Here is a 144,179-nt window from a genome sequence, read left to right on the forward strand (position 1 = left end):
CAACTTCTTAGTGGTTGTGGGTCATGCTTACGCAAATGCTTCGCCTTTTCTTCACCCTCCCCTCACTCATGTCGCTCAACGAGCACACCCTGCTTTAGAGAACACCCGTGTCACGTTAAAAAGAACGAGCATTAAACCACTCATGACAAGGTTCACGAAGAGGTGCATACGGACGTCTGTTTACGGGACATTTCTTTATTCGTTTATTGGGCGCAATTCGCTCTTCAAGTATGCCCGCATTTGTGCACTTTGAGTGTATGAATTCGGGCTCACACACCTTTGTAATAGTGGTTCATGCGAGCAATAAAGATTGCGAGGCCAAATGGGGAGCACTGGTGAAGCACAAGGGAACACGAACTAATGCTGTGTCTCAAGCGACCTTTGCCCCAAAGCCAGCCTGAGGCCGTTAAGCATACAATTTTATGTATACGCCCGCGGCCGCCATACCATGATGTAAACACCGGTATCTTTGAATAATGGTTTTAGAACTCAAGTAATAACAGTGTGTCCGCTAACGTCTTGTCCAGTCACACTGCAATGTATTATTACGATTGTGATCAACTAAGCCTAGACGTGTTTTAGTTGAAACACATATCTGCGTTCATTCTTACAGAAGCTTAAAAGAACGACGTTTGTTTCCACATCTTTCAACTTCGTTGGCGTCGCAGTAGCACGGTGTGATCAGAAATCTTTTATTTTGCACAGTTTCCCGTGGGCCAGTTTCTAATAAAATAACTATGGCGATTGCAGGAAAATATACAGAGATTCAGAGAGAGAAGCATACAAAGTGAGGAAACACGGGGATACCGGCCTCTGGTAATGCTCATCTCGTTCGCCGCTCTGAAAATAGAGGGGCAACTAAGAGTGAGGTGTTTCAGGACTGATGATGACAATATATAACAGATTGATGCAGTAGGATGATATAGGCATTGCGTCGCAAATTCTTTTATTCTGGGCAAAAGATTAGTTCGGTTAACTGAGGAATGATCTGAGCGAGACATAAAATAAAATGTTTGCTGCCCGGGCACAATAAGGCGAATATCACCGCGTAAAATAAGGTGTTAGGCGAACGACATGCACAATCTCTGTTCGTGGTGAGTGGCGCTGGGTCGTTGCGAGCGAGGTGTCGCAATTTTTTTTTTGTAATTTCTCTCTCTCTCTTAGCAACATTTCTTTTTACCATCTTTCATTCCCCTCCACCCTTTCCCCAGCACAGGGTAGCCAGCCGGTCTAAGAACTGGCTAACCTCCCTGTCTTTTCGCTTAAACTTTCTACCTCCTCGTTTATTCTGGGCCTTGAACCCGGACCTGCGTTAAAAAGGTTACACGAGGTGTTCAAGCATTCCTAATATACGTTCGTACATGCCTTTGTACTCATGCGTGTATGCATACACATTCCCAAATCGAGAGATTTCGGGCGGGTTTGAACGTTTCTTCACTGAACATTTTTCTACGTAAATGGTGCGAAAAGAGGCAGAACGACACACCACCAGACAGAGCCACGTCTGGTGTAGGAGTTTGACCGGACACATTGCCTTTATCACCAACGCACATGCGGGCCTAATATTTTAACGAGGAGACGTCGAAGAGGCTATAGTCGGCAGCGATAAGTACGTGTGGGGAGGGTCGCGCCCGCTCAGCTCTACTGCAGGCCTCCCGAAATTTCGGTAATAACACGACATCCGGAACGAGTGAGCGTGTCTGTGGTGCGCCGTGACGGACTCGCGGGCCCCAGGCTGCCACCTCTCTTTGACACGGCTGGACAAATCTGTTGACACATATGGTTTGGACAATCGGCCCGTGCCTTCCCAACCACTCTTCTTTGCCTCGGTCGAAACGCTTGGTCAGTCGGTCGGCGCCCGTTCCAGGCCAATCGCCTCCAGCCACACACACAACAGTGAGTACAAGGAATGTAAACAGTGCAGTCGCGCAGCGTGTCATTATGCCAATCACGTGGTCAAGGCACATTTGTCGCTTACACGATTCCTACTATAGATCTTCCTGCTTCGACTAAGATAGCCAGTGCAAAGTAGGCGTTGCAACCATCCCCGTCGTCACGATACCGCACTGTGTTCCGGTCTCGTGAATTCGATCAGAGCACCCGGTAGATAGAATTGGGCGCTTTTTGAGGTCTGTGTGGTTTGTGGAGAGCGAAAGGGACAGTTATGGCGGTTAGGGTGCGCTTGCTTCGATCGCCATATGCATAAAACAATAAAGAATGTTTGTTGCGAGTGAGCGCTGTGTTTTCGTGCTCCTTCTTTTCTCTGGCTGCCTGTGGTCGTGCTGCCAGTTCAACATTAAATACAAGCAATAAACTGGCAGGTATAGTTGGCGCTCGATGTCTTTTTTTCTGCATTTTTTTTTTGTTCTGCTCCGGATCTGTGTTTACTTGGCGCACTTATTTTAAGATGAGAGTATAAAAATTTAGGGTGACCAATGAGGTTGTTTCATGAAGTTACTCTGTACATGTATGCATATGTCATTGTTCACCTTCTGCTGTGAGTCTACACGCTTCCTGTCTTCCTCCCTCTTTATTGTACGCGTTTTGTAGGTGAATATATTCACATTTACAATGAAATTCAACCAATCAACTTGACTTGGCGCTTTACCTCTGATACTAAGAAGTTAAATATCGATGTCATTCTATTCCTTGGTAAAATTTTGTTGTTCTCAAGGGTAAAATGTTGATGTTTTCAACGGTAAAATTACTCTTCATTCCTTCTTCGATGACTGATCAAAATAGCGCGAATGCTTGCTGACCTAAGTTCGCGCAGATGTAACTATGTTTCCAACCAAGTGACGCTGGTGTTTACTCTGCCTTTCAACGGAGCACCAAATAGCGAGAAAGGAACGCAGTGCCATTGTAAATAAACGTGTGTAAGCGCTCGAAAAATGAAACGTACTGCTCACAGACCCGCAGCAGTAATTGGCCAACGCGGTTGCAAATAATCTCAAAAATTTCAACCACATATTTTCACGACTCCTTGTATCAAGCATTGCTAGGGGTTGTCGAAAATTATTAACTCAATACTTTCTAAACGCAGCATAAGACTGTGGGGCTCAGCAGCTGTGCAAGTTGAAAAAAATTACGCCATCTCCCGCTAAAGGGAACCATGTGCAGATGCGAAGCCGCGGGCGCTAACGCTTACACTGGCGGCGACGTTGACGCTGGCGCTCATCGCGGCGTTGCGCAAGAGACAAACCTGGGGAGGCGCAAAGCACGCATTGATGGGCCTGTGTTTCCTACTGGAATATGCCAATCGCTGTTGACGGGCAATGAGAGACAGAAGACTCTGATTGGCCACAGGGACACGCAGTCCACTTTTAGTTCACACGCACGCTGCAGATTTCTATTGTTCACCAACCCACAGGAGAAATCCACGGCACTACCTTGGAGGTCAAGATCTAGTGCCTATATATACGGGATGACCAGTGAACGGTTGTGCAGAGAGCAGTCGGTTTTTTTTTTCTTTTTCAATCAGAAAACTCGTTAACAGACGCGGCCTGCATCGGCGTAGCGAGGCGACAGACGCAGAGCGTACGAGAGGAGAGAGGGGGGAGAAGACGCGCATGCGCAGTACGTGGTGGTATAAACGCTGCGGGGAGGAACGCCTAGAGAAGAAAAAAGGAGGAGCTATAGCGTAGGTTAGCAGGTACTCCCTGCATCGGTGTTTCAAGGCGAGAGAGGGGGAGGGGACGCACATGCGCAGTAGGAACGGTCACGCCGCACACCAGATTGAGCTCGACCCTAAGCTGCTTCACATCTAAAAAGGAGTTGAGGTTTTGCGAGAAGAGGGATACTCCACTCTTTAGCCATGGTAACGTGATGGTGAGTGTTTAAAGAGTGCGCCCCGCCATAACTCTGGTCTCAGCGTCTTTGGTTTTCAGTGAACAATCGAGAATGATGCAAATCATTGTTGTTGTTGCATGATGCAAATAACTGTTCAAGTAGGAATGTAATACACGCCTTGTGCATGGCAAGCAGGTGTACCATAAAACTACGTCATTGCTTCACGCTACCCCGGATAAGAATACTACGTTAATGTCATCAGTGCAAGCAATCTCCTTAACGCATGTAGTAATATTGCATGTCAGAAGTGTAGAACGACGCCAGGCGTCCAAAAATGGGAACTTCGCGACGAGTGACTCTTTTCAATGCCTATTTATTTATTTATTTATTTATTTATTTATTTATTTATTTATTTGTTTGAATATTTTCCATGCCCGAAAGCTTTACAGAAAGGAGTGGGGGCTATACAACAGAAAGTAAGCGAAATGTTACAATTGCTGCAAAATGGAGAGTTTGAAGTTTGCCTCTCTTGTCGCAAAGTGCTCAGACATATTTAATCGTCATGATCGCCAAAAGCATCAGCAAAGTGAGCTCCATAGGTTGGCGTGTTGCTTTACGGACACATACTGTGCACTTTGCTGATTCGCAAAAGGAAGAGCTGTGGTGTATTGGGCACTTCGCAAGGGCATTCTAAAATAGCTCGAAAGGGCCAAAGTTAAGCGGACGGATGGCCTTTTTTTTTGCGGCATGGTCTATTTACCAATAACCGAAGGCAGGCTTGCAATTGGGTTAGCGATGCGCACCGTGACTGGTTACTTTATGGGGTTCTAGCTTTGAACGTAAGCACAAGGCTGGATTTTGGGATGTTATGCATGTTCCCAGTTTTTGGTGGAGTGCTCAGGTGAAGCAATCATCGGCCAATTAGGCCGGGCTAACCACGCCTATCGCAACACCACAACCACCATCACCATGCATCCAGTTTTTGGTTCTCTAAAAAGTGTCCTATCATATATGTGACGTCATACGGAGGACGAGGAGCATATATGCGTGCCACGAGGTAGCACCGGGGGGAGGGGTAACGTCTGCCCCCTCTCCTATCCTCAAAAGGGGGGGGGCGTCAATTTGCCCCATAGACCTTTTACGCATTTTTTTCTTGCGCTTGGTTATGGCTGCGCATGCTTCTCGACAATAATGAAAACCGAGAACCGTCGATGGGGAATTGAAAGAACGATCTACTTCCTCTCTCTCTCTCTCTCTATTGGCGTCTCTTTCTGTCTTCAATGAAAGGGTCAATGAAATTGCATGGTAAGAGAAAAATTATTCACGCCGAGGTCAGCATCATGCTCTTTTTCATTAAATATGTGATTACTGAAAGTGGTTCGGATCACTTAAAAAAACTGTATATGGTCCCTATAGGGACCATATACAGTTACTCAAGTATTACCGGACTAAGAGTGCCATCTTTAGCAGCTTAGGGAAAACAGAACCTCGAGAAGTGCGGAATGTGAAATTGAAGCTAGAACACGCGTTTTCTAGTTTGCACACGCTGCAGCTAAAGCCAAGCTAATGAGTGGGCCCGGGAACAAAGGGTGTTAAGGACACCTTATTGAAATCAAAAAGAAGAAATGAGCGTGAGCAGGACATGTGTGTGGACAACGTAACCGCTGGTCATGAAGAGTAACAGACTGAGTGCCGAGAGACCGAAACCGCGTGAGGGGGTGACTGAAAGTTAGGCGGGCAGATGAGATTAAGAAAGTTGGCGGGTATGACGTGGTCACAGCAAACACAGGACCAGGTTTATTGATTTACGGAACGTGGGGGAGAGGCATTTTTCTCTGCAGTGAGCGTAGTTGGAATGGTGATGAAGATGCTGAAATTCCAGAAGACTCTTGTGCAATCATAAGTAGGTGCACGTTAAAGAACCTCAAGTGGTCAAAATTTTCGAAGCCCCCCGCTATATGGTGTGCTATATGACATCGTTGTCTTGGAATGTGGACTGCCCCATTATTATTATTATTATTATTATTATTATTATTATTATTATTATTATTATTATTATTATTATTGCAAACACTAAACAAGAGAAGAGTGTTATAGAGAGAGAGAGTGAGTGAGAAAGGAAAGGCCGGGAGGTTAACCAGATATTGGCATCTGGTTTGCTACCGAGCGCTGGAGGTGGGGAAGTAGGGGCAAGAAAGAGGGGTTAGAGAGAGGGAAAAAAAACGCACGCGCACTCCTAAAAAAAAAACGAAAACACACACTGGAAGGGCATCCCAGCTACAACCGTTCAACAAGGCCGGTCAATCGCAAAAAGTGCAGCAGCGCTTTCAGGGCCCTCTTCTGTGAAGTCGCATCCTGACGATACTGCAGAATTTCCTGCTCCGACAGAGGCTGATCATCTAATTTGGTGAGTTCCTTGCGAAGGCATAGTCGCCACCTACTATACGCTAGGCACTCACAAAGAACATGTTGAATGGTTTCCTCCTTGCCACAGTGGCCACAGGCTGTGGTGTCGGCCATCCCAATGCGGAAAGCGTAGGCGTTGGTAAATGCAACGCCCAACCACAGCCTACATAACAGGGTCTGGTCTGCTCGGCGAAGCCTCGACGGGACTTGAAGACTTAGCGTAGGGTCAAGCGAGTACTGTCGGGCATGCTTGAAGTGCGGCTGATTCCATTGCGATGTGGTTTGCCGGCGAGCAAGTCTGCGGAGCTCTCGTGCAGCATCCGCCCTAGAAAGTGGTAGTCGCAGTTTATGATTTTTTGTGTGGGCTGAGCGGGCAGCTTGATCGGCCCGTTCATTGCCGATGATTCCGCAGTGACTGGGCAACCACTGAAATGTAATTTGGTGCCCTTTCTCAGTCAGGTAGTGTATAACCTCTGCTATCTCTAGTACGAGCTGCTCGTGTGGTCCACGGCGTAAGGCTGATAGTAGAGACTGCAGTGCCGCCTTCGAGTCGCAGAAAATAGTCCACTTGCGCGTAGGCTGATCAACTACAAATTGCAACGCGGCACGAAGGGCTGCCAATTCTGCTGCCGTTGATGTTGTTGCGTGAGATGTCTTGAATTTAATTGTCGTGGCCAACCTTGGTATCACTACTGCTCCTGTAGAGCTGTCCGGCTGAACCGATCCGTCAGTGTAGATATGTGTGGAGTCTTGATATTTCTCATACAAGAGAAGTAGTGTGAGCTGTTCAAGAACCGGTGACGACAAATTGGCCTTTTTCTCGACGCCAGGTATGTTAATATTAATTATTGGTTGAGCGAGGCACCATGGCGGAGTCACAGGTCTAGCGGCAAGAGAGAACGAAGTTGGGATCGACTCACCATGTGCGGTCACTGTTTTGCAGTAAGATGTGCATGGTCGGACCACTGGTAGAGAGGCTAGGTGATGTCGAGGGGTTCGAGCAAGGTGTCGTGTATTTGTCCTCAGCACTTCCACATTAATGTGGGTCTTGATGAGGTTGTCCCTTGTGATGGCAATATTCGCCGCTGTTGATGCACTTTGGGGCAAGCCTAAACATATCCGGAGTGCTTGAGCCTGGACACTTTGAAGCATTCGTATGCTTGTTTTACTATAGCGCACTGCTGAGCTTCTACACTTTCCTTCTTTCTTTGGCAAAATATATTCAAATAAATCTTTTTTTAGCTACATAAAATTTTTAATGAATTTCCTTGAACATTACGCACGTTCTTTTTGTCTGAAAAATTAACAGGAGGCTTTTCTTAGACTTGAAAAAACGTGAAAATGGCCTTTCAGTTTCGACGTAAGGAGCTGGTTAATGAGGTGACCGGAAGTTTTTCGGGGCACAACGCCTGCAATCTTGAAACCGTCTGTTCTACCTACGGGGTAGGGCCATGGAGGATTAAGAAAGATTTTAATCCTCCTTTTTTTAAATTTTTTTAAATCCTCCTTTGTTACGGCACGTACGTGGTACGAGACCCACGAGGAAGCACTTATATATACCATTCGAATTCAATTCGAAATTATTCGAGCAAATCGCTATTCACTTCGAATTCACTTTTAACTGAAATTTACTTTTAGCGCAAGCCCACGAAACCAATGTCTGTTCCTTGAAATGGCGTCCAGTCGGGGTTTCGGAAAATGGTAAGGCGGGCCCATCTTTTTTCTCACATGGCTGCACGTGGCATCTGGGACCACTTATGTTGTGAATAATTGTAAAGCGGTGCGTAATTAGGCTATTGCAGCACAGGCAGACACCCGTAAAACGAGTGGAATCGCTTGTGCCAAGTCATTGTGTGATTGCGCAAATATTCCGGCTACCTCATTAAAATTAGGCCAGCGCTTTGTATTCCAGAATCCATTTGCTTTGTAAGCGCCGACTCGAGATCGTGGTTCGATGGGTACTTTAATAAAGCGTACAAGCCCGTTGGAGAGTTTGGGCCACCATTAGCTCAGATCTAGCGCAGTCATTAATCGAAAATTCCGTGCGTATAAAAGGGACTCGCATTCAAAAAGGGCTTTCCGGTATTGCAGAGCGGTCGGTGCGCATGGCGATGTACTACCTTTGATAGTATCTTGGCGTACTACTGCTGATGATAGAATCTTGCCATGTCGCGCGTGTCAGAGTTAGCGTGGCGAGACGGATTTTACAATGCTGCCACTGGCACATCTTAAATTACCTTGGCGCACTGAAAACCGCGGTACTTTGGCAGTGATTACAATCGTAAGTATGGAAGCACACATTTTCTTTTTTTATTAGGGAAAGATAATTGCTCCGGCACCTGGTATCAGACAGTTTTTCGCGTGGTGGTGTTTTAATAACACAAAGGTGGCTTCCGGTCCTTAATTTCCAGCGTACTTGGCAGAAACTGTTACTGATGTCACTATACTGCAGTGTAGCTTCTGGTCACGTACTTTGCAGCCGAACTCCTCCTTCGATTAAGTACATTTCGGCTGCGTCTCGGCAAACCCAAAGCTACAGAGGACATTTCATTAACGCGAAGCTGTACACTGCTATGTTTTGGCCTGCAAACCACGCGTGAGACGCTATAAAATCTTGAAAGTGCAAACAAGAGAGACACACTGCAGACTTGTTATCGCTGTGTCTTGTTTATTTGTGATTCGAAGTTTTTTTAATGAAATTGCTCTAACTGGCGTGCCTATCTACACCATTACATTACCTCATGGACGCGTTGAAGGGCAACATCTGGCACCATCGATAATTTTCGGTTGTATGCCATTGATTACGGGTGTGGTCTTTCATTGTTTCACGCTGTTCGGGATAAAAAGGGTAGTTTGTGGGAACGTGTATGCATGTTATGCGTATATAAGAGTGTTCTTTGCGAAATGAAAATTTTCAGTTTCAGCAAATTAGATAATCAACCTCTGTCGGAGCAAGGAATTCTACGATATCGACAAGATGCAACTTCGCAGAAGAAGGCCCTGAAAGCGCTACTACACTTTTTGCGATCGATCAGCCTTTCTGAACGGCTGTAGCCCGAACACCCTTCCTGTGTGTGTTTTCGTTCTCTCATGAGGGCATGTGCGTTGTTCTTTTTTTTCCTCTATCTACCCTCTCTTTCTTGCCCCTATTTCCCCACCCCCAATGCTGGGTAGCAAACTGGATGCCAATATATGGTTGACCTCCCAGCCTTCCTTTCTCTCCCCCTCTGTCTCTTCCTCTCTTAAGTTGCTATGTAAGCGCTCCCTCAAGTGTCCTAGCTTTCTAAGTCTTCGTATATTGGCGCATGTTTCATAATGAAAATTTTCATTTGGCGCCAAGCCTACTAACAGGGCTACCTTTAAATTCTGTTATGCGCATTTAAAATGGCTTTCTCGCGTTCTGAAGGACCTAATAAAGTTCATCCATACATCTATCTATGAAAAATACCACTCCTGTTCTATTTGGCCACTGATTTGGTTATAATGGCATGACTACTTTCACTAAGTTTGGCTAAAGTTCTGGCGCCATTTCAGTTACACCCAACAATTGGCTGCTCCCGTTATCGGAGGTTCTTGTGAAGCGGCCGATATCTTCTCCGAACTTTCGCAAAGAGAACAAAGAGACCCCTTAGAGGTCATTCTCAGCGATATTTCTAATAAAACCACGTAATAAAGTTTTTAAGCATATTTTAATAATCTAGCGTGAAGAAAAAAATCACTGCATCCACGGAGTGAATGATGATGAGTGGGGCGAAGCGTCCGTCCATTCGTTTTTTCTTCCGTCCCTCCGCGCGGCCATCTGTGCATCCATCCATTCGTCCGTCCATCTGTCCATGCATCCGTCCGTGAGTCCGTCCAACCGTCTGTCCGTCCATTCATGCGTCCATCCGTCCATATGTCCACGCGTCTATCCATCTGTTTAGCCGTCTGCTAGTCTGTCTGTTCGTCCATCCGTGCGTCCATCTAGTGAACACTCCAAGTACCGCCATCTACCATCTCACATCCCCTGTGGCACCCGATTTAGAGCGGGTATGTGCCACTGGTGGCTACGTACGACAACAGAGCAAGAACAGACCCACATCCTAAGGAGCTTCGCTCTGAAAACGGCTGTGCTCGAAAGACGAGACCATCCACCTACAACCGACTACGGAAGTAAAGACCTCTTTTCTCAGTACTTTCCGGGTCGTTCCTGAAAACAAATTTGTACGTGCATTTAGGCCGCTGTAAACGTATAGCACCCACCATCATTGTGGCTGATCTTACCATGGCCGCAGTGATGGTAGAGAGTGAGTTCCATCTTAATATCTCCCTTTCGGTGGATATTGTGACCCCAGTGGGCTGCATTAGCTCATCTGGGGACACGCGCTTCGATTTCATTTAAGGTAGGGGGCCTAACAATCTTGATACCGGTGGCTGGCGCCAAATCCCGAACCAGGACCTGCACTCCGAATCTGCATCTTGTGTGCAATAGTATAACCCGGGGCTGTAGTGTTACTCTCGAAGGCATTTAGGGTGTTGATGAAGACGCTATCACGGCATTCGAGCGATCTACGCCTTGTTGAACAGGTTGTAGTGGGGTGGTTACTCTCGAAGGCCTGTACGTGTTGGTGAAGACATTGTACCGGTATTAGAGAGATCTAACGTCTTGGCTACAATGGTAGAGTAGAATGTAGTGAATATCTTCTAAAGCTTGTAGGTATATCTTCTAAAGCTTGAATATCTTCTAAAGCTTGTAGATGCCGTGCCACCGTACGGGAATTCTTTCCGGAGCCATCGCTTTCTGCGTGTTCCACCTAGCACTTGTGGCGCCCTTTTCTGGCAAGAGAGAGAGACAGAGATAAAGATGCAAGGAAAAGCAGGGAGGTTAACCAGACGCACATCCGGTTTGCTACCCTGCTTTTCTGACAAATCGCTGCATAATACTTTGGAAAGCTATGCAGTTTAGTTTAATAAGAAATGCAGTCACTGCGAGACAGTTATAATCATATGCGAGGAGTCATTTCTTCATTCAAGCGGCATGCACCTCCAGATACCTGCTTGTTTTGCTTGCGGAGGGTGTTATACGCATCTTTTGTTAGATGCAATAAGTTTCTGGACATCATAGCATCATGGAATATTTGTCGATTTCTTTTTATGTTGCTTACCAATAGAATTATTTATTTGCTTTTGTGCTACAAAGACACCATCCCGGGTTGGATATAGCTAACTTTCTTACACCAAAAATCCAATGCGCTTGTAGTTTTCTGGCTTTTTATACGCCTTTTCATCTTTCTATACGTTAGATCTCGTTCTATCACGCACTCGGACGTTGGGTTTCAATATATGCAAAATGCTCTGCACACAACACAAGACACAGCCTATCGGCAGTTTACGCTCGCAATAAAGGCACCATACCATGCTACTCGTCGCTTCAAAAGCTACTTCGATCGTTTTACGTCCTACGATACTATTAACAGAGTGGCCGTTTTGTCCCGTGGGACCCTAACACGCTCAGCGGTTTCTCGAAATCTGAAAGAGTGCGCGTACTTCTGTTGTAGTCGAACGTATGTTGACATTCGGCTGCATGTGCCCATAAATACGTGTGAGTGATTTAGAAGTGGTCACCGTTTGTGCTCGAAAATATTGAATCGAGGTGGTTCTGGAAAAGACTACTGCATAAATCAAAGCATATTCGCACGCTGCCTTTGGAGCCCACCTCTCATCGTTCTTTGCATTTGCCCATTTCCGCTTCTCGCTTCGTTCTCTGAAATGCGCAAATAATCGTCTATCTATGTGCAAACAAAAAAAGCAGGACATATTTACTGAAAAAGCGGCTACAAAAGCGTCGCAGAATTTCACATGTCTCCTCCTCTGGTATACACTACGCAGCAGGCACCTTGAAGAGGCGAAGGGATATGCCTCGAACCGGAAGTACTGTAGCAGACGACGCACCATTTTGCTATCCCCCTATTGAACTTTTGAACCACTCCCGCCATTCCCCATAGTAACGTCCGGCGGTTCTTTTTTTTTTCATGAATCAATCAGGAACGCACAAAAAGCCTTTTATTACGCCTCTTGATGCACGGAAGATTTTTTGGTGCAGCTAGTTTGATTACTAGTGAATAATTTTACGCGGTACCACTGACGTAATCGGGACCATTTTGCGAATGTCCTATCATAGCGCATGTGTTCTCGTTCATTTACCTCAATTTCTCGGCAAGTAGGGCCCTGCTGTCGATAGATATTATTATCGTTTTATACATTGTGATGATGATTTGTGGGGTTTAACGTCCCAAAACCACGATATGATTATGAGAGACGCCGTAGTGGAGGGCTCCGGAAATTTTGACCACCTGGGGTTCTTTAACGTGCACCCAAATCTGAGCACACGGGCCTAAAACATTTCCGCCTCCATCGGAAATGCAGCCGCCGCAGCCGGGATTCGAACCCGCGCCCTGTGGGCACATTGTCATACATTGAGCTTTCACTCTGGCATGAAGTGTTATTTGACTTTAGTGTTCCTTTAAATCCTAATAGCGCACATGACAATGCAGACACGCTAGAAAAAAACAGGCCGCAATACTGGGTGCAAGAGCGGACACGTGACACTAATTGAAGTGGAACCTAGTCACGTGATCTGAAAAGAAAATCAATTGGCTGTCGCTACCGTCGGGGAGCCGCAATTAGCTGGACGTAATTAAGATTGTGTCTCTAACGAGCACGCCAGGGGAGAGGTTGCGGAGTCTAACTATATAGTAGCGGTGATAAGGGGAATAGATGGGGAAGTGCAGTGGAACATGAGCTCCAGTCATGAGTGGAGAGCTGAGTCTTTTTGGTATCATTTATCTCGCATTTATGTGTCTTTCCTTGCCCAACAATTGCTTCTTTGGAACTAGATAGTTTTCCTTTAGTGAATTTCCAGACGAAAGACAAATGACGTCTGCTATTCTCGTATTGCTTGTTTGTTAACTGTCCTGCATTTCTAGCCTTCAGCAGCACCCGCAATCTGGCCATGCACTACTTATAGGTCTTCGTTCGATTGTTACCCGGTCATGTCAATCGGCCATGCCAGCTAAGTTCTGCTTCCACTTATTTGTTTTTCCTTTTTTTTTCTCTCGTACTATTAGTTGGGCAACAAATAAATTATGTTGGAATGGCTGGCTATGACGTAGGCTACCTTTCTATATTCCTAAAATGTAATTTTTTAACGTTACAAACTTCGATATTTAGTACTGAAGACCGCAGCTCTTATTCGTTTTTCTTTGTTTAATTATTTATTTATTTATCTATTTATTTATCCTCATCATGTCAATTCATGAGATCGTAATAGCATTAGTGCAGCATAATAAGGAACGGGAATTGTTAACGGCTTCCCTATAAACTTTCATTTTCGCATTAATCACTTGAAAGCCTTGAATACCTCATCAAACACGAAAATTGACCGACGGCGCTGGTGGTGTCAACACGAGTGACGCGAAAAATCCTCACGCGATGACGTCAAAAAATGACGCGACCGTGATGTGATGTGATGTCCGCCATACTCCGATGTCAATGATGTAATATAGGGCATTGCAAAATCATGACGTCCTCAGATAGATTTGTTGCTTGGTCAAATATCGGGCCATCCCACCCACGCCCCTTTTATTTATCGACGGTGGAATCAAGCCACACTCATACCCTCACTCAGGCTTACCTGTATCTTCATTGCTTAGCGTACAGGGCTTTGTGGCATAATATGCTATTGAATATAATGGCTGCCGAGAAGGCACGTAGCCATAATCTTTTTTTTTGAGGGGAAGGAGGTTCAACCGTATTTAATGCACGTTCGGGTGTTTGTATGAGTGCGTGTATATATACGCAAGCAAAAGTGCAAACTTTTGGGGTTAACCGGGAGGCGCAGCCAGGGAGGGGGGTATTTAAAGTATAACCCCCCCCCCCTCGCGCCTTCGCTACACCCCTGCTGGCGAGGACCCCTGCATATTGCAATGCAAAAGCTGTTTACTTCCTACATTCGCTCTGGAAAAGCTGGATACTAAAGGCAGGCTGCCCTGAGTAGCACGTCGCGGTTTCCTTTTCATTTCTTCCTAGAATGCGAAGCCTCTTTTTCATTCGGCTTATTGCAGCAACAGGCTTCAACGCGGACTATTACCTCCCCACGTCCCAGACACACAAGAGACGAGACGAAGGCCCTGAATATAAAGGCGCCTGCAACGCAATGCGTTCACTCACGGCATCATATCGGACGTTGAGACACCAATGTTAAACGGCTGCTTATGACCACTCTGCGATGTGGCAGACACTGTGGCACGCCTTCTACAGTCATATGCGAAGCACTTAAGCATCCCAGCGCTACGGTCAGCAGCAACAAATTCGAAAACGCCCCTCGGTGAAGCGTGGAAGACTGCGATCTCCAAGACCAGCGTCAACGCGTCGCTTGAGCACGGAGGGTGGTCCAGGCCATAGTGTTCTTGGAATAAGAGACAACCCCTCTTTCACTCACAAGCCTTTCTGCATTGAACTTCTTTTTTCACCTCATCTTTCTTCGTGGTCGCGCACGCTTTCTTTCGTTTTCGAAGATAAACTGCCAGATAGCGCTCGTGTCTAACGTGCCTCGATGCGCTCGTTCGCCTTCGCTGCACGGATCGAGACTCTCTTACGCAGCGCTTCCAGAATACAATTCGCCGATTTCCTCGCGCAGAACATGAAGTAAACGTTTTGTTCACTCTCTCCATACGCAATACTATCGTCTTTCGATGACATTTGCCGTGAAACATGCACATACGTGGCTAAATTTGTCTTTCTCTCTCTCCCTGAAATCGCACATCTCCCCTTTTAATAGAGAATCATGCCCACCTACACGTGCGTCAGCATGGCGCATGCGCTGCAGTACGCCGCGTGTACGTGCCCATATGATGCATAAAATGAGTATGACCCTGGGAAGCAACAATGTAGGAAATATATCTCGCAACCTCCCAAATGGGAAAAACATTGTCAAGGCCCACTGAACACGCTCGCCTTCCGCGGGAGAGCGCATTCGTTATCGTGATCATTGTTCGATGAAGCGGAGCGGCTTCACGGCCATTGCTAGCACCATCGACGCACTGCTGCATGTTCACCCTGTATGTGTGCGCATTACGAGCAGGTGGTGCGGCTCAATTGATCGGATCTGAAATGGAGGCATCATAGTCGCTCTGTCGTGAGCGTGAAGCACCGGCCCGAATGTTGTCTCTGTGTGTGTGAGGGGGGGGGGGGGGGCGGGGTTCACTGTGATACGCGTAGACACGCGTGATACGTGCAACCGCTCAGACAGTCGACAATATGAACGGAATGTGTCGAATGCTGGCGGCGTGGTTTCAATGAGCTGATTGGCCGAAAAGGAGGGTTGCATTTCTTATAGCTTGTAATGTAAGTACTTGCGCTGTACTTTTCTTTTAGTTTAGATGCAACGGGTGAAATTGAAAAAAAAAAAACATGCATATTCTTCGTACCGTGAAGGCCAATTCGTCGCACGATTTTTCCACAAAATGTCGTGTAAAGACGTCAGGTTGTTGACTGTCGGTATAGCGGGTATGACAATTTGAATTTCGCGCAGCATCTGTACAAGCCTCAAAGTTTAATTGGAATGCCAAGCCATATCAAAATAAAGCTGCCATATAAACCGCTCTATCATTGGCTCAAACATTTTTAGGGGCGAAGCTCCTTAGGGCGTGGGCTGTGCGTCCCCTGTAGCCTGTATGTAGCCACCTCTAGTTTAGTTCTTGCAGTGTTCACTAGATGGTGGTACCGTCCCCTGTATGTAGCCACCTCTAGTTTAGTTCTTGCAGTGTTCACTAGATGGCGGTACCGTCTCCTGTATGTAGCCACCTTTCGTTTAGTTCTTGTAGTGTTTACTAGATGGTGGTACTTGTAGCTGATAATGAAAAGATGCAAGATGTTATAAACTAGAAAGCGGTACTTGTAGTTGATGAAAGACGCGAGATCTTATAAAATAGGAATGATGTCACATATGGCGCGTGTCATTGGTTGAAGGCAATCGTTCGATTTAGTGCGGCGACGTACGCTAGGGGGAGCGATGTAATAAAATCGAGGGGGCAATATGTACAGAGGATTCATGGTTTACCAGGTTTACCTCCGGAGCTTCGCCCACTCATCATCATTCACTTCGTGGATATGGCGGAATTTTTTTTTCTTTCGTTTAACATACATTTTGCAGCCTCGGATCTTTGTTAAGGCTTCCGGAACAACATGGTTAAGCATATGCTTACATGTGTGATGTCTTTCTTGTGCCGCATGAAGGACGACCTCAACTAAACCTGGTAGCATGATTCTACACGTGGACGCCGTTTGTTTCTTTTCTTTTATCTGCAATTACAGCAAAAACGCTTTTTCAGCGTTGTTTCGTGTGTGCCGCGACCAGCTGGTGTATTTTGCTTTCATGCTAACGGCTTGTGCTATATTACGCACTATTAAACGCTATACAGGTTGTCGAGGTAGACGCACGCAACCATCCACAGAAGCAGTGTCTTGTCAACACCTTGACCTCGAAACTGCTCGTCCTAAGCATAAGCGTGTACAGGGTTTCTCTTCAGGCAGAGGGAAGGGGGGCAAAGGTTCTTCGCTGATTGATTCGATTTAATAGCTATGTGGAGTTTAACGTCCCAAAGCCACCATATGATTATGAGAGACGCCGTAGTGGAGGTCTCCGGAAATTTCGACCACCTGGAGACAAAGGTTCTTCGCAGCACCCCCCTTTATGTCATGCCAATCTATGAGCTGACTCTGCGTCCTCCTATCCCCTCACACCTCCTTCTCTTTATAATGTCAATGTATGAGGCTGGCTTTGCGCCCCCTCTTCCCTTCTCTTGCCCCCCCCCAACCCCCGCGCTTACGCGTATGGTCGTAAGCGCACTAAAACGTTTCTATTCCATTCAACAGGTGATACGACATGATGGGTAGGTGGTCGCCGCTTTTTTTCGTCACGCTGATAACGGTGGAGTGGTGTCGCTCCGTGCGCTACTACTACAAATCCACCCAAAAGGAGGACTTCCTCATCGGAGCCCTGTTCCCGATTCACCGTCCTCCCTACACGAACGACAATGCATCCAGCAGCTGCGGTGGAGTTTGGGAACTACCGGGCATCCAGCGATTCGAGGCCGCACTACAGGTGCTTATATCCTTCGCAATCAGCATGCAAACACACCGAAATTATCAGAGATAGCAAACGAGAGGGCAATAAATATGTGAACACGCCAAAATTTGCAATTGGGTGAGACAGATGTGAGTGTTATATTCAGAAAAAAGGGAATACATGGAAAGGCAAAGCGTAACAGGTTGCGTTCCTCTGCACTGAGGAACATGAAGGGGGCAATTAAAATGACATGGAGAGATATTCGTGCATGTGAACGTTTCGTTTCAGAGCGAACGCCTTCAAACAAATTGCGTAATGCAATGTTGTTTCCTTTACTGGTTTCGGTTTGCTTTATGCTATTTCTTTATGCTATTTTGTTCCTTGGTAGTTTTCTTTTTTGCACTGCAGGACTTATAAAAAAGGAGTTGCCGAGGTTGTATAAACATCAAACTTTCGTCAGCGAGCCTGTTCGAATAGAACAAAACAGGCGTCATGGTGATTATATGATGATGGTGGTGGTAGTAGTAGTGGTGGCGGTGGTAGTGAGTGTGGAAAGGAACCTGCTGGGACGTTAAAATAGTTTCACACCTATAGGCGAAACATCCTCTAAAAAGTTTTCCCCTAAGGGGAAAAAGCTTTCCTTCAAGTATGAAACACTCTGCACATTGAAGAACACGCGTATCAAAGCACACTACATTGCATGTGAAGTCTGCAAACTTCCTGCATGAGAGCCTACGGGCATCACAATGTCACCCTGCGACGTCTGTTCCTTTAATGACATATAAACATGACAAAGATATCAGCTATACATAGACCGGTAGCCAGGGGTGCCCACGCCTTCCTCCCCCTCCCCGAAAAATATTCCCTACTACGGGCCTGGTTGCACAATAGAACACTTTGTAGAACTTTAGTGACCACCACTGCAGTTACAGAAGCGGAGGGGGAAGCGCCAACGATACAAAAACAACTGACGCGGACAAGCGCTGACTGGTGACCCATTGTTCATTTACACGAACACGCAAACATATACCCTCAAATTCGGCTCTGATACTCACTTCTCTAAATTCACGTAACACGAATAGGAATGATGTCGGTGTGATCGGTGTGTAAGGCCTTAGTAACATGAAGATCATAGCATTTTATAGATTACAACAACAAAACCGATAAACAGCTATAACTGTGCACTCTATTAACTATGGAAAAAATGTGTTACATCCGTGGCATTCCTTACCCACGTATCACAGGCGAGGAATCGGCGTCGAATACCAGCACCCACACCAACTTATATAGACTTCAGACGATATTGCCCGAAAAACACAGCGACTAACGTCTGTTGTGCGACTCCACTCAGACACTCGAACTCATAACGTGCATTGTGCACACAGCGTCTAGCAGACGTTGTCTCTCCTTTAATTAAGACCTGACTCGTAAATTGGTTGACGGAGGTGCGAATCTCCAAACTGGACTCAGGAAACAAATTGGCGGCTTTTGATTAGGTTCGGCAAGTCGCAATAGCCCGTGGTGCCTTAGGTTATAAGGGCTTTACCTGGAGTAACTGTGGCTGTGAGGAAACCATCGCACACGTGCCTTGGGATTGTCTTCAGCTCCCAAAGACAACTGCTCTTTACAAAATTAGCCCGCCTCGATGGTCAACCGTTTTCCGTGCAGTTAATTTTGTAGCGCTGCAACGTTCGAGCTTCAAAAAAAAAGGGGGGGGGGCGACGAAGGCGCTGCTGAACTTCCTGCGGTCAATCGGCCTCGCTGAATGGCTATGACACTACCATGTTTGAGTGCATGGTGCATGTCCAGTTTTTTTGTGTGTGTGTTCGCTTTTACTCCATCCCCTGTGCAGGGTAGCAAACGAGCTAATTTTCTACTGGTCAACCTGCCTGCCTTTTACTCAACTTTCCTCCTCTTTCTCTCTCTTGAAGTTATGCTCCTCCATCTCGCTTTATTACTCGGTTTTCCTCTTTGCTTTCTCTGTTATGCATCGAAAGATTAGACAAGTGGTCGTGCTTTTTGTGTCGACCAGACCGTGGACGACATCAACTCGCGCCCTGACCTGCTGCCCAACTCGACGCTGGGAATCCAGATACGCGACAGCTGCCAGTACGCGGCCATCGCGCTCGAACAAGTGTCGCAGATGATCAAACGATCAGCGTGGTCCACGGTCGAATACCGCGAGGAGCCGCACCCGTACCACCGGCCACCACCCGACGTGGACAGCATACGCGCCGCCCGGTGCGAGGACACCGCTCCAGAGAAAAACCTGGTCGCTGTCGTGGGTCCGTTACTCGAGGGTGGAGCGCACGACGTGCACAGCTTGATGAGCCTCTTCAAGATTCCCGTGATCGCCTACTCGTTCGACGGCCAACAGCCCGACTCCAGCTCACTGATGGGATATTACGTCAGCGTGGCGTCCTCGAATGAGTCAACGCAGGCCCGAGCCACGGCCGACCTGGTGGCCTACTTCAACTGGACCTACGTCTCCACAGTCTTCACTAACGGTGGGCATGCCCGCGTGGCTGGTGCTGGGTGTCCAGGTTCACTCACATTGCGACTAGCATTGGTCGCACGGTCATTTTCGAGTGTCAACCACAAGTGGCTGAGAGTGACTGATTTTCACACCTTAGTTGCGACCTGTACCTGTCATGATTGCCGTTTGTTCGCATTGCCACTGCTTCGTAAAATACGCTGACGTTCTGTGGCTACGTATCTTAAATAGTTCAGAGGTCTGCGACTGCAGTTGCGCGACTAAAACATCGAGCAGCGAGCGATTGAATCAAAGTAGTCACCTTGAGACCAAAGTGTTGATTGTCAACCAGTCGCTTTAAAGCTATCCTGGGGGTGAGACAGGTTCCCACCGCAGGCGTGAACGAGCCTTTCGGTGGGTTCATAAAAAACGCACAGGAAGGTGTACCGTGTGTAAGCATTAGGTTTTCGAGGAAAGAAGTGGTAATTTTAAAGGTGTTTCAATTAAGGCTAGTTGGTATGACGTACTTTAGGGCAAGGATGCACTGTAAGGAAGCTCACAGACGAATTACCACAAGGACAAGAAAGCGCAAGCTGTCGCCAGGAATTTCAATGCATTGTAGCTTAAACCTCACCAGAAATGTGTAACAAAAGGACTGCTATACTTCGTATCCGCACGGTGTTAGCGCATACAGCACTATGTCTCTACAAGATCAAACATACTACGACATCATTGTGTCCTACTTGCAAGACCTAAGGTGTCATTGAACATTGTGTGCTTAAGTTTGAGGAACTTGAGAAATATGAAGAACGTTTTTTATTGGAGCATTCCAACGTTTAGGCTGGCCTCACAACATAGTGATTAATGTGGTAATTCCGTGTGCACGCTGGACATTCATGAAGGAGATATCGCGACTACTCTATAAGTAAGCGTTACAGACCACGCATGTGACTGGTGCTTAACTACCTCTGGAGTTTTTAAGCGCTAACCATAAGCCGGTAAACCTCGTATGTGACTGCTGACGTGTTACATACTCGGGTTTAGTGTGGTGGTGTAGGGGGCCTGTCGCAGCGCAAGAACGCCATGACTATGTCAGCCCATTCGTGTCGATTTCGAGTGACTATCATACAACATAAGTAACTGCTCAGATTCTGCTGAGGACCAAACCAGCACGTGCCATTCTTAATTATCGTTTTATGTTATCTTGTAGAGCTACATTTAGATTCCTACTCGAGTAATACAAAAATTGGGGCAAGGTTCTTTAACTCACACACATTTGACCTACGTACGTAGACGCCGCAAACGAAGCCACCTTGGCAGAGTTCATGACGGTGTCTAAGGACAGGGGCGTATGCATCGCCCGATTCTTGGCGCTGAGCCCTCAGGCGACCAAGGCAGAGTACTACGAGGCGATTGCCAACCTGCAGAGTGACGAGAACAGCCGGGTGATCGTGTGTTTCTGCGCCTCCGTCACCATCGTCCGGCTGCTCAGCGCCATTCGCAACACGAACATCACAGGACGTTTCACTCTCATCGTGAGGTGAGTGTGGTGCGCGTTCTCTGTGTTTAGTTTTTATTATTATTATTATTATTATTAATATTATTATTATTATTATTATTATTATTCGCTCTCTCAAAGTGCCCTACTTTGAGTAGCACCTAAGTGGGTGCATATTCAGAATTTACGAAGATCGGTTAACGTGAGAAGGAATAAACGCGCGTGAGCAATCGTTCAATGTGTGCAAAAACATTTGAACGAAGAGAAGGAATAGCATACACATGGTTAGTCGGGTATCACTCGCACAAAATTACATAACTGAGTTATGTTGCACAGCATACCCATGGTGGAATAAAAGAATATTGCAGAACACTTAGCTCGGTCAAGGTGAAAAATGGCGCATTGTTATAACGAGCCACGACAAAGCTAACTTGCAGTTAACGCTATGGGTTCATTGGTAGCGGAAATAATAAATCACAGCATTTTGAATGTTCGTGCGCAAGAACGATCTATTCGGGTCGTCTATTTTAGTGTACTATAATTAAAGGTTAAAAAGTTGTTAAGGGGATTAGTAGTATACTGTAAGCACGCAGAACGCTCAATGAATTGAATTGAAAAAGTGACGAGAAGTGGCAACCGCTGGCAGGAGCTTGTTTGGTTGAGTGTGCGCGTGTTGCCTCGACACTCAGCTTCGACTTGAGAAACTGAATGTTGAGCACCTAATTCCTACAAAAGTCCATCTCCTTTAATGACGTTGTCTAGCTGTGCCAAGTCGAGACGAATTTGTTCTTCGATAAAACGGATGCTGCTTTGGTGCAGCATGCAGAGAACGTGGTTTGGTTTCATGTTCATTTGTGACTACAGTTTTTAATTCGTCTTATAATTGTTGTGTTACAGTACAAATGGCAATAAATCTAAACAAGTATGGCTCGAGAATTGATATATCATTTTCACTTGTGCGACAATATATTGGTGCGCAGTCACTTTCACACTGACTAGTAGCCTCAAATAGTGAAGCAGCAACATTTGAGTTTTCTTGGCGCTGAGCCACGCATTTCATGTGGCGTTGGCAAAATGCTTCTGCGGTCAGGCTGTAGTATTCGATTATACATGCTTTGTACAAACGAATAAATGCAGAACTACCACTCCACATACAGAATATGCCAATAGCGTCATCCGATGATGATGATATGTGGGGTTTAACGTCCCAAAACCACTATATACGATTATGAAAGACGCCGTAGTGGAGGGATCCGGAAATTTCGACCACCTGAGGTTCTTTAACGTGCCCCCACATCTGAGTACACGGGCCTACAACATTTCCGCCTCCGTCGGAAATGCAGCCGCCACAGCCGGAATTCGATCCTGCGACCTGTGGGTCAGCAGCCGAGTATTTTAGCCACTAGACCACCGTGGCGGGGCATTGAACTCGATTGGCTGTTTCCAGTGGTTGAAAAGATAATTTTCTAAACTTCTGTGATTACTGCCGTAATTAATGTTTTTACACGTCTGAAGATGCCTTTTGGCAAAGTAAAGAGAACACCGCAGGTATAATGCACAGAAGCCTCCTTTTTCAGCATAATGATATAGCAAGTATGTGGGGAAGGTCACCAGTTCTGTTGTTTCCTCAGTCTTCGCACCACTAGCGCGTAGCTACCTCTGATTATTTTCCTTTTTCTAACGGTACGACGTGGTTAACTTTATCAAGGCTGATGACGGCGATTACGATATCGAGACTGTGGGGACCTGGTCCAACGATCAACTCGAGATGTTCAAGACACCCCAATGGAGCTCGCAGGGCAACACCGAGGTGCCCACATCCGAATGCGGAAAGCCGTGCCCCCTTGGACACGTCAAGGTATATGAATTCTCAGTACCGCACGCAATCACGTGCACATTCTCATCCGAGGGTAGCCAGCCGAACTGATATCCGGCTAACCACCCCATTCTCTCTATTCCTTTCTTCCTCCCTTCTTTCCTTCCTGGCGGTTGACCGAATAATTTTCGTGTTTTGATTCCTCTGTCGCGTTTAATGATTCAGCACAGAGGCAGTATAAGCGTTGGTCGTTACTGGTAACTGATTGGACTCCAGGAACAAAAGAATGCGAGAGAGGGAGACAGCAAATTAGTAATTTCTGGGTGGGCAGATGTGATTAAGAACTTCGTGGGTATTTAACGTGGCAGCAAAAGCACAGGACTAGGTTGATTGGCGGAACATGGGAGAGGCCTTTGGCCTGCGGTGGGCGTATTCAGCTTGTTATGGATGATGTTGATTATGACAATGATGATGATGATTAATGCTTTTATCTTAACCAACTTCAACTATATGCCCGATTTCACGTCATCTGAATGGATCAATCCTGTACGCATATGGTTGCAGGCGAGGATTGCCGGTACTGCTTTGTAGAAGCTATCCGATACAATGTTAAATCGACGCAACATATCGCAATGTAGCTGGTACTCTAGAACCGTATATTGTATAGTTGAATGCAGGGAATTTCGACTAGAAACAAGTACGAGCTTCAATGCAATGCTTGCTTCTCCGTTACAGTCACTATGCCTTGTCTTGAGGTACACAACGATATTACGTAGAATAAATTTGTCGTTATAAATGTCACGCAAGAACAAATGCATAGAGGACTTCTGTTAACTTATTCCACACTAGCTAAATAACCGTTTCTCTATATGTATTTTTATGTTGTTGGTGGGAGTGGTGTAGGCCTGGCTCGCAATCACTTTCGGTTCCTCAATCGTGTTCGACAAAAGTGCAAAGGCATACAAAACATGAACAGCACATCCTTGTGCGCTACGCGCATGTCCTTCAACGCACTCGTAGAAAACCTTCTTTTCGTCATGCTTCAGAATCGTGTGACTTTCTGGACATTCGTTGTTGCTGGAGCAGATGAAGTACACTACACTGTCTATCTCAGAGAGGGACAGAGAAAGAAAGAAAAGAGGGGAAAGGCAGGGAGGTTGATCAAGCTTGGCTCGGTTGGCTACCCTACAGTAGGAGTGGGGCAAAGGGGGAATAACAGAAGAAAAAGAGATAGAAAATAACAGGAGTAAGAGAGAGATAAATGAATAGTCAGCTCGATACTACACAGCACGGTCTCACATTGTTCTTTCTCAAGGGCTCGTGAAGTCTGCTGGTCCTTAAAAAGTACAAGAGGGCTTTCGTGGCTTTGCGGGCATGGGAAGCCGTCGGCCAAGGTCCCAGGATCTTCTTTTCTATCTCAGAGCATCCAGTGCACGATGTGGACCCAGCAGCACCGGCTGATTCTGCTCTTTGATTTCCAAACGCCAGGGGTCCTCTGCGCTAAATTCATCTCTAAGCCCTCTGTTATATTGAGCCGATGCCTCTCACATCGACTGGAAATTGATCACGAATACGAAAGAGTGTATAACGCGGCACAATCTAACATGCTGGTAATGCCTTTTGCACAGGTACACCAGTCGATCACAAAGCCGTGTTGCTGGAAGTGTGTCCAGTGTGCCGACAACCAGTACGTGCAAGGCGATTACCTTTGTTCTCAATGCAAGCAAGGAACGTGGCCGAATGAGAACATGGACGGTGAGTTGAACCTTAATCACGCATACAGTGTTACATACATGCAGCCATTTAGTCCTTATATGAAGATACTATAATTAACACATCCTCAAAGATGAAACTGTCATGCCAACTTGGAAGGCCTTTCTTAACCACTGAAGCTCGTCGAAAAAGCAGCGTCCCCTGTAACCTGGTGTGCATGTAAATTTCATATGGCAGCTAACAAAATTTGAGCCGCATTCCCCAAAGGGAGACTGTCCTAGTGTGTGTGAAACACTGCATCTTGGTGCTGGCCCCCTGTCTTGGTGACTGCTATGCAATCAGTGTATATGCACTCGCATATAGTCACGCCTTGCTCATGTCATTTTACATAACAACTTTGTGGCTATAATAGTTCGTACGTAATATGTTTATTCTATAGGAACTATTTTCCCAACTTCGACTCAAGAAATGGTTCTGTTAGATGAGCCTAAAACATGTTTCTGAAGCCGCAATTTTAATTCCGTAGAATGCATCACATAAACGGGCTACGGACAGGCATTTCTTGAGTGAATTGGACACATGATTGAGCAACGTAACGCTCAGTTACATGAGCTTGTGGGAAGTTCCCGAAGATTGGCTTTGCCTCTTCAATTATGAGGTTCATTGCAACGTGAGATAGCTTCACAAAACCGCATTTGATACTTTCTTTTTTTCATTTTTTAAACAACCTCCGTCAATACGCATGAGCTATACTCATACTGCCCTATGAGCAACGTTTTTAGATACTCAAAAAACGTTGCCTCTAAGTGAATGTTAAACGTAGCACGATTCCACAAAAATTTCATAAATGGAATCTGTAGGAGAAAATTTATAAATGGCATCTAATTTTTACGGCTATTGTTAAATTCAAGCGTTATATCTCCGTATTTTAAGCAATTTCTCTCCGAAACGTGGTGTTCTTGAATCGCCTGGCGCCATACTTAGTGGCATTTAGGCGTCACACTTGACGTCGCCCTTTGACTACGTATGACGTCACACAGCCTGCAAAAGCCTTCCGAAGAACATCGCGCGGACCCCGTAGAGTTGCACGCCGAAAGGTTCGTGTTTCGTATTGCACTGTCTTCGCAGGTTGTGAGCGGATTCCCCAGAAGTACGCGCAGTGGACCGAAGCCGGTTCCATATTGACCATCGTCATCTCCTCCCTGTCCATCACGAACACCATCTGCACGACGGCCGTCTTCATCTGCTACGCCCGGTCACCCATCGTCAAAATGACGTCCCGAGAGCTGTCGTTCGTCTTGCTGGCGGGTGTCCTGCTCAGCGAGGCTGGTACCTTCGCCATCGTCTCCAAGCCTTCGGTGGCGTCCTGCCTGCTCGAGCGGCTCTGTCCCGTGCTGGGAGTGGCCACGGTGTACGCCGCCATCTTCGCCAAGGAGTACTTGCTGTGCCGCGTCCTGTCGGCGACCGAGAGCCCAGGCTTCCCTGCCGTCGTAAATGCAGCGCGGGTCGGGAGCACTCGGTCGCTGTTGCTGATCGCCGGAGGCCTGGTCGCCGTGCAGTTCTCTATAACGGCCGCTATGCTCGTATTTGATAAACCGGGAACCGTGCAGGTAAGGGTGTAATAATGCGCATTAGCGTGTTTCTGACCTGGACAGTCATACATATTTAAAATGAGCAGCTTACGTATTCAGGACCTCAATCAAGCTCATTTTAATGCATGATCCGGAAAATAACAATTATGGTTAATCATGCATGCCATAATTCGACGTCATATAACTGCGATTTCTCTCATCAACTAGAAAAAAGGTTCAAGGCTAACCACCTTGAATACTTTCGAAGTGTTCTCCTTAGATGTAGCTAACTGTGCGCAGGTTATGCCTGCGGTGGCATTTACGTTTAAAAGTGCTTCCTAATGCAAATAAAAAAGCGCTTCCCTGAGGAAGCTATGAAAGAAACGTGACAAAGACCTGTGTGCAATGGTGCATCACCATTGTTCATTTATTCGTGCACATAATTACAAAAATTATCTATTCAAAGCAAAAAAGTCCATTTCACCGCAAAGTAGATGCAATGAATGTGATAGCATTAACTTAGAATGTTATGCTAAGGCTAAAACCTCACTCCTCTAAGAATAGGAGCCGATGAAGCGAACGAAGTGACGTTCGTGTTGCCTATGGCTTCAATGCAAACTTTGCGATGAGAGCATGACACATACAAAGCTGTGATCCGTCTGCTGAATTCTTCAAATATATACGGGTGCGACTGAGATGGGCACGCCCGGGTCAAGCTGAGTACGTATATACAGCCCCTTATCTTACTCGTGAACCCATGTGCATTTAGTGTGACAGAAGATGGACGGTGCATGTCGTCTCTGCTTGAGCAGCGATTGTCGGCAGCACTCTCTTGCACAAAAAAAGAAACATACGAGCTTTTTTACAGAATGTCACGCCGACGCCGACAGCAAACATGCACCTGACGGGTTCGTATTGCTAAAAATAAATAAGTGTGTCATGGGCGAGCGAGAGACGGAAGGAGGAGGAGAAGAATGTTAGGATTTGGAGCCAGCACTTATGAAGTAAAGACTTGTTGCAGAGCTGCGGCCATAGGTCCTCGTTCTTAACATTTGGTGCCGAAACCCGGGAGTGGTTGTTCCGGGACTACCATGTCGTCAGCCAAGCTTCTCCGGCTGGTGCGTGGGACTGTCAGGTCCAGCGCCTACGAAATATTACTTTCCTGACAGTACTACTGCAGCACTCCGACACCGAGGCGCGCGAGGTCAACAGGCAATTTGTTGTTTTGATGACTAGAAAAGCTGAGCTCCGCCACTTGGGCAAGCAGATCCCCGGTATAACTGAAGAAGAAGCGGTTGACCAGGAACTCAAAGGCGCTCCACACTACCATGAGAAAATCGTGTATTCAATCGCTAAGGGGCAGTATTTCCTGTCAGAACGCAAGCAGTCTGCTTATATATGCGACACGAGCTATTTTCCGTTTTCTTACGCCAGAAAGAACCGTAAAAAATACACCCGAGCTGGTTTGTACAAAATAGTCAACGACTGTTGATTCAGTGATATGTAAGTTTTAACGTCCCAAAACCAATATATGATTATGAGAGACGCCTTAGTGGAGGGCTCCGGAAATTTCGACCATCTGAGGTTCTTTAACGTGCACCAACATCTGAGCACACGGGCCTATAGCATTCTCGCCTCCATCGAAAATGCAGCCGCCGCAGCCGGGATTTGATCCCGTGACCTGTGGGTGAGCAGTCGAGTACCTTAACCACTAGACCATTACGGCGGGTAGTCAACGACTGTGACAGCATATCTGAAAGCATGGAAAGGGATATCACAAGTTGCGAAGACTCATTAATCAAGCCAGAAAGCGGATTGCCTGCGAGTCCAGAAAAAGATGGAAACATTTCGATAGAATTAAAAAGCAATAACACAAAATCGGTCGCGATGGTGAAACTACCAAAGCAGGATCCAGTGAGCGAGGTCTCTTTAGGTAGTTGCCAAGAGACAATGACATGCTCAAAAAATTCTCCAGAGCAACGATGTTACGCTGTTAATTCTACCGGAGATGAAGAACTATGTGAGTATTGTGAAGTATTCTGAAGTAGATTGAAGATTCCAGGGAAGAAGATCAAGAGATTGCCAATCTTGAAAGGGCAGCAGTAAGTCGAAGAAATTGTACAAGCTGTGGCATGTACGATAAGGTTGTAGAGGATGAACCCATTGGCCAACTGATGAGTGCCGAAGAACCTGCCGACAGCTTACAAATCATCAACTATCACCAGTCCAATCCGGTAGTTGGTGGAACGTTCAGTCCTACCATGTTTTCTGTCGTGTCCTTGTCGTTGGATACACAGGCTGGACGTCAATACTTTGTCTCAGCTTCGAAAAACTGAACGGTGGCGTGACAAAGCAAGTGGATGGGCACCTGGAAAAGCAGGTGAGAGCGCTCTTTTCGCCTCCGGAAGTGAAGTGCGGCACCCTGTGGACTCTGCCGAAGTAAATGCGTCACTTCGCGAAACAACTGTGCAAGCACGTCAACAAGCATATTCTCAGAAAACACAGTAAGAGCCAGACCCAGGGACTCGCTTCTGATGTGATCAACCGATCGAACAAATCGTCCAAAGCGGCACTTGTCCCCAATTTCGGAGAGTCAAACAGCTCATGCCACATGAACAAAAGTCACTGCAGATCCCAAGGCACTCCGTGCAGAACACAACACCAGTACGCTGTGGCAGAGTCTACGGGTGAACCTGAATGCGGGGCACACCAGCAGTTTCGTGCTGGCATAAAAACGTTGGAGATGGCGATGCGTTCACCATTTCTCTGCCAGATTGGCACGCTAATAATAATAATTGTTGAGACTTAACGTCCCGAAACCACTATGTGATTATTAAAGACGTCGTAGTGGAGGGCTCCGGAAATTTCGACCACCTAACGTTATTTAACGTGCACCTGAATCTAAGCACGCGGGCCTCAAGCATTTTCGCCTCCATCGAACGTGCGGTTGCCGGCCGGGATTTGATCCCGCGACCTGCGGGTCAGCAGCCAAGGGCCTTAGCCACGCGTAGATCACCACGCTGCTTCCCGGGCCAGGCTACAATGGAGATTCATGTCGGAGTCACTAAAATGGTGCCAGTAAACACTCTGCGAGTAAAATCACTACATTCTGGACGAACTGCAATACACATACCTTGTTTCGTGCGTATTCAACCTGACGCAGTTCTGAAGCCTTTTACATGGGTTGTGCATGTTAGAAGAAACGAAGTGCCTTGTGTCGCATTCACGCTGATCCCTCGGAGGATGTCGAAAATAAACAAGTGAGGCATGGGCTTGGAGGCAGGAGTGAGGGGCGAAAAAAGGAGAACGAGGTGAAGGTTCAGAGCCAGCTATAATGAAGTAAGGATATATGACAGGGCTACGGCCACGGGTCCTCGTTTTAACAGATAAATACTATCGGAATGAACAGAACAAGAAAAATAACTAAAGGTGCACTCCAGTGCACTACTTAAAATTGTTAACAAAGCTTTAAGTAATCCCACAGTGTGGTAATCACATTTATATGCTCATGGGCACTTATTTAATTATTTATTTATTTATTCATTTATTTATCTACTTATCTTGATTATTGATTGATCTTCCTATCATTGGATCAAGCGAACAACCAATATTCATGAACAGTGGTGAACATGCTATGGACGTATGTATCAATTGTTCGATTATTGGGTACAGCTACTAATCCCGTTTCCTGATCTCTTCAGATTTACATAGTAATTTAACGACACAAAAGTTCTATCTTTTAAAAGTGAGCCGTTTTAACGTCGCTACATCCCAACTTGTGAATTTAAGAGTGCTTTTTCGCGCATTATTACATTGCGGTCATTGCACTTGTCGCCCACGCTTCAACGCCGCAGGTCTACCCGGCACCTAATCACTCCTTCCTGATATGCAACGTGAGTGACCTCGCAAGTCATCTGCCGTGGGTGTACAACTACCTACTCATTGTCCTGTGCATGGCGTTTGCCTTCAGGGCCAAGAAGCTTCAAACCACCTTCAACGAGGCCAAGATGATCGGGTTCGTGATGTACGCTACCGTTGTGATTTGGATTGCTTACGTGGCCGTTTACGTCGGGAGCGAGAACAACCGAAAGCTGTCCCTCTGTCTCGCCATAAGCGCATCTTCTCAAGTGCTGCTGGGGCTTCTCTTCCTCACCAAGATATATGTCATGCTTTCCGAGCCCGTGAAACACGCCTGCTGCTTCGTGTTTGGCACTCGACCAGCTCTTATTAGCCAGGTCTCTGTAGTCGAGGATCTCGGACACGAGGGACCCCAGAGCTCCAGCGGTTCGCTCGAAAGCTTGGCTCAAAATAAAACAAAGAGACCCCTGTTTTTGTCTTACGTCAGTGCAATACATGTAAATAATGTTCTTTCGGTGAGTGAGCGAGGGAGTGAGTGTCCCTATAAAAGTTATGAGCAAAAAAATGCGTGGTTGATTTAATTAAAGCTAACGTTATTCCTGGTGTAATTGAGTGCCACTTTGAGCGAGTGCACTTGTGCCCCGGTAACGAAACTTCGGCTACACGCTCCTACTCGAGAAAGTAAAGTGTACTTTGAAAATTATACTGATGACAATGGGTAATTAGGCAACGCAACTGATATTTGTTTTATCGGGAAATGTTTTGAAAGTAATGTGTTGCAGCTAAAAGTAGCCCTTGAAATAGAATTTAGGTATAAATGCGCCAGATGCAGCCATTGCATGGCGAGTACTGGGCATGTCCTTTGTGGTCGTCACTGTAAACTGCCTCAAACAAGAATAGCCAAGTTTTTGCGTGTCTGGTAAAATATTGTTACGTAAAAATGACACGACGCGTGTCTATTTAAAATCTATATTCAAACTGATGCGTATGGCGTCGACTAAGATGGAAGACAGCACGCACAACAGACAGACCCCTTCCTCGTTGTCGTCTTCTGACCACTGATATGTCAGCTACGTAGCATTACCCCCCCCCCCCCGGCGGTAAAAGCACCGTCTCGGTGCACATTAACTACGGTCTTCAGTAGGCAGATGGTAAGGTTTTAGCGTGCTGACGTGCACAACATCACTGGGTGTGGTTGCAGGCAGGCTTGTGGTCTCAGATGCAGGAATGATCTCATAGGTGACGTCGGTTACCTGGCGGATGATACGGCAAGGACCCATGTAGTGAGACAACAACTTCTCTGATAAGCCAACTCGACGAACTGGGCACCACAGGAGAACAAGAGAACCGGGTGAGAAGTGAACGTCAGCATACCGGCTGTCGTAGATGGCTTTCTGAGTGGCTTGCGAAGCCAAAAGTCCAGAGCTGGCGATCTGACGTGCGTGCAATAGCGTCGCGTGCATATTCGGTTGACGGCGTTGTAGTGGTTGGAAGTAGGGTGTCGAGAGGTAAGTTCGGATCACGGCCACAAAGCAAATAAAAGGGTGAATAACCAGTCGTGACGTGAAGAATTGTACGCGAAGGTCACGTGAGGTAGCGCCAGGTCCCAATCATGGTGGTCGAAGGACACATACATCGCGAGCATGTCCGTTAGGGTCCGATTTAGCCGTTCGGTAAGGCCATTTGTTTGGGGATGGTGGGAAGTGGTCAGCTTGTGGTGCGTCAAGGAAGAGCGCAGAAGATCGTCGATCACACGGGAGAAAAATGCGCAGCCACGATCTGTGAGTAATTGGCGAGGAGCGCCATTCTGTAGGATGACGTCGTGGAGCAAAAAGTCCGCAACGTCAGTAGCAGTGCTGGTGGGGAGTGCTCGAGTGATGGCATACCTTAATGGCATGATTTGGCCGCAAAAGAGACACACACAAGAAAAGGAACACTCAAACGACAAGCACAGGCGGCACTTCCAACTAAAGCAGACTAGGTGCAGACCCAGACTTAAGTACGAAAAATATAGACATGCGCAGTCTTCATACAGCCTTACGCTATCCAACAATCAAACAATCTTGTCTCCGAAGCATACAACGTCACCGACGGTTCGCTGATACACCTTTCACCTTTCTTTTTAATGTAATAGGCTTCCATCAGCTCACGCGCAGTTTTGTACCTGCTTCTACCCAGAATCTTAAACTCATTAAAACGTGGTACACACCCACAGGCTTTACAGTGCATAGGCAAATGCGCCAAGCCATCGTTCATTAAATTTAATTCGTGCTCCCTAACTCGTTCATTGATGCAGCGCCCGGTAATCCCGATGTACGAGTTGCCACACGAAAAGGGAATCTCATAAACAACGCCTTTTGCACATCTCCCGTACATCGTGGCGTGTTTTTTGCCGCACCCTTGACGGCTCGCCTCCACCTCCCGAGCAGTTCTCGGGCACAGCTGAGCCAGCTTTATGGGCGCAGAGAAGGCGACAGGTACCCCATACCGGCCTGCTACCTTTTTCAGGTTGTGGGAGACCTTATGAACATAAGGAATCACTGCAGGTCTTACGGTTTCGGTTCTTTGTTCCCCCGTGGCAGCTCTAGTAACATCACCCTTAGCTTTCCGCAAAAGCGCTTCGGAGACAGCTGTCAATAGCGAGTCAGGGAAATTCGCAGCTAAAAGACGCTGGATCTGGTTTCCGAATGATGCCTGCGTCATGTGCGTGCACGATTTCTCGAGAGTAGATCCCAGGCAGAGCGTAGCTATACCACGCTTAACTATTTTCGATTGGCAAGAGTCATACGGCATTACACCTTTCTTGGCGCGAGGAAAATATTGCCAACACGTTTGCCCGTCATGGAAAGTTAAGCGGAGATCTAAAAATTGCAGGGTGTTACTTTGCGGCAGTTCTTGTGTAAAAACGAGTCCTTTTCCGTGAAGCCTAAAAATATTTAAAATGTCATCGCAGCGCGTCAAGGAGCCTTGTCTGTTAAAAAGAATTAAAAAGTCATCCATATACCTAAAAACTTTGGCAACGTTCAAGGCGCTATGCAGATTAAAAGCTTCATCGAGCGACCGGTCAATACTAGATAAAAATATGTTGCACAGCAACGGAGCAATACAGGATCCAATGCAAATGCCGCGTTTCTGCAGAAAAAGCTGCTTGTCGAAAGATATAAAGGTGCTACGTAGGTAGGCTTCTAACAGAGTTAAAAAGTCGTCTATTGTTACACCAGCCGCATTTTGAAAGGGTATGGCGCCACTTTCTTCTATGCAGGCTCTCACCGCAAAGAAGAGTTCATCATGTGGAATTGAATAAAAAAGATCTTCCACATCTACTGAGAAGCCATTGTTGAGCGAGTGCTCATTATCTCTCAAGAACTGCACTATGTCTTTTGAACTGCTAGTGAAGAAGGGGTCCTTAATCTTAACGCACTTCAGCACCTTCTGTAAGTGCTTACTAAGTAAAAGCTGCCATGTGTCCCGTTCACTCACTATACTTCTAAAGGGTACTTCAACTTTGTGTGTTTTTGCGCTGAAGAATACGTTTAATGCCGTAGCTTTCATTTTTCTAATATCTGTTGCTAACTTTTGCAACTTGAGGTCTTTACATAGCTTGGAAACCTTACTCTTAACCTTTGATTCAGACTTCTTAATCTGAACAAAATTCTTTCTTATAGCCTCTGCTGCCTTCAAATTAAACATTTCTCGTGGAAGCACTACAAAACACCCTTCTTTGTCAGCTTCCAATATGACAATATTCTTTTCCCTACACAACGCTACTGTCTTTCGCATAACCTCAGTTTTATGACTCTGCCTGGTACCAGAAACACATTTTTTCAGGCTATCTACACCATCTAACAGACACCTTTCCTTATCCTCTGCTGAGGCTTTACTAGCCACATATCTGTTAAGTGCCGCTAGTTCATGCACAGGAACACTGGCATCGATGCAATACTTGGGTCCCTTGGAAAGAAGCGTTGCCGAGTCCTCCGGTAGGCTCACGTTTCCTAACATTACCACATTTGATGACTTCGTCGTTGATTTACTGTCCTTGTTAATTTTACAACATTGTCCAATGATTTGTTTCCACCAGTATTCCGTCATATGATGGATGATGCGTCTGGAGGTTCTTAACTTCTCTTCCGCTACCCATGAAACATCATTCTTCAGGTGCACAATGCGTAGCCAGTCGTGAAGTAAGCGTACTTGTCTCCACAATTCTGAACGCAGAATTTTGCACAGCCGGGCATTATGGCCCTTAGAAGAAGCAACATGGCCAAAGAGGGAACTTACTTCAGGTGGCGTAAGTCCTTTGCGTATGCAGAAACCGATGTATCTTGCACGGCAGGTAGTTGCAACAATGGAACTGACAATGATGTCGACGCTTGATAGGAAGTCCGGAGAAGACACACACGAAGAGAGGCCAGTTGCACTAGAAATATATTGTAATAATACTGATTGTTGGCCTAGTTGGTATTTACTTAATGGCATGATTTGGCCGCAAAAGAGACACACACAAGAAAAGGAACACTCAAACGACAAGCACAGGCGGCACTTCCAACTAAAGCAGACTAGGTGCAGACCCAGACTTAAGTACGAAAAATATAGACATGCGCAGTCTTCATACAGCCTTACGCTATCCAACAATCAAACAATCTTGTCTCCGAAGCATACAACGTCACCGACGGTTCGCTGATACACCTTTCACCTTTCTTTTTAATGTAATAGGCTTCCATCAGCTCACGCGCAGTTTTGTACCTGCTTCTACCCAGAATCTTAAACTCATTAAAACGTGGTACACACCCACAGGCTTTACAGTGCATAGGCAAATGCGCCAAGCCATCGTTCATTAAATTTAATTCGTGCTCCCTAACTCGTTCATTGATGCAGCGCCCGGTAATCCCGATGTACGAGTTGCCACACGATTGATTCCTTATGTTCATAAGGTCTCCCACAACCTGAAAAAGGTAGCAGGCCGGTATGGGGTACCTGTCGCCTTCTCTGCGCCCATAAAGCTGGCTCAGCTGTGCCCGAGAACTGCTCGGGAGGTGGAGGCGAGCCGTCAAGGGTGCGGCAAAAAACACGCCACGATGTACGGGAGATGTGCAAAAGGCGTTGTTTATGAGATTCCCTTTTCGTGTGGCAACTCGTACATCGGGATTACCGGGCGCTGCATCAATGAACGAGTTAGGGAGCACGAATTAAATTTAATGAACGATGGCTTGGCGCATTTGCCTATGCACTGTAAAGCCTGTGGGTGTGTACCACGTTTTAATGAGTTTAAGATTCTGGGTAGAAGCAGGTACAAAACTGCGCGTGAGCTGATGGAAGCCTATTACATTAAAAAGAAAGGTGAAAGGTGTATCAGCGAACCGTCGGTGACGTTGTATGCTTCGGAGACAAGATTGTTTGATTGTTGGATAGCGTAAGGCTGTATGAAGACTGCGCATGTCTATATTTTTCGTACTTAAGTCTGGGTCTGCACCTAGTCTGCTTTAGTTGGAAGTGCCGCCTGTGCTTGTCGTTTGAGTGTTCCTTTTCTTGTGTGTGTCTCTTTTGCGGCCAAATCATGCCATTAAGTAAATACCAACTAGGCCAACAATCAGTATTATTACAATATATTTCTAGTGCAACTGGCCTCTCTTCGTGTGTGTCTTCTCCGGACTTCCTATCAAGCGTCGACATCATTGTCAGTTCCATTGTTGCAACTACCTGCCGTGCAAGATACATCGGTTTCTGCATACGCAAAGGACTTACGCCACCTGAAGTAAGTTCCCTCTTTGGCCATGTTGCTTCTTCTAAGGGCCATAATGCCCGGCTGTGCAAAATTCTGCGTTCAGAATTGTGGAGACAAGTACGCTTACTTCACGACTGGCTACGCATTGTGCACCTGAAGAATGATGTTTCATGGGTAGCGGAAGAGAAGTTAAGAACCTCCAGACGCATCATCCATCATATGACGGAATACTGGTGGAAACAAATCATTGGACAATGTTGTAAAATTAACAAGGACAGTAAATCAACGACGAAGTCATCAAATGTGGTAATGTTAGGAAACGTGAGCCTACCGGAGGACTCGGCAACGCTTCTTTCCAAGGGACCCAAGTATTGCATCGATGCCAGTGTTCCTGTGCATGAACTAGCGGCACTTAACAGATATGTGGCTAGTAAAGCCTCAGCAGAGGATAAGGAAAGGTGTCTGTTAGATGGTGTAGATAGCCTGAAAAAATGTGTTTCTGGTACCAGGCAGAGTCATAAAACTGAGGTTATGCGAAAGACAGTAGCGTTGTGTAGGGAAAAGAATATTGTCATATTGGAAGCTGACAAAGAAGGGTGTTTTGTAGTGCTTCCACGAGAAATGTTTAATTTGAAGGCAGCAGAGGCTATAAGAAAGAATTTTGTTCAGATTAAGAAGTCTGAATCAAAGGTTAAGAGTAAGGTTTCCAAGCTATGTAAAGACCTCAAGTTGCAAAAGTTAGCAACAGATATTAGAAAAATGAAAGCTACGGCATTAAACGTATTCTTCAGCGCAAAAACACACAAAGTTGAAGTACCCTTTAGAAGTATAGTGAGTGAACGGGACACATGGCAGCTTTTACTTAGTAAGCACTTACAGAAGGTGCTGAAGTGCGTTAAGATTAAGGACCCCTTCTTCACTAGCAGTTCAAAAGACATAGTGCAGTTCTTGAGAGATAATGAGCACTCGCTCAACAATGGCTTCTCAGTAGATGTGGAAGATCTTTTTTATTCAATTCCACATGATGAACTCTTCTTTGCGGTGAGAGCCTGCATAGAAGAAAGTGGCGCCATACCCTTTCAAAATGCGGCTGGTGTAACGATAGACGACTTTTTAACTCTGTTAGAAGCCTACCTACGTAGCACCTTTATATCTTTCGACAAGCAGCTTTTTCTGCAGAAACGCGGCATTTGCATTGGATCCTGTATTGCTCCGTTGCTGTGCAACATATTTTTATCTAGTATTGACCGGTCGCTCGATGAAGCTTTTAATCTGCATAGCGCCTTGAACGTTGCCAAAGTTTTTAGGTATATGGATGACTTTTTAATTCTTTTTAACAGACAAGGCTCCTTGACGCGCTGCGATGACATTTTAAATATTTTTAGGCTTCACGGAAAAGGACTCGTTTTTACACAAGAACTGCCGCAAAGTAACACCCTGCAATTTTTAGATCTCCGCTTAACTTTCCATGACGGGCAAACGTGTTGGCAATATTTTCCTCGCGCCAAGAAAGGTGTAATGCCGTATGACTCTTGCCAATCGAAAATAGTTAAGCGTGGTATAGCTACGCTCTGCCTGGGATCTACTCTCGAGAAATCGTGCACGCACATGACGCAGGCATCATTCGGAAACCAGATCCAGCGTCTTTTAGCTGCGAATTTCCCTGACTCGCTATTGACAGCTGTCTCCGAAGCGCTTTTGCGGAAAGCTAAGGGTGATGTTACTAGAGCTGCCACGGGGGAACAAAGAACCGAAACCGTAAGACCTGCAGTGATTCCTTATGTTCATAAGGTCTCCCACAACCTGAAAAAGGTAGCAGGCCGGTATGGGGTACCTGTCGCCTTCTCTGCGCCCATAAAGCTGGCTCAGCTGTGCCCGAGAACTGCTCGGGAGGTGGAGGCGAGCCGTCAAGGGTGCGGCAAAAAACACGCCACGATGTACGGGAGATGTGCAAAAGGCGTTGTTTATGAGATTCCCTTTTCGTGTGGCAACTCGTACATCGGGATTACCGGGCGCTGCATCAATGAACGAGTTAGGGAGCACGAATTAAATTTAATGAACGATGGCTTGGCGCATTTGCCTATGCACTGTAAAGCCTGTGGGTGTGTACCACGTTTTAATGAGTTTAAGATTCTGGGTAGAAGCAGGTACAAAACTGCGCGTGAGCTGATGGAAGCCTATTACATTAAAAAGAAAGGTGAAAGGTGTATCAGCGAACCGTCGGTGACGTTGTATGCTTCGGAGACAAGATTGTTTGATTGTTGGATAGCGTAAGGCTGTATGAAGACTGCGCATGTCTATATTTTTCGTACTTAAGTCTGGGTCTGCACCTAGTCTGCTTTAGTTGGAAGTGCCGCCTGTGCTTGTCGTTTGAGTGTTCCTTTTCTTGTGTGTGTCTCTTTTGCGGCCAAATCATGCCATTAAGTAAATACCAACTAGGCCAACAATCAGTATTATTACAATGGCATACCTAGTCGCGTAGTCTATAGCAACGGCGACCCACTTGTAGCCCGATTTCGACTCGGGAAAAGGACCGAGAAGATCTATACCAACACGGAAGAAAGGTTCGGTTGGGATGGAGATCGGTTGAAGAAGTCTAGCCGGGGGCGCAGTAGGTCGCTTCCTACGTTGACATTTATCGCCGGAGGACACGTAACGGCAAACGGACCGGGCGAGACCGCGCCAAAAGAAGCGGCGACGCACGCGGTCGTACGTCCGAGATGCACCCAGATGACCAACAGTTGGTTCATCGTGAAGCTCGTGCAGCACGGTTGAACGCAAATTTTTCGGCACGACAACAAGAAACTCAGGACCATCTGGCTGGAGGCTACGACGGTACAGCGTGCCATTCAGGAGGACGTACATGCGAAGTGACGTGTCGTTCGGAGCAGATTCGAGATGGTCAATAAGTTGTCGCAGAGAAGCATCACGACGTTGTTCATCACCAATCTGAAGAAACTGGGACATTGACATGACTCTGAGGCTAGGCTCGATGTCTGGTTCGTCGGGCTGATCAACAGGGTAGCGGGATAAGCAATCGGCGTCCAGATGGAGACGTCCAGACTTATAAGCAACCGAGTAGGAGTACTCCTGTTGGCGTAATGCCCAACGACCAAGTCGTCCAGTGGGGTCCTTCAGAGAAGAAAGCCAACACAGCACGTGATGATCTGTGATGACACGGAAAGGGCGGCCATACAAGTAAGGAAGGAATTTCGAAACCGCCCAAACAAGAGCGAGACATTCCCGTTCTGTTATAGAATAATTGCGTTCAGACTTAGAAAGCAGACGGCTCGCGTACGCGATTACACGGTCATTGCCTCGCTGAGTTTGCGCCAAAACTGCACCAATTCCGTGACCACTCGCGTCTGTTCACACTTCTGTGGGAGCATCGGGGTCGAAATGTGCAAGAATAGGAGGTGTCGTTAGAGCGGTGATTAGCTGAGAGAAGGCGTCAGCTTGAGGAGGGCCCCAAGAAAATGGGACGTCTTGTTTGTGAAGGTCGGTGAGTGGCCGTGCGAGTGCCGCAAAGTTTTTCACGAACCGGCGGAAGTAGGAGCAGAGGCCCACAAAACTGCGAACATCATGGACAGAGCGTGGGACTGGGAAGTTTGTTACTGCGCGTACTTTCGTCGGGTCTAGCCGTACTCCGGCAGCGTCAACAAGGTGACCCATTACGGTAATCTGACGAAGACCAAAGTGGCACTTGGAGGAATTGAGCTGCAGGCCGGCCCGTCGAAATATGGATAGAATGGTCGAAAGGCGTTCAAGGTGGGTTGCAAAGGTAGGTGAGAAAATGATCACGTCGTCCAGGTAACACAAACATGTCGACCATTTAAACCCTTGTAGGAGCGTGTCCATCATTCTCTCGAATGTCGCTGGAGCGTTGCAGAGCCCGAATGGCATGACCTTGAATTGGTAAAGGCCGTCAGGGGTAAGGAAGGCGGTCTTTTCTCGGTCCATGTCATCTACAGCAATTTGCCAGTAGCCAGATCGGAGGTCGAGAGATGAAAAGAAGGTGGCGCCAAGGAGGCAATCAAGGGCATCGTCAATGCGTGGTAGAGGGTACACGTCTTTTTTGGTAATTTTCTTGAGGTGGCGATAATCAACGCAGAAACACCATGAGCCGTCTTTCTTTTTTACTAATACCACGGGAGATGCCTAAAGGCTCGATGATGGTTCGATAACGTTTTTCGTAAGCATTTTGGCCACTTCTTTCTGAATCACTTCTCGCTCAGATGCTGACACGCCCTACGGCCGACGGTGAATGGGTGCAGAGTCACAAGTGTTGATTCGGTGAGTGACAATTTTAGTCTGGCCCAAGGGACGATCGTCGGTGTCGAAAATGTCACTGTATGAGGCCAAAACTTGGCAGAGAGCGTCGGCCTGGTGAGGCGACAGCTCCGATCCAATCATGTTTCGAAACATACCATCGTCTGAGCTGGGTGTCCGTGAGACTGCGCTTCGATCAAGAGCAGATACAGCGACAACACTGACATCGTCCTCTGTTATGGCAGTTAGCTGGGCGAGAGACATCTGGCAGGGCAACACTTGAGGGGTGAAACCAAAGTTAAGGAGCGGAAGTAACACACAGTTATCCGCTATGGTCGTGATGGTATAGGGCACAGTAACACTGCGCGTCAGCCGAACGTCAGTAATTGGCGTAACGATATAATCACCGTCAGGAACGGGAGGGGTCGATGACAAAGACACGTACGTGACGGCTCGAGGTGGCAGGCGAGCGAAAGTGGTTGGGCTCAAGCGGCTGGTCGGCTTTGCAGAGTAGTCGGCAAAGATTGGTAGATCAAGGCTGAGGGTACCAGATGAACAATCAATTAAGGCCGAGTGTGCCGAAAGGAAATCAAGGCCAAGTATGAGGTCATGAGGGCAGCAGGCTAGCACGGCAAAAAGGACCACGGCGTGCCGACGGGCAATGCTGACACGAGCAGTGCACATTCCGATTACTGGTACAGTACCGCCATCGGCAACACGTATTGCCTGCGTCGTAGATGGCGTCGTAATCTTTTGTAAGCGGCAGCGTAAAGAAGCGCTCATAATAGACAAGTGCGCACCTGTGTCAATGAGGGCGGTCACAGGAACATGGTCGACTTGTACTTCAAGCAGGCTATGGTGCGTGGGAAGCGTCAGTAGAGGATTTTCGGCCGTCATTGGTATTGCAGCTTCACCTCTATAAGCTGCAATATCTAGTTTTCCTGCTGTGGTCGTCCAGAGAAGCTCGGCGAGGAAAAGCGCCGAGGTGGCGGAGAGCGGGATTGGCGACGTAGCGGCGACGGGGAGCGAGATCTGCGGCGACCGGATGAAGGGTAGCGGCGACCGGGCAAAGGGGCGTCAGTGGAAGGCTCGTAAGATGACGACGAATAGAAATTGAAGGGTGTGGCGTCTGAACGTCGAGGGGTCGTCGGATGCATGAGCGCCGAGGTAGAGAAAGTTTGACGTGGTTGGTTTGAACAACGGCGGCGGCAATAGCGAGAAACTTGCCCATGCTGGTGGCAGGAAAAACAAATAGGCCGGTCTTCGGGTGTTCGCCATTCCGAAGAGTTACGGAAGGGCATTGCTGGAGGTGAACGGCGAGCGTGTCCTCGGGAGTAGGACGGAACTTCAGGGCGAGTCAGGGGACATGCTGATGGAAGTCCGAGGTTCGCAAACTCCTGCCTCACCACAGCTTGTATTAACGCCACTGACGGCTGTTGTTGGTCAGAGGCAAGCGTTGCCAAAACAGGTGGCTGAAGAGGAGCCGGACAGGCGACTTCAATTTCTCGACGAACAATACGTGTGACGTTGTCATACGTGGGGGACTGGCGGGCGGCTTCACACGATGAGGTCGCGGCCGTGTTGGGCAGCCGGGTGAATCGCTGAGTAATACGGCGGCTCTTGGCTTCTTCGTACCGCCGGCACTCTTTAATGATGGCGTCGACGGTGGCAACGTTGTTGTAAACTAGTAGAATAAATGCGTCGTCTGCTATGCCTTTCAGCACATGGGTCACTTTCTCCGACTCACTCATGTGCTCGTCAATCTGGCGGCATAGGGCGATGACGTCGTGAATGTACGCGACGTACGACTCCGTCGACGTCTGTGCACGGGCCACCAGTTGATTCCACGCTGCGACCTGCCGCCCAATGGTGTCGCCAAAAAGGTCGCGGATCTTTTCTTTAAAGGAGTTCCAGCTCGTAATCTCCGCTTCGTGCGTCTCGAACCACACTCGCGGTGAGCCATCGAGGTAAAAAAGCACATTGGCAAGCATAAGGGTTGGGTCCCACCTATAGCTTGCGCTGACCCGTTCATACCGGTTGATCCATTTGTCGACGTCAACGCCATCCTGACCTGAAAATACACCGGAATCACGAGCAGGAGGTAGAACGACGTATGTAGAAGTCACGGTGTGGCGAAGACGATGGTTGTTCAACCTGTGACATGGTTGGACCTATGATGATGCGGCCGTTGCGGAGCTTCGTGATGAAGACGGGGAAGTACCCCGCACCGCCACCACAAAGATGTTACGTAAAAAATGACACGAGGTGTGTCTATTTAAAATCTATATTCAAAATGATGCGTATGGCGTCGACTAAGATGGAAGCAGTACGCACAACCGACAGACCACTTCCTCGTTGTCGTCTTTTCACCGCTGATACGTCAGCAACGTAGCAATATATAGTTATATATATATATATATATATATATATATATATATATATATATATATATATATATATATCCTACACCAAGAGACGGTCAAGCGCGGTTGATGTGAAAAATCTATAAGCTTACGTACCTCCTTACCTTGCTGGGATGTTACATGATATACGTGTGCTATACGCTTTCGTTATGCATGAGCTATATCGTAAAGGGTGCACCTTCTAAGTACCTGGTTGCAGGTTTGGTTCCCAGTTGAGCAATTCAAGAGCTCGGGCATAATATGTATGTAGTAATGCTAAGCGTTATCATACTACGCTAAGCCTTATTCCTCAAAGTTCAAATATAAGGGCGACAAAGTTATGTTTTTTATTTTCTTGAGCGGGTTCTGAGTTGCGAATACTTGAACAGACCGGTGAGTAAATATTACTGCTGTGGTAAGCAATATTTTACTACGATTGCACCTGAAGGAATATCAGCGAACATGTTCCTATATATCTATATATATATATGTATATAAATAAATAAATAAATATATATATATATATATATATATATATATATATATATATATATATATGAGTGGCTGTGAATCCTCTGCAGATCAGATTTCTTCCAGTGTGTTAATGTAGGGTTCTTCGATGCCCTGATTCCTTAGTGCCTTCATTACTGCTGATGTCTCGACTGAATCAAACGCCTTCTCGCAGTCTATGAAGGCTATGTATAGGGGATGATTGCATTCAGCGCATTTCTCTATTACCTGATTGATTGTATGAATATGGTCTACTGTGGAGTGTATACTGACTTCCAGACACTGGCAGTGTGCCATCTTGCTGCGTCCACGTTAAGCGCAAGACATATCGTGACCGCATTTCTTTCCAGCTATAAAGAACACAGGCACAAGCTCCCTGCTATAGTGAACTAGAATATCACTATACTCCCAGTAAACCAATGATACCACCGGGAACCAGCTGAGCAAGTTATGGCACAGACGTTAAGGATGCAGTGTCTCTCCTACCGAAATAAGAGGTAAACATTTGCGAAGCAACTATGGGTAGCGGGGGCCAAAAGAACGCGGGACCAAAGGTGGCATTTATATTTGGACTCACGAGAGGCCGCCTGATTTCTATATCGTAGAGGAATGACAAGAACAAAGAAAAAAGAACAACTTACACAGAGAGAACAACGCTTAACGAAGTCATGATGAATCCCTCAAAATAAAGGAAGTTGGGAGAATTGATTAGGTGTGCGAGGTCTACGCAAGGGCTAAAGTTTCTGGGATAAGAATAATACAGGAAAGAAAAAAAAATGGTGGGTGGGGGGTGGTTGCGGCCGCCCATTTTATGGCAATAAAAGAGCGTGTAATAAGGAGGACGCTGGCAGTGAAAAACACTTAGCTCGAACAAATCACTTTAGAAGAAATAACGCCCGCCCTCCCGGTCGCTCTTGTGTCCTTGTTGGTGTGGGTTCATTTTCACCTCAGCGATTGCTCTGAGCTCTGTGTGATGTCTGTTGTAGCTGTGGTTGAGCGAAATTCAATAGACCCACATGAACCAGTGAATGTGCGGCTGTTTATTTAAGAGTGGAGATGAAAGTATAGTGCCTAGAATATACTTAATCAAAGACACGGACGTCAAAGACGCTAATGATACTGATAGCGGCGGCGCTTGATAGTGACGCCGGAACGAGCAACATAAAGGGAATGAATGTTTGACGATGGAAACAATGTGCCAGCTGAGTGAGGTATGCAGCAATGTAGGGATTAAGGGAGGGCAGTGCAGCAGTAATGTGTGGTAGGATATGGGCGAGATTATAGGACGTATGGGTGGGCATCGGCATGGGCGAAATGAACTGTTTGAGTGAGTGAGTGAGTGAGTGAGTGAGTGTGTGAGTGTCAGACGAAATATTGTAGCCGTTTAGTGCAGTTTAATGATTATGTTAGTACGTCCTCTGCATTGAGGTTGGTCCGAAAGCGTACAAGGCCGTCTGAGATTAAAGCGAGGATAGCGTGATTTACTTTAATCATTAGTTACTCGGCTAATAAGTGAGTTACGCGGTCAGTGAGTGAGACACTGCGCTAGTGAGTAAAAGATAGCGATTGAGAGAATCCCATATAGAAGACGGGGCAGCCTGCGCTAGAGATTGTATTGAACGTGATAGCTTTCTTATTACTCCTTAAAAAAAAGACTACTTGTGCGGAAAAATATGTAGTCACGTTAATGGGAGGTAAAATTCTATTTTAGTTGTAGAAACCCTATTGTTCTTTAGTCTAAATAAACTCCAGGTATTCAATCATGCTATGATTTCATTTTTCGAATAGACAGGAATTTCCAAGAGTAAACATGAAATAAAATGATCGAAAAACCATTGACATTTAGAAACTGAGACTACCAAACGTAGTTTTAAACAACAACAACAACAACAACAACAACAACAAAACGAAACTTCAGCTGTACCGATACACTCGTTCGCCGCCTAAGTAACGCTCTGCAGATTGGAGGAAAGCCGTGTAAATAATCCGTATGCAGCTCCATAGTGCGAAGTCTGAGCAAGCTGCAACGTAAAGAATGCGTAGAAGCTTAAACGCTGATTGTCTATGAAAAGGAGTCTTGTTGACAACGCACGTTCCGTTTGGTAGCAAAAAAAAAAAGGTCGCATAAGTGGATTCACAGCATAAACGTTGTTATTAGCCTTCACGTGGAAGAGACATGCGGCGTAAAGCAGAGCTTTAGGTATGCCAATATGCAGGAACCTGCGACGGTGACGAGGAAGCGAAAGCTGGCACCCAGATTGATATGATAAGGAGATGGAAGAGCATCAGTGCTGCTCGAAGACGAGACCTATACTTGAGGCAAGACAAGGCAACACAAACGAAAATTATGCTGTGGCGCATTGTTACAAGCTGCCACTCTAGCGTCGCCAGCGCGAAGTCGGCGACGGGAATGACAGCAGGTCGGTTCGTTCCGTACGCAAGCAGAGACAGTGAAGAGATCAGAGACGTGAGAAAACAAAACAACTTTACTCTAGTGATATTGCAGCACTCGGGATCTAATACAACACTTCAATACAACTAACAAAATACATCGACACTTGATACAACTAAAGAAATATATAACAGAAACAATAAATCAGCTTACGAGAGAGAACTATTACAAACTACACAAACTAACAAGATTAGAACGACGGAGGAGAAAGTTCGAAGATATAAACAGGTGAAGGCATACGTGTGATGACCGGCTGCGTTGTGTCCCCGACGATCGGATGCGAGAAGTCGAAGAGAGTTCTGGCACGACTGCGATGTCGGCGGTGTTGCAACGCTGGTGGCTCCGCGAGGCTAGTGTTTGCAGGTGACCTCGAGCAGGTTGAGCTAACTCGAGGCGAAGTCCCGATGTCTACGTTGCAGACGTTAATATCGCGTCACAACTAGACGAACGGCTAAGTTTAGGTGGCCAGCCGATACAGAGCCACACTAAAAACTTCTAAAAGAGATGCTTGTTGATCTGTTTCTGCACCATCTTGGTCAGCGACTAGTCTGCCTAGCAGGGCAAATACCTGCGCTTAAATCCCCCTCGTGTATCCTCGCTCTCTTCCTTGGGGACAAGAGACCTCTACATGGGTCCAATCATGCGCGTTTAATTGATGGAAACTCCGCCCCAAAAATATTTTGACCCCACCCCTTTTTAATTGGGAGAGGGCCCTCAACTATCGAGAGTGACAACCTGTCGGGTTGTTGTCATACGGCTTGGCCACCAGAGCGTTTCCCACGCTTTTCCCCGTGGGAACAGTCAAACCGTTTGGCTCTCAGCCGGTGCGTCTCGTAGTCTAATCCTTGTTCGGGGTATACCGTGGCCTTCTACGACCTTGCAGACGCCAGTTTTGTTACAAAAGGATCAACCCCGTCGGCGGCGACGTTCTAAGAAGAGCACCCCATTCTGCACTTCTCGGCTCTCTTTCATGCACCCGCCGCTCTCACGGTCAGTGGGGGAGTACGTCGCCCGTTAATTGCCGTGACGCGGTGTTGCCGAAAATGGCCGTCCGTGACACGCATCACTTTTTGCGTATATGTGATATTCAGGTAAAATAATTGTTTTTAGTCAACTCCTACTTTTGCGGGTTTTCGTCCCATTGCCTACCGTATCTCCATCTCTTTTTTAACTGTGTAGTCTACCTGTTATGCAGGGTTTAGGGTGGAGGTAGTTTTAATTGAAGAGCAAATCCCGCCGAAAGACGATAGTCTTGCGTGTGGAGAGAGTGAACAAAACACTTATTTGATGTTCGGCGCGAGAAACCAGGTGAATGGTATTCTAGGGGTGCTGCGTCATAGTGCCTCGAGCGTGCAGCAGAGGCGAACGAACACATGAAGTCACGTGTCACACGTGAGAAATGAGCGCCATCTGGCAGTTTTCTTGGAAAACGGAGCGCGCGGCCTGAGACGGGTGGGCGCGCCCATCTCAAAGGTGATAAGGTGTAGAACGCAAGGCGACGGGTAGGTGCCACCACAGTGTCGTCTTAGCAAAGCGTTGGAAACACTCGCCTTTTCGTGCAAGCGTTGCATGATCAGCGAAGCGTGATAAACGCTATGGCCTTTAGAATTGCTTATTTATGCTTTTCTAGTAAATGACGCACACAGAGAATATATACGTGCTGTTATCGTGCCTCAGATATGCGCAATAATTACTTTTTAAATGACAATCGCACAAGTATGACTGCTGAATCTTGGGCAACATTGGTGGGCGCTGCGCATGGGGTTGGTTGGTCGTTTGGGGTATCGGCTGGTGCCATTCAGAGTACCCGGTATAGGTAAGTTTTGACAAACCAACAAATGTGCAGACAGAGAGACCCAAAGTTTTGCGTCGAAGGTCCCCCAAAAAAGACAATCGTCTTTAAAAACTATCTCCGAAAATACCTGAATACGAGTACCCTAACAGATGTGTACCGTTATACATTTATACAGCTTTTGTCGTGGTGGTTGCGCCATTGTTGCGTTATGCTTAAAGACGGCGTACACTATACTTACATGCGTTGTCTTACTTTTATTACTTATGAACAGCAATCGCCTTCTTTTTCATTCTTCAGTGATCCTGGTGCTGCGCAGTGCCTTACATTACAAACGCGTCTTTTTCCTTTCTGTAGAACAGACCATGGCCACCGCAGCTGCATTGCGATGGGCACGTAGTTCAAGAACCAAGTTAAGCTGGGCATAGGTACTGGTGTGGGAACACTGAGTGGTAAAAATAAATCTGGAACCCTAAACTATGGCATGCCCTAAATCGTATTTTCGTTACCTCAGAAAATATTATTACTGTATAATAGAAATCAGACTTTCAAGTCAACGAGGGCAAGCAAGAACATGCCTGTAATCAACGCAATGACGATGCTTGCTGCTGCGAACGACGAAAGAAGAAAAGGAAACACAGCAGCGGAGAAAAAAGAGAAAACAAAAACCGATTTCTTGCAATCGCTATCTACTGGCTCCCTCGTTGGGGCAGCAGGCTTGGCTTGTATACGCAAGTGCGGTCATGTAATAGCAGTTATGGCCGGGCGGACCCCGGGTCCACCTCCTTTTCGCTCGCACAGATTGCACGTCGGCCTGCTGTGGGCGTCCCGTGCCAATACGGGTGCTCCGCGGAGGCGAGGCTGTTGGGCCCATCTTCGTCAATGTTTCTGACTGCAGGGCCGTCGGTCCAGATTAGTTGTCCGTTATGGAGCCTGCTCTTCTTTTCCTGCCCTTCCTATTACTCTTAGCTGCGGCCCCCGACTACTGCGCCTGCACGCTAAGAATGAAGTTTTTATCGCTTGATTCTTTTTCTGGGCCCGCTGCGCGTGGCAAGCGCCGATGCTGGTCCAACCAGCGTCGGTTCGTTGCGGTCTGCAACAGCGTGCGACCGACGTTGCCGGCCAGATACGTACGGAACGGACAGCACTGTAGGAGGAGGGCTAGGAAAGGGGAACGGTGCACCCCGACAGCTCTGCCGTCTGCTCCTCCGACCCCTCTTTATCACTAAAAGGTTGTTGGAAACGGTAGGAAGACCACCCCTGATCTCGTGATCGAGTATGGCCAATCGCAAACGATGCCCCGTTTGCCGTTATAATGTAATCGTCTAATACAGTGGTCGTCTCATCTTTCTCGTGTTTGTTCCTCGGGCTCGATACGATATTTGCGATCCGAGACCACGTCGTTGATGACTTCTGTCTTTCTCCTTCATACGTTTACGGAAGGACAGCTCCTTTCTTTATGGTGCTGGTGCGGTTCCGCCTTTTTTTTCATCTGTTTTACCCTTGCTTTCGCATGCCGTGCTTGACGACTCATGCGGACCCATTAACGAGTACGTACTATTCAGCAATTGCCGCAGAAACAGATTACGGGGCCTTGGCGTTTGGAATTAGAATACGTGGCTTCAAGGATATATATTAGTACGAACACGTGGACAATTAATGTTTTGTCAGGCCGGCTTGGACATCACTGCTATTATGTAAGTACATAAAGAAAGAGCGGTGAGACATACTGTTGGCAAACACTGGGATGTATACACTGCGGTGGCACAAAGGCACGTAAGAAGGGATTGCGGGAGACATAAAATGTACATGATCAGAGACGGTACTGATTTTTGCAATCCGTCATGTTACAGCATCACTCACAGAGCAACGGAAAGTCAATCAAGACTGCAACTGTTCTGGTCTGTTCTGTTCTTCAACAGCCGTACTCATACTCTTGTGGTCCAGTGGCATGTGGTATAGCTTATGAGGCCAAACCTGGAGACTTGTTTGCAATGACTATGAGGCATAACCAAAATGCTGAGTATGTCATGATATATAACGTGTGGTGATATTGACATGTCATCTATGATGAAATCGCAAAGTACTTCACGCCTTCATCATAAGGAAAATAGGCGAGATTAGGACTGACACTCTCATGGGCCGGAGAACGTTAAAGCAATTGACTTTCAATGCTTCAGATGTCTCTGATAATCGAATATTATATTCCTCTGCCATTCAATCACGTGAACTAATTGCATCGAATAAATAAAAATGATAGCCAGAAGATAGCGCCGTCATTCTTCATTGTTCGTCGCTGATTGCATTGTGGGTGGCACCGGCTTAAGGTAAGTCTTCCAGAGAGCTTAATGGCGCATAATGAAAGGAACAATTTCACTTCTTTGAAATAGGTAGACGGAGGCGCTCGTGTTTGACTGGTTGACTCGACCAAGCTTTAATAAACGAAGCTGATAAGTGCCGGATTACATGGTGACCCCAATAGCTATACGAATTTCCGGTAGTTATGATATGTTTCGGCAAGGGAGGGGGCACAAAGGCAAATGAACTAGTTTGGCATAACCGTTATGCTGTGCTGCACCTGGGGAAAGATGAGGAAAATTTAAAAAAAACATGGAAAAAGAATAAGATAGAGGGAACACACACACACACGCACACGCACACGCACACGCACGCACACACACACACACACACACACACACACAATACGTCAAAAATCAGTGACAGACTTGTGTAGTATACGTCAACATTATTAGTCTAGTCCCCTCTTCCAAGTGTGTTACCCTTAGAAATTTTAACAAGGCTTGGATTACTTGACTTTTTGACGACTTCTAATAATGACATTCGAGGGAATCCATTAGCGACATCTGTCTCCTGAGAAGTCGAACGAGAACCATTGCGCATGATTGTCTCTGCACACCGTAGCGAGGACAGTTGCAGAGATGGACTGCGGAGTCTCCTTGGTACCGGAGACATCGCAGACAGCGTTGTCGGCCATCTCTGTACGAAAAGAAAATGACTGTGAAAGCCCCTTTTAGCCATAAATGACCTAACAAAGCGAAGAACTTGGCGTAATGGCGTCTGATCTTGCCTGTGGACTAGTCCATGTTAGCCAGCGCATGTGCGTGTCTTTGTGGGTATGCCTGCAAATACGTACAGTCAGCGTTAGAGTTTTCAGAGACTGCGAGACGCAAGAAAACGCTTTATATATCCCTGTTGATTCGGTAGGATGCTTTCATTTGAGATTTTCCACATGTTCTAAAGCGCGTTAACAACACGCGCTGTGCAATTTGACTGTATGTATGTTCGTGCGTCATGTCTTGCGAGGGTGATGGGCCATTACATGATGGGGGGGGGGGGGGGGGGGGATTCATGAAGACGTTCCGCGAATGGCGTGGGGTTAGAGAGCGGAACTCTTACGACCAAAGCAATGACCATTGCGTTCCTGCTCCATATTTCAAGAGAGAAAGAGAGAGAGAGGGAGAGAGAGAAAGAAAGAAAGAAAGAAAGAAAGAAAGAAAGAACGCTATGTCGTTGGAGAAGGGAAAGCCTGATTGTAGGCTCTGCTATACATACACACTGCTTGGCGTGTTTTTGGCCGATTCTGCTCGGCGCCGGCGTCTCTTGGCGGATGCATCAATCTGAGTGGCCGCCACCGCCAACCCCATTGCTGCTGTCCGTACGACGTCTCTAGTTTCCCCGGGGGAAAAGGGTTGGTCTCGCTTTGCCGTTAAAATATGCGTGATGAATTTATTTCCCGGGTAAACGTGGCCATTCCCAGTACGACTGGCGTCTTCCTTCCCGACTCAAATCGCTCTTTTTGCACTGGCCGTGTCCCCTTTATGTGGTTTGCATTATGCATCACGGTGACTTGTCATTCTACCGTCCCCACGGTACTTGTAACATGAAAGGATTACGGGCAGCGCTAGAACCCACTGCTGAAATATTCGTGAGTGAACAAGGCAAACCTTGGTGTGGGCAAAATTTGAGAAACTGCGGCATTCAGGAAAGCGTATACCACTTGGGTCGCAGCTACACGTGAAATCCAAGATAACTACATCCGGGATGTCTTTGCTTTGTTTAACATGAAAGTGTTTTATGCCGGAGTCCACCACGTGTTTCGGTCATGGATATGACGTTATATATACAACAGATTGCAAAGAGACAAAATGACCCCGTATCTGTATGTTTCACAGCAAAGGTCGTCGAAAGACGATGGTCTTTCGTCTGGAGAAAGTGATTAAAATGTTAGTGTCATGTTCTGGGCGAGAAAATAGGTGAATGGGATTGTGAAGGCGCTGCGTGAGACATTAGCGCCGTCTTGCAGTAATCTTGGAAAACTAAAGGATTTCCTACAATATAGCGAGCGCGCGGCGTGCACGCGCAATCTTGGAGGCCGTAATTTGTAGAATGCAAAGCCATGGTTAGGTGGCAGCAACGTATCATCTAAGCAAAGCGTAGAAATCGCCCGCCTTTTCGTGCATAGCGTCGCATTGTCAACGCAGTGAAATAAACGCTGTGATCCGTATAATATTACTCATGTATGCCTTTCTATAGTATAAACACACCAAATAATATTGAAGTGTTGATATTTCAACTCAGATAAGCACAATGTTTACTTTTTAATCGGCAATGCACACAGCTATGAACGCAGAACCCAGATCAAGATTGGCGGACGTTGAGGAAGTGGTTGAAATATAGCTGTTTCGCTTGACAAACAGACATGTAGACAAATAGACAGGCAGATCAAAATTCTTGCATTGAAGTATCCCAAAAAAGAATATCGTATTTAAAAAAAACGAGCAGAAAAGGTTCTGTCGCGAGGGTCGATCCAGTGACCTCTTGCTGTGTAACGTGGCGCTATAGCTACTTGGCCATGGAGCATACGTTGTCACGACTGCTAATGGCAAGCTATTTATAGGCACCATACGCTGTTTGGCAGTCCTCAGAGCTATGCAACTTGAGCGTGTTTTAGTCATCAGCAGCGAGTTGGCGTGAAAGGCTCGCGTTGGGAAGCGTTGGGCGCGCTCTAAAGGTCATCGCTTCTCGCGTCTCGATGAGCGTGGGCCTCCAAGGAGCGTGGTCTCTCCTGCGCATGCTCGAAGCTCACTTTACTCGCTGCTGCGGCCGCGTTTACTAAAGCCTGACGCTGCTGGAGAACACGAAGAACTGAGGATTGTCACAAACTGTTCACGCTTTCACTGTGTACGTTTGTGAGTGCATTTCATGCATTTTTTGTTGAAGAGATGCTGTAGCCTCATGTGCTCAGATTTGGGTGCACGTTAAAGAACCCCAGGTGGTCGAAATTTCTGGAGCCCTCCACTACGATGTCTCTCATAATCGTAGGGTGGTTTGGAGCGTTAAACCCCACATATCAATCAATCATTTGTTTGAAGAGGTGCACGCTGAAGGTTTCCAGTTGCTTCTCATTCTTCGCGTGACTTGAAACTCGTTGCTGTAACATTCTTTACGCTCTTGTGGCAAAATAAAGCACAACGAACGCTCAACTGCCTGTGTGAAGACTCGTTTCACTTTCGTGTTATACCTATTTCTAGAAAGAGGGGTCAGCCACGTTTTTTTAAAAGCTATGGTGAGCGCATCTTCGTAAGTCCCCCCCTCCCCCCCCCCAATAAACGAAGCTCTGCAGTTTGTTTGTAATGGGGACACACGAGCAAGCTTTAGTGGCTCTAGTTTCGAAAACAAAATCATTTTAATTGTTTGTGTACGTTTTGTAGTAACAAAGTTATGTATGGGAGATGAAAGCTTATGACGCTAACTATGACAGCATTGCTGAAAGTTTTGCAAGTGGCGCAAAGATATTGACACGAAAAAGAGCGGACGAAAGAGATAACGCCCGTTACAAAATGTTCAGCAAGCAATGTCACCAACTCACCGAAGAACAAGTTATTTTAGAATACGCCACATATTCGCTCTCTTCAAGTCTTGTCAATGTAAATTTATGTAAATGGCGTGAAGACTGCCAAGAAATGATGCTGCCTTTGTATTGCTGTTAATAGGAAACACTAATGAAACGTTATCGAGGCTGCTGAACGCTGGCCTCTATGAACCTTCCTTTCTGCCTGTTTTCGCAAACATGTGGCACTTCTTGCACACCGGCATTTTGTTCTAATCATTATTGTTTTTTTTTAGAAAAACAGTTATGGAAGGAACAACAAGAAACACAGAAATAAGGGCCAGTCATTGTCTGCCTGGGAGGAGGGGATATCGCAAGCCTTCGGTTATAAAATAAAGAAAGATGCAGAGGAAAATCACTGTGGATAGCTAGATAAAAGAAAAAAGAACCTCCGGTTTCGTATTCTGCATGAGTGAGATATTTGAAGAGATAGGTAGAATGAACGTTGAATATTGCGTTCTGAATAAATGGTGAACGCTTTAGCCCAGTGCTCACAGAACCAGCTCATGTTCTCATGTTGCAGCGTTCAGTTAGACAAGATTTCAGCCAATACGAGTCATGAAAGGCCAGTGTTTCTGCCAGGGGTGCCACAGCCACCTTTTCAGGTTAGTTCTGGCGCTGCAGTTGAGACATTATTGCAAGGTGTAGAAGAGGTTATGGTTCGAATCTACTAGGTCTAGGCCATCGGAAGACCTAGCATCAGCTCAGAGGGCCATGCTAAACCCCTAAGGTCAAACAGCTTCGCTTTGTTTTAAGCTTTACAGGATTAGTTTAGAGTTCGCCTTTTTTTCATTCCTCGTTTTCAAATGCTTTACAAGAGAGAGAAACAGGAAGAATATAGGAACGCTAGCGAGGTTAGCTAGATTACTCCCAATAAGCTACCCTATACATGGAGAGGGAAATGAATCAGTAAAAGAGAGAGCGGCACACACATTTCGTAAGTCAGGCAGGTTCGAGTCGTACCTCAAGTATACCTCGTTGTAACGGCAACAGTTATATCGGCTGTGGATTGGCGTTGATTTTTCGCGTAGAGATGAACTCTTCTCGATGTACCGGAGAGGAACTGACTCATACAGCTGGCGTTCAACAATGCAGAAACGCGGAACGTCAACCATGAGCTGCCGGCAGACAACATGCAAAAAACAAACAAACAAACGAAGTACTGCTTTACAGACGAAGAAAAAACGAATTCTTGCGCTTTTTCGCGCATGACCGCTCGCGAGGTCGCGAGCTGACACGCGAGGGCGCTCGCAACAGCAAAACTCGCCCGCGGAAAGCCAAAAGAAACAGCTTACTGTTCTTTGTTCGTCACCGTCAATCAATAATTAACGCAAACGCACGCAAAAGTAGCACAACTTCTCTTTAGGTCCGAATAGCGCTTGAAGCGTAATTCATTTATTTTATTTATTTAACAACACTACCGATAGCACAAGGAGATCATTGCAGGGAGGGCATACATATGATACAGAAAAGAAACACGAAGCGAGCATGCAAAACATTAAGCAATCGATACATGAGAAGCAGTAGTAGCAATGAGCAAGGTGAGGGTACAAATCGCTGCAAAACTATACGAATTACAACAACTATAAAGACAAAATGTACAATGATGCAATCACGTTATCAATATACGGAGCCTGCCTACGAATTACACGAGGACAAAAGAAAAGAAAAAGAACAACAATTTTCAGAAAAACTCCTCAGCGCGCGTACCTTTGCTTCTACCATATCTAAGAACACATTCAAAGATAAAGTGTTCGTAACAGAAGGGCTAAGTTGGTTCCAATTTCTTATGGTTAGCGGGAAAAATGAATATTCAAAGCAGTTTGAATGAAAAGTGTATTCATTAGGTGCTTGAGAGTGCCGGTAATTGGCGCCGCTTATAGTTGAAGCCCACTTCGCGCAAATTATATCGGATGCAGCATAGGGCACACGGACTTCTGAAATTCTCGCTGTTAACGACCAGAACTTTCACTAGTCGATATTGAATGACTTGGACAAATACCTGACATCACTTCCAAAGAACTTAACGATTTTTACCACAACGGCTGCACTGCAGCCTAAAGTATTCGCTGAAGTAAGGTGTGGGATCGGGCTAGTTCGTAATCTAAGTATTCGCCTTCGTTTTTAATGGGTGCAGGTATGACGTGGTCATCCCGAGTGCTTTTAGAGCAACGTTGCATAGGTACAACGCGAGACACAATGGGCTTGCGAGGAAATGGGCACTCGCTGAAAGAGACAAAAGATGGTGATCTTATCTATAAAGTGATAATGGTTGGTTTGAAATGCTTATTAAGAAACTGTATACACTGAAGTTTAAAACTGACAAGAGTACAAGAAAGAAGAGGCAGTACAAAATAACTAACAAGTCTGCCACATAGGCAAATGCAAAAAATTAAAATAAAATATCAGTGTTAGCGTAACATTATCAATCGTACATTTTATATAGCGAGTTCGTCCAATGCGCTAATCTCCTTCACCTGCATACGCAATCGTACATTTTATGTTGGGAGTTAATCCAATCAGCTAATATTTCCCACGTGAGTACGGCAGCACACCAGCAGTGGCTATGTCATGCTGAAGCTCACATTGATGTCGCGGGTTCGTTTTCGGGTCGAGGAGATCACATCGCGTTGCGTCCTTACCTACGTCGTCTCGCGCAGTGTCAGAGTTTCTAGCTTTTGAATAAATAAATAAATAAATAAATAAATAAATAAATAAATAAATAAATTGATCAATCAATGAATTCACTTGGCGATGCCTTGTAAGAAGTAGGAGGAGATCACCGTCCACAAACACCGACCGGCTGAGAAAACACCGCAGTGATTAAGCTGATCCCATACTGACGAAAACGTTTTGCGCTAAAGATTTCCGTAAGACTATATTTCAGCCATTCATGACACGGGCATATCATCAGCAAAGCTGGCTGACCAATGGTACAACACACTTACAAAAGAGAATCTTTGCTCATTCGGCTCCATCTAAAATCTCTGCTTTGGTTGTGTTTCGGTACATATGAGCGAAATTAAATTTCTGGGTTAATATTTTACCATCGAAGTTAATTAACGTCCACGTGAATATAAGTAAAGTAGCGCCATTTGATTATGCTCCCATTGAAGAGCAATATTGGTAACAGGGTGTGTATAGGCAGCGGAACTTCTTTAGAAGCGTTGAGTGGCCCCGTCTATATGAGCTGTATGAGCTGATTAAAGCATTGACACGGGTTAACACGGCGCCTTAGAAACCAGAATCCCGACTATGCTTGTCTCTGTTTGCACAAGCATCCCATTAAGAGTGCGTTATCCTGTGGCCCGTTTCAATAAAGCTGGAAGTAAACAACGTAGCTGCTGGCTCCTCATTTTTATGCGAACGGGCGATGCTTTTCATGATTCGGCTAGATGGAAAGCTTGAGAAACAGGCTTCTTGTTGTAACAGCCGAAAAACTTGGAGTGCACGCATTAAGTCAGCCGCTGAAGGCTTCAGCGCCGCAGTGTTTTCTTAGTGTTGGTATGCACGGAACTTCGTGGGCGCGGCCGGCGGCATTCAAAGCAAGTGTCAAGTTCGTTTTAACGCCTTAAAGTAAATTTCCTCTCTTCCCTTATGCGCTCTAATTGACGCTGATGAGTTCTTAGAGATCGTTCGTCGTGGACAGGGGCGTAGCCCCTCTTTCCCCCGATGGTATTTTTCGCCTTAGAAGAGAGAGCGAAAAATGACCATTTAAAGGGGCTGCCCCTCCTTAAATCAAGGAGGGGCTCTACCTCCCCCCCCCTCCCTCCATAAATTCATTGCTATACGCATCTGGTCGTGGGAGTTCAAAAAGGCGTGTTCACCATCCACAATGTCGTTCTCAGCGCCCAAGGCTTTGGTGAATTTTGTGAAAAAAAATGGAGATGAAGCTGGTCATAGTGGCCTGCCTTTGGTCCGTGGCCTTCTGGAGGTAAAGGTAGAAAGTGTAGTCGTGCGCGCGTTTCCCCTTAAGGGGGGGGGGCGAAGGTTCATCGCAGTGCCACCCTGCCCCCTATTATGGCAAGGTGTGGTATAACTGTCAGTTCAAGCACACAAGCAAGATATGAAGCTGACTTTTAGGGGCGAAGCTCCTTATAGCGGCACCCGTTTGTCCCGCGTCCCGTCGTAGTATGTAACCAGTCTTACGCTTTGACCTGCAAACATTTTGACCTCCAAGGCGGTGCCGGTGAGAGATTCCTCTGTGCATCGAACAAGAAAAAATAATGCTCAATGTACATGCCAATAGCTGATAATAGGGTATGAGAGACAGGAGCATTTGGCTTTTAGTTAACATGCACGCTGCGATCCCCATTAGCAGCCATTGCATGTACATCGAGCGCTACCTGAAGGGAAAAGGTTGCGACGTTATACCCGCTGGGTGTAACCACCTTAGTTTTAGAAAGGTTTAGCGAGCGTTGAGCCGCAGTGCCATGAATACAATGAACTAGTATATACCATGAATGAACTCGAGGTAGTTAAAGGTGGGAAGTAGGTACGAAGTGCAAGCCGTAAGAAAGTAAAAGCCGAATTCTCCTGTCTCTCATTTTCCATGCAGCTAGTGGCATGTACATTGAGCTCTATTTGCCAGGAAAAGGTTACTACGTCACACTCGCTGGGCGTAACCTCCTTGGTTTTAGAAAGGTTTAGCGAGTGTTGCGCCGCAGTGCCATGAATACAGTGAACTAGTATATACCATGAACTCGAGGTGGTTAAAGGTGGGAAGTAGACCCGAAGCGCAAGCCGTAAGAAAGTGTGCGTGTGCCACTTCTCATTTAGTCCTTGGAATGTCCGCTGGATGGCGGTGCTTCTCTATGGGGATTGTATGATGAAAAGATGCGAGATAATGGTACTTTGAGTGTTGAATAGATGGACGACCGGACACACAAACAGATGCATGAATGGACGCATGAACGAACGCAGGGGCGGATGCATGGACGAACGCAGGAACGGACGCACGCACGGACGGGCGGATGGACGCATGGACGGTCGCACAGACGGAAGGAAGCAAGAACGAATGGACGCACGAATGCTTCGCTCCACTCTCCATCATTCACTCCGTGGATATGCTGCCAATTTTTTTTGCGCCCCCCCCCCCCCCCCGTTGTCTTAGGTGACCAGTGGGGTGACCTCCCCCTCCCCTCCCCCACGTGTGCACGCCTATAGTGAGAAGTGAACAGTTCTTTCATTACGATGTATGCGAGAGTAATCACTGGCCACCTTTATAGTAAAAAACACGTGTGCTCGTGACCATTCACATTAAATAACAACAGGACAGATTCGACTGTAAAGGTGTCGGGCAGAGTGGGCATCTACGCCCCCCCCCCCCGCTTTTTTTTTTTAGTTCTGGTGAGCACGCCTACGAGTTCCGCAATGGAGTAGGTTACTATCAGCGCGCAAGTACTAACACACAAAAAATCATTATATGGTACGATACTTCTCTCTAGTCAGTACTGATTACGAAACTTTTCTGGGTGTTCAACGGTGCAGATCTCTTTACTCGGCTGCTCCGAGTTCGTCACGAATAATTTAATCCGGCCAAAAGACTCATTAAGGAAGTTGATGACGACGCTGGACTGCAACTTCGGTGCCGTATACCGGTGCCTGTAGCGTGGGGACAGCGTGGATGACGGTGCCTTATTTTCATCCCTTTTCAATTATCATTATAGTTGAGTGTAACGAACCGTTTCGTAAGTGTAGATTTCAAATTCTTACGCGTTTGGTAAGTTACAGAGATACCGAAAACTCGGCCCATACTCAGCGTATACGGCAGCGATCGATTCCTTCAGCGCTAAGCTATTTTCGGGTCTTGTTCGCTTTCTCACGTCGTGATTGGAGATGGAGCTTCGCGATTTGTGGGAACTCTAACGTTTCAAGGTAAAGGAAGGCGCGACGGGAAGCTCTCGTGATTCAAATCGATAAATGCAGCGAGATGTGATGCAGCCGTTAAGAAATCTGCCGGACTTTCTCAGGTGCCTTGGAGTTTCGCACGTGTGTATATCTTGCGAATGCGAGTATGCTTTGATGGAGAATGCGTGCGTTGTATTCAACAATTATCGTTGCGAAATACGTCCAATGATACCATTATATTGATAAAGAATAGAGAATAGAGCGTTTTGGAAAGTCATAGTGTCACTTACTTCATTGTTTGGAGAATATGCTTGCAATTAATCTCGAAACGTACCGGAAAACACTTTTAATAAAGAGAGAGAGAGGGAAAAAACAAAGGCAGGGACGCTAACCAAGCTTGGATTGGTTGGCTATTCTACATACGGTTCCTAGAAAAGGAGGAATAATAGATTAAATAGAGAAGAAAGTACCAGAGGAAGAAATGGAAGAGTGAACAGTCAATGAAAACTCAGGGATACATGGACTCGTGCTGCTGCTTCACAGGCGCTCGTCAAGTCCGGTCCCCTTCAAGGGCTTTCGTGGCCTTGTGCACGCCGTAAATCATAAGCCATGCTCCCAGCACCTCCTTTTCGAATAACGGTCTTCCACCAAGACGACCCAATTTGGCTTCTAAAACTCGTCGTGGAGTCCGGTAGGATGGGCTGTGGCATACGTTGTGTTCGATCGTCTCCTCATAGCCGCGTAAGTTGCATGCCGCATGGTTGCACCATTCGTACGGGATGAGAGTAGACGCATTCGTAAATTCCACACCCGACCGGGTGCGACGCTACAAAGTTGCATCGTGACGGGAAATTCGGGATGGGAAATCAATTCGTAAAATAGGGTCAATAGAAAATAAGTGCGAGTTGGAGCAACCCTGCTTGTTTCATTGGAATAGTGCGACGCGGTGAGCAAGCGGTTGCAGCTTGCCGCGCTGCATCCGTTCTAGAGAACGGTATGTGCATCCGAAGCTTTTTTTCATGAACCAGTCGCGCAGCTTCGTCGGCGCGGTCGTTGCCGGTAATTTTGCAACAGTTTGGTAGCCACAGAAACGTTATATCATCTCCTTTCTAGAGTGTTAGGAGGTAGTCGCGTCTTATTTCATACACTACCTGCTCGTGTAATCCATGCCGTAACTAAAACTGTAGTGTTTGTAAGGCTGACGTCGAGTCGCAAAACATAACTGATTAATTAGGTGGCTGAATGTTATAATATTTTTCCGGCTTTGCTTCGTGCCCATTTAACTCGTGCCTTTATGCTTCATATAGTTGTTTGAGCTTTTAAACGTGTTCAGTTGAGAACTATGAGGAGAAGATTTATACCTTTTTTTAGGAGCGCTTCGCCAATTTATGTGTCGGGGAAAGCTTTACACCGACATTTCACACATTCGCTTCCAATTCTGAGCTACAAGTATTTTTTAAGGCGTGAAATGTTGCCTGAATCCAAGTATGCGATCAATACATCCTTGCTTACTACACGTGACCATCGAGCTTTAGCTGGAGATTCCATGTGGATTCGCGTACAACAAAGTCAAAGTGAACAGACCATTTAGCACGTGTTGCAATTAAAGAACAGAGATGTGTTAACCAGGGTTACTGCGTAGTAAAGAGAAAGAAACAAAAGCATCAGAGAAACGAACCTGAAAGTTATAGTGTCGCAACAAAGGGATCACCGTCCGTGCTGACGTCACACAAGGAGCGATCGTTACGTTCGTCTGTCGCCTCCGTCTCGGCGGCAGCACATACCACCGCGGCAACTTCTGCTAGTACGCCACAGTAAATTGGCGCCTCGATTTATCACTGTGGCACCGTATACCCGATACGCTATTTCGCACCTTCATCCTAGGCGTGCTAACTCAACAAAGCGGCGTCGCAAAAAGACTTCCTGCACCCTGTCTCGCTATGGCTCACTCGATGTAACCCGGTATTCTGCCGTAATTACTTTATCCACCTTATCGCCCCAATTTCACGACACGACAGCCTTCATCTCGTTTCTCTTATTTCGCATTGTTTACGTTGTGGGGCTCGACGCATGAGCGCACATCGGAACATTCTTAAAGGAGAGGGTGAAGTTTGATAGGTAGACACCTGCCTCGGTTTTGTATAGAAAAACGTGTCTACACGTTTACGAGCTGACTTGTTTATCAACGATGTTCAGAAGACGGGAAAGTGCTGGGCAACACCAGCAAACTAGGCTACCGTTTGGTATCTGAGCGGAAAGCTCTACGTCAGCGCTTTTGTTTTCAGGCCTCGCGCCGCCCGCGCAGAACGTTATAACCGCGTTGCACCAATTTTTGAGCTCCCATACGATTTACGACAGGATTTTCACAACCCTGTGTCACACAATGCACTAAATTTGCATTGTTTATGTTTCCGGCTAGTTACTCCCCGAGAGCGCGTTAACTTAACCTGACTGTAACTACATCCCGCCTAATCTCGGCGAATCACTTCGCTCTCTGTCTCCCAGATATTCTCCGTTGTTCTGTATCTTGCTGTTGCGAACCAAACGGGACGCATACATGCATTAGTGCTCGTGAGTTTGTGCTAGTGTTTGTGTGTGTTTGGGAGCTCGCAGGTTTGTATATTACCAGCCGTATACGTGCGTATGTGCTCTATGAAACGCGTGTCGTAGGTATTCAATATCCGGTAAACCGCGCATTGTGACCGAAAATGGGGAATATGGTTCTTGAATAGTCGGAATGATGCACAGAGGTAAACCCTTCGAATGTTTTATTGTAATGCAGTTTAATGTGCTGCAGTGCTTAAGGTAAACCTTTGCAATGTTTTAATGATATCGCAGGTGCGTCGACCCCGGAATGCGCTATAGTTTGCGGCATCGCGTAGGAGCAACGATGTGAACGTCACACTAGTTTTTTGAACGCATGATCCCACAGTATGCGTATGGCTAATATAGTGTGGGCGTGTCTGAGCAAACATGACACCAGAGGGAGCTCGCGCTAGAGTGTGCTCCTGTGCATACGCACCATGTAGGAAATCTCGTTACTTCTCGCCTACATAATGCGCTACCACGTCCAGGGAACAACGCTCTCCCGATATTAATAAACATTTGCGATGACGCACATACGTACGTACGAACCTTTTGTTTACGAACGCGATGTGCCAGAATCTAGCCTTGTACGGTTTCACTATAATAATTTGAGTGCGAAAGTGATGGCAACCTCAACCTTTCCGCAGCAATCAGGAGAGAACAGAAAATAACAGTTCAGTGCGGTAGAGTACAGTACAGTACAGCTGAGTTAATTAGACTGCAGTGAACAACAGTATATCATATTCAGTGCAGTGCGGAGAATCGCCGATTCGATTCATGTATGCGACATCGCTGCTTTCATCCGCGCCACCCTCAACAAAATGAACGGCACAACCGCGCAACCCACGATCACTCTGCTTTTCCGGCCAACACCGAAATGATTCGGCGGCCTCGAAGTTGTTGCCACTCGGTTTGTGCATTGTACTGGCAAAGATAGAGGAATGAACGAACCAAAGTCATTGTAGATCGCAATCGGTTTCGGTTTGGGTTGGAAGCTATACGTCGACCACGAGCAATATAGTTGGGCTAGTTGGTTGACGTTCATTCTCCAAAGGTGTCACTGCGCTAAAAGAAACAAGGACACACACACACACACACACACACACACTCACACACACACACACACACACACACACACTCACACACACACACACACACACACACTCACACACACACACACACACACACACACACAAAGTGGAAGACTGTACTTGCGCTGACTGCGCACTGTTGCGCGTCGCGGCGACCGCAGTCTGCGGGTAGCGGGGCCGATCGCCGTTGCTCCGTCGAGCCAAGGACTAGGGGAGAGCTTTGAGCAAACTTAACGGGTTTATTTACATCTTTACAGTGAGTTGTCGAGATGACCGAAGAGAAGAGAAGAACGTTGGGCGAGGCACTCCACGCCCTTTTTGTTGACCTCCGTTCCCTAGGTCCCTAGGTTGGGGATCACTATATAAAACAATGCGGACCAATGGTGATGTGGCAGTTCCTCTCAATGAAGTACCGCCCATCATGTCTGTTCATAGAGGCACAACACAGGCTTGCACATACACACACACTCTTGCCACTAGTCGCAGCGCTGCCGTAGAACAGGGAGGGGGAGAGCGAAAGACGCACGGGCGCCTCGACCCCTTTGATGCCGGCCACGGGCTGCGTTCCCACGAGGAGATCCTATCGCGGCCTTTTGAGAGGTGCCAGGTTCGCGGAATTCTCTGGGGAGAGCCCTTTGACCAGCGCCGTCGTCGTCTGCCGGTTAACGCGCTAACGATGCGTGGCCCAGGCGGGAGATAGAGCGGCGGCTCCAAAACCCTCTTTGGCGACATTCCACACTGTTGGCGCCACTGTCAATCAGTGGGCGCCGTCTCGGCCTCTGTTGCTTCCTCCGTCCAGCTGTGGCGAGACTGTCCTTTTGGCACTAATCCGGCGTGGCAAATGACCCGCTGGGTCAAGGCATAGCTTGATCGCTACAGCTCCTCCGCCGACGGGAAGATCTCGGACGTCGGGTAGTATCAGCTGCTCGACGGGAGAGATCACAGTAACCGCAGCCTCCCAACACCACTGAAACCACAAAGACCAACTGCTAGAACCAGCAAGCGCCGGCAATGAGTTTTCAGCAACCAGGCCGGTCTTTCAAATGTGCCACAATGCACCTACGCTTTTTTTTTCTTTTAAGTGGCAACCACACTAATACTCTTGCTCATAGCTAAAAATTTCGATTACTCAAAATACCCCTCAAAATCATTACGGAAAAACGTCCCTCAATGTTCCGTATAACATGACGCTCAGCTAAAGAATTCAACTGATCCCTGAGCACATACTAAAATAACAAAGGGTAATGCAATTTCGTATACCAACACGCTTATTTGCTGAATGTAGTTTCATGTCAGCCCATGTTTTTAAAGAACGCACAAGACTTTGCTGTGCGCTCTAGCACGACATCTTACTCTCATCCAAAGAGCGCTAGCATACCCACACGCACCTAACCATAGGCGATATCTCTCTCACCTAGGTATCCTTAAACCCTCATCTGAACGTGAATTTTCTCAAGGAACAAGCGCAAGGAACAATAACACTTGATGTACACGTCAGGAGCGCGTAAGAAAACCTGCATAATTTTTTATGCTAAATATCCGGTACCGAACTATTCTAAAACACGAGCATTTTGAAAATCGCATTTCCTTTTATTCTAAGACCTTCTTTAAGAATGCTCATTTACTTTTTTAAGACGGTCGACAATCTCGCGCTACACAAAAACTGGCACGAAGCATAGAAACTCCTGCTCCGCTCGACCAACGTTACCACGCTTTCCAATTTGGCGGGCGAACCACACTTCATTTACGATTTTTTTTTTGTTTTCTCAAAAAAAAAACTAATTTTGAAGCAGTCGGTTGACCGACGCGGGTCACTGCTTCCGCATAACGCTTAACAATTCAACTCGAAATTTTGACAAAGCTTATACGCAAACAAAATCTACAGGGAAGAAAAAAGTGTCCAAGCAAACTAGCTATGGAGATGACACAGGAAGACCACTTTAAAACGAAATATAACCAAACAAGTATGTTTCCGAAAAAAAAAACTCCTGTGTCCGACTCTCCCGCCTACAGCTGTCGCTCCCCCTTCAGCCGTACACGCGGCGGTCGTGGTCTTCGACTCTGAAAACGCGCGAGACAACAACGTGCACGGCCCCGCCGCGGTGGTCTAGTGGCTAAGGTACTCGGCTGCTGACCCGCAGGTCGCGGGCTCAAATCCCGGCTGCGGCGGCTGCCTTTCCGATGGAGGCGGAAATGTCGAGGCCCGTGTGCTCAGATTTGGGTGCACGTTAAAGAACCCCAGGTGGTCAAAATTTCCGGAGCCCTCCACTACGGCGTCTCTCATAATCATATGGTGGTTTTGGGACGTTTAACCCCACAAATCAATCAATCAATCAACAACGTGCACGAGCAACAAGCTGAACTGCAGCGTTACGCCTCATTCGTGATTTTGGCGGGCTTCTGTCAGTTCGGCGTAGGGGACCGGAGCGATGCGTGGGACAGAGTGGCCATGCCTTCTTTGGGCTAGCTGGCATGTGGTGTTTAGCTATTGTGGCTTTTCCTTTTTCTCTAGGACCCCTTCTACAATCCTGTTCCCGCAAAGCTTTAAATCTCCTGCGTACATTTCGTCGCGAAGATGCGCGCTGGGGCCTACCCTTTCGCCGCTGGCGCCTTACTTCCCGCCACAAAGGCCTCTTCGCTGAACTGGCCGGTAACCTACTCTTGGGCCGCTCGCCCGGCTGATTGCCCCCTCTTTCACCCCTTCGCTTTGTCGCTCGCGTACGCCTCTCTCGTTTCCGGCGACGTCTGCGACCGACCTGTCCTGCACCGCTTGGAAATTCGTTGCAGGTTGAGTTATCAATGGTTTTACAGCTCAAGGGTGCCTCTGCACCACCTGCCACAGTGTTTCGGCACTTTGATTTCTTGGCTCTGTCGCCTTGTCTGGCCGATTCACCTGTGCTAACGCTGTACTCAGGTGCGCCCTGAAACGTTCTGTGGATAGAACGGAAAGACCGGCGCTCTCCACGCAATTCCATTCGCGAACCCGCTTTCCTCTTACTTTTCGTCCGATTGCTCGGACACATGCAATGTAATTTTGACGCTGTTGCCAAGCTCTTATTTGCTACGCTGACAGGTTTTGCGCCTTCTTTTACACGCGTAGTACTGTTCGTCTTTCTCGCGAATTTGCAACGTCTCTTTCGTCTGCGCCGCTTTTTCCGTGTCGTTTCCGAGCCTCCCGATCGCATTTCACACTCGTGAACCCTCTCACAGCTTTTGTCGGCTGTCTCAGTCGCGCGGCCTAAATGATTTTCGACCTGGTCATCTTTATTCTCACCATCTAGACCGGCGGACTGGTTAACACACTTAGGAACAATGCAGCTGTTTCCCTTCGAAAAATCTTGCTCGCATTCCTGAGAGCTATCTGCAACTGCACTGATACCATTCTCTACGCTCGCTGCTTCTGAGCTTTCTCCGGTGTTCTTGACTTCTTCAACCTCATTTGCAAGATCCACCGTCGCGACAAACACAGTTGAGGTCTGTACCAGCTTTTCTACAGCTATCCTAGCTGTTTCGCTAGCATTTAACTGGCACAGTACCTCGTCGCACTCGCTCTGGCCTTCGTCGGCCTCTCTACTCACTGCAGCATCTTTAGCAGCACTCAAACTCGATTCGCCTTTGAATCCGCTGCTATGTTCACACGTGCTAGCCTTCTCTAAAGCTCTGGCCTGCACCTGTACCAGCTTTTCTACAGCTATCCTAGCTGTTTCGCTAGCATTTAACTGGCACAGTACCTCGTCGCACTCGCTCTGGCCTTCGTCGGCCTCTCTACTCACTGCAGCATCTTTAGCAGCACTCAAACTCGATTTGCCTTTGAATCCGCTGCTATGTTCACACGTGCTAGCCTTCTCTAAAGCTCTGGCCTGCACCTCGCACTTCTCGTGCGCTACACTTGCGGATGGCTGAATCTTCCACCGCGTTGCCTCGACTTTTTGTTCCGACAGTTCAATCTCTAGGCTGAGTGCTCGCTCGAACTCTTCACCTCGCTCCCGTTTTTCTATCTCCCATTTGCTCTCACTATTCACCTTGGTGCTATGAGAGACACGCGGACCCCTCTCAGGCTTGGTTTTAATACCAGCACACCGCCGCGCGTTCTTCAACGGAGCGTTCATGAGCTTGCACTCAATTTGCTTTCTGTCAATTCTGATGCCGAAGCACCGCAGTAAGGCTGCCTTAGCTACATTGTAACTGTTGAACTCCTCCTCGGAAAGGTACCCTATTCTACCAATTAAGTCGCACGGAAAGACACTCAATAAGGCGATAGACCAATAGTCTTTGTCGAGCCCTAGGTCTGTGCAAACATTCTCGTAAGAGGTTAGGTAACTCTCTATATCCTCGCCCTCTTCGAATGCACGGATCCTCGAATTTACTTGAGACCATCTAAGGCACTGTATTGATCTTCTTGTCTCTTCCAGTTTTACCTTTAGGGTTTCCTTCCACTGCTCTCTCTCTTGCTCTCGCCTTTCCTGACGCTCCTGTTCCTCACGCCTTTCCTGACGCTCCTGTTCCTGTTGCTTTTGAATCTCGTTTCACGTTTCCTTAATATCTTCACTGGTCAGATTCAAGCCCTCGATAGCGCCAACAATTGCGTGTTTCTTCATCCCCGCATCTACTTCTGCTCCCAGCTCCTCCCCCAGAATCAGGAGCTGATTCTTCAACAAACGCTTCCAATCCATGACAGAGAACTAGTGTGGTGCAGCTCACTCTCTACCCAGAAGTTCCGTAAACAACTGCTTCTGTGGTAGCCTCTACCAGCGAAAAGATTGCACTTCTATCTTATCAGCCTGGCAACCAAAAAACCAAAGCCAGCACTCAGCAGTCCACAGCTGCCAGTCTCCATGATCTCGGCGTGTTGTTCATTCTCCGTCCTCCAGGCTCACATCCAACCGCTGGCCATCCAGTTGTTATGGATGGGAAGGAAGGTCGCTGATGGCGTCCCACCGCTGCTAACCAGTTGTTACGGGTCGGAAGGAAGGTCACTGATGGCATCCCACCGCTGCCACCAGTTGTTGCGCGTCGCGGCGACCGCAGTCTGCGGGTAGCGGGGCCGATCGCCGTTGCTCCGTCGAGCCAAGGACTAGGGGAGAGCTTTGAGCAAACTTAACGGGTTTATTTACATCTTTACAGTGAGTTGTCGAGATGACCGAAGAGAAGAGAAGAACGTTGGGCGAGGCACTCCACGCCCTTTTTGTTGACCCCCGTTCCCTAGGTCCCTAGGTTGGGAATCACTATATAAAACAATGCGGACCAATGGTGATGTGGCAGTTCCTCTCAATGAAGTACCGCCCATCATGTCTGTTCATAGAGGCACAACACAGGCTTGCAAACACACACACTCTTGCCACTAGTCGCAGCGCTGCCGTAGAACAGGGAGGGGGAGAGCGGAAGACGCACGGGCGCCTCGACCACTTTGATGCCGGCCGCGGGCTGCGTTCCCACGAGGAGATCCTAGCGCGGCCTTTTGAGAGGTGCCACGTTCGTGGAATTCTCCGGGGAGAGCCCTTTGACCAGCGCCGTTGTTGTCTGCCGGTTAACGCGCTAACGATGCGTGGCCCAGGCGGGAGATAGAGCGGCGGCTCCAAAACCCTCTTTGGCGACATTCCACACTGTTGGCGCCGCTGTCAATCAGTGGGCGCCGTCTCGGCCTCTGTTGCTTCCTCCGTCCAGCCGTGGCGAGACTGTCCTTTTGGCACTAATCTGGCGTGGCAAATGACCCGCTGGGTCAAGGCATAGCTTGATCGCTACAGCACGTGCTGTCTTCCACTCAGACTTTTGAACAATGTGCAAGCAGTAGGTTGAAGATGCCGTGCAGTGTTCGTCATAGTCATGATACTTGAATCGCCCTAGTGGAGTGGTCGCTGGTGTTTTTATCTAGGAGAGCGCAAGCGTCCAGACGGTGCATCTTCGATACATGACGTGCTCAGGGTGAATAGCCTCGCTCACTTCCCAGAACCATCGAGAACGTCTCGAGCGCCGAAGATGGTGGCAGCTATAGAATCCACATTTATACGTATTCGCTCGAACATATAAGCCCACCGCTTGTGATTTGTCTTCCTTTTTGCCTTCGTTGTCGAACTATTGGCGAACTCGAGGGCTCGCATTGTGCGAGCGGTGAGAAAAGCAAGCGTGACTCTCGCAACTTTCCGCTTCCTTTTTATTTCTCCTCTCCTTCCTTATCTCCCACTCCTCTACAGCCAGCTCCGACGTCGTCCCGCTCGTTCAAATATACGGCGTATGTTCGCGTCTGATAGCAGCCATGCCACCAGCGAACGCTAGTTTCTGCCCCAGGAGGACACCTCGTGCGACGTCGATCGGTGGGCCAGCCTGCTTCAACACTTGCTTTATTCTTTGTCTCGTCGCGCACCGCCCCGCCGCGGTGGTCTAGTGGCTAAGGTACTCGGCTGCTGACCCGCAGGTCACGGGATCAAATCCCAGCTTCGGCAGCTGCATTTCCGATGGAGGCGGAAATGCCGTTTACACCCGTGTGCTCAGATTTGGGTGCACGTTAAAGAACCCCAGGTGGTCGAAATTTCCGGAGCCCTTCATTACGTTGTCTTCCATAATCATATGGTGGTTTTGGTACGTTAAACCCTAAAATCAATCAATCAATCAATCAATCGATCCCGTCGTGCACGTACTTTCAGCGTGCCTCGCCTACGCGTTTTCTCTCTGTCGGTTCGCTTATTATAGTGCATATATAAGTATGATGTAAGTAATAATACGTACGCCACTTACTGTTGTCCATTTTTCTGTATATGTTTCCGTTCAATTACTTTTGTATCTTCCGTACCACTACAATAGTTTGTGCCACTGACCTTCCGTTAGAGAGTTCTCGAAGCTAGGCTTACACGGTTCCTTTAAAAATAATAGCTACACCATCATGTGTATTTTGTCCTCAGATAGCGTGATCCAAGTCGGCTTTATTATAACGCACAAGGCCGATACCTCTATCCGGGTTTGTTTATGTCTTTCTTCTTTTCAGTCTGGCTTTTCATAATGAACTTTCGTCCATGAAATTTAACTAGATTTCAGATGTTTCTCCATTGTATGCCCGCAAACACGTAACACTAAGTCAGCCCCAGAACTGTATGAGTCACGAGACACAAAAAGGGCTGAATGTTCCCGCTGTTTGATTGGTCAACCTTGAATTGAGATTTCCGGCCTGTTATAATAAGGGCTTACAAGATGTACAGCACACTTAGACCAAACGCAGTCACGAATTGCTTAGAAATTGAAAGAATTATCAGTGCACCGCCGCGGTGGTCTAGTGGCTAAGATACTCGGCTGCTGACCCGCAGTCGCGGGATCGAATTCCGGCTGCGGCGGTTGCATTTCCGATGGAGGCGGAAATGTTGTAGGTCCATGTGCTGAGATTTGGCTGCACGTTAAAGAACTCCAGGTAGTCGAAATTTCCGGAGCCCTCCTCTACGGCGTCTCTCATAATCATATGCTGGTTTTGGGACGTTAAACACCACATATCAATCAAAGAATTATCAGCCGTAGTGGTCTGTTAGGTTAAGACCCCGTATACCTTTAACATGAGTCTTGTATCCAGGCCTATAGGACAGATGGCTTGCGCGCTTTTGGCAGGCCATGGACTTCTCTTACGTGTTAGGGAATATAAATCATCGTGCTTGTTGTGGCGTATTGATATCCGTACGATTTTTGAGGAATGTGTTTCATTCTACGTGAAACGATAAGATTGTGTGGCACGCAGGTCCTATGCTGTTTAAGCGTTAGCGCTTGTCAGGAAAGCAGTCTACATATATTTTAAGGATTACTCATGTTGAGCGCTCGCCGCGATAAAAAGAATTGCATCAGGCGATACTTTGCGTTCAAGGTTTAGCTCATTCTACTTTTTGTATATGGCAGGCTCGGGTAACGTAGCCCGTCGTCTTTCGCAATGAAACATGGTTCCAGGCGAGGACGCACGTGACACTTTACATATGTCCCGAAGACCGCGGCTTCGAATCCCGGCTGCGGCGGCTGCATTTCCGATGGAGGCGGAAATGTTGTAGGCCCGTGTTCTCAGATTTGGGTGCACGTTAAAGAACCCCAGGTGGTAGAAATTTCCGGAGCCCTCCACTACGGCGTCTCTCATAATCATATGGTGGTTTTGGGACGTTAAAACCCCACAAATCAATCAATCAGATTTGGGTGCACGTTAAAGAGCCCCAGGTGGTTGAAATTTCTGGAGCTCTCATCTATAGCGTCTCTCATAATCAAATGGTGGTTTTGGGACGGGAAACACCACATATCATCACCATCATTTTACATATGTCGGTCAGCGTGGTTTTTTCATTCCCGATACTGATCGACGTACAAGTTGACAGTTCCATTGCTGTTCGTTTTTGTCGCGACAATAAAGAGTGGTTTGTCAGCTAGAGCGAACATCACTCGCAGTCATGAACACAACAACAACAACAAAAGAAGTGGAATGCAAATGACAGAGAAAAGCGAAGCCAAGAACGGGCGCGGAAGGTTTTCTTGCATCGATTGCGCGTCACGCCAGGCAATCGCTCAGTGTTCGTGTCATGTCGGGCAGCCGTTTCATCCCGCATTGTCGGGCGCGTTAGACGCCAGCAGAAGCGATATATATTGGCCACGAGAAGGCATGATAAGGCGCTATTGATAGAATGCGATGATTCTTCGTATAGCCAGCCTTTCTCTGTATTGCGTAGAACACACAACAGGGAGGAGAAAAAATAGATAAAACAAACTTTCTATGTATATTTGGTTCGACCGTGCGCACGGTGTCAATCGTGATTTGCTTGCAGGCTCATTTTATCATTGTTATTTTTTTCCATCGCCTTGCAGCGAAAGCCACATTTGTCATATGTGAAAAAGACACATGTATACGGCACCTAATGAAAAACAGCAGCGATGCGGCGCGTCGCCATTTTCCTTTATGCAGCTAATTGTTCTCGAAATTATATTGTTTGTTCAGCGGAAGAGTGATGGCTAAATATGTTTGCGCACGTTGTAGTCGCTTGCATCTGATGGATACTGATAGCTAGCGCTTGGTAACAGATGGAGCAGAGGGAGCCTCACTTCACTGAAAGCTTCTAGGCTTGAATGATTGGTAAAAGTCAATGCTAGCCGATCGTTATGTTTGACTTGTCGATAGCAAAGGAAACCGGCCAGTGGCAAATGGAAGCTGCCAACATTAACAGCAACAGAACTAAGACTTTGTGGAGTTGGCACTGCTACAAATTGAACTAAAGTGTCTCACAATAGCCCCACCGTGGTGGCCCAGTGGCTAAGGTACTGGGCTGCTGACTCGCAGGTAACCGGATCGAATCCCGTCTGAGGCAGCTGCATTTTCGATGGAGGCGAAAATGCTGTGGCCCGTGTGCTCAAATTTAGGTGCAGGTTAAAGAACCCTGGTGGTTCAAATTTCCGGAGCCCTCCACTACGGCGTCTGTCATAATCATATGGTGGCTTTGGAACGTTAAACTACACATAACAATCAAGTTTCTCGCAATAAATACAACCACAACGTGAAGACAGTAACATGAAGACGGTAAATGAAGGAAGACATATGAGCGCCTTTTCCATTTTTATATTCGAAGGAATTGTACAACAAATAATATGTTCAGCAAACTTAGGTACCAAGTAGCTCAAAAAAGTTCCTCTAGAGCACTACAAACACTTATGTGCAACACCCTTTTCACTCGTCTTGGCCGGAAGACGTACATAAAGCTGTGTAAGTTTGGCTACGTGCTGTATCAAGAACCCCAGAAAAAGCTGTGAACCGCAAACTAACAGCCGCCGATACCACTTGCAGTTGATTATGTGTGAAGTTTTGTCACCACGTTATGAAGCATCATTAAAGATTCAGGATGACCAGAAATTAAGGGCATCTTGCATATTTTTTGTGTGTGTATCTCCAGTGTAGCATGACGACATTCATAGCGCGAGAACAGAACGACGGCCCAGAGACAAAAAGGGCACGAAGGGCAGGAGCGCTAACTTCCAGAGTTGGAAGTTAGCGCCAGAGCTGGAACTTAGCGCTCGTGTCCTTCGTGTCCTTGTCTTTGTGTCGTCGTTCTGTTCTCACACTATAATTATCGTCATGTCATACGAACTAGCCCAAGCTGACACACTTCCAGTGTAGCAGCGTGGTAGCGAGAATTATTAGCGAGCAAGACTTTTATTGCTCGGGGAACACTACATTTTGACATTACCTTCGTTATTGCGCCAACCGGTAGATGAGATGATTGTGAAGTTAAACGTGAATTATCTTTTATTAGAGCGTTTGCTTGCTAGTTTGTGCCAGTTTGAATAACCAGCGAGTGAGCATTAAAATGTGCAAAGTATAGGAACATTTCAAATCAGGCGCTAAAAAAAGATTTCTGACGGGCCTTTGGCGTTTGGGGTGGGATGGTACGGCAAAGCTAAGCAAAATTTCAACATTGGAGAACTTTAGAGGACAAAATATAAGATTTGTATGCCTGCCTACAATTGAGCTCTGTCATTTCACTTGAGAGATCAATTTACTCTTGTTTCCACTATCTTTTGATACAATAACTCGACTCTCACAGCAAGCAAATTGACTTATAAATGTTTTCAAAGGAACTCTTAGCGAGGAAAACTGTAGTTCCGCTCTTTGCATGTGTTCTGGACGTTGTTAAAAGAGAGTCCCATGGTAACTTATGCTATCATCTAAGAAGAAGAAACAGAGCCTGGAATCTTGGAATCTCAAAATCTCACAGGCAACAAACAAACAAACAAACAAACTGTGGCACACACCCATGCTGGTGGATTGGCTAAGAAGCGGGGTAGTTCTAGGGAAATACTTTCGTTTTGTTAGCTAACGTCTTTTAAAATAATGAGGAGGACAAAGGGAAAACTTAAATATTAAAAATTGGGAATTAGAAATGGCACACGCAGAAAAGTAAGCAGATAATATTAGCAACAGCAATTAATAATTGAATAAATAAAGCAATTTAGAAACAAGTGGTTCCGAAGTAATAATTGGCTCAAGGGTCTGAATCACTTTGAGCCTTTCATAAAATCCTGCAATGCAGAGACAACTGTCCCGTCACTTAATCCTAGGGACGAAACCCCCCAAAGAAGTACATTTAGAGAGCTTAACTTCAGTCTTATGAGACGGAAGACGGCATCTAATGTAATTTTGCTCAATGCGGCGTATTTTACAATGTCTGTTGTCTCAGGGACTGCACAAAACCAACAATTAGGGGAAGTAGCCAGACCAGCTCTGTGTAAATAAAAATTGAGATAAGGAGTTTGACACTGATGCCCGGTGATTTCAACTTCAACTGCACGCGTGCGACGTATTATACTGTTCCAACGATGATTTAAGGTTTGAAATTCTACTGTGTTGATTATGTATGGCAAACAAAAATCTTCTAACATTATTTCTCTCCTAAATCTAGCCCCCTATAATGAGTTTATTGATGACTCGAAGGTGAAAGCTTTCTTTCTCATTCTTTCTATTCTAAATTGATTAAAACACCCAATATAATATTGGGATAATGGTGATAATGATACATAATCAATATCTGCTTTCCCGATCTTCGTGGTGCAGCTAGATGCACAGCAAACAGTGCTTTCTGGCCTCGTGTTGCCTTTCTGCGGTGCGTACAGAGAAACGCACCTCGTGTATATAGCGTATGCGCAACCGGCTTGCGAATTCAACGGCTCTGCTCTATCGGCCGAGCATCGCGCCATTAACGTAGCGCGATGCTCTGCTCGAGCGAGCGAGAAATCGTGTTACCATTCGTCGGGACGAGTGCGTGATTGCAGGCAGGCAAATCGGATTGCGTGCGCCGCCGGTGGCGTCGGAAGCGACGTCGGGAAAAGCCACGCGCGTTCGAGGTAAAACTTGGCCGGCGCAGGTCGGTCGATCGTTTCTCGGAATGCGGCGTGAACGTGGGCCGATACACCGTTATGCAAAATAAGAAAGAAATCAGTGCTAGTATACTCGCAAATATTTTCTTTCGTGAGAGAACTTCACGATTGGTTGATCGCTCACACCGGTATATGTGAGGCTCTAAAATTGGCTAAAATTTGTTCTCGCACGGAGTCACAGCGAATTTTTGAGGTGATTATTTAGTTGGTGAAAAATAATGAGCGACCATTGATTATTGAAACTTTTACGTATGAATATAATAAAATAAAATTAGGTGAGTGTTTGGTGAAGCCCCGCCGCGGTGGTCTAGTGGATAAGGTACTCGGCTGCTGACCTGCAGGTCGCGGGATCAAATCCCGGCTGCGGCGGCTGCATTTCCGATGGGGGCGGAACTGTTGTAGGCTAGTGCGCTCAGATTTGGATGCACGTTAAAGAACCCCAGGTGGTCGAAATTCCCGGAGCCCTCCACTACGGCGTCTCTCATAATCATATGGTGGTTTTGGGACGTTAAGCCCCGCATATCAATCAATATCAATCAATCGGTGTTTGGTTAAATATTAAAATTACACTAGCGGCGGTTAATAAGTCACATTTGATATTGTATCATTGACATTTCAACCTTACAGATCTATTACAGCGTGATGTTTCTTTGAAGCAATAGCCATGAATGCAACATCAAACGGCAAATCTATTCACTGGCGTCGTCTTCGTAGATGAGTGATGCAAAAAATTGTCATCGTTAGATGACGTTACCATACGTCGTCACAGACAGTCAAAATTTGTGACGTCATCATGATGCCACAGTGAACTCATCATAACTTCTGACGTCATCATATGGCATAGTAGTTTGTCGAAAAATGGTCGATCACGGAGGCAATGCGAAAACCAGGTGAGCTGCCTCCGATCTTTGAGGCCGTGCAGAACCACGCAAGATGCAGGATTTTTTCTGTATGTGGCCAGGCAGGATCAATACGATTGACTATGAAGAAAAGAAGAAGGTTTTAGCCTGACTTCGAGCCGTCTTAAAGAGGACTGCTAAAACTTTTTACGACTTCATAGTTTTACATGTTTTTCGAACTGGTTGCGTACATTGACGGCTTAAAAGATAAGCGCCACAAGAACGGCAGCGATAGGATCACGTGGTGCAAAGTTATTCAGCGTAGAGATATCAAAATACACAGAAATGGATGCTTACCCTCAACTCAATTTGGGCGGTCTCCCCTCACCGTGTTTTTCTCGCCCTCTGACGTCGGAAGGCTGCACAATGAAACGATCTGAAAGCCCTACCGTACAGGAAGCTCACATGACATATTGCCTGTTAAGTCCAGCGCATATAAGAGACGCCGTTGCGATGGTAACAAACAATGTGGCACTTGAAGAGAGAACGACACGTGCGAAATCAGCCAGCTCACGAACGCTTCTGTAATGTTTTGTAGTTTTACTGATCTTTCTTTTTGCAATGACGTATACATATATCAACGCTCTTACATCTTTTTTTCCTTTAGTTTCTTCAAATAACGGCGCCGGGAGCGTCACCGGCGCGTTTCCTCCAGCACGTGGCGTTCAGCGCATTCTTTGAACAGCTTTGCAGTTTTCAAGCTGAAAAAGTCGGAGAACTTTATGCTGTGTCTCTTTGAGTGAAAAGTCATACTAATGAAATAAATAAATAAATCAAAAAGTAATCCTTATTTTGATGCAATGAAGCGATTACATTTAACTTTAAATTTATCCAATCATATGGCGGCAACCTTCCGGCGTCATTTCCGCTCGCAGTATAAAGTTCTGACGAGCGCCACTACGAGTTGTGCAGTCGGCACCGATGTGTTCAAGCGTTAGAGGGCCCCTTTAAGCGAACGCATACACAAGTGGCCCTGTGAGTTCTTTACTGCTTTTTTTTTCTGAATATGGGCCGTTTAGAAGAAAGCTAACGCTTTAGCTCTAATAAAGAGGCTAATCAGAGATGGGACATTACTGACGAAATGGGATATTAGTCCCCTGTATTCGGTATTACGTTCAATACAAGGTTTTGGGACGTTAAACCCCACAAATAAATCAACGTTCAATACAAGGTCCATAGTTATAAAAGTCTCGCTCTCACTCTAAACACGTTCGCGACAAAGTATTCTCAGCCAGCGCAAACGCCGCACATATTAATAGCGAAAGTGGTCGGACAACCCGAAATCGTTTGCAGCACCAGCATTAGCAAAAACTAGATGGGCCTGTATATTCAATCGAATAGCGACTTTCACTGTGTTCTGTCTAACAGCATCGCGGTTTTACTGTCTTCTTAGCATAACACCCGATATTCTCCGTGGCCTTGCCCGTTCCTGTCCAATATTCTCTGGGATCTCCAACATTTTACAGGGCACCGGGTTCATCAAAGAAATGCGGCATTCCGGTAGTATACTATCGCACTTTCGCAATCTTCCGAAACAGAGCTGGCTCAGCTAAATTAACTGCCTCCACATATGGAGGCAGTTGATTTAGCTGAGCCAACCTTGGAACCTATTCCCCGCCATGGTGGTCTAGTGGTTATGGTGCTATAAATTGCTGACCCGCAAGTCGCGGGATCGAATCCCGGCCGTGGTGGCTTCATTTTAAATAGAGCCGTAAATTCTCAAGGCCCTTGTGCTTCGATTGAGGTGCACGTCAAAGAAGCCCGGGTGGTCGAAATTTCCAGAGCCCTCCACTACGGCTACTCTCACTATCGTGTCTTTGTTTTGAATCATTAAACATACGCAATTGTTATTACTCTGTGAATTTGTCCAGGCTCTTGTCTCGGCCTAAAAATCATTTGTTCTTTCTTTCTTGGCACGTATGCGGTCTAGAATCTTCTTAACGCATTCGCACTCCGCATTAGCAGTCTCCGTCCTCTTCATCCTTGTCAGAGGGAGAAAGCGGCGGCCACTTCGATTGGTCAATACGCTTATTTCTACAACCAGCAGCTACTGCGTTATATATATATATATATATATATATATATATATATATATATATATATATATATATATATATATATATATATATATATAATATTGTATCGGAGAGAAAAGAGACAACACCCGATCCTGGGCCAGCTGTTCTTATTCTGTACTTCGTCTTCCTCTGCTTTTCTCTAGCTACCCGCGCGCCGAAGCGCCAGCGTCTTTCTTAGTCATGACACTCGGCCATGACTGCGCGTGCGTGGAGCTGGTGGCAAAGTTTCTGGTGGGCAGGCTTGGCTGCATCGTGGTGGTCAGCCCGGACCACAATGCAAGATGGAGCGACGGTCTGGTGAAAGCGTCTCTGGTGGACGGCACTGGCTGCCTCGAGCCGGTCGCTCTTTTGCACGCCATGATGTCTCTAGGAAAAGTGCTGTGGACTCAGGCGGCCGGCAATGGCTGCCCCATTGCGGCCGACGCTCTCAGCCATGCTGCGATTTGGTCCTGTTATCTGCCAGAAGTAGATCTGGTGGTCGATACTGGCTGCATCTTGGAGGTCGACCTCGACCACGCTGGAACTGGGTGCCAGAGTGTGCCACAAGTCTATCGGGAGGTCGAGACTGGCTGCATCGTTGTGGTTGATCTCGTCCAAGGCTCGACGTGTTCGGAAGATCCGGTGAAAGCCCTGGCGGGTGGCACCGACCCCTCCGCCCGGGCCGGACCCGTCCAGGCTGTGACCCGGCACGCAGAGACTGCATCTGTTGCCCCGGTCGGCCACAGCGTCGTTGTTGACGTTGGGCATTGGAATTCGCTCGCACCTTGGTCGATGAAGACCCGGGGGCATGAAACTGGCCGTACCCCGGTGGTCTGTCCCCACGACGCTGCAACATGGTGTAGAGACCTGGTGGGTCACAGTGGGTGTGTTGGAGCAGTCGCCGCCCGCCGAGTAGACATCCATGTCGTCCGAGTGGGGTGGTGTGGTCTTCATGCGCATCAGAATGCCGAGCTTGAAAATGCCCGCGCAACAGAGGGCGAGCGCGAGTGCCCACCGGCCACCGGAAACAATCATGATGCGACGTGCCCGCAGCCTCCTTGCTGCCATCCGTCCTGTTCTGACCGAGCCGGTCATGGCCCGAATAATCAGGGGCGATCTCCATGGTGACGACTTCATGGGGGTCTGCGCGACGTTCAGGCCGTACGCTGGGAGCCAGAATGGCGTGCTTGTCGTCGTCGGTAAGATCGTACATCCCGTTTCCAGAAAGGCTCTCTCCACCCTGAACGCATCGATGCAGCTCACACGCTCGGCCAATGACTGCCGATGTGGCACACACTGGTCCAAGACTGTCTCCGACAGCTCTGTCTTGGAAATGGCATTGGTTGCTGGCACGGAAGTTCGTGAGATGGGTCCCGGTGTGGAACCTGGCATCGGAAGAGCGACGCCTGCATTGGAGCCTGTTTCAGTGTACCCTGCGGAGCGCTCAGCCAAGAGGTCATCAAAGCCCATGCAGGGCACAGCTGCACATTCGGGATGGTTCAGTGTGGGTATGTCGTCTGAGTGACGTCCCTCACGAGGCCCGTCTTCGATAGTGGTCCCCGGCTGGGCTGAACTTGAATTGGACGACGGCAAGGAGTCCAAAAGCTCAAGTGAACTGCAACTCATGACTGCAACCTGGAGGCGGAAACCCTCCTGCGCCTTCTCCTCGGTAGTCGTCAGGTTGAACTGGGTGGTGGAAGGGAGATCGGAGAGCGTCCGACCGAAGGCAGCTATGAGCTTGACGCTCCACTCCGCCCATGACTGCTGCTTCCAACCTTCATACCGGTGCCACGCCGCTGCACCTTCCCGAAGACGGTCTATGGCCACACACCATTTCTGATTCTCTGTCCAGGCCGCGCGCATTGCTAGCGCGTTGACGGTTGCCACCCAGCTGTCGGCGTCGTTCCGGACCCCATCGAATTCCGGCAGTTCGTGGGTGGACGGCGATGGTGGGGCGGCACGTGAGAATGTGGATATCACTGAGGCAACGCCATCGAGCTGGTCTGAGAGCTGCAAGAGGGTGCCCCAAAGCTGCCTGCGTTGCTCCAATGGGCTTGCCTCAAGGTCGTGCGAGGCAGCTACGTCCAACACTGCGTTAATGTCACACAATGCTGGCAACATTGTAAGAGCTCGCTCGGAGATTGACGGTGTCAGTTCGTCAGTCTTGACGCGGAGTAGCGAGATGGTACGCCGCAGGTCCGCGGTGCTGTCGGGCATTAAGCCCGAAGAGTCAGTGATCGTGATCTTTGAGTAAGTAGCAATTGCAGCACTCACCCCGGTGTGGTCGACGAGCAGGGAAGCCTGGACGGCGTTCCGTGGCGGCTTGTTTGTTGTAAGAGTACCGCAACGGGAATGTAGGCCATGGGAAACGTGAGCGACATTCCCAAGGGACAGGAGCCGGTGTGGATCCCTGCCGTGCAACGGTGGCAGGGTTTCAATCAGGTCATGTCCTAGAACCACAGGGGAGGCATGGACGCCGTCCTCAGGTGGTCTGAAGGGTGGCTGAAGCGGCGGGTGGGACGCCATCGCTAAGGAAGCGTGAACGGCGTTCCTTGGTGGAGAAGCCCGCGCTGCCGACGAACCACGAAGACACGTACCAGTGGCTTTCCGCAGAGGGTTCACTTGTCGAACTGCGCCATTGTAAAGGAGAGAAAAGAGACAACACCCGATCCTGGGCCAGCTGTTCTTATTCTGTACTTCGTCTTCTTCTGCTTTTCTCTAGCTACCCGCGCGCCGAAGCGCCAGCGTCTTTCTTGGTCATGACAATATATATATATATATATATATATATATATATATATATATATATATATATATATGTAACATTTCTTCTGTTTTGTTGTTCATCACTAGAACAGCGACGGCAGCTCTGAGCGCCGATTGGTCACTGAAGAGAGTACACTTCACTACTCATTTCTTTCTTTCTCGTGTTTTCTTATTTGGGTGATTGTTTGGCATCATAGTAATGTGAAAATATATGAGCTTACAAAGTAGAAGGAAAGAAGCACTTGGCAGGAAAGACGCTCAACTTACAAGTGAAGATTAATCAGAAAAGTTCATTGCACAAAAACACCGAAACGCGCAGGCACAACCAACTATCACTGAAAAACTTCACTCCCACAAAGTGAGTGTTTCTCTCCTTCAACTACTGAAAACTAACACTTCTTCGTCACTTAGCGTGACCGAGGGGACACTGATACGCGTGCTTGCGCTCGCCCTGATCAGCCCTGCTTCCGTGATTTCTTTGGTCAATCGGAGTTAAGATATGCTTAGAATTCCCGCGCTGCGAAACTGCGGATTGCACCCACAATTAGACAAGTGCGCGTGTCACCTGCGGTAACCTCCCAGGACGACGCATGTTGTCCGAATGGATCACATAAACATCAGCCTGTCTTGCTTATGTACATTTTCTCGCAGCTCAACGGTATTTCGTGCACAACCTCTGAAGAACACGGTACAAACTGCGTGGCATGTTTTTTTGTGCAGCCACTTTTGTTCACCTTACGCTGCTCCCGGTTTCTATCATGGCGCACTTTTTTAGCCAGTTTGCAGGGAGCCTTGAGAACAAGCTCTACTCCGTGCTTATGCTCAATCTTCATGAGACTATGCAACACCTTGTGCACATATAAAGCATGTCTACAAGCAGAGAACAAGGACGGCCGCACAAAGAAACATGCCAGGCAGTTTGTACCGTGCTCTTCAGAGGTTGTGTACGAAATACCGTTGAGCTGAGGGAAAGTGCACATCGACCAGACGGGCCGATGCTTATATGACCGACTCGGAGAACATGCGTCGTCCCGGAAGGTTCTCGCAGGTGGCATGCATTTGTATACGCTTTGCAAGGATTGTAATTGTGATGCGCAGTTTTGCAGCAGGAGAATTCTGAGCATATCTTAAAACTCAGATTGACCGGAGAAATCACGGAAGCAGGGCTGATCAGGGTGAACGCAAGTACGTGTATTAGTGTTCCCCTCGGTCGCGATAAGTCACAAAGTGTGCTTTTTAAGTAGTTGAAGGAGAGCAACACACCTCTCGGAGGGGGGGAGGGGGGAGGGGTTAATCATAAGATGAACAGTGGGAGTGCCTCAGACTCGCTGGCCGACGTTTCAATAGGAGGACCCATCGTTTTCAAAGGCGTCGTGTCATCCTTGGCGTGTTAGTTTTAAAGGGGCAAGTGGTGACGTCATCTCATGGCGGTGGCGCGTGTCCCTGTTCATGATCGCCGTCGTGACTGCACCTTTCTGCTTTATAATATTTTGCTTTTCAGCATATGATATGCTTGTGAGAGACACGGTAGTGGGGTACTCTAGGTTGTTACGAATTCAGGAACAAAAAAAGGTAGAGATTTTATAGGTGAGAGTAATGAGAAACTGGTATTTCCATAATTATTCTGATTGAGCGCGTACATTGAGATCAGTGCAACACAAATAAATGAACCTCTTAGCTGCCAAGCCCACAGAATGGATGCCATTAGGACACCCGCCGTATATCCGACAGCTTGGTTATGGTGAACAGATGCTTTTCTGCAAAACGTTACCAACTCAGTATCTTCCCCGGCCGCTCTTAATCGAGCGTTTAGGCCTACCGACGTGACTTGAGCACTATTTACGAGAAAGTATAGACTCATTCGCAGAAATGGGGATAAGTCTGATTGCGATATGCTAGGAACTACGAGCGAGTGTTGCCTTCAAATCAACAAAGAGCTACTGCGAACGCAAAGCTTCATGAAATCAGCCTACGTATCACACGTTGTCGGATGTATGGCCATTGCGTATAAAGTTATCCGAATCGACGCATTCTCTCGAAAGGCATGCTAATGAAGGCAAGTGGCAGCCGACCTGAACATCGTGGAATTGAGTGAATGTGCGAGCGGCGCATGCATGTGGTGCGTATTTGAAGCGTGAAATTTGACTCGGCCACCGAAAGTGCCGCTGCGGTTCAACCGTCGCGCCTTGCAAGCGTATGAAGGGAGCAGGTGCTCATATGGCGAGGCGTAGTCGGGCAACAGAACTTTTGGTCAGTTAAATTGCTCTGCGCGGTTGCCAAACTTCTGCTCAACTTGCGATGCAGGTGTTTCACCGTTAATTGTTATCGACGTGAAAAGTATACTTGCTAGCTGTGAAGCTGTTTTGCGCAATGACGCTGAGTATTGGAACGGATCGGCCAGAACTGTAATAGTAAATCGGAAACTAGCGTTAGCGTGAGAAAATTTCGTTGACGGTTGGTACTGCACACAAGAAATTCAGCGTGTAACGACTGCTTACAGAGGGGCCTTCAAATACAGTGGGGATTCTTACATGACTTGAGAATGCCGTTCTACGTTCGCACAACAAAAGCAGCAGTTATCACAGAGAAAGCTTGTCACTGCTTTTTCGTTGGAGAACCGCGCCGAAGGGTAATTCCCGGCGCCTCTACTTGGGTCATGGACGCCGAGAATCCGCGCTATATGACAGGCCGTGTATCATCATATATGACCGTGTATCATCGAGATCTCCATCTAACATACACTTTCAGCATGCTGTCGGGTGCCATTGATACCGCCGGCGTAGCATTTCACCTGTACACGACAGACAGACAGACAGACAGACAGACAGACAGACAGACAGACAGACAGACAGACAGACAGACAGACAGACAGACAGACGGACGGACGGACGGACGGACGGACGGACGGACGGACGGACGGACGGACAAAGACAAGACAAGACATCGTGGGGGAAGGAGGTATGAAATGAGGAAGATAACAGCAAAAGCAAAAATTTCCATGAAGGCGCCAGAATCCAATTAAGACACACGCGAAAGCCACTGTGCATTCACCGACGGTCCTTTCTGTCGTCACGCGTTGTACGGATTGCGCTCGAGCTGCTCGAGCACCAGCGTTATAATGACTGCGCGACATTACGCTGTGCACCGCGTCCCACGGGCATTAACACACCTGCGTGTGTTGTACGTACATAATGCCACGTGCATTGCACGCTCACTAAAATGACGACTAGGGGATTTAGGTGCGCCGCATCCGGCTCCACGCATCGCGACGTTTGCCCTCAGGGCTCTGTCGTATACGCGGGGCTTATGGAGGCTGCCTCCTGAAAGGGAGGCTTAAGCCCCCGCTGCCCGCAGAAAGCACGGGTTTACCTCGCCGTGAGATGCTAGAGTAATTTTGGTCACTTTCGTAACCGGGAAGGGAGTGCAACGATGTAGAGCTCAGTTTCTGAAAAATGGAGAGCCATAGGTCGAACGTAATAATGGCGACACGGTTCTTTTTCATAATGATGAATAGTTCACCGTAAAAGTCGATGTTTGAGGTGATAAAACCGCGATATATTTATGAGGGACGCCGCAATGAAGGCTACTAGAAAATTTGTCCGTCTGGGCTTTTTTAACATGCACCTACATTTAAATACGTGGGGTTTTAAGAATTTCACCTCCTGCAAAATGCTGCCGCCGTGGCCAGGATTCGATTCCGTGACCTTCGGTTCAGCAGTGGAGCACCACATAACGGCCAGACAGATGAACGCTTCCGTATAAAAGTGCGTGATGCGCAAATTTATGCTTTATGTGGGCGCAATACAACGGCTGCTGTTTTCGGGCAGTTACCTTCGGTATTACCGCGATCGTTTGCGAGATCGCAACTCACTCGGCACCGTTTCAAGGGCCGAGTGCGACGCCTTCGTGACGCTTCCGCTAGTCACCTGAGCAGGATGTCAACTCGACCCCTTGCCGTTACTCAAGTGATTTCATTGCCGCCATCGTTTCAAAGTGCATGGGTGTGGCCACGCAACATATTAGAATAATGGAGACTCAAGGCTTTTGATATTGCATTAAAAGAGCACTCTACTTACTTCTTTTACCCTAGAAAGCCGGGTGCCGATGGCAGGCGCTGGTGAAAAGCACGTGATCGCCTGATTTCTTTCTCATTGCGACATTTTTTTTCTTTTTCTTCCGGATATGATTATTGGGAGAGGGGGAGGGGAGGCAGGCTGCGACGAAAATTGGCTTCCCCGATTGGAGAACATTGTGGGTGCCTGTGTGTACAGAAAGAGGTTTTAACTGGCGCAAATGACAAGACACGCTCACAAGTATAGCGGTTGTTAGAAGTTAGCACGTTGTGTGTTCTCAGCAATTAGTCTGATATATTCAGTGCTATAAACACAAACATATACAGCTTTCGCTGTCAAAGCCCTCTCACTGACGACGTTTCAGTGGGTTTCAGATTTGTAGCTCGAGCGAGGATTCACTGGTTGTGAGAGTGGCTCCACGGTATACCGTAAGGTAGGATGATTTCTGGCGTTCAAGTGTGCCTATAGACGTAGTTCGGGTCGACTTGCGAGCCACACACGTGGGGCCGTTCCCACGGCGCGGCGAACATATCCAACCACTGCAACATCACGGCAGCTTCGTCGGGTAACTTCCGTCCTTCGCTTGCGTGCCACTGTTGGCCAAGGCTATAGTCTCGTGGCAGCTCCGGCTCGTGTAACGACAGCGGACGGTTGGTATATACAGAGAGCGGGTGATATAAGTCTGCTTAAGTCTTCATACACGGCCACTTTTCTCCTAATATTTTGTTTTGCTAAAGCCAACCTCCAGGCAGAGTAGGGAACCGCTCTGCTGACCTGGTAGACCACTCTGCCTTTCTTGTATCTTTCTCGCTGTCTCACTCACTATACGTACGAACTACGACGTTTTGAAGGGACAGTAAGATGGAAACGTGCATTCTAGGCGTACTAGTGTATCGTGCTTCGATATGATCGGGAGAATGACATAACCGAACATCAGCCAAGAAGGCAGCGAGACCAATTTTGTTCCTTTTAGAAAACGGAGTGGTTTGTGCGAGTGCCCCAGTCTGCAAGCTGCTATCTGCGCAGGCCCACAAGTCTGCCATGTTCCGCTGTTTGCCCCATATACCTGCGTAGGGTATGCTCAACCAAACACTTAAACTCTGTGCCACTATCCCGTATTTCGCGCTGTTAATCCACAATGCTTGCTTTATCCCGGTTAACGCAGTTACTGTCTATCGTTCTTACTTCTTTCTCTAAGTCATACAGCGCCGCGCGATGATATGGCGTCCAGAACTGCCCTTTCCCTTTTCCTCTTTGATGCGGCGTTAGTCATTGGCGGCGCGTTGTGACCGAAATTCCATTGCTTTTACGCCGATGATAAAGGCTTATTTAGAGTGCGGAAGCCAATGATGATCACACGCGTCCTCCACCATCAGGGTCGAACGAAGAGGAGGAGAAGTTTAGGAGAGAAAAATGACACTATTTCTGCAGCATAGTTCGGAGAGCGGTTCAGCGTTGACGGGCTGGGACAACACTATACTTTCTGCCCCGCACTGCACTCTCACATTCGCGTATAATCTCACCACCGCTGCGACATCGTAGCGGCGTTCCCAAACGATCGCTGTTGCACGTGCCTTCATTTTCCCCGCACCCGTAGAAGTAAAACGAAAACACCTCGAAGCTGTGGGCCAGACCATTGCGCGGCATATATAACATCGTTTAGGCGCCGGAGTCTGCGGCCCAATGGCGCCCGCATAGGCAGCTCTATAACCCGGCCAAAGGCACTGAATGGTCGTGCATTGGCCACAAGCGAAATGCACGTTTTACTTGCGTGAACGTATCCTCTGAAGTGATCTCGCGCGCGACTCTGCTTGCGCTATATTCCAAGCGGCTGTTTCCCTTCGCTTTTTCACTGCTTGCATCTTGTAACGCAGAATAAGGGCCGAGTTTATGTGGTTCATCGTCGTAAAGTCCCACCCTTTTGCGTGCGATTTTTCGTAGCAATTTGTCTGGCTATCGTTTACAGTGCACGCGGATAAGGCAGGCAGGTCGTTCGTTGTATCATTTCCCATCGTAAACTGCTACGGTCAGTGTTGTACGTGGCATAACTAGCCTGAGCTGCTCATTAGAAGCGGTAAACTTAGGTTCTTTGACGGCACGCTTTACAACTGGCCACTAACTCTCAGGCACCACAGGCCTTTAAACGTTTGTTGAAGCGTGATTGGACATTTTTAATTTAGTTATATAAAAACGCTTACCTGTGTAAAATTTTTGTACCCTTTTCTTGAGGCTTTGTAATTAGTTATATATTGCTTATTTGTGCGGTGTTTCACCGCAAGCCTAATATTTAGAGGGGTCCCAACGATAAACAGGAAATCAGTGTTACACAGACAAAGCGTCTTTTTGCGTGTTCAGTAGCGTTTATTCGGTGTAAATCTACGTTCATTAGTGCAGAGAAAATATAACGAAGGAATTTATTTTCTAATATATGGGGAATAATCGTTATCGTCGTATGCGAAAGAGAGACAGAGAGGGATAAAGAAAGAAGAAATATTCAGCCCGTAAAATTATTGGGTGCTGTTATCTCTAATATCTTTCACCACATGTGCAATATTTTTATAGTATGAAGAATAAATAATAAAGAAAAATAGGATGGAGTGCTGTCTATGGGTGCGGGTGCCTGGTGATAGAAGTCATTAATACTATTTGGCGCATACAGCTCTCACGTAGGTAAATGAGTGACAAAACGCTGTACAGTTACATACGCCTTTTTTTTTTGGTCATAAAAAGTATGTTGTGTTAAGTTGTGTATTTCGTTTTGCCTTCATTTTTACTAATTTGTGGTATAGGTCCTAGCCTACAGTTGGCAAAGACGAGGTCTGTGCTGCCTATATACGCATTAAATTATTATTCGTGCTTCTATAGGTATGTTATACAGCGAGATCACCTCTGTACTTGAACGTTTACACTAAGGAAGCGATGCAATGGATGCCACAGTTTTGGACACACATGTGGGGCTACACCTGCGGTTATTGTTTGGATACAGAGCGCCCCGTCGTGTTTGGGATATGTAACCGCATACGACGCGATGTCGCCGCTTAGGGAAGATCAAACGGAGAGCGGCGGTAAAGCCAAGGTTATTTACCACTGCGCACCTGTAGTGCTGCTAACGCATTTGGGGAATCGCAGAGTTGATCATCTTATTGCAGCTCGGGATTCTCGCCGTTGCCACCATCTGGCCATTTAGTCTGCTTGTCTTGGCTCGTCGCTTGGCTAGATAGCGACGTTATGTGATGTATGTTGATTGATTGATATGTGGAGTTTAACATCCCAAAACCACCATATGATTATGAGAGACGCCGTAGTGGAGGACTCTGAAAATTTTGACCACCTGAGGTTCTTTAACTCGCACCCAAATTTGAGCACACGGGCCTACAACATTTCCTCCTTCATCGGAAATGCATCCACCGCAGCCGGGATTTGATCCCGTCACTTGCGGGTCAGCATCCGAGTACCTTAGCCACTAGACCACCGCGGCGGGGCTATGCGATGTATGCGTATTTGTGCCCTGCTCATCCAGCTCAACAGTCACAAATTGATCCTAAATGCCCGTACCTCGTTTCCATAGCCATCGTTCATCTTGGTGTGTGGACTCACCTTCACGTTCAATATATTAAGCGCCACGTACGCTGGCAGGCAAGACTGAATCCTAATATTATTAGATCAATACTTTTTGGACAACGGATGGCAAATTTGTGTATACATATTTGCGCATAAAACAGGGCTGTATGCAAGGGAGCAAGAGGATGCATCCCTTCGTCAGCGCTCGTGATTATGACGATGAGGCTTCTAGCATGACTCATACCTAATAAGGGAGATTGGCTTATAATTGATTACATGAATTGTTATTGATATTTCAAGTAATAAATATTGTTACCAAAAAGAACAAAAATGTACTTGAGAACTGAACAAGTATAATAATGACTTTTTATCCATTAAAACAAGAAACAATCGTCATTATCTTGAATAGAAATTTCAGTGATCTGGAGCACTTCCTTTTCGTTTTTTTTTCGAACGCGTGACTTACTTTCAGTGTGATGAAGAGCGCACACACGGACATGCGGCGACTTCAGCCGGCAGACGTGGTAATAATGTATCTCACAACATAGCCTCCAAAATAACAGGCGCGCGGTCGCCATTTCTGAGGCCATGCTGACAATGTGCAAATCAGCCGATGGCCGTGTACTTCGGGTATGGGGTGCAGTAATTTGGTTTTATGGCATTATTTGTCGAGGGAAGACGCAAGCGTTTGTAGCTAAATTGTATAAATTAATTGTTAATTTCAGGTCTTCTGCTGAGCCACAATATTTGGACGGCGTGTTCCAGTAGCTTGGACTGCGGACCAGCAGTGGTTTTTTTATTCTGATGAAAAAAAAATGCGGTGCCTCTTCAAAGTAAGTAAAGAGCACCGGTAACAATGTATCCGGTACTGAATACGAGAAAACCTGTCGGGTATCCTGACGCAGAAACATCGCCTTCGAGAGAGGTGCATTGCTTCTTCATGGACTCCGAGAAGAGCGCAGTGGGGAGTGCGATTTAAACGACAGATACATTGCTAAGCTGATGCGGAAGTCTGCGCCTTCTCTAGTTTACTTATCGAGCTTCGGATTTCGTATTTTGTTGTTGTATGCGTGAAAATTATGGCCACAGCTGTTTGGGAACAACTCCCTTTGTTGCGCGGAGGCATGAAAAATAAGGGCAATGAGGCCTCGTGGGTGGAGCCTATATTTATTCTTAGGTTGTCAACGACTATGGTTGAAAAAAAAAAGGTTTTTTTATAATGTTTTCCTTCACCACGAGAACGAGCGTCTCATCAGGAAAGCCTAAACTTCTTTCTCGCATTTTGTTGGGTGGTCGGTATACTCCGAATAACGTTTACCTTGATTTCTGTGGCTGGACAAGCTTCTGGCAAAACCCGGCTTCGTGAATCTGAGTGGTTTTCCCTCACTCTCTTCCTGTACGTAGAACTAGATTTGATTTGAATGCAGTGAGGAATTATTTGGCTGACTTGATTTTTTAGGTGCTTTATACGAGGCCTGACAGTTTGGGCCGGAAATGGCTCCATTATTGGGGGTGTTCAGTGGGGTAACAATGTCTATAGTTCAGTAGAAATGCTAAATAATGTCTGCAACACAAGCCCTGCAGTCCATGCAAGTTCCCAACCACAAATAGCGAATCACACGGCATTGGCGTCACAACCGTGAATGAATAAATGCCTGGGGATCGCATAATCGCACAAAGGAGGCCCTGTACGGACGCATAAAAACGGCACGGTGACAGGTTAGTGCAAAGGCGTGGTGCTGTATGAGTTTCCCAAGCGTAGCTGTTGTGTTTTCTTTACCTTTCAAGAAGTCGCGAGTGGGACATGATTGATCGGATGGTTCAGTCGAAAATGACAGAAGAATGGACGCCAATGGTAACATCAACATATTGAGCCTATTTCAATTTGAACAAAGCGGTGGTCAATGTAATATTATTTCGCAAGAAGTATAGAACGACGGGGGCAGCCTCCGAATCGATTACACTGCCCTCAATAAAAAAAATTGTCTCTTGAATACTCAAGTTTCCGAGAAAAAAAAGAAAAAAAAAGAAAGAACCAACTAGAACTCACCGCAGCGTCACCGTTTATTGATGGAAAAGGCCTTATACGATATTCAGTTATATACACATTGTCCCACTGTATATATTGAAAAGTTACATGGGGTAATTTGTATACGCTGCTAGAAATAATCATGACTGTACTGAGTGGGTAGCTACCAAAGGTAAGCGTTGTGATTCGTGCAACAAAGGGTGCAACTAGATTTGCATAATCATTAGAACCTATGGTAAGGCCGTTAGAAGCAGCTTCGTGCCTATAAATGATCCCATGCTTCGAAGGTTCCGCGGAAATACACCCGGGAGGAATATGCATGAATAGTAAAGAAGAGTGCCATCTGAAAATTAAATAATAATATAATGAAATTTAACGTGTCGATGCCCGTTGAACGGGTGATTAAAGAGCATGATTGTGAAATGCAAGCCTGTATTACTAAAAAAAAACCGTCGGCCGTAGAACGTGAGAATCTGACAGCGAATTGCCAAAGATTTCCGCTTCAAGGGGCTGGCTTGCTGCCTATACGTAACAATGTGTACACCAGAATCGGTTGACGGCTGCTTTTACAAAACGCTTTGTCCAAAACTTCGCGCTTTGAACATCATATTTGACGAGTGCACCTTTCACTTTAAAGTGTAGGGATCGTGCATGGCGAATACGAAATCGTCGCCCGTGAGTATTCACTGCGTAGAATTGAAGTGAACAGACTTTTAGTGCTCACAAGCACGACGCCCCAATCGTCTGAGCGATGGCGTCAAAATAAATTCGTCATGTTCGTATCTGGAGTGTTACGCAGGGTATGATGAAATCGAGTATTCGTGCAGAGGCTATCGTTTTCACGCTTCCATATTCTGCACTGAAACAACTTTTTGGAAGTTAGCTACATCGTCTATGTACTACATGTATGCTCCTTGATGACACACTTGTAGACGAATTTAAATTGGCTCATAACACCATGCTAACGCCCATTCAAGTAACGTGTGTGCTTCGGAATCTGAAAAACAATTTCTAGACTTCTAGCGTTTACAGGGTGCTATAGGTCGCAAGAGCTTATTTATTTATAGGCGGTTGTTTTCGCGGCTCGAATTCCTGCACTGAAACCACATGTTCTTGTGCTAGCACTGCGTACTAAGAAAACTCTTCTTGATGGCGCATTATAGAAGGGAATCTCTCTAATAAAGTAGCCCCTCACTACCACTCGTGTGTTCGTGTAGATTGCGAATTCAGACTGCCTTTCCTAATGTGTTAGTTATTCCGGGTGAACCTCTCGAGAGAGCGATTAAAGCGCTGGACCGGGTTTCAATTATTAATGGCTTCACGGCTCGCTGCGACACGGGAGTTCTCGTGTGAGTTTCGCTTCTCAAAGTGCTAGTCATATAGAATTCGGTCGCGCATATATTTTAACAATGCAGGCCACCGCCATACAGGCGTACCTCTACAAAATCGCAAACGTGCAGCCAATTTTGTCTCGTAGTAGAATATAGCGCGAAAAATAGTGACGCAGAAAAAAATCACACTAACGGAGGGTAACTATCCACGAAGCTTCATTGAAAAACATGCATTTATAAGTAGTGCAAGTAGCCAGTTCGTCTGAAAACAGATGCTCGTTCCTGCGTCGTCGTAGTGAGTGGTGTCGGCGTCGACATAACTGGCTTTCTTCCTCCATCACGCGTGCTGGTCCAATTGTGTCGAAACTCGTGTGCATGCGGAGATGGAAAGTGCACTGCGGCTGGCTTCGCTCGTCGTAACGGGCCTGTCAAGAGTTTCACTTCTTTCGCGACGCCCTTGCTGCGCAAAGGTGTGTGTGTTTGGCACTCGAGCGATGGCAGTTTCGGTGTCAATATCTAACGAATGTTACAGTGTGAGACTGCGGGTAGCCAAACCTTGAAACACAATTGGTGTAGCCCCGACGTGACATATCTATCCGTTCATTTAAAACGCCGGTGATAGGCACCTTTTCGCGCGGTGAGTGACGTCGGCTAACTGACAGACTGAACGCACAGCGGCGGTTGAAAGACGGCGACAGCCTGAAGAGTGCGATGAGGGAGAAAACGAAAGTGGCAAGACTACCGGTTGTGCGGTGGTGGTGGTGGTAAACATTTATTAAGAAAAGCACAGAGAGTTGCACTACAAATGCACTTGGGTGGTCTCCTTATTCCAGAAGTCCACTGGAGGTCATCGCTGCTCGGGCGCGGGCCAGCAGGGAGTGCGAGAGCCACGCGCGATGCCACAGTATAGCGCGTTCCATCGTAGGTCGGCTGATGTGGAACGCGCCCACGCGCTGCCTTCCACCATCTCCCGGGTTTGCGCAGCAGTTGCGCTATTCTCCTCCTGCGGTGGTTGATGTGAAATGGGCTTCACAAAATTGTTCGCGGCAGTCACGCTACTCACTACGTTCTCTTCTTAATTTCAACTGCGTACCTACACAAGTTTTAGCCAGTTCTTTCGGAACGATGCGAGACGCAGCTGGCTGGAAAGCGTCGTGTGCCAATCCTGTCAAATGAGCTGTCGCAGCAGAGGCCCGATGCCACCCACGCTAGACTGAGGAGGTGCGCGCCACCAAAGCAGAAACATTCGCGTAATGTTTTCGCAAAATCAAAACATATAAATACCTAGAATTCGCATTAGACAGCATTGTAATCGCCGGTGATTTATTCTCAGTTTTTTTTTCTTAGCATTTGCATTGCCTTCCGTGTCCACGAGTGACGCGTTCGAATTAACATAGTTCAGCGGATGGGTGGAAGCTTCTTTCGTGTTACAAAATATCCGCGATGTACATTGCAATCTGTTCAATCTATTAATTTTTTTTTTACCCCGACGCGATGGATACGAGTTCGCGTTGTCATAACGGTTATCGGATAGCGAAGGAAGCTGTTCTCGTGTCTAACTGAAGTTGTGTATCGGGAACGACGTAACGTTGCACAAGCCCCTGTCGCACGTGCGAGAACAGTACCGTATGACATGCTTGTTCAGTTCGGGGGGGGGGGGGGGGAATGTGGAAGCGGGGGTATATGTCTTCGCGTATGTATGCTTGTAATTGATAAAGAAGAAAAAACAGGAGGGGTGAAAGAGGGGGTAGCCGCGTCCGTATGCTTTTAGTCGATTGCCGTCGCGATAAAGGTTTGTACGGCCCGCTTACATCATCGAAAAGCAAAACAATTGGCGCGACAAAAAACGTCACCGCGTTTGCTGTTTGCGGCTGCTTGGCGCAATGAATCGACGTCCCGGGGTCCCCCTTACGGCTTTTCCGGCGGCGAAAGCCGATAAAAGAGGCCGTTACACAAGACGAAACCAGCCACACAAATTGGGCCAGCTACATGACGCTGGGTTGTGTCTGCGAGCTCGTACTTTCTGAACGCGTTTGTTTGTTCGCGTGGCTTGGATTTTACGTACAAGACAAAGTACAGCAGGGGATGGGAAGGGGGCTGCGGATGAGCTTGCGCTTTTCTGTGTACATTATGATAGCGCATTTTTCTGTGTATGCTGGCCTGTTGGACGCATTGTTGCCTAGAGGGCCTCACGTCTCTACAGATGCTGTTTCTATGATCAATATCAATAAAATGTGAAAGAAGAAATAGAAGGATTTCGCAAATGGCCAACGTCGAAGAAACATTAAAGAAAAAAAATAGTTGTTAAGTTTCAATTGAAACCGTTTTGAATGGCAAGCTGATGTTATTCGAACGGCGCTCAAATGCAGTTATTCACGATGAAGTGAAGAAGGCATAATTTTTTGAGGGTCAACGACGACACAAAAGCTATGTAAGAGCCAGGTTTGGTGTTTGTTTTCTTTTGAAAAGTTCTGCTCGCATTGTTGGCTCCGTTTTAGAGCAAACAAAAAGATTGAAGGACAAGGGCTCGGCAGTCTGGCCTTTTGATTCGCTGACAAATGCGCGCGGTGCTTGCTTAACTCCGGCGGGAGTATACTGAAAGCCTGTATGAAAAGGCAGTTATTCGTTCCTTCACTTGTACACTTTCTGCTTTGTTATCCATCGACCAACTTTCTGTCGCTTCTAATGCGGCTCATAAGAAAAAGAGGACAAGACATTTACAGCAAGCTCTCTTTGTGTCGCCGAAGCGAGCTGTTCGATAAGTTTTGCACTGAACACTTTTTGAAAAAAAATAAAAAAAGAAAGAGGCGAAGGAAGGAAGGGAGGAAGGAAGGAAGAAAGTAAGGAAGGAATTATTGAAAAACAATTGGCAGCATATCCACGCAGTGAATGATGGAGAGGGTGCGAAGCATTCGTCCGTCCATTCGTTCTTGCTTCCGTCCGTTCATGCGTCCGTCTATGTGACCATCCATTCGTCCATCCACCCGTCCGGCGTGCGTCTGTTCGTGCGTCCATCCCTGCGTTCGTCCATGCATCCAACCCTGCGTCCGTTCATGCGTCCATTCATGCATCTGTCTGTGTGTCCGTTCGTCCATCTATTCAACACTCCAAGTACCATTATCTCGCATCTTTTCATCATATATTCCCCATATAGAAGCACCGCCATCCAGCGGACATTCTAAGGACTAAACGAGAGGTGGCACACGCACACTTTCTTACGGCTTGCGCTTCGGGTCTACTTCTCACCTTTAACCACCTCGAGTTCATGGTATATACTAGTTCACTTTATTCATGGCCTTGCGGGCTAACGCTCGCTAAACCTTTCTAAAACCAAGAAGGTTACGCCCAGCGAGTATAACGTAGCAACCTTTTCCTGTCAGATAGTGCTCAATGTACATGCCAATGGCTGTTAATGGGAAATGAGAGACAGGAGAATTCGGCTTTTACTTTTTTACGGCTTGCGCTTCGTGTCTACTTCCCACCTTTAACACCTCGAGTTCATGGTATATACTAGTTCATTGAATTCATGGTACTGCCGCTCAACGCTCGCCACACCTTTCTTAAACTAAGGAGGTTACACCCAGCGAGTATAACGTAGCAACCCTTTCTTGTCAGATAGTGCTCAATGTACATGCCAATGGCTGCTAATGGGGATCGCCGCGTGCGCGTTAACTAAAAGCCGAATGCTCCTGTCTCTCATTCCCCATTAGCAGCCATTGGCATGTACATTGAACACTATTCTTTATTGTTCAATAACGCACTGAAGAAATCTCTCACCAGCACCACCTTAGAGATCAAAATGTTATACTTGTCACACACTACAATGGCTACGAGGGACGAACGGGTTGTTGTTGTTGTTGTTTATTCAAAAATAGATACATTTTTTATGAATACATTTTTTTGCATGTAGAATGAACAATCGGAGGTCCCAAAGCAAAAACTGTCAGGGGGACCTCCTAACAAAAAGTAAAAAGAGGATCAGCTTTTTAGTCAGCAAACAGCGACGAAATCACAGAAATATTTAAAAGAAAATGGTGCAAAACGTAGGGCCATATGAGCAATAGTGACAATGTGCTTGAAACAAAGAAACAAAAAAAAACATTCAAGTCATAAGTCATTTAACAATAAGACCTTCAAGCGCTTACTAGTACATTGAGCATGATTTGAGATCAACAGGCAGCAAGTTCCAAAGTGTTATGCATGAAAATTTTGCCGTCATTTGACCATAGTTGGTACGTACTTTAGGTAGAAGTAGATTATGGTTAGCTGAAAACCTCGTGTTGTTAGTATTTACAAGAATAACTCTCGAGAAACTGGAAATGTGTAATTCATTATTAAGGATACGAAACATGATCATTAGAATTTTGTAGCTGAAGAGTTTATGCAGAGGTAAAATGTTCATGTTGCTAAGAAGGGGGGCTGATGGTGATGAAAATGGTTTGAAAGTAACGAGTCTCAAAGCTTGCTTCTGTAATTGTTCTAGATGATTTACATGTGACCAATATGCATTTACCCATGATTATACGCAGTATGACAGGTGACTATGAATGAATGCTTAACATAAAGATAAAAGGATTTCAGTGTAGAAGTAAGGTCGTGTTTTGATGATCACGTGAATACGGAAAGACACCATTTGAATTAAGGCCTGCGCATGCTCACTGAATTTCAAATGTTTATCTAATACCACACCAAGAGATTTAGTAGATGAACATGCATGAATGAACAGTCCATCAAGCGTCACTGCTAATGAAGCGATGTTTGGAAACAACTGCGGGGAATGGAATACCATGAAATTAGTCTTTGATGGATTTATGTGTAACAGATTCGATACACACCATGAATGAACGTTATTTAAGTCGACGTTTAGTGATTGTTGTAGCATGAGTGGATCCTTGTGTGCGGTAAAAATAGTAGTGTCATCAGCGTAGGGAAGAGCGTTAGTGTGATTCAGACGAAGTGGTAAGTCATTTATAAACAACAAAAACAGGAGGGGTCCCAGGATTGACCCTTGAGGAACGCCAATGTTAGTGGTTTTCGGAGATGAAAAACTCTGGTTTATCTGAACAACCTGCGTTCGATCACCAAGATAGCTTTTAATGAGCTGAAGGGGTGGTCCAGATATGCCATACAGTCAGGCTTATGAAATAGGATGTCGTGGTTAATTGTATCAAAAGCTTTAGTGAAATCAATAAACACCGTTCCAAAAAGAAGACCTTCATCAATTGTCAATTTATTCCTGTCAGTGAAAGTTATTAGTGCAACTTCAGTCGAAAGACCTGGACGAAAGCCAAATTGGTGATCAGATAATATGTTGAATTTAGATAGGTATTTCATTAAACGGTTGCAAATAAGTTTTTCAATGACTTTACTAAAGAAAGGTAAAATGCAAATTGGGCGATAGTCGTTACAGCATTCGCGATCACCTTTCTTAAAAATGGGGATAATTTTTCCTGCTTTAAGGCCTTTAGGAAACACAGCAGCCGCGAAAAGTTTATTGATTAAATAGGCTAAGATTGGGGAAAGTTCTTTTGATACAAGTTTAATTTTAGAAGAGCAGATTTGATCAAGCCTTGGGCCAGTATTCTTTAATGATAAGATGATATTGTTAACTTCATCTGCTACCGTGGGATACAAAAGGAAAGATTGAGGAGTACGTGGAAGACTTGACAGTGAGTGTTCCGACTGAGTGTTTGTATTAGTACTCACAGGGGTGCTGAAATGAGAGCTGAAAACCTCCGCAATAGAATCAGAATTAGTGTATCTGTTTTCGTTAACAGATATAGCAGTTGGGTGCGATTTAGGCTCATTGCTGTTCAGGAATTCTTTAATTACTTGCCACTTCTGCCTTGTGTTGCCACAATTATTTCTAATCTTCCTTTGAGAGAATTCCCGTTTAGCGTGCTTTAGGGCAGCTTCTAAAATATTGGAATAAGTTTTTAGCCGACATTTGAGGGAACGATTGAATGGTTCTTTCTTGAACTTTTTGCAAAGATTGTCCGTTTTCCTTATAGAATGCATTAGTGCCTTAGTAATCCAAGGAATTCTAGGTGCACGGAACCATTGTTTAATTAAGGTTTCAGAGCACGACTGACTAATACATTCTCTTATATTAGCTGAAAAAAAGTTGAATGCAGTTTCGGCGTTACTTTCGTCATATATTTTATTCCAGTTCGTCTTTCGAATGGTGTCTACAAAGGTTTTTGAATCAAAAGTAGTGCGAACGTTATTTTTACTACGGCGAATCTCTTTAGAACCGAAACACAAAAATATCGGATAATGATCCGTGATAGCAAAATCCAATACTCCTGCTCTAATGTCATCACTAGACATACTGACCAAAATGTGATCGATCAGTGTATTGGAATCGTACCTAGTTGGAGTACGTATTACTGACGAAAAGCCGCAACTAAGAAAACAACGTACGTATTCAGAACAGGATTGGCTCTGTTGATCAGCGATATTAATGTTTATGTCACCACATATAACTACGTTCTTGTTCTCTTCAATTAGTTTGCTTAACAATAGCTCAAGTTCTGCGCAAAACTATGCATATTATGAAGAAGGGAATCGGTAAAGTGATATAATGGTGGTGTTACGGTTGGTCATCGACAAATAATGACAGTCGATTTCAAATGGGTGCCGCTATAAGAAGCTTCGCCCCTAAATGTCACAGCTTTGCCGCAAAGGCGAAGCAATGAACGCGACAGCAACAAATCGGAAGGTCACTCGCAGGATGGCAAGTATTTCGAAACGTGTCCCGCGTTTCTCACGCACAAATGACGCACGAAACGCACTCAGAAGTACAGATGAACGCGAATAAGCGTCTCAGTTGTTACTTTGCTGTGTCCAAAAAGCGCGCCCTTTTCGCAAATGGAAACTGCGCAACGATTGCAGTGACCTTTGCGCACCCGGTAACCACAACAGAATTGTTCCGGTGAAAGCCCAAGGCCAGCCAAGACGTACGATTTTCCCCACCACGAAATAAGCACACGCGTGAGCGTCCATCCTGGCCTGTCTCCGCGGGGCAAAGTACGCGTTGGAGATGAGAGCACGCGCCGCCGCGTCGGGACGATTGGCGACGCGCGCTCATTGCGCCATCTTGCTGCTAATGCTGAAAACAAAATAATACCCCCCGAGATGCCCGCCACTAACGGTAAGTGGTAGATATAAATAGCTTGCCATTTGAACTTTAAAGGAGGTGCTCCTTCGTGGCTGACGCTTCGCACTCATTTCAGTGGTCCTACGTTCGATTCCGCGTGCCGGAGTCTTTTCCTGGATAAGTTTTTTCTTGTGTTTTCATATATATAAATACGTATAAATATACGGTGAGTGATGCCGACGGCAGCGCTGACTCCGATGGCAAAGTCCAGCCGAACGTGTCCCTATAATTGCAATCGCAATAAAACTTGTGTAGCTGGTTTGGTTCTGCAGACATCTGTGAGTCAGGTACTGACGCCACATCAAGAACGTTTCGAATAAATGCCTAGAAGAAAACTGCTTGTACTCGTTGTGACCTGGAGTGATTTGCATGGAAGCTAATTATGGTCTATGGGATTGGCGGAGTTATAATGAACATCAAACTTTCCACAGCAAGACAGTTACAACAGAACATAACATACCAAAAGAGCTATGTTCCGGCTGCATTGCCTTGTTGGGGTTTTTTAACGAGACGGTACTCAACAGAAGCTCCCATTGCTCTGCGCAATACGGGAACTGGCATCATGTCTGTTTACTCGATATGACCAGGGTTGCCACGAGTAGCTACTTTTCGCCAAATTGGCGAATTAGAGGGGCCCGTGGTGACCTAAAACTATGAATTGTGACGTGAAGTTTTTTTGGCGATTTTCGGCTTAGCTTAAGACTGTGTTATGCATTCTATACTCATTGTCTTCGAAACGAATCAGCAACCATAGCTTTTCAAATTTTTCATCGTTCTAAACCGTCCAGTAGAATTCGCACTTTCCGTGCAATTCGATAAGTCTGTCCTGTTTCTCAATTCATCAATATCGTTGAGTCACTGGCGTACTGGTGCTTCCGCCAGCAACCTCCCAGCAAAATTCATGCCAACAGAGTGCTTGTATAGGTTCTTTATGTGCTTAAAGTGTTTTAAGATTCTTCAAAGTTATGCTTCTCAAGAGGCTAGGGGACGGTTAGGACCCCGCGTGATCCGATCGCAATAGCTTGTCGACTTTTTTTGCTGCACGTGGTAGTACTCTATGATCCTGTATGTAGAGTTTAAATTTGTTAACATGCTTTTCGGGCCGGCATTGATTCATATGTGGGGTTTAACGTCCCAAAACCACCATATGATTATGAGAGACGCCGTAGTGGAGGGCTCCGGAAATTTAGACCACCTGGGGTTCTTTAACGTGCACCCAAATCTGAACACACGGGCCTACAACATTTCCGCCTCCATCGGAAATGCAGCCGCCGCAGCCGGGATTTGAACCCGCGACCATCGGCTCAGCAGCCGAGTACCTTAGCCACTAGACCACCGCGGCGGGGCCTCGGGCCGGCATTGAGGCGAGTGTGTAGCGTAAGCATGACTGTACATAAAACGGGGTGCGGTTATTGCCACAGTTACGCAGCCCATTCAAATTTACTTCTGTCATTTTGTAAATAAGTTGTTCGATTATTGGACACATTATTCACTGCAATGAGATGTGCTAAAATCCGCAGGAAGGCTACGCCCACCGTCTATCTCTTGTTGTGGCGACTGTTTGCCCTGTATTCGATACAACTGGAACTATCACAACCTTTTTTTTTATCAGGCGCTATACACTTCAGGGGCACTGCTGGTGCATGCGTGCCCTTTCGCAGTGCTCCTATTGTGCAGCGGGTGATGGGACTCCACGATCAGTGAGTACTCCCACGGTGAAGTGGGTGATTCGTCTAGCATTGAAAAACGTCGATATAGTTTAGGGGTTATGAATGGTACTGTGCTACAGAGGGCAATACATGATTAGCAATTTCTTTATTCCTAGGCTTGCCTCACCTATGTTGAGTGGCGACTTTTTTTGGCGAAATTTCAAGAAGAATGGTGACTTTTGGTGACTTTTCACTGTTCATTTGGCAAATTTTACTGAAAAGTCAGTGGTGACCCTAGATACGACGTGCATGGCGCTCAAGCCATGCCGAGCCGGAAGTGTTGTAAAAGCGCATATAGTGTGCGCTAGAGCTCGAGGCTTGCACGGAAGTGAAAACAATAGTAGCTAGAAATATTTTCGGTGCTGATTGAGCACGCTGATTTTGCTATAAGTGGTCATCTAATTAAGTTTTGTATGGTGTCACATTACTTCTTTCGTGACGCGCTCACATTTTTTATTGTTTTGCCATGTTGCTACAGGCTCCTGTAACTGCTGTCTATCTTGATTAGTACATTAAGTTGTCGTGTTGCTCCTCAATGTTTTAAAGGAGTGATTTTATATTGATTGAAGGTATTCCGTCGTTGTTTTATTGTCACTGTGTAAGGGCGACTAAATAAGTCAGGGTTTGGTCATTGCTGCGACCGTTTCTTGAGAGAATGTACAAGCAAGTCTTCATGTACTGGTTCGTCAAGCTTTCAGCTAGGGTGAAGCCAAAATGATTTTGATGTCTTCGAGCACAGAGTCGAGTTTAAGTATGTATTGGGCATCTATTTTTCAGCTACTCACGTGAACAGCAGCTTTCTTGATTCAAAGAAAGTTCGCGCAAGTGAACCTAACATTACGTTTTACGCATATTTAGGCTCCTCAAAACTGATAAACAAGAGAGCAACTCCGCATAGATATTAGGGCTTGTCTGTGTCGCCTTGTTTCTGTCGCCTTGTTTCTGTTTATTCAATGTTGTGTGTATAGGCATTTCCCCAACTTATGTGGCACATATCTGTTTAAGAGTATATCAGCCTCGTCGTATAGAGAAGCACTGTGTTGCCAAGATTTGTCTGTTACTGAGTGTGCTGTGCTTATTTATATCCGTTTTCTTCTGTGATCAATAACCGAATAACTAACACAAACGGAGCTGACGTTTTCAGCTGAAAATTGCTTCCACTAACGAAAACAGATTGTCTCGTTGAAGCGTTGACGCCAGCTGCGTTCATTGTCCGTCCAATCGAGCAGCTCTATTTAACTCACACTTCAGTCTTGCTTGCGTTCTTTCATGGCTTAAAAGTAACATATCTTTATTTTTTCTTTGCTTGCTGCCGTGCAGGAGGCGGTGTTCGTGGATCCATCCCGATGCCCTCGGGCGGCGGAGGGATGGCCGGCTCGAGCGGCGGCCCGGCGCGCGAGCGCCGACGCCGGCGACTACGTGGGGCGCCCTGACCCAGGCCGCCGGAAACTGCCGCCGCCGCCGAACACATGTGCACCTGCACTAGCCGCCGAGCACCGGCTACACTCCGGCGCACCACGCCGGCTGGGTACGTACATACGCAAACACGCCTACGTTTGTGCACGTAATCGCGTGCTTGCCCGCTGGGGCTGATACTCACGTACTAAGCGATAGCTTCACTCCAAAAGACGCACGCTGATTATATACAGTGGCTTGTGAATGTAGACACTAGGACTGTTGAGGAAATCGATTGAGCGACTTCGACGAGTTGTCTTCATTGGCCAGACGTCTACTCTGTGCCACGCAGTAGTCAGCGTCCGCAGAGAAGTACTAGCTTGTGTGTGTCTTCGGCTGAGCCGGCAGGTCACATTATTTCGCTTTGGCTAATGAGCTGTAAACTCGCGCATTTAAAGTCTGGCGCCGCATGAACGACATCACGTGATTTCGCTAGCCAACAATACAGACTCGCGCGCATAAACGTCACCGTGCAGAGGACGCGGCGCTGCGAGCTGTCAAAGCGACTCAAAGGCTAAAGGCTTTTTCATCATCATCATCATCATCATCAACACCATCATATTCATCTTCTTTTTCTTTCGTTCCTCTTCCCTGCCCTTTGCTAAAGCTCTTTGCACCTCGTCTGGTTTCTTACTGGCTCCGTGATACGCCCATCATTGACCAAGTGAAGATTTAATTTCGTGATGTCAGCACGAGGTGTCACAGTGACGTAATCATGATGCCGCAAATTTTGGGGATTTTTGAAATCGTGATGATATCGCACTAAGAGTTCACGGTGAGCGCGATGATTTTTGTTTTGCACCACTCGCGTGGACGCTGACGCCGATTTAACAAGAGATAGTCAGGTCTCGCGAAACACGGTTAAGTCTCGCTAAATCTCGAAGAGGCTGATGGTCGATTCTCGTATTGGATAAGGCAACCAAGGCTTTAGTTCTAATAACAGTTGTTTGAAGTCACAGACACTTGGCCCACGGTCATGTTGGCATCAAGGGTTCTGAACTATTCTAACACTGCGTCTTTGTAATCTTATCGCCGCGAACCGGGAAACCGGAAGAGAGTCGATGGCACGAGCCCGGTTTCTGCAAGAAACGACGTTCTATAGCGACGCATCCGCGCGACCTTCAACGCTCCTTTGTGTGTGAGGTCAAGATCATCGTATCCCGGAAGAGAAATGCCTAGGCGCGCCGCCGGCGCGTGTTCGAGCCCTCTGTTGCAAGTTCACCGCGGCCTGTCAACGTGACAACAGGTGCGAACGCACAAGCAAGAAAAGTTAATAAAAACATGTAGGAATACAGCACAGGGCAGCATGGGGCAGGGCCAACAGGAGTACTTGTCCCGTTTGCGCCTCATGTGGATGTATCGGTGCCTCGCTTAGGTTCGAAAGGCCGCCCCTAAATCCACGAAAAATGACAGACAGCGTAAGAGCAACAACGACTGCGTAGAACCGGACCGGAGCAATATGATGTGCTGGTCTTGCTTGTATCCGAACATTACGACACAGGTCTCTGTTTTTCATTTGTCGGCTAGAGTCACCGGTCCCATTAATCGGGGAGGCGATCGCCGGGCTAATTCCAAGGGCCGAAGTATCAGCCCCCCGAACCGCACCACGAAAGCGTGGACAATTTAGAAGTGGTCCTATTTGGTGCGCCAGAGGACGCCGGCTGTGGCCCAAAGAACAAGTCAGAGCCGAGAGTTGATAAACAAAACAAAATTATATTCTCAATTACGGCAGATCAAATCGATACACAAGTATGCACACTCGGCAATAGTTGAATACAATATGACACCAATCAAACAACGTACTACGCAGTACAATCAGCCACACTCGAAACAACGGACACAAACAACAATACGCTCTACAATGCAGTCACATGCATCGAACAACCAAGGTACTTAAAGACTAAAAAGTTCGAAAACTTATTGAGTCCAAAGTCCTTGGAGCAAAAGACTGAATGATACTCTTCCGAGAATCACTCACTCAAAGTCCAGCATTGTTGTCGTTCCGCTGCCCCCCGAAGTCTTCTAGGAAACCTCGCGTCTTCTATTGGCCGCTCTCCAAGCTCCAAACTTCTTCGCCGGTAACACGTCGGCTTCACACATGCAGCTGTTGCCACGCGTCTTCGCTCGATAGCGGTAGACAAACACTCTTGCCTGTAGCTCGAGTCTCCACCCCTCAGGTGGAAATCCTCTTCTTCTCCTCCTTTGTCACGGAAGACAAAAGGCTTCGCCCACAAGGCGGAATCCTCTGGCGCATACTTCCTTCTTCTCCTGCTTTGTCACTACGGACAAAACCTTCACCGACAGACGCGGCGGGATACCTTATGCACTCTGGCGCTAACTTCCTTCTTCTCCTTACCCCCGCGGCGAGACCTTCAGTTCCTCCATGGTGCCTTAAACAGCCAGTCATCAACCTGAAAATACCAGGCATCCAGAAAAAACGAGAGAGAGAAAAGAGAGAGAAAATTTAATGCGGAAAGGCAGGGAGGTTAACCAGAAAACATATTCGGTTTGCTACCCTGCACTGGGGAAGGGGTAAGGGGAGACAAAAAAAGGGGAAAGGGAAGAAGAGAAGCACAAACACACACACACACACTCGCACACAGTAGTGTCACAATCGTTCAACGAGGCGGGTCGCTCGCAGAAACTTCATCAGCGCCTTCGTTGCTTTCTGGTGTGAAGCTCGATCTTTCCGACATTCCAAGATTGACTGCTCAGAAAATGGCTGGTCGTCGAGGCGAGCAAACACTGCTGAGAGGGACTGTCGCTGAGAGCTGTACTGGGGGCACTGACATAAAATATGTTCAATTGTTTCGTCATTGTCGCAATGGTCGCATGTAGCGCTGTCTCTCATTCCGATGCGGCAGGCAAAAGCGTTCGTGAAAGACACCCCAAGCCACATACGGCAGAGAAGGGTCGTCTCGGATCGGGGTAGGCCAGATGGAATAGTAAGTCGTAGGCATGGGTCCAGGCGGTGAAGACGGGTGTGGAGAAAACCGGGCGTATTCCGCATAGACCTTGCGACATCCTGCGCAAGCGTATTAATCTTTGCTGCTGCGTCGCTTCTTGATAGTGGAATAGGTTCCATCACTCCATTTTCGTGAGCATTCTTAGCTGCATTGTCGGCATGTTCGTTACCGATGATGCCGCAATGGCCTGGTAACCACTGAAAAGATATGTCATGTCCTTCGTCTATTAGGTGATGGTACAGTTGTCGTATTTCGAGCGCCAATTGGTCTTGAGGTCCACGACGTAGAGCATTGTGTAGACATTGGAGAGCTGGTTTCGAATCAGTAAAAATGCTCCATTTTTGTGGTGTCTCTTGGTCAATCCTGCGGAGTGCGCTGCGGAGTGCCGCGAGCTCCACGGCTGTCGATGTCGTCTTGTGTGATGTTCTGAACTGGATGGTTTCGGCTCTTGCTGGGAAGATCACAGCTCCTGCAGATCCTCCAACAGTTGTCGAGCCATCCGTGTAAAGTTTGACATGATCTTTGTATTCTTCGTGTAGCATGAGTAGAATCATCTGCTTTAAAGCTGGCGCCGGGAGCTCCGCCTTCTTGCGAATCCCCGGCACTGTCAAGCGCAGTTTTGGTCGGTCCAAGCACCAAGGAGGTGTTAGTATCCGTTCCGGAGGCGTGTAGACTGTTGGAAGGCACTCACGGAAAGTCAATACTCTCTTACAGAAGGAGGCACTCGGTCGATCTTCTGGAAGCGAAGCTAGGTGGTGGGCAGGGGCGCGAGCAAGGTGTCTAATATGAGCTCTAAGCACCTCCAAAGTAATGTGCACTGTGGCCGGATGATCTTTGGCGATTGCGATGGTTTCCGCTGTTGATGTACAGCGTGGTAATCCAAGACAAACTCTGAGTGCCTGGCCCTGGGCGTTTTCTATTGTGCGTATACTGCTTTTGCAAGCGTTCGTCAGAACCGGCAAGCTATACCGCAGGTACCCCAGAAACAGCGTTTTGTACAAATGCAACATCGCGTGCACTGATGTGCCCCACGTTTTGCCTCCGAGGAACTTGAAAAGTTGTGCGATGGCCGTTAGGCGCTTCTTTAGAGTGGCCATATGGGGACTCCAGCAGAGATTTCGATCGATCGTGACCCCCAAAAACGAGATTTCTCAATACCAGAAAAAACGAGATTTCTCAATACCAGCCCTCAAGCAGCTGGCTTTACTTCTGCTGTACGAGAAGTACCAAGACTGCACCCACGTCTACACCGACGGCTCCGTCCTGCCAAACAGCTCAACTGCGGCGGTCGTTATTCCAACGCACGCCATAACCATCAAATTCAGGACAGCTCGTGCAACCACAACAACGGCAGCAGAGCTTGCAGTGCTTTGCGCTGCGCTGCGTTTCATTAACGACCAAAGCACGCAACGGTGGACGATTTTCTGCGACTGCAAGGTGCCACTGCAGTCACTTCTGTCAAATCTACGCCGTGGTCCACACGAGCAGTTGGTATTTGAAACAGCAGAAATGCTACACCATATAACAGAGAAAGGGCACCACGTTATATTTCAGTGGTTGCCTAGCCACTGTGGAATTATGGGTAACGAACAAGCTGATCAAGCTGCCCGTTCCGCCCGTAGAGAAGACAACAACCATTAAATACCTCTCTCAAGGACGGACGCTGCTAGGAGGCTCCGCATGCTCGCTCGCCAACGCTCCATGGCTCTTTGGAATGAGCCTCTCTTTACGCATGCAAGATTACGATCCCTTGATCCAACGTTAAGCATGCAGCTTCCAACGAAAATTCGACGAGGCGACGCTACTGCTCTCTGCAGACTATGGTCGGGAGTCGCGTTTACCCGTGCGTACGCGTTCCGCATAGGTATGGCCGACACCGCCGACTGTGCACACTGCGGAGATGAAGAAACCATTCGACATATCCTGTGTGACTGCCCGAAATACAACCTGGAAAGACAACAGCTTTCCCATAAACTAAACAGGTTAGATGACCAGCCACTGTCAGAAGAAAGTATACTGCGCTATCGTCATGACTCATCGTCACAGAAGAAAGCCGTGCAAGCGCTACTGGCCTTTTTGCGAACTACTGGCCTGTCGGAACGCCTCTGAGTGGACTGATTTTGTGTGTGCGTGTGTGTTGGTGTTTTTCACTTTTTTATTTTCTAACTCTCCCTTTCTCTTTCAACCCCCTATTCCCCAACCCCAGTGTTGGGTAGCATACCGGGTACTAGCATCTGGTTAACCTCCCCGCCTTCCTTTTTTCTCGTTTCTCTCTCTCTCTCTCTCTCTCTCTCTCCTTCTTCTCCTGATCTCCCATCTCGGCTGCTCGATTAAATACCATCCGCGCGAGGTTCCAGAAAGTTCTCATCATTTCGTCGGCGCGATACGCAGCGAAGGCTGGGGAAAGGGCGAGACGGTACGAGGGCCGTCCGCGACGGATGACGCAACCCTGCATCACCACGCCCCTTTCCATCGAGAACGTTCTAGGGCTTGCTCGGCCGCCGATGCGAGGAGGTTCGACGGTGAACCTACGCTTTTGAAGGGAGAGGGACGCGCGCCCGGGTAGTCTTAGGATGTTTGTTTTCTTTTTTTATCGTTGACCTCTCGGCGCTTCGTCGCGAGAATTTGGCGGCGCGCCCATTTTTGAGCGCTCGTTTTGTGACAGCCAGGATGCCTGCTTTAGTGCTGAGGCTAATTAGAATAAGTTTAGGCATGGCACCTGCATTTCTTGTTATCGTCGGCTAGGTGCTACTTTCTGATTGTTCTTTGGTAGAACATAACGAAACGTCATGAGAGGGCGTGCACAGGCAATAAGCAAGCTGAGAGATTAGAGAAATGTTTTCAACGCGTATAGAAACATGAAGTCAATTCAAATAGCTTATAGAACATCAATATATGTCCTCTAAGACAGCAATATATGTACTCTAAGCAACAATAATAACTTAGGTTTTACGTGTAAAAACCAAGATATGGTTATGAGAGACGCCATCATGTAGGGCTCCGGATATTTAGACCGTCTGATGTTCTTTAGCGTGCACTGACATGGCGAGTACACAGGCCTCTGCCGTTTAGCCTCCATTCATATGCAACCGCCGCGGCCTGGATAAAAACAGCGACATTCGGGTCACCATCGAAGCACCATAACCACTGCTCCACAGTGGCCTACTAGAAGCAACAAGTGACAACAATAACTATAGGGATATTGGAATATTGAAATATTGGCAGGAACTGATTTTTAGAGCCTTGAAATTGAGCGAGCGATGTCTCACAATTTGACAGTGCTATTATATTGAGTGGACGTTATGTGATGTCAAAAATGAACGAGTCGTTCGGTGGTAATAATAATAATATTTAGGGTTTAACGTCGGAAAACCATATGATTATTAAAGACGATGTATAGTCGAGGGCTCCGGAAATCGCGACCACCTGTGGTTTTTTAACATGCACATAATCAAAGCATGTGGGCCTTGAACATTTTTTGCCTCCATCGAAAATGCGGCCGCCGCGCCGGGAATTCCATTCGCGATCTGTGGGTCAGCAGCCGAGTGCCTTAGCCAGACTACCGTTGCAGGTAGTCGTTCGATAGCGGATGCTTGTTGCGATTTTTCGAAAACCACCAGTGCATGATTGGAGGAAGCCAGACCCAAGGCAGGCCGCTTTGATTCTCCGGCACCAGCGCTTACGTTTCGATCCAATCGAAATTGTCCCCAGATTATTCTGAACCCATTCTACCGGAGAGAACGATGCCTCCGTTCATTCGGGGCCCGTTCCTTGCCAGAATAACTCACAGCGCGGCTGTTATCGTTGAAACTAGGATGTCTAACCGTCAGACAAGCCTCGATCGATCCTGTGTTGCTGGTTGTCGTCCTCTCGGGACGTTGCATTCTGTGCTGTCGCATAGCGCGTACAAAATTGCGCCCTGATGGTGATTCCAGCGTAAGAATCGTGGAAATGTTAGCCTTGCACTCTACAACTACACTTCCTTTAGCCATTCTAACTAGCATTGTGGGCGCTGTTGAACACGCGCCACATGCTCGTGAAAAAGCTTCTTCTTTAATGGTTAGCAAGCTGATGGCAGCCAGAAATGCAACTAAAATAGGCTGATGCGTCGCGGGATCCATTAGTCACGCATACCGAATGCAGGGACCTTCGTGATACCAGCAGCGCCAGCTCACTCAAGGTCACGAGCGTGGGCAGCTTTGACGCTTTCGAGCTCGATAATGAGGTCCACAAAGCGCTGGCTACTTTGTTTTTTTTTTTTTTTGCCTGACATGTCGAGCGCGTCGGATGCGCGGCCATTCTGCGCACGACTGGAGGTTGCGACGGGCAACCGCATACGACGACGTGAAGCTGACAGGATCGCGAGGCCACAATGCTTCATGGTGCATGAGGTACAATCGATGATGCTCTGCTCTCTTTTTTTTCAAGACGAAAGGATTGCAAGGGTATCCTAATGAGATACTTCTAATATCGTGTTGCAAAAAAAGCGTCGTTTGATCTCGAATTAGCTTTCGCGTCATTATTCCGTCTAATGTACACGTCGCATGCTTTGAAATTCCTCTTTCCTCCAATCGTTGGCGTTTAGCACTGCCAGAAAAAAATGAAAGTCTTTAAGCTACGTGTTCTAAACTGGAACCAATATGCCTGCAATTTTTTTCTTTCAACGATATTTTCTATTTTAAACATCGCTTTAGAGGCCATTGCCGAAGAATAGCGCACACAAAAAAATTGTGTGATCAGTTTCAATGCTTTGGGGACTGAGAAACCTCATTTACACCTTGAGGTAGCCTGTATATATATATATGCCTCACCTGTGCGTACTATGTACGGAAAAGGTCGCTATGTGAGTGACCAAAATTATAGAGCAGTTAGAGCTTCTGCTGTACATTGCCACCTTGAATGTCCACAGCACGAGAATATCTGATAAAAGTGAAACTATGTTTCGTAATCATGTTAGAAGTTTAGACTAGCGACTACTTTTTGTGCAGAAAGTACCTAGACTTATCGTGCCATCACAGACAGACACTGTTTCACAGGGATCGACACGACTTTTTTTGTATAAAACGTACAAATAAACTCTTTACAAATGGTGACTTCTGCGTGAATTCAAGTTCCTCTCCACGTTTTAGTATGCGGCTCTGCTAATGAGTTCTACGGGATCGCCCAAGATGGTGGATGAATTAAGTAAGAGAAAACTGACAACTACCCATTTGTAGCACAAGGGATACAGCCTTCGTAACACTTTTAGCTGAATCGTTCATTATTGTGTAATAAAGTGTGCGTGTGTATAAGGGACCTAGATGTAATGACGTAGTGTGTTGGTGTCCTCAATTACCTGTCTTACGTTCGGTTAAAGACGCGTGTCTGTAACCGAATGTCTTTCGAACACTATGTCTTAATCCACGTGTTTAAGGAATAGTGCCTTAAAGCGCGAATTGCTATGTACTATATGCCGCCACATTGCTGGCACCCATAGGTGGCAGAATGCTTCAGTTTGTTTGCAATTGGCTTTCGCAGGAGGTTGCTGCGGGTCTGCGTGCTGCTTCTGCTCCTGGAGATGGCGGCCGAGCGGCACGGGGCCTTCGCCGCCGTGCCGCCCAGCGCCCAGCGGCAGACCGGCAGCATCCCGGGAGACTTCATCATCGGCGCCCTCTTTCCCGTGCACCAGTCACCGGACGCCAAGAACGCGCAGGCGCGCACCTGTGGAGAGGTACGTCTGCCGGTTCATCTCTCACTTCGGATGCTCCGTATGGCTGTGCTTCTGATTGAAACAGTTGGGGTAGCTACGCGCTGGTAGTGCGAAGAACGATGAAGCAGTGCAGCTGATGGCCTTCTTCTCCTCCTTTCCCTCTTCAATAACTTTACTAACCTTTCTCTCACCTTGATACACTTCTGGGCAAGACTATACTATGCTATGTTGACCAATACTCTCAATCTTTTCCAAATCATCCTCTTGATTTCTCCTTTTATGGTTGAGGGTTGTCCGTTGGAGTCGTCGTTGGCGTTGCGCCGTAGCCGCTGCTGATGATAACGTGATCCTCATGAGGATGAAGAACAAGCGCATTTTCGTTCAGCCATCATGGCACACCACGTGCAAGGTACCCACTATACGCCATGACGATGACAGTGATGACTAAGACGATCACGCACAAGGATGGGATTATGCAGTAGATGAGAGAGGGATAAATATTTTATTGGAGCGATGGCAAAATCCGATTCCACCCAGCAGTAATACGTCGAACTGAACTTGCAATTCAACACAACATACCATTTTTGACTAATAAACATTGTATATAGCTGTACTCCGCTTGGCACGCATTTACATCCGTAATTGTGCCATGAGTGATTTACGGCAACACCGGATGATCCCACGTCTTCACCCACTCATCATAATCCATTTCGGGTATATGACGCGTTTTTATGTTATACTATACGTCGCTATGCTATCCTTAACACTGTTATCTCCTCAATTTTCTTTTTCTCACCCTCACAACACTCCTCACCCTCCATTCTTTTTTGCATATTTCGCTATACTATAAGGTATGCCTGGCTGTGTTATGCTAGGAGCTTTTTTTTACACTGTGAATATGATGACATGCATGACTCCGATGTTAACAAAAACACTCCAGCGTGGCCCCCATGATTAGCTCCAGACGCGGCAATCGCACAGGCAGCGTAAATCAAAGAGGCAGCGTGGCATGTTGAAAATGCGAAGCAGCTTATGGTTGAGGCTAGTCCCTTGTCCGTCGTCGTAGCGACGCTATTACTTGGAGCGCCAACTAGATGGCTCCGCGGTAGAGCACTTGCTTTATGGCTAGATGGCGTGAAGCACCGCCCGATTAAGGGCACAGCCAGATCGATCCATCCATCCATCCATCCATCCGTCCATCCATTCATCCATCCATCCATCCATCCATCCATCCATCCATCCATCCATCCGTCCGTCCGTCCGTCCGTCCGTCCGTCCGTCCGTCCGTCCGTCCGTCCATCCATCCGTCCATCCATCCATCCATCCATCCATCCACCCGTCCGTCCGTCCGTCCGTCCACTCCAGCGCGTGCTTTGGTATGAGTGGAGACCGCTAGTGGCGCTGCGCTGCTTTGTAAAATAAAAGCGCTTAGCCTCTTGGACGACTCTGCGGTAGAGCGCTCTCTTCGCTCCGCATCTGATCTGGTAAGATTGGAGACCGCTTGTGACGCTGCGCTGCTCTGTATTATAAAATATGAACGTCTGCGGTGATGAATAAAAAAAGCACCTCTTTACAAAACTTCAAGTCGATCCATAGCTGCTTCAAACACTACTAAGGGTCCCCTTTACGGGGAGAGCAGCCCAGCACTTGAGTGCGAAATTCAGCCATGAAACTCGTGAACTCGCCCTTCTCCTCTGTAATTGAGTCACCTTTGCTGGAATCCGACCAATGTTTTCTTCTGTTTATAAAATGCTAGATATTCTTACAAATAAAGCTTTGCTGCATTCGGCTGAAGTGTTGTCTTCGCCTGATGCTGACGTCTAGACGTCCTGCAAAACTTGGCACAAATATTCAGCCTCCATGCTCAAATCAACAATGCAAAGATGCATCTCGCAGGTAAAACACGCTATCTTCTTAGGTAAAAGCGCTTGATATCGAGAACGTAAACGCAAGTACCATGTTGCTGTGCCACAAGTTACACCGTACCCGTGCTCTCCTGTCGGTACGTGCTGTCGAAGCAATTTTTGTAACCCGACGCATTTCTGCTCACCTGAACTGCTTGTACTTGTATGCAATCAAATGCACTGTGCGTGCCTATTTCGTCCGACGTGATGCTTGATTCCACACTCGGGTCATTTTTGGTATGGTATACTTGTATTATTACACTTCCATCCGGCGTGTGTCACTATCGTATCTGTTTCATGCAGACGTCTTATCTGTCACAAGGTGTATGCGTGAAATAAGGGTAATATTAGACTTGTTTTTCTTGGTCAAACACAATTTTAATCAGAACTAACTGACAAAAAACTCAAGAAAAGTACGGGCTATGTAATCCTCATAATTAGGATGCAAATGTCAAGAAAATAGAGTGCATGAATAGATGACTTGCCGCTGACAGGCACCGAACATATGACCTTCGCATAACGTGTTCCTTTTATTTTTTCCTTTATCGTTGTACGTACGTCAATCATGTTTTTCCTTTTATTCATCTCTTTCTGTAACTTCTCTCGTCTAAGATCGTTCATTCCCCTCACCCTTTTGTCCTGCACAAGGTAGCCAGCTGGTCTGACAGCTGTCTTAGCTTCTGTCTTTCTCCTCCTCCTTTCACAGTTTCATGTCCCTCACTGCAGGTATACAGCCTACTCACACTTCATTAAATTACCTTATGTAACACTGTAAGTTACCTTAGGTTATTTCATTTAATTTCATTTATTCACATTAAAGATCCCAGAGGGTTGTTACTAAGGGATGGTTATCCAAACAAAAATTAGAAAATTTATCCACGAATGAATCTTGTCATTTCTTCCGCGAAGGTAGAAGAGGTGGTGATGGAAGTGATGTGGTGGGGAAGGCCGTTTCTGTATTTGGCTATGTAGGGGAAAATGATGATGAACAAGTGAGAGTTCGTGCAATTAGACGAGAAACGTTAAAAGGATGGCAAGTCCGCAGTTAAATGCGCATAGAAGGTAGAATGTGAGGTGTTTGGCGAAGGGAACTGTTATAGAATTTGCGGTATAATAATAAGCTCGCGATGCCATGGTGATGTGCTAGTGCATCCAAACCAGAGTCGGCGTTGAACGACAACACACTGATGGGATATAGAGGCGGCCTTAGGTTACCTTAGGCAATACATAATTTAACTGTGAAGTTACGTTTGTAGGCTACATTACCAACCTATAGACTCACCCTACCTATCGTGGGCGCAGGTCCGCGAGCACTACGGCATCCAGCGCGTGGAAGCCTCTCTGCACACCATCGACGACATCAACCGCAGCGACACCCTGCTTCCCAACGTGACGCTGGGCATCGAGATCCGCGACTCGTGCTGGTATTCGCCCACGGCTCTGGAACAGAGCATCGAGTTCATCCGGGACGCAATCAGCGCCCAGGAGACGAGCGGCGGCGGCGGAGCAAACGTCACCGAATTGCCCGCCGTCTGTCCCAAAGGCCCGGCGAGGCGCGTCAAAAACTTAGTGGGCGTCATAGGACCTGGCTCGTCGGCCGTCACCATACAGGTGGGTCTGAAATCGTGAACGTTCTCCCGTTACTGCTTTAATGGGCTTGCTGCGGAGAGTTTTAGTTTTATACCACCAATATACCCCAAATGGTTCCCAAGCCCGGATTGTCCTCTGTGTGGTGGTTACTTCGAGCATATCCAGCGCCTTTCCCGGTCCCCCTTCCCACCGAAGAAATAAACAAGCTCGATAGGGCCCAGGGCCTGATCTCTCAAATCCTGGCCGTCCAGAAAGCTGGCGTGAAGGCAGGCAGGTTTAACCTGACCGTTCCCGAGTGGGCCTAGCCAGGTGACGTCGAGCCAACTCGTGCCTATTGTGGACCTAATAAGGTTGTTTCACTTACTCACCTCGGCTTTTTCATCTCTATAACTTATCTAGCGAAAACATTGGCCCAGTATCTGCAGGTTACACTGCAAATGTCGTCGAAAGACGATAGTCTTGCGTCTGGAGAGAGTAAACAAAACGTTTTTTTTTATGTTTTGCGCAAGAAAATCGGTGAATAGTGTTCTGGAGGCGCTGCGGTAGAGTGCATCGAGCGTGCAGCGGAGGCACGTCAGTTATATAAAAAGAGACTCATGGATGTTTACGATGGCTTTTCCCGCTACTTCGCGATACGTTCATCAGCGTACCTGCAACGATTGCTCGCTGCGGCAGCACACTGGTGGCGACAAGAACTTATGATAATGCCGCCCTTTCAGCATTGCTTGTACTTCTGTTCTTGCTTATTTTTCAGTTACTTTGTTACCAGATGTTGCTGTTGCACATTACCGCATCTCCTCAAGATCAGCGTCTTTTATAAGGACGCAATAAAACATGAAACTCTTTTGCCTGCTTTTGTCAGCTTCTCTGGGAACCATGTTTTAGAGATATTCATTTGGAAGATCATTTGTATGTGGGTCATCAAGAACAACAGCATCCATCCCATAACCCCACGGGTTGGAATACGTCATTTTGAAGTGGAAGAGCCGTTGTAGTGCGGCCGCTCTAATGAGAAAGTTCAAGACTGCGTGGTTCTGTTGCTAGACAGTATCCGTCTTGATTGCACTTGGTCTGAGTGTAATCATAGTGTAAGTAGACCTGTGCCTAACCTACATGCTATATCATTCAAATGAATATATCAGTGTGTCGGGACTTTGTTTCTGAAAAAAAAAAAAATACTTAAGCGGATCGCGTGCCTATTTGTGATCCCCCCAACTTTTATGCCATACATGAGCAAACTAATAAATGAGCATTGTAACAAACAAAAATATCAAACAAGAAAAGAAGCAGCTAACCAACAAAGTAGTTGCGTATTGATGATTTCGTCTTCTTCTTTCCTACTCATCCTGGTGGGCGAGCAGGTGCAGAACCTGCTGCAGCTGTTCAACATCCCGCAGATCGGCTACTCTGCCACGTCGCGGCAGCTGAGCAACAAGCAATTCTTCAAGTACTTCCTGCGCGTGGTGCCTTCCGACCAGTACCAGTCGCAGATGATGGTCGACACGCTGCTCATGTACCACTGGACCTACATCTCCACCGTCAACACGGAAGGTGAGTCGGCGATCGCCGCCTCTTTCCTTCCTTCGAGAGCGGTAGCTCTGCTACCAGGCGAAGGATAATGCACACAAGACTTTGTGTGCTGAGTTTCCATGGTTAAAAGTTCAACCACCTGACACGATTACAGATAGGTATAGATATCACGATGCATTTGGCAAGGGGTAAGAAGATGAACCTACAATCACGGTTTTTAATGTCAGTTTGCTTGGCAAGCATTTCGCACACTTGGAACGTGATGATGGTCATACAAAGGTCGCGCTTCCTGAGTCTAATCGAGACAGACTAATGTTTGATAATTTAGTGCGCTTCACCCAGCTCCACTGGTCGTTGGCATTTGCAGTAACAGAGCCACGCATAAATGTTTGGTCGTCTTAGGCCTGCTTATAAACACGTGGCTGTGATTATAAAGTGCTGTTTATAAATGCAACGAAACCGTACGCATGCACTCCGTACGAACATGAAAAAAACAAGCAGAACAGGGCAGTCAAAGCGTGCGCTGTTGCTCCTTCTCAATGCCCCGCCTTCTTTACACTGCATCGGAAAAACGACGTAGAAAAATCTTTAGAACTGCGTTTGCTATTCGAGATTGTTGACGGCATTGAAACACCTTCAAAATGGCATTGAATCTCCTACTTGGTTGCTTCGTATAAAATTCACCGCAAAATTATGGACATTTTCTATGGTGTACCGCAAAGTGCCGTTTTGAAACAGCAAGAACTGACAACTGACCGCTCCGCTCCAGAGCTGTGCCAAAACTTGGACGAGGCATCCTACTAAGGAACCTATAGGATCTAATATTGGCTAGCATGACGGATTTCCCATGGGTGTATTACCCCCATAGAGTTTCCTAAAATACTATTGGGGACTCTGCTGCGATCATTGGGTCGTGCGTTCCCGACGTATCTAGTAGTAGTAGTAGGAGTCGTCGTCGTCGTAGCTGTAGGTAGCCACCTCTCGTTTAGTGTTTCGAATTCGCTGGGTGATGGTACTTGTATATGATGAAGATATGATGGAAAGATGCATGACGGTGGTTTACTTGGAGCGTTCACTAGATGGACGGACGGACGCATGGACGGAGAGACAGACAAGCAGACAACGTACGCGCAGACGTGTGGACAGAGAGACAGATGCCCGGATGGACAGATCGACTCACAGACCCACGCAGGGACGGACGCACGGATGAATGGAAGCACGGACGGACGGACAGATGCTTCGCCCTACTCATTATCAATCACTCCGTGGATATGCTGTGATTTTTTTTTAATGAAGAAACTCACTAGAAGACGCTGCATGCGTCGATGTTGTCTCTCGCGGGTGAGGGCGCGTTCTCGTTCATTGCGAGCTGTTAGTTCAGCGTTCATCACAAAAAGCGTTCCCTCTGTTCGCCACACGACGAGTGCTGAGGTGGTGCCCTCTCTTGCGCACAAGCAAAGAGACAGCAGCAGAGGACGATGCCCGCCGACACACCGATAACCTAAGGTACTTCGCCCCTAAAATGTTCAAAATGTTTCTTAGGCATTATCTGTACTCTGAACATCGGCTGTCTTGCATGAATGTCATCAAAGTTACGTAACAAGCGCACGTGTTCGCAGATTGAATACTGTGGTGTTAGGAATGCCCCGCATGTAAGCAATTATTCCAGCGAGTGCAGATGGTTGGCGCGTTCTCGTGTTTTCCACTACGCTGATTATTTTCTCAAAAATTGTTTTTATGCAAAACTAGCATTTCGAAATGCTGGGCGCGTTATCGCAGCGCTGACAGCATTCCGTAGAATCACTTTTACATTATTTGCCTCAAATATTATAACTGACACCAGAGGACTTTGGTTGTACGTTTAATGAACAGCTGGCTGAGCGAAAATATTACTAAACATGAGTGGAGTCGTGTTTTTTTTTTGTCGTTAATAATCATTGAAGACCTCGTTGGCTTTAGTTGAAGAAAAGTGCGCGTAAGAGGAACTATATGCGCAATATGCAATGAATAATAGGTGCTGGCCGACTCATAGTGGGTGAACACGTCGTCAGGAAGCGCCTCTTCGAAGCAGGAAGCAATGAAGCATCAGCATTATTGAAACTGCTCCATGTCGCACACTGTAAGTTGGAGAGAACCGAGGCGGGTGGGTGTGGGCGACTTCTTTTATAAACCTAACATCGATCAATCATCCGCTTGGAGGCCAGACAAGGCTGCAGTGTTGTACTTCAAGCGTTGAGTAATCAAGAACTTCCTTCCCAATGTCTGCGAGACCCGGTTAACCGAGACACATGTCTTATGCGGAAATTTGCAGCAGCTTGATCGGTGCTGTAGAGAAAGAAACATGGCACTCAATCATCGGGAAATTCCTTAGATAAACGGGGTTTGCCGATGAACCAGGCACCAAGGCTGCTTGAGCTGTGAACGTTCTGCAGACAAAAACAATGACACAACAGAGCAACAGATGAGGCTTATCCAAGTTCGTAAACCATGACTCCAGCGGGAGCTCCGCTTACTCTTTCGTTAGCGAGAACACTGAGCTCATGGCCATCAGGAATATCTCGAAAAGCATTAGAAAAGCTTCAACGTTCTTTTGAAGGCACTAACATTTGTGATCAGTACTGAGAGAGCGATATCGAAACTGTGCGTTGTGCTTGTGTGGAAGCAATGTTAAAATGAAGAATTTCAGCCTCGCCAGCTGCAGGGCTGTGTAAATGAGTGTGTGTGTGTGTATTAAATATTTACTTTATTCAACAAGAAAGTGGGATTAGGTAGCTGTAGTGAAGGAATGGCTATGACAGCTAATTCAATGATTTTCTTGTTCAATTTAAAAGTACAAAAAGAAGAACGAACTGCTACAGACTACAGAGGCAGTTAACATTATGTCACTACTCAAATACTCACTTCATCTCCCTTCATTCGACAGCGTACCAGGCAAGTTTTCCTTCCCCTTGTCCGCAGTGTCATCTGGTGGCTAAATTGAAGTGCCCGGCAAATTGCCAGAGAGCAAGCGAACGTTAAGAGAGCAACTGGCTTTTACATTGTGGCTACTGGTAGTCTGTAGTAAGTGCATAGGGGCTCTGATTTTTTGCTTTTTTGTTTTTCACAGCGAAGCAGTCTTTAGTCGAGGCTTCCTCGTCCGTAGGCGTAGCTCTGGTCACGGGATTTTGCAGCGTAGCGAGAGTAGGACTCTATAAGAGAGGAAGGGCTGCACCGTTGCAAGATGAATGAGGGCGAGGCTTTGTGGAAATGATGAAACAATAAGATGTGCGCTCAGAGCGGGAGTGTCCAGGCTCAGTGGGAAGGGGGCACCAATAATAGATGCGCTGAGAACGAACGATAGTGTTGAGGCTCACTAGAAAGGGGGAACCACATGAAGGCTCACAAGCGTGGGTGAGGGTGAATGTGACAGAGGGGGTGAATGTGACAAAGTTTGGCTGTGTTCGCAAAATGGTGCTGCCGCTTTTTTTTTCTGGTTATGGTCTGAGAATAAAGTCGCCATATTTGCGAACATTTGGACGTTTCTTTGTCACATCACTAGCATGCGTCATTTCTAAACTACAAATTGGGAAGCAGGGCGTGTGTTCAGCTTACAGATGTAGCATGGACGCAGCTACAGAAAGAAAATTCAGTGGTTGACTACGGCTCCGACAAAACTGAACAAAGAAGCTAAAAGAAGCTTGAATGCGTAGGCAAAAGTCGCAAGTGATTTCTACTTCAAAATAATTATAGAACATCTCCCAGAAGGCAACCCTGATGAGATGCGAAGCAGCAGTAGTGCGCACGGCATCGATCTTGTTAATTCGGGCGTCGACGCGAGTTCTGGAAGAACGGTTTCAAGGGAAATTAAGTGTAGCGCTTACTCGAATAAACGTTTGTTTGAAACGCAAACCTAGAGGAGGCGGGTTGGGTTTCGTGTAAGTTTCATTGCAGATAAACGAGCCTAAAGAGTGTCTTCACTTGGTGCGTGGTTCAGCGTTGCGCATGGTGAAGAGGGTGAAGCGAGAGAGAAGTGTGTTGCGAGCGGGTGGAGGGGCCGGCAGCTGTTGCGCATAAGGAAGGGAGTGACGTCAACGTGCAGCTGATAGTTGACCTACTTCACACTGCTAGAACACCTGCGGTGAGAGGGTTCGTACGGATGTACGGGACAGCGTTACACAGGCTAGTGAAAGCGCTTGTTCGCATCTAATAATTTAGATAAGTTTTCGCTTCATATAAGCGCACACTGAACTGAATATCTAAAGGTGGTGATTAATAATTGGGGACGGTCGCAGTGACTGTGAGCCACCAGAGCATAAGTGGGGCAGGCATGACGCCATGCAACGTGAACCGCTGCGTAGAGGCGTCATGGCTGTCTTATCTTTGAGCCTTGCCGCTGCGGTACCACATGAGAAGGCGTATAACGGCTGCTTCGGCGGCGCTTGGTTGTTCAGCCTCGCGATGGGTGGCGCGCTTGCTGGGCCATCTGTACGTGTGCTTCAGTGGAAGTGACAACCTGAATGCCATCGTCGAGTAGATACCGCGACACCACAAGCTCTGAAATCTCAAGCGAAAACCCAGTTTCCTGCTTAAACATCAGGGCAAAAGGAGGCCACATTAGCCCAATATAAAGCCCAGCAAGCGGGAAAGCTCACCAACATCTAAGTTGTTGCAGACGCCGGCCTTGTTTAAGAACACCAACAAGGTAAAAACATCAAACTTTAATGATATCGTATGCGTAATTCTTGCCAAACTCAGCCAAACATGCCTTAATATATTAAAAAGTCGGCCTACGAGAATACGTTTTGGCCAGTATTTTGTTTTTCCGCTAGAAGGAACACACGTGGCGCCTTTTTGTTTGTTTTCGTTCAGGCCCCTTGCTCTATCCATTTCATTCACCCTTTCTCGTTGATCTCAGTTCTTCGAGTCGAAAATCATTTGTACTCTCTCCACCATCTCTTAACTTTTCTAAAGCGAATTCACTGCGTCCCTAGTTTTTTCTTCTGAAACATTTATGTTTTAGCAAGCTTGTGTTCCGGCAATTTCGATGACAAAAGTTCGAAAAACAGCCACCAGGGGGAGGAATACACGAGAGTGCGGGTCAGCCAGGTGGAGATTGAAGCCTAATGCATCCGAAATCACGGACATGTACGCTTCATTATTGGCTTTGTTTGTTTCTTTCATCTTCTTTACGTTTGGTAGTCTCCTCTTTATGCGAGGGCGTCGTCGCCATTCTACAACCTCGGCTCTGTTTTTCTTTCGGCGCGGTGGCCTGTTACGCCTGGTCGACGTGCTTACTCGCTCCACCGAGCACGTCGGAGCAGGCGCAACAAAAACAAAGAAGAGAACCGAGAATAGGGATAAAGGGAATAAGGACCGAGTGATGGTGGCGTAAAAGGGTCAGGATCCGGGGGACAAAGAATGGAGCAGCAACGGCACTCGTCTGCTTGAACCGCGGAGGCATTAACGCACTCCTTCGGGGTATCGGTTTCTTCCGGGTCTCCAGGACCACACGGTATTGCTACAGGGCATTTCGCTGCTGCCCCTCCGTGTTGGCACTGTGCTTGGCTTGGCACCCAGTGTGACGCGACCTGCCCGATACAAGATGGTGGCATTCGGGTCTACTTGGCATTGTACGTGTGTGCGAGTCCCTCAGACTCCGGCAAAGATGTCACCTCTCTCTTTATCAGCCGTATGTAGACTCCTTCGACGTCTTGCGTGGATGACAAGACATGGCTTTTGGTAAATGCCATTCGTGCCATGTATGGATGAGGATGATGAGAAGAAGACGAGAGGGGACTCGATTTTTGTGTATCGACCTCTTGCATGCTACGGACGACAAGGAATGCAATGCATAATCAACGTTGTTGTTTTGTTCAATATTAAGCGAGGCATTAATTTCTGCTGGGGTATTAGTACCGGTGGATGATTGTGATAAAGCCTTCGTGAAAATAAATGAAAAGTTGATGAGAAAACATTAGAGGCAACTCAGCGCTGACGCGAGTCGAACCCGTAGCCTGCGCATTATCTTTTGCTGTTTTCTAGCAACTGAAGATGTACAGCAACGACTTCATTTCTTTCTACTATATTGTTGACTATCTTTATAGATGTATTTACAAATTTGTGCTGCGAATGGAAGCAAAACCAACGTATTGCAGCCTTTACCTATAGTTACCCTTTGGTAGAATAAATTTACACAAGTTGTTATTACCGGATGGTACGAACTGCTTGTACGCTATATAAATATCACGTTCCCACCCTGCACCCACGCGGTGGAGCATGCGCTGAAATTCCACAGAAAATGTCACGTAGGTTGTGTTTGTTTTGTCAGCATCATGGTGTTTCGTGTCTTGCGTCAAGTTCCTCGCTCAAGCGTTAATAATATACACTTTGCTGCCTAAATATTGTTTAGCAATTTGTTCGACCTGCGGTGACACGTTTTCAGGGGCAAAGCTCCGTAAAGCATGGGTCGGTCGTCACCTGTATGTATGTATGTATGTATGTATGTATGTATGTATGTATGTATGTATGTATGTATGTATGTATGTATGTATGTATGTATGTATGTATGTATGTATGTATGTATGTATGTATGTATATGTGTGTGTGTGTGTGTGTGTGTGTGTATGTATGTATGTATGTATGTATGTATGTATGTATGTATGTATGTATGTATGTATGTATGTATGTAGTAACCACCTTACAGCATATCCACAGAGTGAATGATGATGAATGGGGCGATGCTTCAGAGGGGTTTATCGGCAAACCGTGAATTATCCGCTGGCCGCGTCCGTGCGTCATCTGTCTGTTTGTCTGTTTGACGAACGGATGGACGCACGCATGGACTCACGGACGGAGGGTCTGTACAGACGAACGCACGAATAGACGCACGGACGGCCGCAGAGACGGATGCGCGGACGGACTGATGGACGCTTCGCCCCACTCATCATCATTCACTCCGTGGATATGCCGTAAATTTTCATTCTTGCCGTCATGCTGTTTTTCTGTAGCCCTTGCTGTTTTTCCCTTACTGAAATGTGACACCTTTTCAATTTTCAACCCTCCTATTTATTGTGTATTTTTAACTTTCCATTCATTTCAATAGCGGTGCAGTTGTGATTATCGTTATGCCACGTGGTGACATCAGGAAAATATCATAATCAAGAACGAGCACGCGATCTCTTCGTCCTCTTCTTTATCTTCGGCTTGGCTCTCAGGACGCGCGGGCCCAATCTGTCCGGCGTGGAATGCAATAACTCTAATGGGTCAGATAATCAGAGAGGGAGAAAAAAAGAAAGAGAAATAGAGAAAGAGAAAAATACATTAATGGAGGAAGCCATACAAAAAAAGAAACACAGAAGAGACACAGAAAAAAAACAAGCATAGTATTGTATAGTATTGTCAAGCAAGGGCTGAGAAATGCAAGTGAGGGTGATGAGAGGGAAAGGAGAAGGCAACGCTGCCAGCTCCGCTGTTATCACAGGTTTGCAACACTACCGCGCAGCTGCCCAATTTTTCGCCTTGCAATAGACAAACATTTCCCCTCGTTATTGTGGCTGCTGTGGTAGTGATATTATTTCCTTCTTTGTAGTTTGCCAATTTCATGTGCACTTTGAAATAAAATAACGTTATCAGATGCGGTGCCATTAGTTTACAGCGGCGTTAATAGAGTCAATGGTAGTCAATGGTGGCCGCTCTACGGTATGTGTAAATAAATTTGATGTGAGCACTGAAATGAAGCCGCAAAACTTTGTAACAGTGGTCGAACGCCTGTACTATATGGTTTACACACAAACTGAGATTTCATCACTTCAATTTTTTATCAATGTTTGTTTCACCAGATATTGTGCAAAGGTGGTAAAGCACGCTTTTCAGTGAATTGTTGCGTCAACGTCATTCCGCTCATTTTCTCCGCCTACCACACCCTATACCTGCGTAATAAATTTCATAAAGTGTTCACGCAACGTATGCACTGAGAGAAGCGTTTCAAACGCAGCAATGAATAAGCAGTAAACGATTGGAGCAGCACTCACTCAAGTGGAACCATATTGCCTTGAACACACGCGTGTTCACTGTATGGTGATGGGTATAGGGGATGGAGTGCAGCTAAGCATGTTACACACATAAAATTGCGTCGCAAATTACGTAATAAACACTACCCATGGCAAAGTTTAGCCAATAGTAGCCTTACCATAATCAAAAATCTCTTAATGAAGAACCCAATGTCGAGTACAGTGGCACATACCTAATCTCACAAGAGCTGCTTGTCGGAAACGTGGCGCTAGTGTCTGCTATAGCTGCAAGCGTGGCGAGCCTTCAAACACGCTAATGGTAATACGAACATAAATTCCCCTAATCTCGAGCCTCGTGGAATCGGAACAAATTCACAACTAACTTACTATTTCGAACAAAATAGCGTGCTAGAAGCTCAGCAATGCGTTGCGCCTGTGCATCTGTCCAGAGTAGACCTGTGTTCCGCGTTTAGAAAAAATTAGATATGCGCCATCATTTGAGCTGATAAAGGTACGTGCGTTTTAGAAAATAAAGTCACACAAATTATTTAGCTCTTTAGTACAAATCAGACAAAATCGAGAACTGCCCATCATTCTTCAAGACTCTGAACGACTGGAGCGCCATAGTTCATTCCAGTCATTGTTGTAGCCATACTTACGGCAGCACAAGTACGTGTGCTTCTGCCTTATGGCCGTCATCACGCGTGCTGCATAAGAACATTCGAATTGGCTTTTTTTACAAACGCGAGGAAAAAAAAATGCACTTTGACGTGGCAGCACCTTGATGGAATATGTCCATTAAAAAACAGTAATACAAGCGTGCCTAACGAAATGCATTTTTTTCCCCGAGATCTGAACTTAATCATACTGTACTGCCCTTCGATATTTGTCGCCATCTGAAGAGAGTGTCTTCCAGAGCGTGCGATATAACAAAGTGCTGTATGACACACTTCTAACTTTCATAGGTGCCCTGCATATCTCCGCCTCGTGGCAAGGCTGCCCACGCAACGCCAGCAATAAAATTGGTCAGCAACAGTGTTGCGCGTAACTGAACCGAAAATGTACCCGTCGGACGTGATTACCAAGGCATGAGCGGCGCCGCATCGCTTTAATGCACGAGGAAACTCATTCAGATTTCATTACTTTTTCCGCGTAATCTCGATGTCGTGCGCTGACGTCACTCTTGTAGAACCAGTGAACTCCACAATCGCTCTCACGATCACGCGAAACTGTACTTGTACAGCGTGTACTCGAAGGCGGAACAGAAAGATGAGGACGTTCATTCTAGAAAGTACAAATTATCTCCTAATGAGACCACGAGACCAAGGAAGAAAGGGAAAGAAATTCGATTAGTGCACATTGTGGAAAATTTCTGACTAGAAAATTACGTTAGGTTCTGGAACACGAATTCTGATTACCGTCGTTCGTATATGTCCGGTTCCAAATTTGTCGTAATTCTCGAATATGATGGTGCTTCTTACGGGTTCTTTTCTTCGATGTTATTTCTCAGTATATTAATGTGCACTTCTCTGTCTTTCGTCTCTCATGCATCTCGCCACTCTTAAGCCTCCCCTCGCCCTCCGCGTCTTTCCCGCCCTTTAACTTTTCTTTCATCCCCAGCGACGGCTTATCAAGAAACGTTTCCACAAGGAGAGGAGGTTTATTTCTATTCATTATCAACGCGCTTATTATGTTCAGTCTTCACGTATACCTTCAGTCTTGCATCCACCTTTCATCTCTTCTCAGGGGACATGTTCCTCTTTTGTTTTATTCCTTGGTATTTCCTTGCTTCTCGTTCACTTATCAATTCATTTGCATGCACGTGCGCGCTGAGTGTTCTATAGTGCACGGCTGGTGCGAGAAAAAAATCACAAGTAATGACTCGCTTACAGGTCCGACAGCACTTGTGCACCCAGCGTGCATAATCGTCAGGGAGCAGGGTTTAGCGAGGAAAAAAAAAAGAACTTGGAAGACGAGCGTGAACGAAGACTGGACTCGTGCTTCCGCATATTACGAAACAGTGAAAACAGGGATAATTGCGTGGTTGTTTTACGCGATCAAGTGTGCAGAAGCGTTCGCTTTTCCTCTTTCCTGTGCATGTTTTCCGCTCTCCTGACAAAGTTCTCTCAACAGCGACAGGAAGGAGAAAAAAAACATGAAATATTTATCGCGTTTTGTCTTCATCTCACTACGTTCTTCTTTCATTCGAGCATCCCTGTGAAAACTTACTGCCATCTCGCTATCTGGCGTCGCTGTTTTCGTTCCAGAAACTCCGGTGCCCTTCTCAACGTCTTTCATGAGTTCCCTAGGGTAATAACAAATTTCCAGAGGAAGCGGGAGTGACGTCAAGTGAGTGTCCGGAGCGTACATTCATACGCAGGCTTTGATGTAATGCACATCACTTCTTGAGTGAGGGGTCCTCGTTGCTAGAAGGATCTTCGTGGCTAGCACATGTATCGAAGATAGTGTCGTGCTAAGAAATACACACTTATTTTGTTGTAAGTTTCATATCTTTTATTTTCTAAAGAGTTATTTCACTTGGAGCTTCATAATCTTCGGAAATCTTACGTCTTTCATGCATCCAGAGTGTGGCAGAACTGGCAGTTTAGTCAATTTGTGTAAGTCTCGTGGCGGGTTGTTTTCATCAACGTCAAAAGATGTATCCTTCATCTTGCTAATTCGGTGAGAAGCATTCTGCCGACGTCAGATACTTGTCTCTGACCACGTTTTCAGCGCTGTTTAAATCACAGAAACACTCCCATACACTCGCCCCCGCCACACACACCACTTCATATTTTTGGTTCACATTTTTACGCTGATTCGTAAACCTTTTCGACGGGAATTGAACCGCCTCAGAAAGTTTGGTTGGTGGCCCACATTAGGTCAACGCCTTTCAGACCGCTTTCACTAACTTCCACGTATTTTAGGCGCACGCATTAACCGCATTTCACGCTCCTAAATGCGTAGCCTACACGTTACGTGCGAAAACTCCTCCACTCGTCTCACTTATCAAGCGCAATGAAAGTGCCAGTTGCAGGTGCTGGGAGTCTTTATGGAGACAAGGAACTAGCAAATATAAGCTTACACCTTAGTTCGTCTAAACTTTAAACTTGAAAAACCTATTTTACGGTTAGTGACTAAGCAAGATTGATCGTGTCGCTCCGGCAGCTAATATGAAAAAAGGGAACCTCTTCGAACAGTATCCGCACAAATAGTTTCTTTGCTTTCGCGACTAGCTTTTCGGACTGAAGCAAAACACAAAGTAGGTAGCAAGGGAATGAAGTCCTCAGTTACGCACCTATTTTCCGCTCTGCTAATTTCCAACAGATCTTTTTCTTCATAAAAGTAACGTATATATTTCTGCAAGTGAGAGTGGGCGCTGAATAGTGCATCCGGGGCTGCACAGAAGCAAAAGGCAACCTGCTTGTATGAGTCGTAGTAACTGAGCAGCGGAAACATATACTGCAGCACCACGAAGGCTACATGTTTCTTCAGAATCATTTTTATTGCGTTCTCGTTGCTTGTGTTTTTTTCTGACATTTAGTTGTATTGGTTAACGTTTAATAAGTCAAGTGAGAAGAAAAGCTCTCACCACTTTATTTGTCTTTTTTCTAGGAAGACGTGTTGAAACGCTCTCGTTTTCAACAGCGCTACCTACATTATTTTTGAACGCTTGTTTCGCTTGAGCGAGCCTAATTACTGTCCCAACAATAAAGCTCCTTCGTATTTAACTCAGATTTATTTATCATGACCAGGTTTTTGCACATTAACAGCTCATGTAGCACGTTACTATGGGCATGCCGTGCCTCTTGGAAACTTTGGTCGTATTCTAAGTTTTACCTTCGCCGAAGTTTACCTGCAAGAATGTTAAGTGTATCCAAATCAATTTGTGTGTTATGAAAGTAACCCGCCATGGTGGCCCAGTGGCAAAGGCACTCGGCTGCCGACCCGCAGGTCGTGGGATTGACTTCAGGTCGTGGCGGCTGCATTTTCGATGGTGGCGAAAATGTTTGAGGCCCATGTGCTTCGATTTAGGTGCACGTTAAAAGAATCCCAGGTGGTCGAAATTTCCGGAGTCTTCCACTGCGGCTTCTCTCATTGTGGTTTTGGGACGTTAAACCCCAACAATTATCTACAATTAATGTTATCAGAGTATCTGGCTTGGCTATCGAAAATGTTTCAAGCACTGACGAACACCCACCCATCCGTCCAATGCGATCTCAAGCAGATCGTTGGATAGAACTGTTGGAAGAGTCTTTTTAGACGGTGGAAAGTACGAAGGGATTCAATTTAACTTGTTTTGCGTTATTAGGCGCGAGTGAGCTCACACGATAGCACTGACTTTCGGCGTGAGCAGCTTCTTCCTTCGGCAAGACATGCGTCTCTGTGACATTGACGCCACTGATATTTTTTTTGTTCGGCGACTTATCGCCAGCACGTCAAGTGTCTATACATCCTTGAATATATGTCTTATTAGCATTTGCTTATATAATTTTTACGTTATATTTTTGCCTATTTTAGGCTAAAAGTAACAGTACAATAGTAATGGTTGTTGCGTGTGCTCTTTTCGCCTGGCGATTGTCCTTTTTTTTTCGGTTGTCAAACGTCGTCTCGATACGTTTACTATTTGTTCAAGAACTTCGCCATCTCCGGTGACGCAAGCTCGAAGCACGCCTCTGTGTGCACGGTTTCGAAATGAACAAGAAAATGTTTTCGCTCTTTCCTAACGTACCCGTCGTGGCGAACTTTTCGTCTTGCCGAAATGATATCGTCAACAAAAGTGTCAGGTTGACGTCATGGTCAGTAGGTTTCAGTACTTTTGCATTTGTCCTTTTATTGCAGCTCTTTCGAAGCCCGAACGCACGCAGACTAAAGCAGACCAGTTTTAATTAGTGCCCGGGACCCGACGGCACTTCCAGTGACGCACCAACTTGAATTAAATACCCCCTCGAGAATCAGACGCCACGAAACTCTGCTCCTTTAATGCTTTTTCCCGAATACCGACTGCTAACCCTTTTCTCTGCGATCGTTTCATTTACGTGGCGATTGGTCACTCGTACCTCGTTTTATTCGCTTTTAATTGCATCGCATATCCTTATTTGGCTTGGGTTAGAGGTGTCGGTAGTTTCCCACAAATCAGTGAACACGAAGATGTTTGCATGCGTCAGTTCAACTAATCGAACAGATGTCACGTATTTCGCGAATTCAGCGATTTCTGTGCTGTTATTTTGATTCTTGCTCATTCGACATTTTTTCAAAAATTGACGCCTAAGTTAGGGTCTTCAGTCAGACGAAAGTTGTCGAGTGTGCACGAGTATACATTTTTGTTTCACTCGGCTTTCATTGAAAAAAAAAGATAAAGCAGATTTACAGATGCGTTCATTTGCATGGACAGTCATGACTGTGGCAATAGAAGTAGAATTTCAGTAAAAATTAACAACTTCTCTTGAAGGAAGTGAATGATCTTGTCGAAGTTGAACATTCACAGGAACGTTCACATGATGGAGCGGCTCGCGTCGTCACGCCTGGGTCGTTGTTTTTTCTTGCCAGCTTGTCGGTGAGTCGTTTTAACATAGCTTTTTGAAAGTCGTCTATTGTAGCAGCGAAACACTTACCGCGTCACAAAAGGCGCACGATAAAAGATGCACTGAGGTTGGCTTCACAATTCAAGTCATCTAAAGCGAATTCATAGGGGCCCAGTTGAATTTTGCTGCCAAGGTGAGTCTTAGCTCAACATGCTCGCGATGTGTCTACCCTACACTTCCCTACTAGCACACCTCAGAAGCAACACTTACCTGTTACTCTGAAACTTGTAGTAGTATTGTACTCGTGAAGCACTACATCAATCTTCTTGCCATCACTGGTCACTGCTTTACAGTGACAAGGCTTCTCTACCGAAGGAAAGTTCTTTCCACTTTACACGCAAACAGGTAGTTGGAGTAGTCCAATCTGTACCAGAGTGCTTACAAGATGTCAATACGCTGGGATAATTGATTGATTTGTGGGGTTTAACGTCCCAAAACCATGATACGATTATCAGAGACGCCGATACGCTGAGATCAGCTGAGAAAACAAACTGCAGCCAGTCGCGAAACTGAGCTAAATAAACGTTGCTGTAGAGTAGCCCACACCGTATACAAATGGAATGCTTATTGCATGGGGAGCCACAGGATCTCTGTTTTTGCTGGTATTCATACTCTTTTTCACCTGAAGTAGCTCACGTGGATTAGATTATAAGCAGGTGAGTAATGACTCTTCCGAATAAAGTATGTTAATCTAAACGGGGAACCATAATGCGTTGCGCAAGCAACGCAGTGCCATCAGGCAATAAAAACGAAATATGAAGCCAGACGCTCCGGTGCCGTTTAGGAGTGAAGAGCTCGTATTGTATGAGGTGGAAGCGTGACTGGAAGAATGGGAATGGCAGTGTGACGAACTACACCGGGCGTGGCTTCGTAAGGGTGCACCGAGTTGACCTCGCATGGTGTTGGCAGCAGTCGTCGCTCGACGGAGCCAGCGGCCATTAACATAGGGAAATTAGTTTTCCGAGTGGCGGTTTCCGGGCCCCCGAGCGGAAGCGCGTTTTCTGACTTCCGGTTTAATGCGAAATGCGGCAAGATGGACTGGGGACAGAGATAGGCAGAGAAAAACGAAAACCGCAAAAGTGAACTTGAGTTTACGAAGGTAAAATGGGTGAACTAGATAGAGGGGAGATAGAACGGAACATCTGGAGCGTGGTGAGGGCGAATCATTGAATGGGCGTAAATAAATGCAAAGCCGAGTATCCAAAATAGATGGGGGAAATGAAAGTACATATGAAGATGTAGACGAGAACGAAGTAGATAGAGGCCTCTCCAACCCTCGTCCTTTCTTTCTTTGAAACGGAATAGAGGCGATGCGATGGAACGATGTGCCCGCATTTATAGAATCGGGCCTGCATTGCATAGTCGATGCAAGTTGCGTGAAAAACGGGGACAGTGTAATGGGAAATGGAGGGGCATGGTAGTTTTCGAGTTTTCGTACACCAGGTGAACACACATCTTCTCGGGAAGGACAGCAGTAGCGTCCTTATATGCTGGAGTCTACCAACAAATAGGTTCCTCTATGCGGTTCTTTCGGGGCTCAGTGATTACTTAATAAAGCGAATATATGAAAAGCAATTAAAAACTGATTATAAAAAGGAATAGTTTGTCGTTGATGGCTGTACTTAATGGCGTCTTTGCTCTTTGATGCGCTTGTCTTGACTCGTTGGATCTGGCTTGCCGCATTAAGCCAAAGACCCTCCGAACCACTTGCGTTTTCCAGGCTGTCTGTACGTTGTAATTTGGAGTTGTTCCTCTTTCGTAAAATTAAAAGAGAGCCCTTCACAAAGAATCGATTTACTTAATATCAGACAACAATATCTGTCTTTACTGATAACAAAAGCCACACAAGGGGACAACAATGCAAATAGGATGGCGGGACATGGGAGCTATTTGGCTGGATACATGCTCCATTGCTGTTTTTCTCGAACTGAACGTAACGGCAGATTTGCATCTTGAAGCAAAGCACCTCTTATTTGTTGTGTCTCGCATGACATCTTCGTTTAAATTTGTTTTGTTTCTCACTCATTTCGCATTGATATCTGATTACGTTCCGCCAGTGTTAAAACTGGAATCGTGAAACTCTAAGTCGAGGATCATTCTGTTTGGAGTAACGCCTGCTAGCATTATTGGAGAATTGAGGTAAGGTGATGTTAAAAGTATCTTCGATTTTTGTAGGAAGTAAGAGGACAAATAATGGCTATAAAAAAAAACAGTGTGACTGCTAGGCCGAGTAAACTCTGATGTTTCTTTTTGTGTATGAAGTTAGCTTCCTTGCACACAGGCTAGCTGTGTAGCAAAGCACGCTTTACAAGTGACACTTTGGTATTTCAGAAAAGGTCTGTACAAACAATTCACAACACTTTTACGCTTGAAAGAACAGGGATATTTACCTAGGCGACGTGCTTTAGCTGTGAATGATAATACATGACCATTTCTATGGCACATTGTCAACTCTCGCATTGACAGCACAGCGAGCAAGCTGTTTATTTCGTTCGCTTAGACAAATCAAGCACTCACACGGGATTAACTTGAAGACCGCAACAGTTGGGTAGGCGGCACAGCAAAATTTTCCTATAAAAAAAGAAAGTCTTTATTCTGAGCGCAGGACTGTTGTTTTTCGTTTGGGCGAAAATACGCTAAATTCCGTACGGCCAAAAGGCATAGTGTTGGAAGCACTGGAAGAAAAAAAAAGATTGTTCCCTTTCCTTCACGCACTCTCTGAGGAGATTTCATGGCAAGAATGTTCATGATGATGATGATGATGATGATGATGATGATGTTTGGTGTTTCCAAGTGAACGTGTAGAGAACGCATGTAAAAAAAAAACTGCTAGGCCTGTGCTGAACACGCAGCACAGTCACAGCAAAAGCTGAAAAAGCGGCCTTTCAGAGCCTTCTTAAAACTCTATTTGGGTAACTACCACAAACACACTTTCAGGGTAGCCACTACGCCGCAAATCATTATAATTGTTGCATACTAAGCAGGCATCCATTTGATTCGATTCCTTTAAAATGTGGCAGATACCCACTCCAAGGGATTGGCCGAGAAAACGTAGCGTACTTGTTTATCGTAGGACATTGCCGTAATCATAGCGACCTTGTAGTGTCACCATGGACTCTTCTCCCATTTTACAATTCCTCACCCTCTCTACCTCGTTAAGAACACGGTAGTTGACTGGCAATATCGTTTGGTTAAACTTGCTGCATTCTCTCCGTCTCTCTCTATCTCGCCCTCTATCTCTGTGTGTGTCAGGAGCTATAAACACTAGTTCTTTACTTGTCCCGTAGACATGTCTCTGGCCACGTAACGCGTCCTTGTTTTATGCTTTGCCCGAGCTAAATTTGAGGCGCAGTTGTGTGAGTCGATGTGGTGTCAATGAAATCGCGGAGTGAGTTTAGATGTCACGTGGAGTGAGTGGGTGAGTGAGTGAGATTGAATTTATTCCAAATATCCTGAAGGAAGGAAAATAGGAGGAAAAGAACGGCAGGGAGGTTAGCCAGCCTATAGACAGCCGGTTTGCTACCCTGCGCATGAGAGGGGGGATGGTGGAGATGAAAGATGGAGTGGAGAGAGGGAGAAAGCGGTTACGTGGAGGCGGTCGGCACGCGCATGCTGCACCTCCCTTCGATTGATATTCGCGAGAGCATATAGGTAATATTGCGTGATGTAGTGTGGTTGTGGCATCGCCTTTCAAAAAGCAACACTTGGGCTAGTCGGAAAGGCATTAAGATAAACGATAGAGCGAAATAATCTTACAGGGCTCCATTCCAGTGTCCAAGTCGTCAGTGATCCTAAGTAAAAGCTTACATGATATTCTGTGTTGTATTATGCATTACGATATGTTTCGCTCAAGCAGATTGTAATTGGAAGGTATGTTTGTCTGTTTTGTTGCATCTTACGGGCTTTCAATATGGCTTGTTAACTGCAAACCTACTTAAGCTAGACGTAATTTGTGCAGAGTGCGACAGTGCCACTGCGTGGCCTACAAGAAGCTATCATCATATTAAACAAATATCTGCTGCATAAATTGGGTAAAACCTTCCCACTGCTGGTTTCTTAAAAAAAAGGCTACAGGCACCGCAACATAATATGGCTGCGAGGCGACGGCGGCAACCCGAAGACCCCTCAAACACGCGAAAGACACTGGAGAACGGGAAATGCTACAGCAGATGCGGGAGGAACCCAGAGCGATGGAATGCCAATGACGACGTGCCCAAAGGTCTAGGTGATGTGCCAACGCTTGGATTCAGTGTGAGATTATGTTTTTGGAGTTTCGTCATCCACGTCGTGTGTGTGATTATGTGTGGTTTTAACTCAAACTTCTCGACGCTGAGAATCGACGCTGAAAGAACGTTTTTATTTTCATGCATTATTAAGACTGCTCTGAGTGAAATTACTATTTTTATTTCATCTCAATAAAGCTTCCTTTTTACCGACCATTTGCCCCGAAATTTAGGGTGGTCCTTCACGGTAAGAACAAAAAGTTATAGAGTTGTGCCCACTATATACCTGAGCACAGAACCACATATACGTGCTATTCATCTTCTGTAAGTTTCATGGACCCATAGTGTAGCACTTGAGAACGCTGCATGCCACTGCTGGGTCGCCTACATTGCTTTCGTATTTGTTTGTGCTCCTGTTAGTATCCCTTACCATTTTATTGAACCTTCCAGCGGTGCTTGTTGATCAACCCAAACTACTTCTGGATAAATTCAGTGTCCTTCCTGGTTATGAATTTTTTCTCAGTGCCTCACTCTCTACATAAGTTTCAGTCTCGCAAACAGTATGTGTTCAATAAACATCTTTCGTGAAGCCAGCTAGCTTCCGCTCCAAATACGTGACTTCATTCCGCTGCAGCGTGTATTCGAAATTCGTGCACTGAGGAGGAGACGTAGCTACGGCTCCACATATTCCGCCGAAATTGCATCGCGACGTTGGATAGCAGGATATGAGAAATCTATAGTAAAAAGCGTATCCATGGCAAAAGCATCGCGTCGTACCGACGCATCTCTTTTGGAAGAATGGCGCGCACTGCACGAAAGTATACGAAGGCCAAGTAATACCGTATACGCGACGACGGGTAGTGGCTTCGGCGGCTCCAGCACCGAGTTACCGTATCCCCCAGGATTGCGCCTCGCTTCCGCGCTGGCGGGCACGTGCACCGAATGCCAAATTATGGCACACCCTTACTCCAGCATACGTGCAGCAGCGTGTTGTACGACGTCGCCGCTAAAATTGTTTGCGAAATGAGGCAGACACTGTGTACACTTCCCGCTTCGATTTGTTCACTGGGGAATGCATCACTTTGCTTCTTCGATTCCCTCAGGTAGCGTAGACTATACCTCGCTTATGCGAACGGGTTCTCTCTGCAGCTCTTTGACTAACCTGTGCAACACTGTCCCTCCATACGAACGCGCCACGTGCCACAGGTGTTGGCGTGGTGCCGTGTAGGTCACGCCGCTGCTGTGCGTTGACATCACGCTCCCACCATAGTGCGCGCTGACGTCACTCTCTCCCTCGCCCCCGCGCTTGCAGCTGCCGCCTTGTCCGTTCGCCCGCAACACCGGCCGCAACCACCGCTCGCTGCACCGCCGACTCGTCGTTTCTCGTGCTATAAACATGGCGCGCGCCTAACGTATGCGTTCAAACATGTATCTACATGTAACCTACAAGACCTACGCCAGCCATCGCTTCAAACGAATCTTTCAGTGCTCACCACAGCACACGCGTTAGCCCCGTCCTGCCCGGGACGCCTCCCGTGCACAAAGCTGCTGATTCGCATCCCATCATATCTTCGGAGAGATGGTCTAACTTTTCTTTCCACAAATGACGCCTTGTGCCTAGAGTGCGCCTATGGGGACTGGATGGTACATGATGATGACGGAACCAAGCAGCGCTGGACCCGGGAGGGAGAAAGGACGACAGACGAGGACACTGAACTAGTCCAAAGTTTGTTCGCTGAATTAGTTCAGCGCCCTCGTCTGTTATTTTATCCCTGTGCCGTGCTCACGCTGTTTGTTTCCATCTTCTCCGTATACACCTATAACCGTGCCATATACCCATAAGCACGTTCATTCGATGATTTGAGTAATGCAAGCCACGTAGTTACCTAGGCCGCCACGGGAGGCTGCCACGTGCCCACGCGCGTTTCGGCAAACACCGAAGTAACGGTGCACCGAACTTTTATAGTTTTGTCTCCTCAGTCACCGCGGCGTGCATATTCCTTCGCTCACGTCTCCCGCAGTCGTCTGGTCATGAATTCGATTTGTTTGCGTGCAGTGCATTCATCGGTGGCGCCTTGGATACACATTTCGCCTGTCGGGAAACGAATCAAGTCCAGGAGTGTAAACAGAGCACGCGCCACACTATTTGCTTGAGTCCGAAAGGAAAGGTGGTAAACGATGCAGTGTACAGCCTTGTTATTTCGTTTTTTTTTTGAGCACACGCTATTATGTATCTTCGATTTCATTTAGATGAAAGCGTTACGCAACTGGGTTGTGTGTAGGAGCGCTCACTTTGCATCACTGCATTTGTTCTAGTCTATTCTGTTTGAAGTTGCTTGCCGCGGAGAGGCATCAGAGATAATAGTACGGCGCGTCACGCGGAGGCCCGAAACTTCTGGAAAAATTAGGGGAATTTTTCTTAGAATTTGTGGCGTGCCGGTGGCTCGTAGCGCTGCCACGTGCAGAATCGTTAATCGCGGCGGCACACTGGACACGATGCACGCGTTTGCTTAAAATGCTTGAAAAAATATTGGAGGTGGTTTACGGGCTCTTTAAGAAACACCAGATGGTTGAAATTTCCGGAGGCCTCCACTATGGCATCTCTCATAGACATATTATGGTTTTGGCACGTTAAACCTAAGGTAATATTAGAAAGTTTCATCAGGGGCTCAATCAGGGGCTCAACGCATTGCGTTTCGTAAGTTGCAGACTGCGTTGCGCAGCTGGCTCTTGAGTTCGGAGGAACCGCACAGTTTGAGAATCGGGAAAAACGCAGGTGGCGTTGTATCAAACGTAAGGAGTGCCAAAAGCGGCGAAATTCAAATTATGTGACGACGTGGACAGCACTGCGTCTGAATCGTTTTCCTAACGATCCAAGACGCCTTGGGGGGCCCACGCTAGATTTCGATTTTAGTAGCCGTGGGTCTTGCGTCCGCGATGTATGTATGTGGTAGTAGTAGTAGTAGTAGTAGTAGTAGTAGTAGTAGTAGTAGTAGTAGTAGTAGTAGTCGTAGCAGTATCAGTATCAGTAGTAGTAGTAGTCGTCGTCGTTTTAGCAGTAGCAGCAGCAGAAGCAGCAGCAGCAGCAGTAGTAGTAGTAGGAGGAGGAGGAGGAGGAGGAAGAGGAGAAAGAGGAGGAGAAGGAGTATAGTGCCTAGTAATAGGTAGCCACCTTTCATTTAGTCTTTGAAATGTCCACTGGTTGGCGGTAGTTCTATATGATCAATATATGGTGAAAAGATGCGAGATGGTGGTATACCTGGAGTGTTCACTAGATGGATGGACGCAAGGACAGACAGACAAGCAGACGAACGCATGAACGGACGCGCGGATGGATGGACAGACAGGCAGATGCATGGACGGACGCATGGACGGACGCATGGACGGATGGACGGACGCACAGATGGACGCACGGACGGACGAATGAACGGATGAACGGGCAGGCGAATGCATGGATGGATGCATGGACGTACGGACGGACGGACGTATGGACGGACGAATGTATCAGTGGTCCAATCTATTACATGTAATAAAATAATCATGTAATAGATTGGACCACTGACTAGCCACACAGGCTAATGGTCCAAATACTTTTGTAACCATGTTTTTGTATTACGTTGATTGAATAAACACTGATGATGATGATGATGATGATAATGTACGGATGGATGGACGCACGAATGGACACATGGACGAATGGGCGGATGGAAGTACGGACGGAGGCACTGATGTACGGAAGCAAGAACGAATGGACGGACGGAAGCGCGGACGAAAGGACGGACGCTTCGCCGCACTGATCATTCACTCCGTGGCTATGCTGCGATTTTTTGGGAGTTTTGTGACAATGCGAGCGCAAGAGCCCATGAGCGCCTTGGGTTATACGCGTGTTTTCTAGTCGCTCGCAAATTTCTCGAGTACCCAAGCTTCTTGATGCCTCAGTTCTCATTGAAACGACACGCAGAACAATTTTCGACACTTCTCGCCACCAGCGATGCCTCTTACACTTGTGTTGCGGTACTTGGAGGTGGCACTTCCCACCAGTCGTTGTACTGTTCTTGTCTCGTGACGTGGAGATGGCACTAGCGCTGTTATCAGTAGTGGACCTGTGAACTCGCTACGGGACAGACAGCTGTCGTTCATCGGAAGAAGTGCGGGAATTGAAGGAGTGCCAAAAGTGCACACAAGTGCAAATGGACACGAAAATGACATGCAGCCGCCCCCGCTAGCTTCCAGCTTCGCAACAGCGGAAGGGCTTTTCATACGTTATTCTTTTTTTCAACCCGGGTAGGAAAGCAGTAAGGACGAGAGTGGGAAAAAAACTTCTTTCATTAAATACCTTTCCTTTTTCATTTTTACGTCTATGTTTGATCAAACTATGTTTCGACGTTCCGCAGTCTATTAGCCGATCGATCCGCTTTAGCGGGTATCAGACGAGGGAACAAGCGTAAAGCCAATCAACCGTTATCGAGGCTTCCGAAGCCGGCGTACAGTCGATAAGGGGGGGTTCTCCTTTGCTTTGAGGCCTGTCACATTAAGTCTGGTTCTGACGGTGACCACAGTGGTGTGTCTCTTCTAGAGCAGGCTGAGTGTGTTTGCTCGGCACACGTGTCAACATAGTCCCCCATTCCGCGGCTCTTGTCAAGCGAGTGCTGCTGTGTGCTCGGTGCGGTCATCACCGGATAAAGGTCGCTCTGACGGGCGTGTCACTCACTGCGCGGTAATTAGCTGGGCGTCACTTGTAGCTATTGAAACAGAAACCGAAGAAATGAAGAATAAATGCAGTTCTTTGCATATTTAGGCACCGCTAATGCCGACCAAACCATCAACCTGCCCGGCACTGATTAAGCCACTTTCGAGTTTTGTAAGAGGTACCGTACATAAGTTGTGAAGCTTGAGTCGCCTCTCGTGGTATTTTAAGGATGCCGCCTTTCAGGGATATTTTTTTCGCCAAAACACAACAGCCATACAGCGTCGCTTATGCGATGGTATACAACTTCAGTATCTTTTGCTAGTATAGAACTATATATATATATAATAATATGGTGGTTTTGGGACGTTAAACCCCACATATCAATCAATCAATCAAACTACATATTCATAACCCATTTCGAGTTGTTCCTTATTGAATGGCTTGTGTGACAAGCTTAAATTTTGTCCATAACTTGATGCCATTGGAAAAGACAAGTGATGTGGGTGCTCTCATTATTGCTTAAAACGGGTTAGGAATGGTGTGTGTTACAAGTGATTCATTGATTGTTAACAGCGATCCTAAGGAATCGGTTGGGACAAAACATGCCTGCGAAAATTGTGAAGAAAAGTGTAGTTCTTTCATCAATAGTACGAAATTGTTTCTCATAGTTTATTCAAATGGGAGAATATCAGGTACACCGTAATATGGCCACGGAATACTTACCAATTCATTTGCCTGAGATTTTAAAGCGTTTGCATTGGAAAACAGTTATACGTGTATGCGCTTGTGATGTGGGTTTACAGTTAGCATACAACGTAAGTTAGCACACTGTGGGTTGCAGTTACTTGCACTGACGCGGATCTATAAATATAAGCTCGAGAGCATCTCAATAATACAACCTAAAAAAATACGAGCGCAATCACGGCAAAGTTCACCGAACTTGAAAAGCGTAAACTGCAATTTTCGATTATTATTATCATGCTTGAGGAGCATTTCATTGTGCAAATGTAACTGTTGCCGGTAAATTGCTTTCTTTGAATGCCTATTGCTCGGCTGTTACATCTTGGCTACCCTTTATGTGGCGTGTAGACGTTTAGTGTGTGGAAACATTTTGTGTTTTGCGAACTGCCATGTTGGTCGGACGCTTTTTGTATTAAAAAACTGGAACTAAGTGCGTGAGTGTGCGTCCATAGCTCTATTTTCATAGTTCTCTACTTCACTGCTCTGTCCCGGCTACTTTTATGCATGAGAAGATGAGTAGTGGGTGCCACATATTGATACCAACGTCTACTCATGTACATAGAATAAAGAAATTGTTTTAAACATACCAAGCACAGGCATTTTACAAATTTTGATTGCATCTCTGCAAAGTTCAGGTCAACTTTGTGCAGTGATTCTGCTTCTTATTATTCATTCCCGTGTACCGCTATCACTCGGCCACTTTCATGTGGTTCAATCTAACACAAATCGTGTTTTGCACATACGTAAATTTAATCATAATCTAGCAGCCACACTGCGATGCTCCGGTCACGGTCGTCCTCATTCCGAAAGAGCCTCATCGCAGTTACAGCTGACCGTTTAGCAGCAGCTTATCCGTATCGAGCCTAAAAGGGATCAGCACGGATCGCTGTTCAGAGCCCTCGTTGAGACGCTTGTATTGAATTTCTGTGGAAATACATGTTTAGTGGGGATGTTCATAGCGGATGTAGGGAGGTATTGGCAGTAGTGGGGACGTAGGACGTTCTGTAGTTACCTCCTTAAACTTCCATAAATAAAGCGATTTGAAAAGAATGAAATTAGAAAAACATTGACAAACGTATATTATTTAATGTTGGCGGCCTGGATCAGCAAACCACTATATTTCGATAACCCGTAGCAGCGAAATAGCAGCTATGGCCCATCGCTTCTAACCAAGAGGTAGAGGTGTTGCTTGCCAGCCATGGCAGTTACATTTTCTCAAGTGCAATGCGCGAAAACACCTCTGAGATTAGACTTATGTGCTCGTTAACGTAAGTTGTTCAAAGCCAACTCGAATTCGAATTCCTACACCATACGGTGTGCCTCGTGAACATATCGTAAGACCCAAGATAAATTTTTGTGAAATACTTGAAAGCAAAGTTGAAGCGTACAACTCGACGAGGTTTGGTTGTAGTTGTTCGTTTACGCAATAAACGATGAACAGGCAGCAGAGCACTAAAATTACAACTCAAGAGCGTTTCTTCCGCCCCCCTTCTGATTACAGGTATCCTAAGTGGAAAAGCTTGTAACGTTGAACTGACTTTTTGGATTCGCCGTGTGCTTTTAGTGGTCCAGCCAACGTTCCTTTTCTGTGCCACCTTTGTAGCTTATCGTGTCGGTAAACAGTCATTCCACCGTGTCTTCAGACGGCAACATCTCTTCGAAAAAAAAAGTGATAGTTGAAGACCACCTACTGTGTTGTTTGGGCTGTCTCGAAGGCATTGATAACTAGATCACGCAGCCCGGTACACTCTATAGGCACCCGGCAATGAACCAGAGGGCGCAACGAAGCTTTTTGGCCCGCCTCGGCATTGCTGGTACCGACCGCCAGGGATACCAAGAAAATGAAACTCTCGCTGAACACATTGGCACGCTGAAGTGTCAGTGCCCTTTGTGGCACGTTTTCAAAGAACGCTTCTCCTGGGCGCTTACATAATCAACAGTGACCCCCTGCTTACAGCTAAAAAAGAAAATAATATGCACGTGCAAGTCTAGTTTTGCTGCGTTTACTCGCTAGGGTGACGCATAGGAAGACTCGGTTTTGCTGCGCCCATACTCCCTAGGTTGTGTGCTCTGGTGCTACAATCAGATCGTGTAAACTGCATTGTCTGGTGCCTATTGAGGGAGCTGTCGAAGCCACCGCTCCTATGGGCTGCTTCTGAAAGAAAAACTATTTATAAAATACGCGAAATGCGAGCTTGTAGGGAAACCTATACGTTCAGAAGTGCAGCGCCTTACAACGCGGATTTCCAGAATTGCACATAGCCGGTGGAGAAGCCGACCGCGACGCATTTTTTAGCTAATAAAGCTCCATGGTCCTGCCGCATCTTGGTCAAAGCACATGAAAAACAATCTTTAACGAGAGTGTCCCGTGGATTTGGTTGTTGATTTCATTGCGCAACAGTGGATGTACCTCAGAGTACTTGAAGATGCGATGACGCAAATACTGGTTGGTACAGTTGCTATGGTGCTCGGAATCTGACCAGAATGTAACGGGTTTTGATCCTGGCCGTGACAGTTCCATTTCAATGGAGACGAAACGCTGAAGGCCTACGTAATCTGCTCCTTCATAGCACGTTGAAGAAACACCAGCCGATAGAAATTTCCGAAGCCCTCCACTATGGCGTGTCTCATAATCATGATCGTTGTTTTGGCACGTAAAGCTCCACCCATTATTATGAGAAAACAAAATAACGATGCTTGCATTCAGTGGCGCAAGGCTTGAAATAGTGTAACTGGATGACTCGAGAGATGGATTCAGTTGCTTCTAGGTTGTGGCTGGGCTTTAGCTATGCGATGCTAAGTTGTCACTAGATTGATTTTCAGCGCAAAAAGGTTCACGTTAATCCACAGGCAGTCAGGCCAAAATGTCTTGACTGCAGAGAGAGGAGCTCGCGATGAAACCAAGCGGTCGCACCTCTCATAGATCTGCGGGCACGTCATCGTTGGCGCCGGCCTCCCATCGTTCGATGTGTTCTTGCAGCCGCCATTGCCTTTCCCGTTCTCTAGTATTGTCTCGTTGTAGGTACTCGGGGTCTTGGACTCGGGGCCTTGAACCATTTGTTAGGGCTCACTATTCTCTTCTTCATCTTCACTGGACCAGTGTTGAGTAGTGGGAGTCACCCCATTTCTGTGGCACATACTCATTTATGATCATGATAGATTTCTTGTGTTCGTTAAAAAATGGACCTCCAGCTTTAACAACTTTGTTGTTCACGTGCTCGTATCTGTTCGCGCGGGTAAACACTTTTTTGCGCCCACTTTACCCTACGTGTTTAGTCACAGCAAGTGTAAGTTTCTTTACATGCGTATATCTTCTCGGCGAATGTTCACAAAACATACCGAAGGCCGTCCCAGCAACCAATCATAACACAGCAGCAATGCATAAATGCAAGTTAAAACTCATTAAATTGACTGAAACTAGCTGGCAGGAATTATGACTGGTTCTTACCAAACCAAAGCAAAGTTGGTAAATTTTTGACCTTAAATTGTTTCAAGCATGGATGCACCGCCAGCTTCTCACACGTTACCATACTAAAATATTATTGTAACAGGCACGTCAGAGATCTCTGAACCCTTCGTTATAAGTTAAAGAGGCGAGCAGTGTTTAAGCACGCAGTTCTCGAATGACAAAATAGGCAAGTTCGCTCCTGGCGTCAGTTACTTGTTGGATATGTCTTGATCTTTGTTAATGCTTGATTCATTATTTTTATTTTGGAATGCGTGTAGATATGTTTCCTCAAATAAATAATCAGTTGGCACTCCATGGCCATACCGGCGTTTTTCCTACTTGCTCCCTTGTCCGCACTGTGAATTCGTCTTTTCAGACGTATACTACCAAGTCCACCCTGTCGCTGCTGGTTTAGTGCGTGCTACTCCTATATTGCTATATCGTAGCTCAGTTTCAGCGTCAAAGAAAGAGGCAAGAACGAACAATAGGGAATGATGAGCGCTTAACTTCCGGCTTCTTATTGTTCTGTGACCCAACAGTACATTACACGGTTCATTCACAGCACGCGTCACACCGCACACACACGTGACTAAAAACAAAAATAAACGTGTGGTGCAGCGCACGCACGCACGCACACACACGCACACACACGCACATACACACACAAACACACACACACACACACACGCGCGCGCGCACACACACACACAGTTACTTTTATGCCAACATCAAATCTTCCAACGAACGAGTATGCATACGTCAGCACTTCTGTGCACACACGTGCTACGCCCAAGAAAATTGAGCTGCTTTCTAGATAAGGCTAGAAATGACGTATTAACACACAATTTGACACATTTCGCAACAGAATTCGCTTCAATAATTTCGCGTCAGTACGACATTATACTTCACCAACTTGCCCAATCTGCAGTACCTGTCAGTGCGTTTTTCGCTTCGGCGCATTCCCAACTGAATTCAAGAAGTAGCGTACGTCTTCCATTAAGTCGGTGGTGGCGAGCTCCATTTTTCATCCGTCTCGCTTTTGTCCAATGCACACGCGAGGCACGTCGAAGGCACAAAGGGGTAGCGAGAACACCGTCTTGTGCCGCCTGCAAAAACGGGATAAGCGGGCGAAGCCAGCGGCAACGTGTGCTCACGGGGAAAGAAACGTAGCTCAGCCGGCTCTTTTATGAAGGCGCATGAAGCGCAGGTGGCGACCTGCTTCCGTTACAACACGTGCACGACGGATCGATGGCGGAGCGCAGGCTTGCGCGTGTTTAGATATAGCCCTAAGGGGAAAACCTCAGGTCAAGCGTGTCGGTGACGTCGTAGACCAAGGCGTTTGGCCGCAGCTTGCGAGAATATCTGGAAAAGTAAACGACGGCAAATTCCTGAAAAAAAAAAACAGCTAAGTGCAAACAGTTAGGGGAGTTTTCATTAGGCATAGCAGTACACGTGTATTTCTTCACGTGGATGATACACGGCGACCCGACAAAAACCAAAACTGGACAGCTTTATTGCTGCCACTATGCGAGTAAACACGGTACACTTCAATAAAAATATAATATTTTAGTTTTAAAGAAAAGAATGAAAGAGTGTTTCATATTTCGTCCTTCGTTATGTTTTCATATGATGGCTTGTACGTCGTCCTCTGCAACATAATAAGGGTATTGTTCTTTTGAATTTTATAACATAGGGATATGGCGTTTGTTTTGCCTCCCCCTCCCCCCCCTCACAAAAAAAAACTGCGTGTGAAACCGCAACGCATCTCCCCAGCCCATCGGGAAAAACGGTAATTTGGTGAAAAAAAAAGCGCGTTGAACAGGTGGATTCACTAAACGCAGAGGCTACGCTATAAGGCACGTTTTTTTTTCATTATCACGTTTTTTTACAAACACTTAACACTTAAGATAGCCACACAACCGTCTGGTTATTCCTTGAAGCTTGTGATGTCTTCCAGACGCCTATTATCAGTTAATGGTGGACACAGTGCTTTATCCTTGCCCATAGTTATTGATTACTATCGTTCTTAAGCGCGTCAACCAAGGGACACTCGGACATCTAAGTGTTACAAACCGGAGCATTTACAAGTAGAAGAA

General features: G+C 46.7%; 3 protein-coding genes across 3 annotated transcripts; all 3 read left to right on the forward strand.

The window, feature by feature from the left end:
- The first annotated feature begins 15,465 nt into the window (after window positions 1-15,465).
- LOC142786652 (metabotropic glutamate receptor 5-like) lies at window positions 15,466-21,319 on the forward strand. The gene is made up of 4 exons (XM_075884283.1): window positions 15,466-15,579; window positions 17,110-17,338; window positions 19,335-19,809; window positions 21,069-21,319. The coding sequence occupies exons 2-4, from the start codon at window positions 17,120-17,122 to the stop codon at window positions 21,317-21,319; spliced, it is 945 nt and encodes a 314-aa protein (XP_075740398.1). The 5' UTR covers window positions 15,466-15,579; window positions 17,110-17,119.
- On the forward strand, window positions 21,185-65,367 carry LOC142786653 (metabotropic glutamate receptor 5-like). The gene is made up of 6 exons (XM_075884284.1): window positions 21,185-21,315; window positions 22,982-23,131; window positions 24,718-24,844; window positions 25,931-26,412; window positions 30,228-30,713; window positions 65,332-65,367. The coding sequence occupies exons 2-6, from the start codon at window positions 23,042-23,044 to the stop codon at window positions 65,365-65,367; spliced, it is 1,221 nt and encodes a 406-aa protein (XP_075740399.1). The 5' UTR covers window positions 21,185-21,315; window positions 22,982-23,041.
- Window positions 65,368-101,635: 36,268 nt separating this feature from the next.
- LOC142786654 (metabotropic glutamate receptor 5-like) lies at window positions 101,636-118,636 on the forward strand. The gene is made up of 5 exons (XM_075884285.1): window positions 101,636-101,802; window positions 110,213-110,405; window positions 113,591-113,899; window positions 115,240-115,429; window positions 118,515-118,636. The coding sequence occupies exons 1-5, from the start codon at window positions 101,744-101,746 to the stop codon at window positions 118,634-118,636; spliced, it is 873 nt and encodes a 290-aa protein (XP_075740400.1). The 5' UTR covers window positions 101,636-101,743.
- The last annotated feature ends 25,543 nt before the right edge of the window (window positions 118,637-144,179 follow it).

The sequence above is a fragment of the Rhipicephalus microplus genome, unplaced genomic scaffold, assembly GCF_043290135.1.
Source record: "Rhipicephalus microplus isolate Deutch F79 unplaced genomic scaffold, USDA_Rmic scaffold_27, whole genome shotgun sequence".
Classification (NCBI taxonomy): Eukaryota; Metazoa; Arthropoda; class Arachnida; order Ixodida; family Ixodidae; genus Rhipicephalus; species Rhipicephalus microplus.

Coding starts and splice junctions, on each gene's coding strand:
- LOC142786653 (XM_075884284.1), top strand. CDS start 23,042: ATGTTCAAGACACCCCAATGGAGCTCGCAGGGCAACACCGAGGTGCCC. Junction 23,132..24,717: donor GCCCCCTTGGACACGTCAAG/GTATATGAATTC, acceptor CCTTTTGCACAG/GTACACCAGTCGATCACAAA. Junction 24,845..25,930: donor GCCGAATGAGAACATGGACG/GTGAGTTGAACC, acceptor CTGTCTTCGCAG/GTTGTGAGCGGATTCCCCAG.
- LOC142786652 (XM_075884283.1), top strand. CDS start 17,120: ATGATGGGTAGGTGGTCGCCGCTTTTTTTCGTCACGCTGATAACGGTG. Junction 17,339..19,334: donor GATTCGAGGCCGCACTACAG/GTGCTTATATCC, acceptor TGTGTCGACCAG/ACCGTGGACGACATCAACTC. Junction 19,810..21,068: donor CTCCACAGTCTTCACTAACG/GTGGGCATGCCC, acceptor CTACGTACGTAG/ACGCCGCAAACGAAGCCACC.
- LOC142786654 (XM_075884285.1), top strand. CDS start 101,744: ATGTGCACCTGCACTAGCCGCCGAGCACCGGCTACACTCCGGCGCACC. Junction 110,406..113,590: donor AGGCGCGCACCTGTGGAGAG/GTACGTCTGCCG, acceptor TCGTGGGCGCAG/GTCCGCGAGCACTACGGCAT. Junction 113,900..115,239: donor CGTCGGCCGTCACCATACAG/GTGGGTCTGAAA, acceptor GTGGGCGAGCAG/GTGCAGAACCTGCTGCAGCT.